This window comes from Osmerus mordax, chromosome 19, assembly GCF_038355195.1.
Source record: "Osmerus mordax isolate fOsmMor3 chromosome 19, fOsmMor3.pri, whole genome shotgun sequence".
NCBI lineage: Eukaryota > Metazoa > Chordata > Actinopteri > Osmeriformes > Osmeridae > Osmerus > Osmerus mordax.
The window spans coordinates 5,000,426-5,140,175 of record NC_090068.1 but is presented as its reverse complement, the minus strand read 5'-3'; the positions used below and the strand labels follow the sequence as shown (position 1 = coordinate 5,140,175).

The 139,750-nt window shown below is 44.2% G+C and overlaps 10 protein-coding genes and 7 non-coding genes across 22 annotated transcripts; 12 read left to right on the top strand and 5 right to left on the bottom strand.

The window, feature by feature from the left end:
* Positions 1–16,577: 16,577 nt before the first annotated feature.
* LOC136963163 (glutamine--fructose-6-phosphate aminotransferase [isomerizing] 2-like) lies at positions 16,578–27,137 on the top strand. The gene is made up of 19 exons (XM_067257204.1): positions 16,578–16,657; positions 17,171–17,278; positions 17,511–17,606; positions 17,772–17,897; positions 18,448–18,506; positions 18,938–19,072; positions 19,789–19,850; positions 20,982–21,061; positions 21,537–21,648; positions 21,936–22,099; positions 22,275–22,370; positions 22,521–22,618; positions 23,010–23,130; positions 23,247–23,404; positions 23,490–23,604; positions 24,147–24,274; positions 24,868–25,035; positions 25,332–25,493; positions 25,681–27,137. Exons 1-19 carry the CDS (start codon positions 16,651–16,653, stop codon positions 25,723–25,725), a joined length of 2,040 nt encoding a protein of 679 aa, XP_067113305.1. The 5' UTR covers positions 16,578–16,650; the 3' UTR covers positions 25,726–27,137.
* A 1,557-nt stretch (positions 27,138–28,694) lies between these two features.
* On the bottom strand, positions 28,695–32,441 carry LOC136963221 (rho GTPase-activating protein 24-like). Its single transcript, XM_067257281.1, has 7 exons — positions 32,240–32,441; positions 31,753–31,960; positions 31,395–31,527; positions 31,179–31,252; positions 30,871–30,992; positions 29,322–30,375; positions 28,695–28,973 (listed from the first exon to the last, which is right to left on the bottom strand). Exons 1-7 carry the CDS (start codon positions 32,331–32,333, stop codon positions 28,736–28,738), a joined length of 1,923 nt encoding a protein of 640 aa, XP_067113382.1. The 5' UTR covers positions 32,334–32,441; the 3' UTR covers positions 28,695–28,735.
* Positions 32,442–43,945: 11,504 nt separating this feature from the next.
* Positions 43,946–51,096, top strand: LOC136963152 (dual specificity protein kinase CLK4-like). 3 transcript variants are annotated; one of them, XM_067257183.1, is made up of 13 exons: positions 43,946–44,084; positions 44,903–45,063; positions 46,155–46,416; positions 47,111–47,201; positions 47,595–47,661; positions 47,810–47,926; positions 48,716–48,882; positions 49,321–49,415; positions 49,514–49,643; positions 49,834–49,916; positions 50,029–50,108; positions 50,371–50,461; positions 50,692–51,096. In XM_067257183.1, exons 2-13 carry the CDS (start codon positions 44,903–44,905, stop codon positions 50,839–50,841), a joined length of 1,494 nt encoding a protein of 497 aa, XP_067113284.1. In that variant the 5' UTR covers positions 43,946–44,084; the 3' UTR covers positions 50,842–51,096. The 3 variants fall into 3 exon arrangements, with proteins under 3 accessions (XP_067113284.1, XP_067113287.1, XP_067113285.1); XM_067257184.1 differs by lacking the exon at positions 43,946–44,084 and adding an exon at positions 45,578–45,633 and having other exon boundaries at positions 45,056–45,063; XM_067257186.1 differs by lacking the exon at positions 47,111–47,201 and having other exon boundaries at positions 43,966–44,084.
* A 727-nt stretch (positions 51,097–51,823) lies between these two features.
* On the top strand, positions 51,824–90,255 carry LOC136963176 (collagen alpha-1(XXIII) chain-like). The gene is made up of 29 exons (XM_067257216.1): positions 51,824–52,108; positions 52,364–52,433; positions 72,269–72,313; positions 75,278–75,285; positions 75,566–75,592; positions 76,359–76,385; positions 76,556–76,582; positions 76,714–76,740; positions 76,833–76,859; positions 77,379–77,438; positions 77,963–78,079; positions 78,913–78,948; positions 79,067–79,084; positions 79,187–79,240; positions 79,340–79,384; positions 79,579–79,644; positions 79,745–79,789; positions 80,003–80,038; positions 80,136–80,225; positions 81,157–81,210; positions 81,309–81,365; positions 81,483–81,509; positions 81,645–81,713; positions 81,903–81,956; positions 82,224–82,250; positions 82,348–82,401; positions 82,598–82,684; positions 86,120–86,158; positions 90,200–90,255. Exons 1-29 carry the CDS (start codon positions 51,824–51,826, stop codon positions 90,200–90,202), a joined length of 1,581 nt encoding a protein of 526 aa, XP_067113317.1. The 3' UTR covers positions 90,203–90,255.
* On the top strand, positions 85,354–85,426 carry trnav-cac (transfer RNA valine (anticodon CAC)). The gene has a single exon. It is a non-coding gene; the product is annotated as a tRNA-Val (tRNA).
* Positions 86,265–86,337, top strand: trnav-aac (transfer RNA valine (anticodon AAC)). Its single transcript has one exon. It is a non-coding gene; the product is annotated as a tRNA-Val (tRNA).
* On the top strand, positions 87,139–87,211 carry trnav-cac (transfer RNA valine (anticodon CAC)). Its single transcript has one exon. It is a non-coding gene; the product is annotated as a tRNA-Val (tRNA).
* trnav-aac (transfer RNA valine (anticodon AAC)) lies at positions 88,897–88,969 on the top strand. Its single transcript has one exon. It is a non-coding gene; the product is annotated as a tRNA-Val (tRNA).
* Positions 89,659–89,731, top strand: trnav-aac (transfer RNA valine (anticodon AAC)). Its single transcript has one exon. It is a non-coding gene; the product is annotated as a tRNA-Val (tRNA).
* On the top strand, positions 89,877–89,949 carry trnav-cac (transfer RNA valine (anticodon CAC)). The gene has a single exon. It is a non-coding gene; the product is annotated as a tRNA-Val (tRNA).
* Positions 90,256–91,323: 1,068 nt separating the features above from the next.
* trnav-aac (transfer RNA valine (anticodon AAC)) lies at positions 91,324–91,396 on the top strand. The gene has a single exon. It is a non-coding gene; the product is annotated as a tRNA-Val (tRNA).
* A 359-nt stretch (positions 91,397–91,755) lies between these two features.
* On the bottom strand, positions 91,756–93,761 carry mis12 (MIS12 kinetochore complex component). The gene is made up of 3 exons (XM_067257217.1): positions 93,564–93,761; positions 93,303–93,435; positions 91,756–92,764 (listed from the first exon to the last, which is right to left on the bottom strand). Exons 1-3 carry the CDS (start codon positions 93,594–93,596, stop codon positions 92,136–92,138), a joined length of 795 nt encoding a protein of 264 aa, XP_067113318.1. The 5' UTR covers positions 93,597–93,761; the 3' UTR covers positions 91,756–92,135.
* Positions 93,762–93,991: 230 nt separating this feature from the next.
* derl2 (derlin 2) lies at positions 93,992–97,578 on the top strand. Its single transcript, XM_067257033.1, has 7 exons — positions 93,992–94,117; positions 94,755–94,820; positions 95,660–95,733; positions 95,964–96,057; positions 96,378–96,573; positions 96,706–96,796; positions 97,025–97,578. Exons 1-7 carry the CDS (start codon positions 94,025–94,027, stop codon positions 97,128–97,130), a joined length of 720 nt encoding a protein of 239 aa, XP_067113134.1. The 5' UTR covers positions 93,992–94,024; the 3' UTR covers positions 97,131–97,578.
* Positions 97,579–98,222: 644 nt separating this feature from the next.
* Positions 98,223–101,698, bottom strand: LOC136963398 (SLP adapter and CSK-interacting membrane protein-like). The gene is made up of 5 exons (XM_067257520.1): positions 101,621–101,698; positions 100,673–100,796; positions 100,082–100,145; positions 99,627–99,706; positions 98,223–99,432 (listed from the first exon to the last, which is right to left on the bottom strand). Exons 2-5 carry the CDS (start codon positions 100,782–100,784, stop codon positions 99,218–99,220), a joined length of 471 nt encoding a protein of 156 aa, XP_067113621.1. The 5' UTR covers positions 100,785–100,796; positions 101,621–101,698; the 3' UTR covers positions 98,223–99,217.
* A 2,388-nt stretch (positions 101,699–104,086) lies between these two features.
* On the top strand, positions 104,087–117,679 carry rabep1 (rabaptin, RAB GTPase binding effector protein 1). The gene is made up of 18 exons (XM_067257296.1): positions 104,087–104,222; positions 105,888–106,016; positions 106,430–106,633; positions 107,025–107,185; positions 107,416–107,535; positions 107,713–107,848; positions 108,246–108,424; positions 108,757–108,864; positions 109,364–109,834; positions 111,284–111,388; positions 111,761–111,877; positions 112,066–112,164; positions 113,192–113,332; positions 113,771–113,960; positions 115,265–115,320; positions 115,640–115,738; positions 115,928–116,044; positions 116,696–117,679. Exons 1-18 carry the CDS (start codon positions 104,177–104,179, stop codon positions 116,795–116,797), a joined length of 2,580 nt encoding a protein of 859 aa, XP_067113397.1. The 5' UTR covers positions 104,087–104,176; the 3' UTR covers positions 116,798–117,679.
* Positions 117,680–124,168: 6,489 nt separating this feature from the next.
* On the bottom strand, positions 124,169–129,382 carry LOC136963382 (histone-lysine N-methyltransferase set1). Of its 3 annotated transcripts, none has more exons than XM_067257498.1 (6): positions 129,252–129,382; positions 128,117–128,230; positions 127,782–127,827; positions 127,628–127,710; positions 127,013–127,083; positions 124,169–126,420 (listed from the first exon to the last, which is right to left on the bottom strand). In XM_067257498.1, the coding sequence occupies exons 1-6, from the start codon at positions 129,256–129,258 to the stop codon at positions 125,884–125,886; spliced, it is 858 nt and encodes a 285-aa protein (XP_067113599.1). In that variant the 5' UTR covers positions 129,259–129,382; the 3' UTR covers positions 124,169–125,883. The 3 variants fall into 3 exon arrangements, with proteins under 3 accessions (XP_067113599.1, XP_067113600.1, XP_067113601.1); XM_067257499.1 differs by having other exon boundaries at positions 127,022–127,083; XM_067257500.1 differs by lacking the exons at positions 127,782–127,827; positions 129,252–129,382 and having other exon boundaries at positions 128,117–128,208.
* Positions 129,383–131,149: 1,767 nt separating this feature from the next.
* Positions 131,150–133,989, bottom strand: LOC136963400 (T-cell surface protein tactile-like). Of its 2 annotated transcripts, none has more exons than XM_067257523.1 (5): positions 133,909–133,989; positions 133,293–133,631; positions 132,207–132,854; positions 131,833–131,935; positions 131,150–131,647 (listed from the first exon to the last, which is right to left on the bottom strand). In XM_067257523.1, exons 1-5 carry the CDS (start codon positions 133,964–133,966, stop codon positions 131,554–131,556), a joined length of 1,242 nt encoding a protein of 413 aa, XP_067113624.1. In that variant the 5' UTR covers positions 133,967–133,989; the 3' UTR covers positions 131,150–131,553. The 2 variants fall into 2 exon arrangements, with proteins under 2 accessions (XP_067113624.1, XP_067113625.1); XM_067257524.1 differs by having other exon boundaries at positions 131,546–131,647; positions 131,810–131,935.
* Between the last annotated feature and the right edge of the window lie 5,761 nt (positions 133,990–139,750).

Here is a 139,750-nt window from a genome sequence, read left to right as displayed (position 1 = left end):
CTTTGACTCCGTCCCTGTTGTTATGGTTACTTATTTCAGACACTTTGTACAGGCTCATATACTATGTAGCCAGCGGAATAATTTAGAACGGTGAAAATACAGTTTTGCGGCAAAATTACGTAGTAGGTGTCCGTTATCACCTGATAATGGACACCCCTGCAGCCAATCAGAATTGAGTATTCACCCAGACCATGGTATAATGCAGAGTAAATGGCAACCTGCTGTTCCAGATAGGGCTCGACCATTTTGTAGCTGGAGTTCCAGCGTGTCGACACATCATGTATGAGGCAGTGTTTCGGCAAGTCGAGGATCACCTGTTTACACTCCAAAACATGCACAGCCGTCGTGCTACAATGGAAAAAAGTAACACTCTTTCTGATTTTTCCTAATAATCGAGATACCTGGTTGACTGCCAGTGCTTTTTGTGCGGCTAAATTTCGGGTATGGGCAAAGCATGCTACATGCGGACCCAGCCCTGCTTCTCTGACGGCATTAACAATGTTTTTTGCATTGTCTGTTGTCACTGAAATTGTTGTTCCAGGCCTCTGTTGTTTCCACTCTGCCACAACCTCCTGTAGCTTCTCAGCTAGATGAGTGCTCGTGTGCTGCGAATACAGAGGCAGTGTCTGTAGAACTGACGCTTTCATTTCCCACTCAAAGTCAATACAATGAGCAGTCACCGTGAGATAACTTTCCGTAGCACGAGAAGTCCAACCATCAGTCGTTAGTGAAACGGAGGGTGCAGCGTACAACTCGTGCTCCATCAACGTCCGTGTTTGGTTGTATATGGAAGGGACTACAGTTTGCCTCATATGTGGACGGGATGGCATGTTGTAACGAGGTTCGAGTACGTGCAGCAAATACTTGAAACCAGGTTCCTCTACTAGCGAATACGGGCGCATTGAAGATGTCATGTACATTCCAATTGCTTCGGTGATTTTTTTGGCCCTATTGGTGTGTGAATCTAAAGGCTGCCTAAGCACTGTAGGGAAGAGAAGTTGGACAGTCTTTTTTGGCCTCGTTCCTGTAATTGGCACACCTGGGTGATTGCGTCGGATATGCGTTACCATGTTTGAGGTATGTCCATACCCCACAACTGCTGAACAACGCCGACACAAAGTCCTTGTCCTATCCACCACTCTCTCGCCTGTACTAGTGTAAGTGACTGGGAAACCGAAGTTTTCCCAAACCTGAGATTTGAGTTCTTTCAAAACGTTAATTATTGTATAATCACATATGAGTATTATTAATTATATAAGCTTATACCTTGTTACATGAATTTACTTAAATAGTCCCACTGAATTGACCCTCGAAGGACACAATGTATTTACATGCCATATTCTTCAAGGGATCACGTGCTTAGTCATAAATGACTTTCCAATAAAACTTGTGTTTGAAATTATTTTTATATTTTTAGTGGTTCCAGATCTGTGCCAACATCTCCAAGGTTCTTTTCTCTACAGTTTCGACTGCTTCTGGTTAAAGGTTGGTAATATTACAAGTACAGGCTACAGTAGTCAGCATTTGAGGTATGTAAACTCCATTACTCTGTATAAAGATCTTGAGATTTTTTTCATCCCAGACAAAGTCACAGTTCTGCTTACAGGTTTGTAATTACACATTACACATTAATAAAAATTTCATTTTGGTTGTCAAACTGTAGTCCCCTGGCAAAGCTTTGATTGCTGACCGCCGGATTACAGTATTGGCCACTTCCTTTCAAACCTGCAAAGACTCTTGGAATCTTTAGACGTCATGCATTGCCAGCCTATCGTACTTTGTGGAGATTTCAACAAAGATTTACTATGCAGTGGAAAAAAGCCAATATCCAACTTACTTCAATCAAGAGGATATACACGAGGAAGAACACACTGTCATTGGCCGGGTTTCCCAGATTCGTTAAGAAGCTCTTAACGCTAAGAGCTTCTTAACGAATCTGGGAAACCCGGCCAATGACTTTTGGTGAGATGAGACAGGGGGCCCTAATACAGGGTGATTCCTTGTCAAGCGAAGATGTCACGCCACAAAACCCACCAGCATCTTCAGCCTTAAAACCAACTCAGGATCCCATTGGCACAGAAGCAAAACTTCACCCCAAAACAACCGACCAGCCACTCTGGTGTATTTTTTAATGACATCTTGGTGATATGAGACAGGGGGCCCTAGTACAGGGTGATTCTTTGTTAAGCCAAGGTGTCACACCCTGAAAACCCACCAGCATCTTCAGCAGCTGTATGTCACGCCAAACCAACACAGGATAACATTTACATTTAGTGATTTGGCAGACGCTCTTATCCAGAGCGACTTACAGTAAGTACAGGGACATTCCCCCGAGGCAAGTAGGGTGAAGTGCCTTGCCCAAGGACACAACGTAATTTGACACGGCCAGGAATCGAACTGGCAACCTTTAGATTACTAGCCCGATTCCCTAACCGCTCAGCCACCTGACTCCCAATATACCAACGGTTCAAGCAGCGTATTCCCAGGATCCCCCGTTCCACCTTGGCCGTTGAGCGGGATTTAAAAGCCAAACGTTCAAGCAGCGGATTCCCAGGATCGCCTGTTCCACCTTGGCCGTTGAGCGGGATTTAAAAGCCAACGGTTCAAGCAGCGGATTCCCAGGATCGCCCGTACCACCTTGGCCTTTGAACGGGATTTAAAAGCCAACGGTTCAAGCAGCGGATTCCCAGGATCGCCTGTTCCACCTTGGCCGTTGAGCGGGATTTAAAAGCCAACGGTTCAAGCAGCGGATTCCCAGGATCGTTCGTTCCACCTTGGCCTTTGAGCGGGATTTAAAAGCCAACGGTTCAGGCAGCGGATTCCCAGGATCGCCCGTTCCACCTTGGCCTTTGAGCGGGATTTAAAAGCCAACGGTTCAAGCAGTGGATTCCCAGGATCGCCCGTTCCACCTTGGCCTTTGAGCGGGATTTAAAAGCCAGCGGTTCAGGCAGCGGATTCCCAGGATCGCCCGTTCCACCTTGGCCTTTGAGCGGGATTTAAAAGCCAACGGTTCAAGCAGCGGATTCCCAGGATCGCCCGTTCCACCTTGGCCGTTGAGCAGGATTTAAAAGCCAACGGTTCAAGCAGCGGATTCCCAGGATCGCCTGTTCCACCTTGGCCGTTGAGCGGGATTTAAAAGCCAACGGTTCAAGCAGCGGATTCCCAGGATCGCCGTTCCACCTTGGCCGTTGAGCGGGATTTAAAAGCCAACCGTTAAAGCAGCGGATTCCCAGGATCGTTCGTTCCACCTTGGCCTTTGAGCGGGATTTAAAAGCCAATGGTTCAGGCAGCGGATTCCCAGGATCGCCCGTTCCACCTTGGCCGTTGAGCGGGATTTAAAAGCCAACGGTTCAAGCAGCGGATTCTCAGGATCGCCCGTTCCACCTTGGCCGTTGAGCGGGATTTAAAAGCCAACGGTTCAAGCAGCGGATTCCCAGGATCGCCCGTTCCACCTTTGCCATTGAGCGGGATTTAAAAGCCAACGGTTCAAGCAGGATCCCATCAGCACAGCAGCAAAAAGTCACCCCACAACAACCGACCAGCCACTCAACTCTGGTGTATTTTCTAATGACATCTTGGTGATATGAGACAGGGGGCTCTAATACAGGGTGACTCCTTGTTAAGCCAAGATGTCACGCTATAACCACAAACCAGCAAGTCCACACAGCCATGACAAATGTTTTTTTCCAATCTTAAGATTTTCTTTTCTGTAGCATTGGAGTCTGCAATTGGGTAGGATTTATAAAGAATGTTAGTCATGTCCTATAAATATGGCTATTTCGGACTGAACAGCATTTGACTTGACGTTTCTGTTGGTTGTGTTACGGTTTTTATCCCTCTAACACCCCCCCCCCCCCTTAAAAAATAAAACATCTTTACAATCTGTTAATGCTCACTTTGTTATAGTTCATGTTTTTCTACCCCCCCCCCCCCTAAATAAATAAACCTTAAGCTATGCATTGATGTTTATTGTGTTACATTTCATGTTTTAACATCTGTTGTTTTGTCACCCATTCTATTCAGTAGGTGTGGTGGGCAGCTGTGAAGCAGTGATCAGGCACCGCCTCCAGATCCCGTTTTTAGCTTATGTTCATTTAGTTACAGTGTTTGTAATTGTTATGAACGTGTATATATAATTTTTATCCATCTTGTACACTAGGAGCACTGAGCAGTTGCAGAGCATTGACCAACTCCACATCCATTTCTAATTCTCACCACTGGTCATTCTGGAAAAGTGTGTACAAGTCTCAATTATCCAGATAAATTAAAGTGCACCAATTCTCAATTTTCTTGTGATTCCATTCACATTGAATATGAGATACAGGTGCTACAAGGGCATCAGTAATAAACATTTAGGACAGTATTTATAATAAAATAATTTAAATGTACCTGTAGTTTTTACTAAATAAACCTAAACTTGTCCAGAAAGGATTTAAAGTGTGCTTTTTTAGATACTTACATATTTGTTCGTGTAAATCTGATACATTTTATGGGAGAACCCCAAATCTATATGATGCCTAAAATCATTTCGCATAATTAGCTGAATCGTCCATATTAACAACAGATTTTGCACTGTGTGACCCATTTCTACAATATTTGAGTCTTTTTAGATGTTTTAGAGGGTGCTGAATTCAATTCTGGCACGTTCAGACATCAAAATGGTAATTGTGTAACAATTTTGGAAACATTTAGACACGTTTTTGATTAATTTCGGATGAAATTGAAGGTTATTTTCATGATGAACACAAACTCACATTGTGAATGTTGATAACCTAAATTTGTTTACATATTTGAGGTTCGGTCATGTTTTTATGAAAATAAGCTGTTGCAGCTAGCTGTTGTAATAAGCATGTTGTAAAGCAAGGGAGCATAGTCTAGTTTTATGTCAATCATTGATGACAATGGATGAAAAATTCCAGTTTGCAATCCCCAGCCACCAGATATTGTCATTGTGGATGCATCTCAGCTCATTTATCACGTGGTTTGGCCATCGTCTGGGACAGTGGCAGATCTTGCAGCCAGCATGGGACATCGGCTTAGTTGTTACAACACCCAAACATTTGCCATCTTTGTCAAATATTTGCAGGTGTCTGCCAAGGACCATGAGAGACAAAGAAAAGCAGGGGAGAGCTTCACAGAGTACAAGCTCTCATTGACTACACCTCTACCTAGTCAAGACAAAGTTTTGGAAAAACAAGGACAACAAGCAAAGGCTGAGCGAACTCCTGTGTACTTTCAATGTAGGAAGTAAGATTGTGATGGTCAGTAAAGCTGACAGCATTGACACTCATGATGAGGCTGATATATCAGTTGTATCTTACATGTTAAATGCTGTCAGACATGGGGCTTCAACTGTTCGCATTCTTAGTGATGACACAGATGTCTTTGTGTTTATGGTTTATTGGTGTTGGAAGGTTGGTATCACAACTAACCTACAGATGGAAAAATGGAATGGCACTGTTCTCAGCATACATGCAACTGCAAAGAACCTGGTTGACCGTTGTTGTTCCATTTTGGCCATGCATGCTCTCTCAGGATGTGATACTACCTCATATCCTGTTGGGAAGTAAGTAAGACTTTATTTATATAGCACATTTCATACAAGAATTGTAGCTCAAGCTGCTTTACATAAAACAAAAATAAAAATCCCAATAAGATCTCTGTTCAAGAGAGAAAATAACTTTAAACATGCATCTTAAAAGTAACACATACATTTGGTTCACCCCTGGTCTGTATATATAAAACCATACACTCTGTTAACCCTTGTGTTATCTTCGGGTCGTTCTGACTCATCAGTCATTGTGACCCACTGTCGTATTGCGACAACTTTACCGCATACAAAAACAAAGTGAAGCATTTTCTTTTAACCGTTGGGCTGTCTCAGACCCTCCACATTGCGAAGGTTAAAAGAAAATTATTTTTATTTGTTTTTGTATTGGGTAAAATTGGGTAAACACAACGATGGTTCGTTATGAACCTTTGGGTCATGTGACCCGAAGGCAGCACGAGGGTTAACAGATCCTTTCCCCAGGTCAAGAGTATGGGCCGTATTCTCTGTTAACAGATCCTTTGCCTCAGATCAAGAATACACATTGTTTTTCATATTTGTTTAAATACTTCACGCGACCAGAGTTCTTGTACGCTATCAGAGTTCGCCAACTCTGACCTAGACAAAGTAAAATTAGCAAGTCAAATAATGACCCAAATTTACTAAACCAAGATTCTACAATAAAATAACTAATAAAAGTAGGATTACAAGTAACACACATTTGGTTCACCCCTGGTCTGTATATATAAAACCATACACTCTGTTAACAGATCCTTTCCCCAGGTCAAGAGTATGGGCCGTATTCTCTGTTAACAGATCCTTTGCCTCAGATCAAGAATACAGATTGTTTTTCATATTTGTTTAAATACTTCACGTGACCAGAGTTCTTGTACGCTATCAGAGTTCGCCAACTCTGACCTAGACAAAGTAAAATTAGCAAGTCAAATAATGACCCAAATTTACTAAACCAAGATTCTACAATAAAATAACTAATAAAAGTAGGATTACAAGTAACACACATTTGGTTCACCCCTGGTCTGTATATATAAAACCATACACTCTGTTAACAGATCCTTTCCCCAGGTCAAGAGTATGGGCCGTATTCTCTGTTAACGGATCCTTTGACTCAGATCAAGAATACAGATTGTTTTACATATTTGTTTAAATACTTCACGCGACTAGAGTTCTTGTACTCTATCAGAGTTCGCCAACTCTGACCTAGACAAAGTAAAAATAGCAAGTCAAATAATGACCCAAATTGACTAAACCAAGATTCTACAATAATGTAACTAATAAAAGTAGGAAAACCCTAAATGAGATAAAATTACTTAAATGCTTCGGTAAAAAGGTAGGTTTTAAGCTGTCTTTTAAAAATGTCTAGAGTGTTTGCTTCCCTAATATTTATGGGTAATTTGTTCCATAGTTTTGGGGCGTAATTGACAAAGGCCGAATCACCAATCTTCTTATGACTTCTGGTGACCTCTAATAGGCCTGCATTTGATGATCGCAGTGTTCTAGCTGGTGTGTAGTTTATAAGGGAGTTAGCAATGTAGCTAGGTCCTTGTCCGTGTAGAGCTTTGTATGTGAGGAAAAGGACCTTAAAGTCAATTCTGAAGGTAACAGGGAGCCAGTGTAAAGTAGCTAGGACAGGACTAATGTGTTCTCTCCTTTTAGTTTTGGTTAATAATCTAGCTGCAGAATTTTGAATAAGCTGTAGTCTTTCAGTGGTTTTCATGGGAAGACCAGTGAAAAGTGCGTTACAGTAGTCCAGCCGGCTGGATATAAAAGCATGAATTAACTTCTCTGCATCATTTTGGTTTATGAATGGTCGTACCTGTGCTATATTCCTCAGGTGAAAGAAAGCTGTTTTGGTCACTTTATTAATGTGTGATGTGTAATGTGAGTCCAGGATTACACCGAGACTCGTCACCTCTGGTTTAAGACAGGGGGTTAAGCCTCCAAGATTCTTAATAAGCATCTCTCGTTTGGATTTGGGGCCACTTAGTAGGACTTCGGTTTTGTCTTCATTTAATTTAAGAAAGTTATTCATTCATCCATTTGTTTATTGCCAACAGGCAGTTGGTAATGGAATTGATGGCCGTTGCATCGTTGGGTTCAGTGGATATATATAGCTGTGTGTCATCCGCATAGCTATGGAAATCTATGTTATGTTCTCTGATTATGTCGCCGAGTGGTAACATATAAAGAGAAAAAAGTAATGGACCTAAGCAGCTTCCTTGAGCAACCCCGTAGCAGTTCTCATGTTTCTTGGACCTATGGTCACCTAAACTAACATAAAACTTCCTTCCTGTGATATATGATTTCATCCAGTTCAATACACTATCCGTGAACCCAATAAACTTTTCCAGTCTATTGATTAGGATGTCGTGATCAATGGTATCAAATGCTGCACTGAGATCTAACAGGATAAGGATAGAGACTTTATTTGCATCAGAGTTTAATCTGAGGTCGCTAATTATTTTGGTGAGAGCAGTTTCAGTACTGTGATATTTCCTGAAACCTGACTGCGAGACTTCCAGGATATTATTTTCTTCAAGAAAAGAATTTAATTGGACTAAAACGATATTTTCCAGTACTTTAATAATAAATGGAAGGTTTGATATTGGTCTGTAATTTGCAAGTAGACTGTTATCCAATTTGGGTTTCTTTAATAGGGGCTTTACAACAGCTGTTTTGAAGGCATCTGGGAAGACACCAGTTCTAAGGGATGTGTTTATAATCTCTAGCACCGGACCTGAGACACTATCAGACACTCGCTTAAAGAATGTTGTGGGTATAGGATCAATATCTGAGGTTGTGGAGTTAGATTCGTTGACAATTTTGGAAAGTTCACTAAGTGTGATACAGGTAAATGTGCTCATGGTTATGTTGCAGAATCTACTGATGTCAGTTTCGACCCCACTATTAATAATACTAGCTCTGATCAAAGTTATTTTGTTCTTGAAGAACAAAGCAAGCTCTTCACATTTAACTGCTGAGGATGGAGGTGGGGCAGGGACAGTGTTTAGCAGCTAGTCAATGGTGGAGAAAAGAACTGGAATTTCTGGCATTTTCTGTAATAATGTTGGAGAAATATTCTCTCCTTGCTAGACGGATGGTTTTGTTATAGGTGGTTAGTGTATCTTTGTAGATATTGTAGTGGATAGTGATCTTTGTTTTCCTCCATTTTCTCTCTGTTGCACGGCATTTTCTTTTCATTTCACTAACATTTTTATTTCTCAGCCATGGAGAGGTTCTGCTTGTGTACTTCTTTTTGGTTTTCAGTGGCGCAACAGAGTCTAACACAGATAATAGTGCATCATTGAGGTTCTCCACCATTTCATTCAGAGAGCAATCATGATTAGACGGCAAATTGTTCAGAAAATGTCATCACAGCTGTATCGTCTAAATATATTCTATGGACTAAGAATTCTTTTTTGGTTTTTGTTAGGATAATTTCCACATTAAAAAGTATATAATGATTGTCTGAGAGGGGTAGATCAGTTATTGAAATATTATTGATATTTAGTCCAGTTGTTATCACTAGATCTAGTGTGTTTCCGTGCCGGTGTGTTGGGTCTGTTATGTGTTGAGTTAGGTTGAAACTGTCGAGGAGATTTAAGAGCTCAATAGTTCTTGGAAGGGGAAGGTTGTACGTGGCAAGTCTCTCCACTGTATTGGAGAGGCAGAAGCCACAGATTTACAGATCACCAAAGCAACAAGGACTTTCTTTCTGGCTCTGTACAATCAGAGGAACTCTGTGACCTTGGATGCAGCTCGGTATGACATTTACCGAAAGCGCAAAAGGCCCCCAGCACTGAAAACACTACCTCCTACAGAGCGTAATATGCACCTTCATGGAAGACGTGCCCACCTACAGGTGCTCTTATGGAAAGCAGCAGACCAGGCTGATCCACTGGCTGTGGATATCACTTTGTTTAGATGGGACAAGAAGATGGGCCTAAAGGAAGGAGAAGAACTGATTATGCCCACCCAGGATTCAAGTCCAGTTGCTCCTCCGGCTTTGTTAGATGTTGTCAGCTGTGGTTGCAAAGCCAGGTTGAAACCTTGCACATCAGCAAAGTGTAACTGTGCAGCTGCAGGTCTGGCCTGTACAAGTTATTGTTCCCTCGACACGCCATGGGGAATCAACCCCATAGTCGAAAAGCTGCCACAGAACCTACAAGATAAATGACTGTCAGCACAGTCTGCTATCCCCCATTCTCCTTCTTCGTTGACTTCGTCCGCTGCGAGGCAATGGCCAGGAATGACCCCAGCTTTATCCTAATCAACAACAGCTACAATCATCACCGCAACCAAAGGGCTGCAGGGAGACAGGAGAGTGTGAGGACCATCATATCTGTCCACAAAACCGACGTGGCAGCAACAGCTAATGCACACCTGACTTACAGAGCAGAGAGAGAAGTAAGGGATCCAACTAAGAACTGTCCACTTCATGACAAGCCGCATCCTCTGGAAAGATGCAGACGTTTTAGAATGAAGCCGCTCACAGAACGTAAAAGGTTACTAAAAGAATATAGAAGATGTTTTAGGTGCTGTTCTGCTGTTCACATGGCCAAGGAATGTCCAGTTAAGCTAAAATGCAACGAGTGTGAAAGTGAGGAACACTGCACAACCATGCATCCAGACACCACCCTATCACCAGCAGCGTTTCCTGTGGTAGAACAGCAACACAGCTTTCCATCAGAGGTGACTTCCAGGTGTACAGAGGTCTGCGGTGATGGTCTCCCGGCTCGATCCTTTGCAAAGATATGCCTGGTGCAGGTCTTCCCACGAGGCGAAAGAGAACGTGCTGTGAAGATGTACGCCATCATTGATGACCAGAGCAACCGCTCGCTGGCCAGGTCTGAGTTCTTCAAGCTCTTCGGCATCCGCAGTAACCCTGCACCTTACCTGCTGAGGACCTGCGCTGGCACCACTGAAATGGCTGGGAGGAAAGCCGTCGGTTGCCAAATAGAAGCAGCCGACGACTGGATTTGCCCCCACTCATTGAGTGCAATGAGATCATGAGCAACAGGTCAGAAATCCCCACAGCAGAGGTTGCTCTTTCCCACACTCACCTGAGGTCTGTGACTCCTCATATCCCAAAGCTTGACCCTAAAGCACATATTCTCATTTTATTAGGGAGAGACCTTATCCGGGTTCATAAAGTGAGACAACAGATTAATGGCCCTAACAATGCGCCTTTTGCCCAACGCTTGGACTTGGGGTGGGTCATAGTTGGGGAGGTTTGCATTGACAGTGCCCGCAAGCCCACTGTTGCTGTCTTCAAGACAAATGTCCTGCAGAATGGACGTCCATTGTACCTGACAGCGTGTCAAAATCACATACACGTCAAAGACAAGGCAAGCTACGGTGGGGAGCAAAGACATGACCTTTCTAGCCACTCTCTCGTCAACGTGCGCCCTGAGGACAAGCTTGGACTTTACGTGTTCGTGAGAACAGCAAATGACAACAAACACGCTCTGTCTTTTGAAGATGAGACATTCTTGAATGTCATGCACACAGAATTCAAAAGAGATGAACAAAACAGCTGGATTGCTCCCCTGCCATTCAGGTCACCCAGGCCACGCCTCCCAAACAACCGTGCTCAGGCCCTCTCTCGTCTACACTCCTTGCAGCGCACACTGAACAAAAAACCTGAAATGAAAGAACAGTTTGTTAGTTTTATGGAAAAACTCTTTGCAAACAAACACGCAGAACAAGCAGCCCCCCTCCAGGTGAATGCAGAGTGTTGGTACTTACCCATTTTCGGGGTGTACCACCCCCAAAAGACGGGTCAGATTAGAGTTGTGTTTGACTCGAGTGCACAAGAAGACGGCCTCTCTCTCAATAGTGTCCTGCTCTCTGGCCCTGATTTGAACAACTCCCTCCTCGGAGTACTGATCAGATTCAGAAAAGAACTCATTGCACTGACAGCTGACATCCAACAAATGTTCTATGGCTTCTTTGTGAGAGAAGATCACAGAGACTACTTAAGATTTCTCTGGCATAAGGATAACGACTTGACGAAGGAGGTGGTGGAGTACCGCATGGGAGTGCATGTGTTCGGCAACAGCCCGTCGCCCGCGGTGGCTATATATGGACTTCGAAAAGTGGCCCAGGAAGGCGAACAGAGGTATGGATCCGACTCACGCCACTTCGTGGAGAGACACTTTTATGTAGATGACGGGCTCGTCTCACTGCCGTCTGAGTCTGAGGCCATTGATCTACTCAGGCGCACTCAAGCATCGCTGGCAGATTCAAACCTCAAACTGCATAAGATAGCCTCAAACAGTGTCACAGTAATGCAAGCCTTCCCACCTGAAGACCTGGCTGCAGGCCTGAAAGACTTGGGCCTTGAAGACGGATCTTTGCCAATGCAAAGAAGCCTGGGGTTGTGCTGGGACATTGACTCTGATACCTTTACATTCAAGGTCGCCGTCAGCGGCAAACCGTTTACCCGCCGTGGAGTCCTATCCACAGTCAACAGTCTTTTTGACCCGCTGGGTTTCGCTGCACCAGTGACCATCAAGGGACATGCACTGCTGCGAGAACTCTCCACAGAGGTCCACGACTGGGACGCTAAACTTCCTGCAGACAAGCTGAACAAGTGGGAAACATGGAGAAAATCACTGCAAGATCTGAGCAGCCTCCATATCCCCCGCTCATACACACAGTCCTTCTCTAACACCATACACACTGAACTGTGTATTTTCTCAGATGCTTCTTGCTGGGCCATCGGCGCGGTGGCTTACCTGAGAGTCATCACAACAGAAGGGCAGTGTAGCGTGGGCTTTGTGCTTGGAAAAGCAAAACTGGCTCCTCAACCAGAACCAACCATCCCTCACCTTGAGCTGTGTGGCGCTGTGCTGGCAGTAGAAATGGCTGAACTGATCCTGGAGAAGCTCGACCACAAGCCAGATGCAGTGAAGTTTTTCTGTGACAGCAAGGTTGTTTTAGGATATATACACAACGAGTCTAAGCGGTTCTTTGTGTATGTACACAACCGCGTTCACCGCATCCGACAAACCACATCCCCTCAGCAGTGACACTATGTACCTACGGATCAAAATCCAGCTGATCTGGCAACTAGGTCAGTGCCTGCGTCACAACTCACCAACACCATGTGGTTTACAGGACCAGAGTTCCTATACAAGCCACACCAGCCTGAAACTCATGACCCCTTTCAGTTAGTAGATCCTGAAACAGACGCAGACTTGAGGCCTCAGCTGACAGCACTCGCCACTCACATAAGTGAAGGTAAACTCTCCTCAGAGCGGTTCCAGCGCTTCTCCACTTGGGAGTCATTGCTGAGAGCTGTCTCTTGCTTAATCCATCAAGCCACATCATTCAGGTCAGACTGTCTGAATGTTTGTAAAAGATGGCACCTGTGCAAAAAACCACGCACTCCAGAGGAGCTAGATGCGGAAAAACGAGTCATACTCATGTCTGTCCAGAGGGATGCTTATCCAGAAGAGTATGCAGCACTACAAGAAAAAAGAACAATTTCCAAGTCAAGCACAATCCTGAACCTCGATCCTGTCATGTGCGATGGCCTGTTGAGAATTGGCGGCCGTCTGAAACATGCGTCTGTTGAGTCTGAGGTGAGAAACCCCATCATTCTCCCAAAATGTCATGTGACAAAGTTAATAGTGATCCACCACCACACAAAAGTGCAGCACCAAGGGCGACACTTCACAGAAGGTGCTGTGAGGGCTGCCGGCCTGTGGGTCGTTGCAGGCAAGAGACTGATAGGCTCAGTCATCCACCACTGCGTCACCTGCCGCAAGTTAAGAGGGTCCAGAAGTTCGAGGTCCAGAAGATGGCTGACCTCCCCCCGGAACGTCTGAGCTCATCTCCGCCATTCACATACGTAGGGCTGGATGTGTTTGGCCCCTGGAACGTGGTCACCCGACGCACCAGAGGTGGTGCAGCTCACAGTAAGCGGTGGGCTATACTCTTCACATGTATGTGCACCAGGGCTGTGCATATAGAGCTCATTGAAAACATGGACTCACCCAGCTGCATCAATGCCTTGAGAAGGTTTTTTGCCCTGAGAGGGCCAGCAAAGCAGCTGAGATCAGATCGAGGAACGAACTTTATCGGGGCCAGTGCTGAACTGGGCATGAGACCGGACAACCCAAACCAGGCCAGCACTCTGAAACACCTTCACGAGAACGGCTGTGCGTGGGAGTTTAACCCGCCACATGCATCTCACATGGGGGGCGTGTGGGAGCGCATGATTGGCGTAGCCCGCAGGATACTTGACTCCATGCTCCTGGAAAGAAACCAAAATGACCTGACTCACGAAGTGCTGTGCACCTTGATGGCAGAGGTGTGTGCCATAATGAACGCAAGGCCATTAGTTCCAGTCTCCTCTGATATGGCGTGAAATTAGTGCCAGGAGAGCGAGCTCTGTAAAAACGATTTGTAACTTGCAAAAAAGATTTGTGTCTCTGTAGAAAATGATTCGTGTACTTGCAAAAAAAAAGTTTTGTGTCTCCGTAGAAGAAGGCAAGATTTGTGTACTTGCATAAAAGATTTATAACTTGCAAAAAAGATTCGTGTACTTGCAAAAAAAAGTTTTGTGTCTCCGTAGAAGAAAATGATTCGTGTACTTGTAAAAAAAAGTTTTGTGTCTCCGTAGAAGAAAAAGATTTGTGTACTTGTAAAAAAAAGTTTTGTGTCTCCGTAGAAGAAAATGATTCGTGTACTTGTAAAAAAAAGTTTTGTGTCTCCGTAGAAGAAAAAGATTCGTGTACTTGTAAAAAAAGGTTTTGTGTCTCCGTAGAAGAAAAAGATTCGTGTACTTGTAAAAAAAGTTTTGTGTCTCCGTAGAAGAAGGCGGGAACAATGCTCCCAAAACCATCTAAGCCAATCAAATATAGCCATTTCTGTGTCTAGTATCATTGGACATTTTCGTCTGTCTATCACACAAAGAACGTCAGCGAATAAGAACAACACTAGAGTGCTGATGATTTCAATGACGAGTCATTTGGTAAGTAGTTCAAAATATCCATGGGCATGTACCTTTAATGCAACATTTAAAGATTATTCGGTTAGCACACTCTTAACAGTATAAATTAATGGATAAGAGTCGTAGTAAGTTGAATAGTTTTTTAATGTAAATATGTATACGGATATTTAATTAGACGACCAGTCATTAAACCTAGCATTAGTTGGACAATGTGCAGCTAAATTGCAGCCGGTAAGCATCATACCAAGCGTTCACAACTTTACATGTTTTTTAATGTTGGTGTATTCGCCATGCTAAACTAAACATGAGCTGGACACACTGGATAGATCTCAAATGTTGGCTGGGAAAGTTAAGCGCATAAATTAAAAAGATATGGATCTTTCACTCTAGAGTGTATTATTTACTGCCAGCTTTCATTTCGAATGAAAACCACTAACTATATTGAGTGATTTAGCGGCAGTTCCCTGCCATTTAGCTGCACATTGTCCAACTAAGGCTAGGTTTAATGACTGGTCGTCTAATTAAATATCCGAATACATATATACATTAAAAAACTATTCAACTTACTACGACTCTTATCCATTAATTTATACTGTTAAGAGAGTGCTAACCGAATAATCTTAAAATGTTGCATTGAAGATACATGCCCATGGATGCATGCCCGGGAGTCAGGTGGCTGAGCGGTGAGGGAATCGGGCTGGTAATCCGAAGGTTGCCAGTTCGATTCCCGGTCATGCCAACTGACGTTGTGTCCTTGAGCAAGACACTTAACCCTACTTGCTTGGGGGAATGTCCCTGTACTTACTGTAAGAATCAGAATCAGAATGGAATTTATTCGCCATGAAAGTTTGCACAGACAAGGAATTAGCTTTGGCAGGAAGGTGCATACAATAAACATATACCAAAATTTTAAATATGTGGACTATCTATACTAAGGGTACATAAACTAGCAGTACTAAGTGGGATTAGAATAGAATTAAATATTTTCTATTCTAATCCCACTTAGTACTGCGTTCTGGATAAGAGCGTCTGCTAAATGACTAAATGTAAATGGATATTTTGAACTACTTACCAAATGACTCGCCATTGAAATCATCAGCATTCTAGTTTTGTTCTTATTCGCTGACGTTCTTTGTGTGATAGACAGACGAAAATCTCCAATGATACTAGACACAGAAATGGCTATATTTGATTGGCTTAGATGGTTTTGGGAGCATTGTTCCCGCCTTCTTCTACGGAGACACAAAACTTTTTTTTACAAGTACACGAATCTTTTTCTTCTACGGAGACACAAAACTTTTTTTACAAGTACACAAATCTTTTTCTTCTACGGAGACACAAAACTTTTTTTTACAAGTACACGAATCATTTTCTTCTACGGAGACACAAAACTTTTTTTTACAAGTACACAAATCTTTTTCTTCTACGGAGACACAAAACTTTTTTTTACAAGTACACGAATCTTTTTTGCAAGTTACAAATCTTTTTTGCAAGTACACAAATCTTGCCTTCTTCTACGGAGACAAAACATTTTTTGCAAGTACACGAATCATTTTCTACAGAGAAGTTACAAATCGTTTTTACAGAGCTCGCTCTCCTGGCACTAATTTCACGCCATACTCCTGGCACTAATTTCACGCCATAGCGCTGCGCGTCCATGCGCTTCGCAGCCAGTGTGTCCCAGGCGTTAGAGAACTACAACGCTGTATTAACTTTTCTAACACGCCCCGGAGCGTGGTGTACTGTCGGAAGGCAAGCAGTGCAGAGCGTTAAAAAACGCTGCAGTGTGAACGCACCGTTAGTCTACCTCGTTTTTATTAAGTGATAAGCTCTACAAAACCTTTAAACTAACAAAAGGTCCCAGAGATAAAGCTGTGGAAAATGTGCCGGTGGAATACTCAACTCCCCGGCCCAAGTCAAGCCCTGTTGTGTTTGAGCAGAGCGAGGTGATGCGAGTGGGAGGTCCTACGGAAGAGCTAGTTGGCATGGGGACACGCAGTGGGAGGAGGAAATGATAGCGCCTCGTTTCTTTTCTCCAGACCGGAGGCTGATGACGGCTCATTTTCCATTTGGCTCTTAGCTGCGAGGAACTTTCTCCATTTTGAATACAAGAAAACTAGATATGTGTGGTAAGTTACACTGCGTCTGTATCTCCTTGTTATTGCTGAATGACTTGACTCGCTAACGAAGGCATTATTAGCATCTGTAGGTTAGCCAGACGAGCAGGCATGCCTTGCTGGCTTGAGAGACGTACTTGACACTGTAGCCTACTGTCGACCATAACTGGTGCACTGCAGGCACAAGGATGTATTTTCTGTAAAACTGTTCTTTAGATTGCGTTTACGGTCACTGCAAAAGCTTGTGAAATGCAGCTGGGCCAGCTATATCACCACAAGCATTCCGCTATACACCACCTCCCTACATCTGGTTGTGACTGCGCTCTCACACTCCTGAGCTGTCAAACTATCAAACCAGCTGCAATGTCACACAAACGTTGGGAAATTGTAGTATTCATCTTCTATTCTGGGACACTCAGTAGGCTAGGCTGCAATGAAAGTGTAACGTACGATTATGTCTCACTTTCTGCGTAGTCATCTCTGATATCCTTTCGATTCAATAAAACGTGTTTTTGTGTGTTGTAGGAATTTTTGCCTATTTGAACTACAGAGTCCCACGGACCAGAAAGGAGATTTTTGAGACTTTGGTCAAAGGACTTCAGAGACTGGAGTACAGGGGATATGACTCCGCAGGTAAATACTGTATAAATAACCTTGTGTTAAACTGCTTTGTGTTGTGTCTGGCTTTTAAGTTAAATCAAAGGAAGTTTCTTAGAATATTAAACCAATCTTCGCCAGAACTCTAAAGATATGTTAATTGAACAATGTTAGTGTATTTGACACAGTAATGACAGTCTAGTAAATAGGAAACCAGACTTGTATGTTTTGTCAAGTCTCATGTCTGACTTGACATTGTCTCTGCCAGGCATTGGAGTTGATGGCCCCAGAAAAAACGACAATGGCAGCATCTGCCTGTTCAAGAAGAAAGGGAAGGTGAAAGCTCTGGATGAAGAACTACATAGTAAGTGTGACTACCTAAAGAGTATTTCTTGAGAGTAACAACTTGCATGTTATTCTAGTCTCTGGCTTAGCCCACAACAGCTCATCTCAATGAAATTCACACTTTTGACGCTCATTTCTATTGGTGTGTGTGTGTGTGTGTATGTATGTATGTGTGTGTGAACAGAGAGCGATTCTATTGACCTGGACACAGAACTGGATACCCATTTTGGGATTGCCCACACTCGCTGGGCTACCCATGGGGAACCTAGCGCTCTCAACAGCCACCCACAACGCTCCGACAAGAACAATGGTAAGGACACACACAGACATGTTGCACTTGTGGTTACTAATGTACCGTGCATGTTCTTCCCTGCATTCATGGGTGTTTTATTACTTATAGTATCGTATCAGCCCATTTGTAATCACAGTAAAACAGTCTTATACCTTCACTAATAAAGACCGCAAGCTCAAACCTTTGTGTGTCCAGGTTTGGCAATGAAGTGTTTTTTCTAAGAGACACTTTAAACATCTGTTTTCGACCCCCCTCCCCCATCCAATCTCCCCCATAATGGGCCCCACTCTCCTGGAAGGGAACTGGAGGGGGTGTGGGTGGGGGCACAGTGAAGGCTAAAATGGCAACATGAAAGAGATAGGGTCGTAGGTCAACGGTGACAGGTAATGACAGGGTGTAAGTCTACATCTGTGCTGATGGAGAAGAACCACCTGGAGACCCACCAGAGACGCTGAGCTCCCCATCTGGACCTCAGGGGCTTACTCATCCCAAGAGTTCTCCTTCTGTTGTTCTTCTGACCTCAAACGTCAAAGATACCCTCTTCACCCTTCTGTCTGCTCTTCCCCAGAGTTCATCGTGATCCACAACGGCATCATCACAAACTATAAGGAGTTGAGGAAGTACCTGGTGAGTGAGAAGGTCTGAGAAGGTCTGCTCTGAGTTGCAGCGGAGGACCCGTCGAACGCGGTCACCCCCCAGGTGTAGCTGCGGGGTTGACACAGTGGGTCGAGCGCTCTCTTGTTTTGTGATTTACGACAAGGTCGCGACAAGGTCGTTACGCTGCGTTTCTGACCGCTAACTTCGGAAGGCAGGCCCTTGTACGAGAGAAAGGCATTCCAAGGCCCTCTAACAAACGCACCCATCTCCTGTCGCCGCTGCACCTCCGAGCGTTGTGGACGTTTAATTCAAGTGACTCAAGTCATTGGGCGGTGACTGACCAGTATAGTTAAACGTTTGGTTTTGTCTTAAGGGTGACTGTTGTACATTTTTCAGAAGAAAATCACTTTATTTGGCTTTTGCCCAGTCTGTGACTAAGCAGTGATGTTTCCTCCGGTCAGAACTCCAAGGGCTACGAGTTTGAATCGGAGACGGACACCGAGGTGATCCCCAAGCTCATCAAGTACGTCTACGACAACCGGGAGAACGACTATGTCTCCTTCTCCACCCTGGTGGAGCGAGTCATCCAGCAACTGGTGAGCCTGTGTGTGTGTGTGTCTGGGTGGGCAGGGGGTGATTCGGGGTTTGGAAGTCTGGTGTGGTTGTTTGTGCAAGGGTGAGGATCGGAGAGGGAGGATGTTGGTGTGTGTGTGTCATGGGTCTGAAATCGATTCCCTCCCTTCTCCTTTGACCACAGTTGACAGCCCCCACCCAGGCTTTGACGCATGAGATGACGTGGGGGCTTGTTTATGGTCCGGTTCGTTTTCCACCGCGGAGAGCGCCACTCCCCTCGTCTCTGACATCATCAAGTTTTTGACCGAGATATTGTTTTTGCCCTGTTACCCCGGTTACACAATAAAAAGCGGCGCTCTTAGTGTTGCAGCTAGCTAACCTTCTGGCCCCGTAACTTAGACATCAGGGAGTGTTGAGCAATAAAGGTTGTGTTTTTTTTTTTGTTGTGTGGGGAGGGTCTGGCGCAGGTCCTAGGTGATGACATCATTTCCCATAACCCACCCCTCCCCTTTTCTCCACCCAAGAAAACCTCAGAGGAGGAAAGCCTAGACACTTGATTCAAACCAGACCTTATTTTCTTTTTTTTGGTTTAAATGGATTGTTCTTTTTTGTATTTTTTTATTGCGGCCGATGTGTGTGGTTTTTGACGGTGACCATACTAGAACGTATGGATCAGTTCTCTGCTTCAATTGGTGACGGTTACTTTTTTCACGCCTCCCCTGTCTGCTTTCTCTCCTAGGAAGGGTCTTTTGCTCTCGTTTTCAAAAGCAGCCATTTCCCAGGCGAAGCCATAGCCACCAGGTTTGTACAACATCTCTTTCTGTTTGCACGCGTGCGCAAACACACGTACACACGGTTCTGAAGCTCAAACCTCATTTATGGCCTCCACCTCACCCCTCACGATGACCTATAAAACTGTCAGAGGTCAGGCTTGTCGTAGTGTGGAAGGAAACATGATCTAAGTTCTAAAGAAGCAGGTCATCATCTTAACAGAATAACAGCCAGCAACTGTGGCACACACACATTCACCACCATAGCCCAGGTCTGAGAAGGTCTTCTAGAATCTGTATAGCGCTTAGATGGGTCCGTGTCTTGGACACAGGACAATGGGGGTTAGTCTTCATTTTATGAATATTCAATCTGGAGTCCAAGTCCATGTTTTTATGCTTTTGAAACTCCCCCACAGTAGAATGGAAGTCCAGACATATACTTTTCATCCTAGTCAGGCTAGCTAGTAACATCTCAACCAGTGAGGGTAAGCGAGGCATAGTAAAGATTGTTCTAGATCATCTGAGGACAGCAGGGGTAGGTTGGGGTGTACGTGTGTGTGTGTGTGTGTGGGGGGGTATAATCATTGACACATGCTATCCACAAACACACAGAGACACTTAAGCATTATCCATGATGTAAGTTGCTTTCCAGGAAAGTGAGTGCTGGACAATGAAGTGGCTGGCTGCGGGGCCTGCTTGTGCATGTGTGCGTTTGTCTTCCTCGGTCATCCTGTTCTCACCCCCCCCCCCCACCCCCCCCCCGTACAGAACAATGGTGTCCTTCATCGCTTCGGTGGTTGTGTGTGGGGGTCCTTCGCAGAGGCTAAGCAGGGCCAGAGAAAACTGTTCTCACCGCAAGCACGCACACGTACACATACACACGGTTTTTGCGCTGTCATGAAGAAAACGGGTTCTTGAGAAGGTGGCCTCACTCCAGACTGGTTATTTAGGTGAAAAGGCACCATTGTGATTCTGAGAAATGCCACATCCCAGGAAGTGTTGTGCTGTGTGTGTGTGTGTGTGCATGTGTGGACTCTTTCTCAACAGTTCTCAGTTTCAATTCTTGTCTCACAGTCTCTCTATTTTATCTCCCCATCTCTCCATCCCCTGATCCCTCTTTTCCCCCCTCATCCCTCCTGTCCTCATCCTCTCCCCCTCGTAGGAGAGGCAGTCCTCTACTGATTGGTGTGAGGAGCATGTATGAGCTGTCAATGGAAGAAATCCCTATACAGTATAACACTGGTGAGTAGCCGGGAGACTCATGAACTCATTTACTTACTAAATTACTAGACAGGATACAAACTATCGCTTGAAATCCCTTCCTAGCACATTTTTACATTTATGCATTTAGCAGATGCTTTTATCCAAAGCGACTTCCAAGAGAGAGCAGTTGTTGGTCAAAACAAACTGCTTTGTGGAGTTTGCTCACTTGATACTTGTGCAATGTGGGGTCAGGGTCACTCAGTAATAAACACACACACACACCTCAATGTAATAACAAAGATATTCCGTTTCCCATAGACAAACAGCTCGGCCTCTCTGGAATGTCAACACTGTGTTGATAACGGGTTCTATGTCACTGTCACCTAACCCTGCTGTTTACACTGTCGCCACCACAAACCAGTTTATGATCATAGCATTGTCTCTGTAAGGGCTACGTGTGTGTAATGCTTACTCGCTGATAAGCATTCACGTGATGTTTATGTATTGTGTCCAGGTCATCTGGGCGTTCAGCAGAGAAACTTCCGGAACAGGGTGGACAGTTGTACCGCCCTGCATTCTGTCAACGACAGGAAGGCAGTGGAGTTCTACTTTGCCTCGGACGCCAGGTAAGGGCGCCAGGATAGCCTTAATCCCCCGACTCTGTGGAAGTTAGAAACCGTCAGTTCCACTTCTTGGGGGTTTCAGACACATTACATGGCGAGTGGACATAGAGTCGACCTGGCAACCAAGTATTCTAAATCCTAAATCCTCTACCCCTCCACTCCCCCCCCCCTCCTTGTTTTTATCTCCCTCCCACCCTATCCCTCCTCTCTTCTCCCACTTCCTCCCCCGCCCTCCCTTCTTCTCACCCCTCACCTCACCTCCCCGCCCCCCCCCCCCCCCCCCCCTCCAGTGCCATCATTGAGCATACCAAGAAGGTGGTGTACCTGGAGGACGATGACATTGCGGCGGTGGCCGAGGGGAAGCTGTCGCTGCACCGCGGGAGGGGCGTGGCCGGGGACTACCCCCCCAGGGCCATCCAGACGCTGCAGATGGAGCTGCAGGAGATCATGAAAGGTCAAGGGGAAGACCCTCTAGCCTCTCAGCTGAGCGTCATGCTTTAAACGGCAGATGCGATTGGGTGTCTCGTTTTCTAGGCAGGAAATAAGTGACCAATACCAATAATTATCTCTTGAGGATTGCTCTGTGTTTATGTGTGTGTGTGTGTGTTGTATGTGTGTGTGTTGCTCAGGGAACTTCAAGGCCTTCATGCAGAAGGAGATCTTTGAGCAGCCAGAGTCTGTTTTCAACACCATGAGAGGACGAATCTGTTTTGACACCAACACAGGTAATAGTCACAACCACCCATTGATAGGGGTCTGAAGTAGGTGGGTGGGTAGGTGTGTGTCTTTGCGTGTTTAGATCTCAGTTTTTGTTCGTGTGCATGGTGTTTAGGTGCAATAATAAATGTGTGTGTGTCTGTGCGCTTTCAACCCAGTGGTCCTAGGGGGGCTGAAGGACCACCTTAAGGAGATCCGCCGCTGCAGGCGCCTCATTGTGATTGGTTGCGGCACCAGTTTCCACGCCGGACTGGCGGTATGTTGCCTGGAGATGAAATGACCACTTCCCTTCTAGCTAAACCCCTCCCATCTCCTGGCTAACCCCTCCTGTGTCCTTATAAGGACGAATATGGGCGGAATGTATGTTGTGTTGGCTTGGTTGATTGGATGACCATCCTAAAAAGATGTATAAAATTCAATGTATCTATTTATTTTGTATTATATACGCTTTAAGAGTTTCTACCTCATCTTCTGCTATACCTTCACACTCCTTATCTTATAACTGTTACAAATAATATTGACTTTGATTTTATAGCCCTAAACTGATACTTGACATTGGAAATAAAATGTGAATGTGGAATTGAACATGTCCTTTGTGGGAGGAGCTAAAACAGCATAACTGAAATGTTGTCGCTTCGTGTTCCCAGACCAGGCAGATCCTGGAGGAGCTGACGGAACTTCCTGTCATGGTGGAGCTGGCCAGCGACTTCCTGGACCGCAACACGCCTGTCTTCAGAGACGACGTCTGCTTCTTCATCAGCCAATCAGGTAAGAGGGAGGGTTGACAGGCCCCGCCCAGGCACCCCTACCCCCACACCCCCACCAGAGTAGTTCCTGGTCATGTGTGCGTGTGTTTTGAGTGAAATGTCCCTTTACGGCTGCAGGCGAGACGGCCGACACTCTGATGGCGTTGCGGTACTGCCGGGAGCGTGGCGCCCTGACTGTGGGCGTGACCAATACAGTGGGCAGCTCCATCTCCAGGGAGACGGACTGTGGCGTCCACATCAACGCCGGGCCGGAGATCGGCGTGGCCAGCACCAAGGTAGGCTGCACGAGTGTAAAGAAGTGTTTTGTGTGTGGTTGTGGCTGTGTCCGTTGTCATACTGTGTTTGTGTGTGTGTGTCCAGGCATACACCAGTCAGTTTGTGTCTCTCATCATGTTTGGTCTGATGATGAGTGAGGACAGACTGTCCCTGCAGAAAAGGAGGCTGGAGATCATCAACGGTCTCAGGACACTGCCAGGTCAGTCATACCTCCACCTCTCCTGTCCTGTCCCTTCCTCTCTTCTCCATTCCTCTCCCCTTCCCTCTTCACCTCTCCCCTCCTTTCCTCGCTTCTCGTCCTTCCATTCCCTCCCCTCTTCTTCTTGCCTCTTTTCTCCTCTCGCTCCTCACATCCCCCTCCCATCCCCTCTTTCCCCCCCTCTCCTCCTCTCCTCTGTAACCTCCCACCCCTCTCCTCCTCTCCTCTCTAACCTCCCACCCTCTCCTCCTCTCCTCTCTAACCTCCCACCCTTTCCTCCTCTCCTCTCTAACCTCCCACCCCTCTCCTCCTCTCTAACCTCCCACCCTCTCCTCCTCTCCTCTCAAACCTCCCACCCTCTCCTCCTCTCCTCTCTAACCTCCCACCCTCTCCTCTCCTCTCTAACCTCCCACCCCTCTCCTCCTCTCCTCTCTAACTTCCCACCCTCTCCTCCTCTCCTCTCTAACCTCCCACCCCTCTCCTCCTCTCCTGGGTATGAGGTGCTCCAGTCCTCACACCCAGTTTTCTGCTTTCCTCTGCAGACCTGATCCAGGAGGTTCTGAGTGTGGATGAGCAGATCAGGTCCATAGCAGACGAGCTGTACCAGCAGAGGTCTCTGCTTGTCATGGGCCGAGGCTACAACTATGCCACCTGTCTGGAGGGGGCACTGGTGAGCTATAAGCAATATATGCACATGCATACACACACATTCAGCCACGGCCAAAAGTATTGGGAGCGACATACATTTTGTGTTTGCAAAGCTTGCTGGGCCTTGGCATAAAATAACATAATTTCAGTAAGTCATATCATCAGCACAGGGGAAAGTGTGAACAAGTTCTAGCCAGGTGAAATCACTCACATTCTGATTGGATTTTAAGAGCAGATTGACTGCTGTATAAGAGGGGACTGTTTGCATATATTGAAAATGTTCGCTGCAAAAAAGCTTAAAAAATATGAAATGTGCCTTATTGTGATTCCAGTATTCTATATAAACGTGAAAACATTTTCCTCAAATATTGAACCAGCAAACTTTGCAAAACACAACATTTGTCATTGCCAGAACACACCCACACACATGGGATCTGATACGTGATTGGTGCTGTGTGTCTGATACATGATTGGTACTGTGTGTCTGATACATGATTGGTGCTGTGTGTCTGATACATGATTGGTGCTGTGTGTCTGATACATGATTGGTGTGTGTCTGATACATGATTGGTGCTGTGTGTCTGATACATGATTGGTACTGTCTTCCTTCTGCAGAAGATCAAGGAGATCACCTACATGCACTCGGAGGGGATCCTGGCGGGGGAGCTGAAACACGGCCCTCTGGCCCTCATAGACAAACACATGCCCGTCATCATGATCATCATGAGGGACGCCTGCTACACCAAGTGTCACAACGCCCTGCAGCAGGTCACCGCCAGACAGGTGACACCTCACCGTCCCCCTCCCTCCCTCTGTCTCTCCCTCTGTCTGTCTCTCTCCCTCTCTCTGTCTCCCTCTCTCACTCTGTCTCTCCCTCTCTCTGTCTCCCTCTCTCACTCTGTCTCCCTATGTCTCCCTCACTCTGTCTCTCTGTCTCCCTCTCTCTCTCTCTCTCTCTCTCTCTCTCTCAGTCTTCATCTCTCCCTCTGTGCTGTCCTCTCTCTTTGACTCGTCTATGTCTCTCATCCCTCGTTTTCACACCCATGTCCACCCCCCCACCCCAATTCCTCTCCTCCCAGGGGCGTCCCATCATCCTGTGTAGCCGTGGCGACCCGGAGGTGAGCAGGAAGGCGTACCAGACCATCCAGCTGCCCCAGACGGTGGACTGTCTCCAGGGCGTCCTCAGCGTCATACCCCTGCAGCTGCTCTCCTTCCACCTGGCCGTGCTTCGCGGCTACGACGTAAGGAGACCGGGGGGGGGGGGGCTTCTTTGATGCATGTAAACACCTACACACAATGTATGTGTTTGCATGGCAATGTGTGTTTGTGTTTCCTCATCTGTGTGGCAGACAAACAGACAGACAGACAGAGAGAGAGAGAGAGAGTTGGGAAAGTTGTTGATTGTTTTACTCTCGCTCCATACCCCAGGTGGACTGTCCTAGGAACCTGGCCAAATCTGTAACTGTGGAGTAACCACTGGATCGTCCGACGACAACAACAACTGTGCAATCAGTGTCATTTTGTGTGTGACTGTGCTTGTTTGTGTGTGTGTGTGTGTGTGTGTGTGTGCGCGCGCGTGTGTACAATGTCAGGACCCCTTCTGTTTACCAGCAGGTGCTGAGCCAAAGAGACTCGTAACCGTCTTCTTATTTCACTTCTAACGTAGAACAGTGAACAGGTGTGCAATACATAGAGGAACCGAACCACGAGGGCTCCTTTGTGTCTGTGAACGATAGATCGTATCGCCTCGGTGATACCGGAACACACGAGAGCGCACGCCGAACGAGTCTCGATGAAGGTGTGGCCTAGTCCCACAGGTACTAGAACAGCCCACAGCGTCCCCTTAGACAACGGTCTAAGGGGACGCTAAGGGAACACAGATCCCGGGATCTGTGTTCACTCCTCGTGTTTGAGCCAAATACTTAGAGGGGAGGAACAGTCTGTGACAGGCAGTGCAGTTGAGCTCTGATTTGTGGAGCTTTTAAAGAAAGACATCGGTTCCCTGCGGTACACTAGCTGTGCTCTACTTCTCTCAGTGCTGGGAAGGTCTGAACCGTGTTTTCTATGAAATAATTTTACGTTTGATAGACAAACTTTTTTCTAGAGATCTATTTTAGTTCAACCTATTTTCTATACCAAACATATGCATTCCAAATATATATATATTCTAAATGTAGAGAAATTCTTTGTCTTTTATATCAAATTATTTAAGATTTTCGTGTAATTTTCAAGGCCAGAGAGAATCTGTTCCTTAATGTTTGTAATGTGTCATGAAAATGTGATGAGTTGTTGAGTTGCCTGTTAAGTACAATGCTGTCTGCATGCAGGTAATGAAAATCAGTTCTTTGTATTAGATTTTGATGTTGATGTGTCTGTCAATATACGTATAAGTACGATAAAATAACTGTCTTTCAGTGTTCAAAGAAAGAAAAAGTCCCAACAATAGTTATTGTTCTGTAGATCTGTTCAGGTCTTATCTTTTTACCTCAGCTCTTGAGGTCGAAAAATTGTCGTCTGAACAAGGTGTGTATGGGTTCCCTGTAGTGGAGATTTCATTAAAAAATCCCACAGCATCTGACTAAAGCCCCTAGGCTAACTCTGAAGGTGATGGGTGTTCATGAACAATTCATTCTTATGAACCAGTCTTTTGACTGGATTACGAATCACGATTCACCTCAATGTGAGTGATTTGTTTGTTTTCCACCCCAGTGCTTGGCTTGCACTGCACTCACTATGCGGGTAAACAAATCACTCAAAGGATCCGTGAAGGATATGGAGATCTCAATCTTTCCCATTCAAAACAAGAAAACAGCTCCATGTTCTGACAAGCGAGTAAAATAAGTCAGTTGGCTGAGCGGTGAGGGAGTCGGGCTAGTAATCTGAAGGTTGCCAGTTCGATTCCCGGTCATGCCAACTGACATTGTGTCCTTGGGCAAGGCACTTCACCCTACTTGCCTCGGGGGAATGTCCCTGTACTTACTGTAAGTCGCTCTGGATAAGAGCGTCTGCTAAATGTAAATGTAAAAGAAAAATCATTCTAAGGACTCTAAGAAGTCTTTTGAACAATACTGTCGATAGAATGAATTGTTGCACTGCAAACCTGTGCAACAGGGAGTGGGTCATTTGGTTTTATTTTGGAGGTACTGATATCAAGGCAAATTTGTGTTATCTGATGATGTTCATCATTGAACATTTGTCGTTTAGAGCAGGGCAAGAGTGCCATAGTCACTCGAATGAACAAAAAGATCCGGAAAAATATTTGTTCATTTTATTGAACAAGATTCAAAGATCCTAGTCCTTAAAAATGTGTGGACTTCCCTCTCAAGGACAACATAAAAGGGATTGTTTAAAAGTGGCATTACTGTTTCTTTACTGGTGCACAAACCCAAATACTGTCATCAGGACAGCAAAAATTTCATTGAAAAATGCAGGCAGAATAAGAATATAAATTGCTTAAATACTAGGGTGGTTAAGTCTTTGGTAGTTTTATTTTATACAAATGACTGTGTGTGTGTGTGAGAGAGAGAGAGAGAGAGAGAGAGAGAGAGGGGACAAAAGAGAGACTCACATCTCATGGAAAACTGGAATAATGTTGCTTGTGTGTAGTTAGCACACTGAACAATACTAATGCAGCATACAAATGTTGGACTACACTCACTGGTACATCAGACTCAGTCTTTCTCTACAACGCACAGCCAGTCACCTTGCTCTTCAATGAGAAGGTGACCGGGTCTTTCAACCGTTCCAGAATTATCCATATCTATATTTCCATCGTCAGGAAAAGACTTGATGATTAAAGACCCCCTGTCTGTTACTAAACACTCCTAATAGAAAATGACCTCAACACTCAGGGGTAGTGAATCCTATTTCTGACATGACAAGAGTATTAACCATGTCAACCTTTGGACGTCAACCTTTGCTTGTCACCAACATGCGGCTGGGTCATTGAGTCCACAATGCCAGGCCCACACTGTCCTTCCTGTGGTGCTCTCTCTATCTGGCATCTGATATTTGATTGCTCTGGTCTGGATCCCCTTCCTGGTCCACTCTGTTTTCGTGTAGTCTGGTCTGAAGTGAGCTGAGAGCTATGGGTGAGACAAAACAAATCCTGGCTTCTCTGTTTCAACCAGAGGTTGCATCTATCTCAAAGTTGCCAGGAAGATTCCAGTTCTGTCAAGCAAGGCCGTCAAGATTTACCACCATCAGCCAACTCTTGGTAAAAGTATTTTTTCGTTTAGGTCCTCTCCTCGAATAATTGTCTTGTTTCTCTTCCTTGCAAGCTGGTGCATTAGTGAGAATGTTCTCACTAACCGTTAAGGTGTTGAGAAAGGGTCTGAATGATGACCCCTGAATCAGCGTTTTAAACCCTCCGTGTCTGTTTTGTAACCACGTCTTGGGGATACAAAAGGCTCCTTCACGATGCCGCACGGATAAAAGCCGTACATATCTCCGTCCATCTCTCTGTCCTCCCTAGCGCCGGTCTTCAGAAGCTCTGGACGATGCGTTCCGCCTTCCTGGCCTCGGCGCTCAGGTCCCCGAAGGTCTCGAAGAACTGCTCCATCTCGCGCTGCAGCGTGGCGTTGCGCCGGTCGGCGTCGGAGCGGGCGCGCTCCACGTTGCGAATCTTGATCTCGGCCACGCTGTGCCAGCGTCGCTGCTGCGTCAGATTGGCCCGCAGTACCGCCATCTCCCCCTGGAGGGCTTCGTTGCGCTGCTCCAACCTGAGGCGAGGAGAGGGGGAGAGAAGAAGGGGGAGGGGGAGAACGCGAGGAGGGGGGTCAAGAGAGAGAGAGAGAGATGTTGAAAGAGAACGTGTTGTCCCTTCACGGTGGACTGCTTTGGTGTCATTGTTTATCCTGAACACTCCAACATGCCAATAAAACATATTGAATTGAATTGAAAGAGAACTTTCGGAGCTGCACGCACTGGTACACTGAAAGTGCATGGCGGGAAGTCGAATTTTGCTCAAGGTTTGTAATCGCATGCCTAAACCTCTTTGCTGAAAAACAGCAATGGAGAAATCAGCTGAGGATGGCATTGCAAAGTTAAGTTAGCAGACCTCCACCCACCTCTGGATCTTAGTCTCGTACTCGGCCCTTTGCCGGGCCATCTGCTGTCTCAGGCCAGCCAGCAGGCAGTGGATAGCCTGGACGTGAGGGGCCGGTTCCAGGGGCCCGGAGGGCAGGAACACCTCTGAGCTCCCCGTGCTCAGCGGGGGGTCGGTGGGGACGGAGGAGGAGGCGGGGGAATTGGGGTTGGGGTCCTCGTCATCTTCCTCCGTGTTGGATCTGAAGGAGGTGAACCTGGCTAGGTGCTGTTCCGGAATGACTCCGCCTTCAGCGCCCACAGCGCCGCCGCCGTCCAATGGCAGGCCTTCACAGGACGACCAGGAACTGGTGGAGTCTGCTTCCGGTTCGGGCTCCGCCTCTTGCTTGGTGACAGCGAGGCCACCGGCGTGGTCTTCCCCCCTCTCCCGCACCTCGCCCTTAAGCTCAACCGACCCAATATCCAGGTTGTCGTAGACCGAGAGAGTGCTGTCCTCCTGAGTCTCGCTGCTGCCGCTCGTGTTGCCAGCCAGGCCCCCCTCGCTGGCTCTCTCTGCCCCCCAGTGAGGGCCCTCCAGGCCTGGCCAGCCCCCGAGCCCGGTGCTCCTACTGGGGCCTGGTGCCGGCTCCAGGTCGGCCTGGAGAGTGACGGTAGAGGCTGAGGTGTGGATGGTGGAGGCTGGGTGGCCGGGCTGGGGGTGGTAGTCTGGGTGGGAAGGGGGGTATCTGTGGCACAGAGCTCCAGCAGGGCTGACAGGGGAGAGAGCCTCACAATGTGGCGGGTCTGCGTTGGAGGGGAGGGGGAAGGGGAACATGGGGCTCAGACCGGAGCCCCTTCTCTCGGCAATGAGAGGGAGGGAGAGCTGGCGTGAGCAGGGGGAGGACTGTGGGGCTCGCTGCTGGTGGGTGGCAGGACAGGGCTGGGGGGGCCAGGATTCCCCTGTAGCCCTCCTCCGGCAGGGGTAGGAGTCTGGGCGCGAGGGGCCAGGCGGGGTCCCGGACGCACCCCCTTCCCTGGAGAAAAGACACTGGTGTTCCCTGATCAGCTCCAACATCAACTGCTGCACTACTGCCGCGCCTGATCGAAGACACACACCCGTGGTAAAACACACACACTGTTAGAGCAACAGTATCACATTCCATAGAACACACACTGTTTAAAGACACACACACACCTGTGCGACAACAGCAGAAGGCACACACCTAGTTACAAAAGTCTGTTGACAGAAAACAAAATAATACAGTGGCAGACTATATCAGTCTATATCTGTGTCCGTCCTTGCATTATCCTCTGATATATCTGGCCTGTTCTGTCTGGAAACTTCTCTAAATCGGTCTCTCTGACCAGGTGTTTGGCTCTGTCTTCTTTTCACCATCTGACTGACTGAATAACACACACACACACAGCAAGGTTTCAAACTCCTCTTTACTCACCCTCCTATTTTAATGTTCAATACCTAAAGAAGACATCAACAAAGTCCTGAGCAACACAAAATTCAAACCTGAAGCTGACCTCTCAGAAACAGCCACTTGGTTTTCACAGAACTCGTGCTACGCACACACACACACACACCTCCTATGATACTCTCTGGGTCCTCAGCTTTAGGCCGGAGGATGTTCGGTCCAAATACGGTGGCCAGGTTCTGGGTGCTCATCTTGTTGCTGCAGGAGAAGGTCTGGACCTCGTTCAAGAACCTGTGGAGAACCAGAAGAACCTTCTAGATCACCCTGGGACAGTGGGGAACCAGCTTCCGTGGCTGTATTGCATAAAACACGATAAGGGCTGTTCCCACTGAATTACTATGTATTCCACACCAACGATGACAGAGGGATGTTTTTCGGTATGAGATGGAAGTTCCAGGTGACAAGTTGGAGACTTACTGGCAGATGTAGTGGAGCAGGTTGAAGTTGGCCACTGGAAGTTCATGAAGAAGACACCTGAGCTCGACCAACCCCTGGATGGCAGCGAGAAGAAGGGAGGGAACGTGGAGGATGAGGGTCAGGGAGGGAGGAAGGGATCAGCGGTTAATCACCTCATAAAATCAATTTTATCGCCATCCCTCCCATCATTCCGGATGGGATATGTATATTCCGTACCTGTGTCCTCTCGGAGGATAGCTTCTTGCCACACAGGAGGAAGTCCTGGTAGCGGGAGAAAGGCACCAGTGGCTCAGGTAGCTCTCTAAGGTAGAGCTTTAGGAGGGATGCTACGGTATGGACGTCTGTACTGCTAGGATGGAAAAAACACAATTACACACACAGCAGGAATACACACACAGCCCCTGGAGTCTGACACTTGATATGACAATAGAGATTCTCCACTTAAAACGCTTTGTCGTCCAAACGCTCTTCTTCAGGGAAGCCAGTCATCAACAAACACCCATTATACCTCGGTCTTCAGTGCATCTTAGTCTGGTAAACCACGGACTTGGAGCCAGTAGTGCAGGTGACCTACCTGTCGAATGAGGGCTTCTCGCCCGCGTCAAAGGCTTCCTGCAGCTCCCTGACCAGCGTGGCCTGGCCCGGCTGCCGAAACAAGCCCACCTCCAGCAGCCCCCGCTGCCGGATGAAGTCGACACACTGCTCCACCACCAGGGGCGCCATGTGAACGCCGTAGCGCCGCTCGTACAGCACTGTCTCCTCCAGACGCTGGCCGAACACCCCTGGAGAGGAGAGGGGGAGTGGGGAGGGGTAGGGGAGTCAGTGAGGGGGAGGTGAAAAAGGCCAGGATGGAGAAGGGATAGAAGTATGAGCCCTGTCTTGGAGTCGTACACTCAAACATCTCCCACAATCCAGCTAGGTGTCCTTTTGCCCTTCCGGACACTTGAGACGTTTGGAGAGAGATGGATGAATGGACGGGGGCCTCTCAAAATGGCCGACATCTAAATCCGACATGGGTTGCAGGTGTGCGGCGTGTGTAGTCTTCTCTGGGGGATACTCACTGCGTCTGAAGCTCAGCACCCTCTTGATCTTCCTGTAGGCAGAGTGGGACAGGTAGCTGCCCGTCCGACCGACGCTCGACTTAATCTCAGGCATCCTCTCCTGTCTTCCCCTCTCCTGTCCTCCCCCTTTCCTCTTCTCCCCTCTCCTGTCCTCCCCTTTCCTCCTGTCCTCCCCTCTCTTCTCCTGCTCGTACACCTCTCAGGAAAGGCTCAAGGTCCCCGTTTCTGGTCTTCTACTTGTTCCGTGCTTGTTTTGTTGACTCTTTTTGTTTTCTCTCTCTTTTCTTCTTGCGTGGTCTCTCACCCCACGGACCAGACTGGTGGTGCTGAGGTCGTCGCCGAGTTCAAATGGTGTGTGTGACAGCTCAACGCTCCGGGCTGTCTTTTTTTTTTTTGGAGCCCAGTCACAGGATTATGTGTGTGTGCGTGCATGCGTGTGTGTGTGTGCTCACTGTAGGTCGCTCCCCCCCCACCCCCCCACCCCTGTCTACCTCTGTTTAGGGAACTCTCTAGCGGTCTGAGACTCTGTGTTCTCCCTCATCTTCTCTCGTCCTCTCGCCAGGTGAACAGATGAGTTGTCTTCTTGCTCCGATGACTGGAAATGAGGTGAGGCTGTCTCCCTCTCAATCACCCTCTCACTCTCTCTCCCCTCCTCCCTTCCCTCTTTCTCTGGGCTGTCAATGTGACCTAATCTGATGAAGGAACATTCCTATGGGAGGGTTCATCCTACAAGAGGCAGCATAGTGGAATGCTCGAGCTATCACACATCCTCTCTCACAGTCAGGCATACCACGAAGCAATCATATCGGCGCAGACCATCATGGAAATGTGAGCTCTGCCGATAAAGTTACTCCAAAGGTTGAAATATCCACGTTGAAATTCTTTTGATGGTTCGGTCAAGGGAAGAAATGAACTGGTTCTTATTATAGCGATGCAAAAGATGTAGTCAGTCTATCTTATCCAAGATGAGCAGGGCAATGCCTGAGAAGGCTTGTCCTGTGTGATGCAGCTGATTTCTGATATGGGGTTTAGAGTGGGTGCTGTCTGCTCGGCTCCTTCGACTGTTTAAAAAAAGGCTTGCCGGGGACGCTTGTGTGTGCCTGCGCCTGCCAGCTGAACTCACGCCCAGGGGGGGAACGAACAAGTAAAACGTCCAGGGGGGGGGGGGCTCTGGGCTCCCTACTGCTCCTGTGGTTCTCCGTAAGGGTGGGACTCGTGTTTGAGGTGGTTATGGTGTTGATGAGGGCAGCTGAGATCCACAGGGAAAGTATTTATCACTCTGTCTCTCCTTCTCTCTGTCTCCCTCTCTGTCTCACTCGCTCTCTCTTTCTCGCTCTCTCTCTGAGGAGGAGGAGGAGGAGGAGGTTGTTTACGTTCCCTTGTTGCCCTGTGATAATGGTCCGCTGTTGTCGTCAGTTGGGTGTCCCGAGGGGCGAGGGCTGTCCGTCTCTCTGCTACGTGTTGTCTCCAGCTCCCTCTCTCAGGGCCTCTTCACATCGCCTCGTCTCAGGAATGTGCCCATTGTTTTCCTCTGCCAGTGTCACATATCTCCCACACACTCTCTCTCGCTCTCTCTCACACACACACACGGCCTCCAGTCAAGTGTTCGCTTCTCGGCGCTCGCGGTTTGCCGCCTCCCTCCGGAGCCTCCCGCAGCACGCGCGCAGAAGCGCTCCGCGTCGTGTCTCTCGCTCCCTCCGTCCTCCCTCTCTTCCGCGCTTCCGTTCTTTTTTCCCAAACTTCGGTTTGTTATTCCTGACCGCCGGCTAACCAGCCGTGAAAGCAGCGGAGCGTGGTGTTCTGCACTCTTTCTCCCTCTCGCCCTTCGAGTCACACCCCCCTCCCACTCTTTTTTCCCTTCTTTCCCTTCGGCCACTTCTCCCTTTCACCTCTTCTCAACAAACCTACCCCCCCACCTCGGATACCGCTCACTGGAGCATGTCCAAGTTGTTGCCACACTTTGCCACACTGCATGTGTGTCTGTGTGTGGGGGGCATGTGTGCTTGTGTGCATTTGTGTGTGTGTGTGTGTGTTACACCCCCCCCCTAACTCATGATACTCCTGATAATCATTACCACGCCAGAACAGTGTAACAGATTGACCAAAAATAAAATGTGTTGAGACTCCCGCTTGTGTCCTCACACACATTCCGACCCTGGCACCTGTCTGGACCCCATGACTGTAGCAGAGGTGGTTTGGAACCACACCTGCTCATGATTAGGACTTCCCCTTGTCTGATATCCATTCAGCCTTAATATCTCCCAATGACCACACGGATATCCTCTTGGTCTAGTGGCAGAAATGTTGTGTGTTGTGAGCAGGGCGACCCAGGTTCAACGCCAGTTCGTAACCCCACACTCCAGTTCCACAGCTCTACCCTCTAATCCGGCAATAAAATAACTCCATGACATGTTTCTGCCATGTTCTAGAAGAGTGCTAAGTGTGTGAGCGAGTGGAGAAAGGCGGGGAGAAACCCCTAAGGTGGGAACAGGAGTTACTGACTTGTTAACCGAACGAGGCGTTTTGGAGAATTCACTTGGAATGTTAATCTCACCGTGAAACGTTCGGCCCGGTATTCACCATGCTCACAAGTCAGATGCTTATCTTAGGGACCAGTGACTTAACGCAACAGTTGTGAGTCTTGTGTGTGTGTACCAGTGTGTGTTTGTGTCTGCCGATGTGAGTCTACATTCATACACCTTAAGACCAATAGAATGTGGACCCGTCTCAGTGTACAGACACCTACTTGTTGAACCTCTCAATCCAAACTTGTGGCCATTAATATGGAGTTAGTTCCCACGTTGTTTCTATAACTGCTTTCGTTTTTCTAGGACGGCTTTTACAGACTTGGAACACTGATGGGGATTTGCTTCCATGACTGGGCAGAAAGTACCACAGACACAGTACACCCATAACCCTATGGGCAGCCTTCCCAGAAGAGTGGCAGCTGTTATAGTCACAAAAAGGGGACCAACTCCATTTGAATGCTATTGGTTTTGGAATGGGATGTCCAATAAGCTCATATAGTTATGATGGTCAAGCATTGACATACTTCTAGCCATGTAATGTCTGTGGGACTGTTTGTATTGAAAACATAGGATGAGGCAACGTGCGTGTGTGCACATCAGTGAAAACGTGTTTGTGTAGGTTTTGATGTGAGCGAACATTTGTGTGTCAGAGTGTACGTCTATGGGAGAGTGTCGTGGCTGGTGTTACCTGTGAAAGGTATCCAGACCCCCTTGTTGAGGGTCTTCAGCCACTCCTCCCCCTGGCCACAGCTGTTGGACAAGAAGAAGTAGGATCCAGGACTGACCAGAACATCCCTGTTCCCACCTAGGGAAGGGAGGGAGGGAGAGAAAGGGGAGAGTGGTCAGGGAGAGTTGGGGAAGGGGAGACAGAGCGGGAGAAAGGTGGAGGGAGGGAGGGAGGGAGGGAGGGAGGGAGGGAGAGAGAGAGAGAGAGAGAGAGAGAGAGAGAGAGAGAGAGAGAGAGAGAGAGAGAGAAAGAGAGAGAGAGAGAGAGAGAGAGAGAGAGGGGAGTGAAAGAGAAAGGGAGGGAGAGAGAAAGGGAGGGAGAGAGGGAAAGGGGGGTTATGGAGGGTACGGGAAGAAGATGGAGAGAGGGGGAGGGAGAGCAGGAGAGTGAGAGAGAGTGAGAGAAGTATCCTCAGCAATAAGAGTAAATAGACATATGGCTCTAGACTCTATGATAGAGAACCAAACAAGGTCTGCATGCATTGGTATGGTTCAAAGACTTGATTAGCCTGGAGATATATCTGTGCCTGTCATAGCAGCCAGGAGGTATTTGTGGTTCTGTGTGTGTGTGCGCACGCACGTGTGAGTTCTCAGAAATTCAGAGGGAGTCCAGACTCCCTCTGCTGGGCAAAACAGCCCGATATGACTGACACACTAACGTACACACACACTTACATGGAATACACACACATGCATGCACATACACACAACCACACCCACAAACAATCACACGTGGACAAACACATCTTCTCTCTGAACGTGCTCGCTCTCTCTCTCTCTTTCTTTCCTCCTCACAAACACACCCAGACACAAACACCTGTCAATCTTAAAGCCCAGGCCCGTTTACAGGGCCTCATGTAAGTCCGTGGAAACATCAAGGAACAGTGAGGAAGACAGGGAACGTAACTCCACAACTGATGTTAATCTAGTATAACTTCTCTGTCATGTGAGGGAGGCTGGTCACGGTCATGTCCTCCTACGTGTGTGTGTGTGTGCATGTGTGTGTGTGTGTCTGTAAAGCATCGGCTGGACACCAGCCCAGTGGGAATCTGAGCCCCATCTCATCTCCAAGCACTTTCAGGGTCCACCAAGGGGGAGACAACCTCATCGATTTTCATCATTTAATTAAAAAAGACACTTGCGTCTGAGCCTTTTTTCCCTCCATTTTTTTCTCCCCTCCGGGGTTATTAATCATGTTATGGCTCACTTCCTGCAGCAATTAAACTATGCTCTCCACTCTCTTCCTCACAGTCCCCACAAGAGGAAGAGAGAGAGAGAAAGGTCATTAATAATTTGAGTAGAGGCATTTTTGTCAGCACCTGCCAGAGTTGTAAAAACAGTCTAGATAATTAGCTTATCTGTAGCTACACTCTGTCAGTGTCCAGTCTGTACATTAGGGACAGTGCTGTAGGCCGCTTCTGTTGCTGTTCTCCACTGTGGTCTCGGGCCCGTACAGGAGAACAGCCTTCTTAACCGACAGAATCTGCTGCAGCCTGTCAACCCAACTGGATGAAACAGTGTCTGTCCGACTGGTTCTCCGACCACCTCATTCTCCTTTTTTCCCTCTCCTGTCCTGTCCTCTGCTCTCTTTTTTTCTGTGTTCATTATTTTGAGTGCCCCACCCCCACCCCCTGTCCGACATCCGTCAAGTTGCCGGTGTAAATCACATGATTCGTTAGCACAGCCTTTGATCTCCTCACCCTCTCTCCCTTTATCCCTCCCCTGCCCCCTTCCCTATCGCTCATTCCAATCCCCCCCTCACCCTACCTACAAACCCTGGTTGACCCGTCAAATCGTAACAAGATGCTCGTCTCCATCCTGACCCATTTCCCCCCCAAACGCATCCCCTACACCCCTCACACCCTCCTGTCACCCCTCTTATATAGTCATCATGCACTGATGTCATTCAAGGGCACCATGACACATCCTAATCCATTACACTACGTCCTAATCCCCCGGGGACCCCTCAAAGCATGTTCTGTACGTGTTGGGGAGGGAACGGGCGGTGCATGAATACATGTGTGTGTCTGTCTGCATGCACATGACAGGTCTGCTGATATATGTGTGTGTGTGTGTGTGTGTGTGTGAGAGAGAGAGAGAGAGAGAGAGAGAGAGAGAGAGAGAGAGAGAGAGAGAGAGAGAGAGAGAGAGAGAGAGAGAGAGAGAGAGACATTTTCGCATGGCCCACTAATCCCGAGGGGATGTGATCTAACTCTTTTGTGTTGCCTTCTTTGTGTCCCCCACCAGCCCATACAGTCACAGGATCAGTCCAGCACAGTCCTCAATGTTCTGCATGCACAGTAAACTTCCCTTACACTCGTGTAGGGAACTCTGAACAGTATCTTCTATCCGGAGGTCCACGGGAAACACTAGTACACAATGCATCTGGTTCATCTCTCGTGATTGAAATGAGGTTGGAGATGTTGGAGATGGTTCTAAAGTTTCAGTAGCCACTGCTACTAAGTTGTTCTGCAAGCGATTAATAAACGCTTATAGTCCCTTGGTGGACAATTAAATTGACGTTGACTGATTCTGGGGTTGCTGGAACATGTCAATGGTTGAGTCTGTCTAAAGATGCCGGTGGTATTGGAGAAGAGGAGGAGGATGATGATGATGATGATGATGAGAATCATCACTACGATCAAGAAGATCATGATAACGAGGGAATTGCTGACGAGTCATTGCTGATGATGCTGAGGATGAAGGTTCCGCCGCAGATGAGGAAGATGGCTGGTTGGTCAAGCTCTGGCCCCAGCACTCACCTTTCTGTGCTGCTCCGTCGTACTTCCAGGACTTGAAGCAGGTGAGTCCCATACTGCAGGTGTGTGGGTCCAGCTCCAGAGATCTCCCCTACCAGCCCAGCCTAGCCTAGCCAACGCTCTCCTCCAGTAGCCACACTCAGATCGTCCATGGTAGCCATCCAAGTGGGAATTGGCGTGGATTCACACTCCTCTACTTCCTGTTGACGGACCTCCTCCCCCCTGCTCCTACCATCCCGTTGCCGTCGACTCCCTGGGTGAAGACGTCCTTGTGGAGCCAACGCCGGCTGTCCCGCTCATTCTCCTTCTCCGCTCTTTCGCTCTCTCACTTTAACCGTTCCCCCCCCTCTCTTTCTCTCTCTTTCTCTCTCTCTCTCTTTCTCTGTCTCTCGCTCTCTGCCTCTCGCTCAGTTTTTGAATCTTGTCCCCCCCCTTTCCCGTTCTCCTCACCTTCCTCATTCTGCCATCTCCCACTCCTTCTGTCTCCTTCCCTCATTCATGTCCGTCGCTCCCAACCCCCCTCCTCCCACCGCCGCCTCATTAAAACCCCCCGTCCCGTTAGAGTTGTGTGTATGTGTGTGTATGTATGGGGGGGGGGGGAGTTGGACGCACAGTTGAGGGGGGGGGGGGGGGGGGGGGGGGGGGGATGTAGGGAAGGGGGGCTCTGCAGCAGACGAGATCCTGCTCGGCCGCACACATACGGAGCCAAAACGTGGCCTCAGCATCCCTTCCTCCTCCTCCTCTCCCCCTCGCCTCTCCTCATCCGTCTCTCTCCCTTCTCCTCCGCCAGCTGTGATTACTTCTGCACCGAGTCGCTGGGCAGAGGCAATTTCCCTAATGTACCTTCCCACCCCCCCCCACCCCACTCCCCTCGACCTCCCCCAGACCCCCCCCCACCCCCCCCCCCCTCTCCACTCCTTGCATTTAGTATAATAGCCATCGACGTGAGTCTCCCTCACATACATACACACACATGCACGTGCATGACTGAGGAGGCAGTAAAAAGGAGAACGGACGGCCAGCGCGTTCAACTTTTGAACCATCGTCCATTATGTTATAAGGAGTCTCTCTCCCTTTCTCTCTCTCTCTTCCCCCCCCCCCCCCCTTACCCCCTTTCCACCCTCCATCCCCACCCCCGTCCCCACCACACACACACTCCACCATCGCGGTAGATTTACAGTCCTTGCCTGGCAGATTCTCAGGGAATTATCGATCCTGAGAAGGGGAGAAGAGAGCTTGACTTGGATTTTGGTGGCGTGGCGAGTGCTTCTGCCGAGTGGAGGCAGGCAGGCTCCTCCTGGTGCTCCTCTGCCTGTGGCTAGTCCTGGGCCAGAGGGAGGGACGTGGGCCCACACCAGACTGGGCATGTCATTAGATGAGGGTGGCACCAGGACTCCACCATTTTAGACGGTGATGACACCTGTGTTTGACTGGGTAGTAGGATTATTATTTTTCTGGGTTCATGCAATATGACTGGACCGCACATGATCCCAGTTATCAGGCAGGATGTGTTCCTTCTCTGTAGGTCTAGGCCTGGTACAAACCTCTACTGAGGGAGAGCCTTTTGTCTCTCCCATGCTTCTGGGTGATATAAGAGGGATTCCGGTTTCTGCTTTGGTTTCAACATGGGACAATTCCAATTACCACTGAGAGCTTTCACCCCCTGCTGTGTCAATAAACCCAAGAGAACCCGATACACTCTTCATTAAGGGGCTTTGTGTGTGCGTGTGTGTGTGTGTGAGGATGCTCTTCAGAAAATGAAACCAGTCAATCTACCCTGACCCCCTCACTCCCGCCCCACTCCAAAACCACCTACTCTTTTAGTGTCACACATACTCGCACAAGCACACACACACATTCTTCATTCTCTCTGTGTTTTGCCGCTCGACCTTTCACTATAATAAACTAGCAGCACCTACTGGTTTCATTTTCATTTTTCATCAGCCTGCATTAAGGTCTTAATCCCTAATCTCCCTGCGGTCCAGCTTAGTCCAGTCCATCTCACCACGCTTGGAGAGTTAGTGGTCAACTGGTGGATTTACTTTATGACAGATGCATTGATTGGATTTAGCTCACTGTCTGATGTACTTACCGTCAAATGTTAAAAACTCAATATATCCTCTGGATGAGTGTATCAGTTTTTCACCATCTCATATTTCTTGATCTTTGAGATTTGTCTGATTTGCGACGTGGTCCATTTGTTTTCCCGCAATTTTCCTGTAGAGGGCAGCATCACACTTTTCTGGCTGAACCTTGGTGTACTGTGTACTAGGCTGAAGTGGCTCATGCTGGTTGTGGTCGTTTTGATCCAGTTGGTTTTTCTTTCTTTGGTCAGGATTAGGCTGATACTGGATGTGTGCTTTGTGGAATCAAATGACTGTCCATGTTGTGTTTTTGAAGCTATTGTCTAGACAAGACAAGTCAGTTGATGGAAGTTTATGGTCCAATTCATCATTACTGACTCTGAATAGTGAATACGTATGCTGAGTTTTGGAATCAGACAGGTCTCCCTCAATAAAGAAACAACAATTTGTCAATTAAAAACCTAATTTAATTTGTGATAGACTGGAAACATTAAGAGCAGTTTAAAGAGCACTGTAAAGTACAATTTGAACACCCCAACACCACCTAGCCCCTACCTTACCACCACCCACTGTGGTTAGGTGGGGGTGGTTAGGTGGGGGCTAGGTGGGTGGTGGTTGTATGTTAACCCACGCAACAACACAATAAAAGCACTGCTTAACCCTTGTGTTATCTTCGGGTCGTTCTGACCCATCAGTCATTGTGACCCACGTCGTATTGCGACAACTTTACCGCATATAAAAACCAAGTGAAGCATTTTCTTTTAACCGTTGGGCTGTCTCAGACCCCCCACATTGCGAAGGTTAAAAGAAAATAATTTTTATTTGTTTTTGTATTGGGTAAAATTGGGTAAACACAACGATGGTTCGTTATGAACCTTTGGGTCATGTGACCCGAAGGCAGCACGAGGGTTAAAGAGGCAGTCCTTACCACAAGGCTGTCGGAGAGAAATCTAACAAATCATTTAAACGTTCCTTGCCTTCGAATAATGACACCTTGTTTACGTTAAACCAGCTTTGTTGACAGACTTTGTATCTTTCTTCTCAAAGGCCACATTTAATGGCAAACTTATTTATAAAATAGAGGGCTAATGTTAGCTAACAGTGGTCATAAACATTGGAGTCTTGCATGTCAGAGAATTGACTATGCCTTCAGCAGGGTCGGGTCAGGGCAGGGCATTAGTTTGTGTCAACACCATCTGGAGAGTCTTAAACTCTTCACAACAACAACTAAAAAGTTAGATGTTTTTTTTTTTTTGCAATTCTAATACCCATATGTCACCATGGGTCATGTGTATGACCCAGGGAGTCAGGTGGCTGAGCGGTTAGGGAGTCCGGCTAGTAATCTGAAGGTTACCGGTTCGATTCCCGGCTCTGCAAAATGACGTTGTGTCCTTGGGCAAGGCACTTCACCCTACTTGCCTCGGGGGGAATGTCCCTGTACTTACTGTAAGTCGCTCTGGATAAGAGCGTCTGCTAAATGACTAAATGTAAATGTAAATGTGTATGGGTGAACAATATTCAGTATTCTCCAGTTTCATACATGTACGTATGTTAATACGATACGCAAACGGAATTGTTCACATACTGCACTGCTCACTTAACATCTAAATAGACATTCAGAAAGCAATGTCCACTAGGAGTCAGGTCAGTGAGCAGGTGTTTACGGGTGGTTTAAAGGACGGGGGAAGGATGGGTGCAGGCGTGTGGATACCAGAATTTGGGGCATGCATTCTGGTGAGGCTGATTGATTGTGTAACAGCTTACACAGCAGAGATGGTGGACATTATCGTGAGGTTGAGGTGGGTGGAGGAGGAGGTGAGGCCCCTCTGGGGGGTGATGTGTCCAGAATCGGCTGCTGCCCTTAGTAGTACAAAGATGGGTAAGTCAGACAGAAGTGACCTGTTGGTGGAGTTGATGGTGGTGTTGTTGATTTTGGAGAGGGTAGAGGTGGTAGTGCAGTTTTGCTGGGTGCCTGTTCCCACAGGTGTGGTGGGGAAAGAAAGATGAGATGAGGCAGATGAGGTTTGCGAAGGAGGCCAGGACAAAAGAGAATGAGGATATGAAGGTACCATTGGTAGGGCATCGATAAATGTGGTGGGGACGGGAGTCTGGAAGAGGCGGTGGGATGGTAGCTGGAAAGAAAGGTTATTCCATCATCGAACAGGTGTGTTAGGAGTGTGTAATGGGGAGCAGGAGTGAGGATGTGGTGTGGAATAGGCGTGTTTTGGGAACACAGCGTTGAATGCAAATGTCATGGGAGAGGTCATGATAGCTTGTGATTGGTGGAGGACATTAGAACATGTATTGTTGCATTGCGAGCTGTTTGATTTACATTTACATTTACATTTAGTCATTTAGCAGACGCTCTTATCCAGAGCGACTTACAGTAAGTACAGGGACATTCCCCCGAGGCAAGTAGGGTGAAGTGCCTTGCCCAAGGACACAACGTCAGTTGGCATGACCGGGAATCGAACTGGCAACCTTCGGATTACTAGTCCGACTCCCTCACCGCTCAGCCACCTGACTCCCCTGATTTAGACAAGGAGAGGTTGGTTGAGAGGGTCAGGGTGGTGGAAGAGGGACGGGGTGTGATTTGGGTGGTGGTTGGGGGTGGAGGGAGGAGCGAGGTGGGTAGATTTCTTAAAAACACTGAGTATACGAATATGGTGTACTGTACGGTGTTTGCCCTGACTGACCACACACTCCTGCATAGTATGTTGGTGATGTATGTGTAACGGGGGTGTAACAGACGTGGTCTTGCTCCGTCAGAAGGCTTCCTGGACCGATGTTCGGGCTCGAACACGCCACCTCTGACTGCCAAGCGCAACCACTACCAGCTACGCCAAAGAAAAGCTAGCTCTTCGTTGACGCGGGTGGCCTGTTACATACCTGAGGAGTAAGTTTCAACGATTCACACCGGTTACATTATGCACCTTTAAGTTGGCTGTGATGCATCAATCAAAGAAGAAGAAAATGAATGCAAGATATGTGTGATGCTGATGTTCTTGTGGCTCAAATATATGAGGTCATACACACACACACACACACACACACACTGTATGTACTATACTAAATAATCTGCATATGGTGTACTGTTATAGTCAAAGATTGACACTGAAATCCCACTGGCAGTAACTGGTATATGAGTGGAACGGTGAAAATGGGCTTCAAGAACCTCCAACTTCACGAAGGTGCTTCAAGGTGATTAATTTCAATGGACTTTTGTTTAGATGTTACTGCTGATAAGACCCCCTATTTTCTGTCAAACACAGTAATTAACACACAAAAATTGAGACATAAGATCAGCAACGAGTCAAAGCAAGTATTACCCCCCCCCCCCCCCCCCCCCCCCCCCACACACACACACACACAAACATACACTCAATTTTGACCTTTGGCCAGTGAGTGACTGCCCTTTGACTGGGAGGGGCAGAATGGTCTCCGATTCAGTGTTGGAATTATAAATATTTTTCTGTATCAATAAAACTAAATTGTGTTATATTCGTATTATTGTAATCTTTCACATTGGCTAAAAGACAACTTACTTATAACCTCAACTTTCCGTGCATCTGCCAACAGTGTCGTGAAGACACATTTTGCCTTTGTTCCTGAACGACAGTCGCCATTTTGCTCGTTGGCGTCGTAAACATAACGAGCTAGCAATCTAGCAGAGCAAGCTGACTTCAAATATCATCTATCTGGAGAGTACAGTGTGTCATTACAGAACCTGAAATAACCGGTTGTTAAGGTGGGGATATTTTTATATTTAAGAGAGAAATGTACCGCTCTACGTTACGTCAAACTCGCTCGCTGCCTTAACAACACACCGTACAGTAACATAGCCCAGCTAGCCTAGATTTGACGTCGCCATTGACATTGTATTGGCTACAGCTTCGCTACTGTATGTAGCTAGCCAGCCCTATGATGCTAGCTCAGAAGGCAAGACAGTACTTACTAGCAAGTCAGCTAACATTAACCAGCGACTCAAGTGTTTTGTCTATTTGCATTTTGCCACACTATAGCATTATCTACTTCAACCTCCCAATACCACGGAAGCGACAGCTTGGCTACTAGCTACACACTAGTAGCCAATGTGACTTCTTATCTTAACTAAATGTTTGCAACATCACGTAGTTTAGCTAACTAGACTTGGGGTTAGATTGTTTTGTCAGTAGTTCAGGCAGGGACACACCTTAAGACAAGCTATTGATTTACTGGAGCTACCCGGCGGTGACTATAGCTTTTCCAGGGGTCAACATTTATTGAGTATACGTTGCTAAAATGTACTCTATTAAATTCAATCACACGTAATCAAATAACCTTTTGGCTGTGTCCACAGCGGTGTTTACGCTCACATCTAAGAGGGTGTCAATCTCTATGATAGAAGAGCCATCTTCTCACTAAGGAAATAGGAACTCCTCTATCTGAGGCTTGGGGCACGGCCACCTTTCATTGCAGCTGGCTTCGTATCAACAGCGTAGCTATATCAATAGGAATGCTTGGGGATAAGCTTTCTGCATCGTAACATTTTATTGCATTCAATGTGTGGGACTCCTTGTTTGGCAGATGCGGCGGTCGAAGCGGCTACGCTCGCCCGATGGCTGGGTCCAGGAATACAGCTGGGAGGAGAAGGTGGAGGTTCGCAAACGTCTGCGGCGAAGCTCCCAAAGCGGTGACAGGGACAAGAAACCCCTCAGGCAGTATCACCACTTCAAAACTTACGAAAGGTAAAGTGTGTTTTGCTCAACAAGCTTTTATCATGTTTTTGTGATGTTATTCTGTGTGGTGTACAGGCTGGTGAAGTGGACAGGAAAAAAATGTGTTCCTACATTACATCAATGTTCAACTCAACATAGAATGTCTGGTGGACATTGTCAAAGTCTGTGAATGAATCGTGTCGTGAAGGAACATTGCGTTTATCATTTAGCAGATACTTTTGTCCCCAGTGAAGTATAAGTAGTTCCAGTAGAAAGTACTGCAATGTAACTGCATCTCAGCGACTAAATTATATAAGAAGTGATTGGTGCCTCTATGTTTATGTTTCAATCTTTCAAATGTTTGGCAAACATTTATTTTAAGCTTCTTTCCAGCTGTGTGCACGAACGGGCCTTTGTAAGGTCCCAATATTGTGTGATCCCCAGGATTGTGTCATTTTCCAAGTCATCCACAAATGCAACAAGATACATTTAAAACGCACAGCAACCACATCATAATTCCTGCTATAATTGTTTGCTGCCTCAGGACATATGGAGCACGATGTCATCTCCACTGCTTTCCTGTGAAGGATTGAATCTTAAGTGAGTGGCAAGAGTGCACTGTGAGGTTGTGGGATATTCTGTGGATGGATTTACAACTAAAACATTGACAGGTGCAGGCATCCCAGTCAGGCATGTTGTGAGAGGAGAGGGTCGACCAGGCATAGCCTAGGCCCCAGCACGAAGGGAGACCCCTTCTGGAAGACACCCGATGCCCATGGTGCCTCAGAGGTGAACACACAAAGTGCCACCCGGCGTTCGTGCTGAAAGGGGCCGATGAGGAACTGAGTAACTTCTGCCACCAGCGTGTCACCACCCCCCGACCCCGTCTTGATCCTGCTTCCTCTGGGTTCACCCTAGCGGCGCTCCCCTAGTCAGTAGTGGCGCCTGCAGTGGGTGGCTGGGTCACAGCATGTCTGTTTGCAGGGTGATATGTTAGAGCTATGTAGAGCAGACTCTGATCCTTGTCTCGATTACCCGTGGTTATTTAAAAGCTGTGATATCGAGCCACGGTTCTGCGCGCGCGCGCACGCTCACCAGCCCCTCCTCCCCCGTGTCCGCAGGTGTCGTGTGGACCCCGGGAGGCTGGAGGGCAGGGACCAGCGGGCCAGGGAGCCCAACGGGGCCCCCACAAGCCAGGGGGCCCACAGCGACCCCCAGGGGGAGCCGGCCAGGGCCGAACCGGCCAGGGACGAGAAGAACAGGGACGAGAAGAACAGGGAGTGGCATCATTACAGCAAGTCGTCAGCGCGCAGCGGCCGGAGCCACAGGAGCAGCCACACTCGCCACCGGTCCAGACGCCATAGCCGGACTCAGTCGGACTCGGTATGCCCCCACCCCCCCCACCCCCCTCCCTCCTCCTCCTGCTACCTCTCCAGCTGCACTGCCTGCTCCGTCCCTAGGTGCTAGGATGTAGGCCTGCTCTAGGCAGTAGGACAACTATCATCTTCGGTTGTTGGCGTATTCTGAACGGTTTCATTATTTAATTTGTAACCTTACAAAAGAACATATCATCTCATCTCAAATAGCTTTATAGTTTGACCCAAAGTAAGAATTGGGCTTTTCTTGATCAAATGGACAGGTTTTGGACCTGTGTCATTTAGCTGAGCCATCAGGACCCAGGATGATGTAATTGTCACTCTAATATAATGTCACTACTTCTTCTCTCGTAAAAAAAAAAAAAAAAAAACTTCCTGTATTGTTTCATGTCTGAAAATGTTGTCGCCATGTTTTTCTTCTGTAACACACACCATGTGGTGCCACCTGTGCGTTTCTCGGGATGCGTTTGAATTGTCTGCTGCTGCCGCCGCCGCTGTGGCCCTGCCCTTCCCTGGGGGGCGTCCCAACTGCACGCCGACGAAAACCCTCCTCCCCCTCTCCGCCGACGAACGCCTCCTCTTCCTGTCCCTGGTCCCGGCGGCTTGTTGATGACGATGACGGTGCCCGTTGCCACCCCCCCTCCTCTACGCCTGCCCCGTTCGGCGCCCCCCCCTTCTCGCTGCCACCCCCCCTACTTCAGAGGAACCAGAGAAGGAAAAAGTCCAGGAGTTTTGAGGATGACGAGGAGGGTCACCTGATCTATCACAATGGACTCGTACTGAAAGCAAGATGTATAGCACACCCACCTCTTTTCCTCTCTGTCTCTGTATATAACCCTTCTCGTTTCATGTTTCACCAGAGTATAGGCTAGCTTTGGGGCGTTTCGGGGGGAGAGGCAAAATTGGCCCTCCCCCCCTCTTTAGTGAACTGTATGTTGTCAAACGGTTGAGTTTTCAACACTCTTTGTTTGACTCCATCTGTTTCGTTTCTTAAACGAGGCCAGGTTAGAAAGATCAGCTAGTTTAGCTCGCGAGATCAGCTAGTTGTCTAGTTTCAGAATTGACTAAAACCAACGTTAACCTGTGTGTGTATCTTGCTACATCGAGGCAACAGCTAGTCTAGTCAGGTTGTATGTTCAGCAGCTCCATTCTGCCGTGCTGACTGTGTGCTCTCGCCCTCCGCAGACGAGATTGTGTCCACGCTAGGAGAAGGAGCCTTTGGGAAGGTGGTGGAGTGCAAAGACATGATGAAGTAAGCGGCAACACCTGTGCCCGCACCTTTTATAATTCATATTATTTTTCACTGACCCTGAAAATGGGATTATTGTGATCATAAAATGCCTCCCTGTCCCTGTGTTGTCCTTGTCTCCTTGTTCGTTGGCAACCACCCCCTCTTCCAGAGACGAGTACCGCGTGGCGCTGAAAATCATAAAGAACATTGACCGCTACCGTGAGGCGGCCATGTCGGAAGTGGAAGTCCTGGAGGAGATGAACTCCCTGGACAACGAAGGCAGATTGTGAGTCGACCGAGGCTTCACCAAACCGACGCTTAATAATAACAAGTGACATTTTTATAGCGCCTTTCCCGAGCTCAAGGACACTTTTTCAATGCTAATACAGTACAAAAACATGGACAAACACGAAATGTAAAAAGCATCAAGCAATCAAACACAGAAAATGAAATATGACACAGAGAAAATACATAGCAACAGAATAGGACAAATAACATTGAGAAAACAGATACGTTTTGAATTCGGAGATGGATGTGATGGTGCGAAGAGACAGGGGGAGTGAGTTCCAGATTTTGGGAGCAGTTACACTAAAACACCTGCCAACCCATAGTCGAGAGACGAGATCTAGGGACAGAGAGGAGTCCGAGCCCAGAGGACCTGAGAGAGCGAGTCTGGTTGTAGGGGAGAAGCAGTTCACTGAGGTAGAAAGGTGACAAACCGTGTAGTGATTTAAATGTTGGGTCAGATGGCTGAGCGGTTAGGGAATCGGACTGTTAATCAGAAGGTTGCCGGTTCGCTTCCCGGCCGTGCAAATGACGTTGTTGGGCGAGGCACTTCACCCTACTTGCCTCGGGGGGAATGTCCCTGTACTTACTGTAAATCGCTCTGGATTAGAGCGTCTGCTAAATGACTAAATGTAATGTCTGCTAAATGTCAATGTTAGCCAGTGTAATTCAGACATGATGGGAGTAATGTGAGCTGACATCCAGCGCTCACCTGAGAGCAACAAGCTCTGGTTCAATCCAGGAGAGGCTGGATTGAACCATCCTCTCTCTTCCTCTCCTCTTCCCCCAGTGCGTGCGTGCGTATGCTGGACTGGTTCGACTACCACGGTCACATCTGCATCGTGTTCGAGCTGCTCGGCTTGAGCACCTTCGACTTCATCAAGGAGAACGGATTCCTGCCCTTCTCCGTCCACCAGATCCGTCACATGGCCTACCAGATCATCCGAGCCGTCTGCTGTGAGCTCTGCCCCCTTTTCTTATCGCACATGCTGCCTTGTGGACAGATGATTAGATTTTATCTGTGTTATTTTTATATTTATCTTGCTCAGTCTACTTTCCGTTGTTCTTTTCTAACTTGTGTCTGTTTCTGTGCGAGTACCAAAGCCAAATTCCTTGAATGTGTGTATACTTTGCCAATAAAGCTGGTTCTGGTTCTGATGCTAACGTCACCACACAGAACTACAAAGCCCCAGATAAATACCTGATGTCTATCCAGGAAACAAGTGGCTGATTTTCTCGTAGAAACGTTCTCTCAAAATACTTCATTTGGTTACATATCTATGTATGTTCTGTTTAGCTATTTGGGGGAGTTGGAAGTCTAGGTTAGTTCTGGCAGCAAATGTAGTGTACTTGACAAGCTGAAAGTCACACTGCGTTTCATTGGGTGTGTTCCAGTCCTTCATAGGAACAAGCTGACCCACACTGACCTGAAGCCCGAGAATATCCTGTTTGTCAGGTCGGACTACGACATTAAATACAACTCCAAAATGGTAAGTTGTATTGCGACATGTACACCAAAGATTGTGCGCTATGTGGTGGTGTGTGTTCCTAACCTGTTACCCATGGCACGTGTGTGTGTGCGTTCCAGAAGCGCGACGAGAGGACGCTGAAGTGTTTGGACGTGAAGGTGGTGGACTTCGGCAACGCCACGTTCGACCACGAGCACCACACCTCGGTGGTCTCCACGAGGCACTACCGCGCGCCAGAGGTCATCCTGGGTGTGTAGACACACACACACACACTCTCAATCTCTCTCACACACAAACTATTCTAAGGTGGGTCTAAAGGTATACAGTACCAGTCAAAAGTTCATGGGAAAATGTGGCCAAACCTTTGACTGGCACTGTATATATATTTTATTTTACACCTGTGTATATCTGTTGAAGTGTTTTGTGTTCCCCTGCTCAGAGCTGGGCTGGAACCAGGCGTGCGACGTGTGGAGTCTGGGATGCATCCTGACAGAGTACTACCTGGGCCTCACCCTCTTCCAGGTAGCCAGGGGACGATAGAGAGACCACAGCCGACCTCTCACCTCACAATTGTATGCGTAGCAACACCCTTTCGGTCCAATGTGGACTGACCCTTCTCTCTGCTGTGTTTTAGACCCATGACAGCAAGGAGCACCTGGCCATGATGGAAAGGGTTCTGGGCCCCATACCAGCCCACCTGCTACAGAAAACCAAGTAGGTCCTCACTTCCTGGACCCGTGTGTAAACGGTGGTCAATGATCATGCAGGGGGAGCGTTCGGGTTTATCTGTCTGAAATAGCCTCGTCGTGCTTCCCACGTAATCTGTTCTGTTCCAAGACTGCCAAATGGAAACTTGGAGGTGTTGAATTCCCCCAATGAGAGTCATAGACTCGCCGGTAGTTGCTGTTTGGTTGGCGCTCTGCTTTCGAAGCCTTTGGGAGAGCCGGTTTGAATGACGTTTTAATTTGACCTCTAGAAAGCGCCGCTACGTGCATCACGAGCGTCTGGACTGGGACGAACACAGCTCCTCAGGACGATACGTCCGGAAGCACTGCAAACCCCTCAAGGTACAAACCATGTCTTTTTCTCTTTAGAGCGCTCCTCAGAAATGGGAATCCTGCCGTTGAAATCAAGTCAATTTGAAATGAGTCAAGTGGGAAATGGCCCTCTTCGCCGCATGCGAAAGCCAAACCAAGTTTAGCGAGCCAACCGGCTCAGCCTTTGTCTGCTGTGTAGACCCACAAAAACTGGTGTTAACCCCCGCTCCCGATTTCCCCCCCCCCCCCCCCCCCCCCAGCAATACATGTTGTCTAAGAGCTGGGACGACGAGCAGCTGTTCGACCTCATCCACGGGATGATGGAGTACGACGTGTCCAGGCGTCTCACCCTGGAGGAGGCCATCTGGCACCCCTTCTTCGATCCTCTTAGGAAAGACCGTCGGAAATGACCCTGGCCTGCGCGCCCACGCTGTACAGAGGGGAACCAAGGGGTACATGCGTATGCAGACACTGCAATTTCTGCTCTCCAAAGGAGATTCGTACAGACTGCATCAGTCCTCCTATGAGATTACCTGTCTGTTGACTTGCGGCTGTATGTGTGACTGTTTTCTAAGCTTCTATTTATGTACTTATTTTCTTTTTGATGATTGCTGTTTTGATGATTTGTGATTGTTTAATAAACCTGTTCATGTTCTCAAACTTGATCCAAGAAGTGGCATGCTTTCTATTCATGACAAAACCCTATAACAACCATGAAGTCGGCATAAAAATAAATATCTGGTTGATACAAGCCAATTTGCTTGGGTAGCCTCATTTTATTTAAGTTTGGTAAACAATTCATAATGTTTGAGGATGTAGATAAGTGATTGTAATGGTATTTTTCAGCCAGGTGATGGCAATATTGACCCAAACTGACTAGATTCAGACAAAGATTTCAGGGCATAGAGATTGACCTATCCATGTCTTAGTGATCGATTGGCGAATCATTGGCTTGACAGTGATAATGTGTTAATGTACTTCGTATGGAAGTATGCGAAGGCCAACATTCTTTTCTCTCCGTAAGTCGAACGCTTAGAATATCAGTCACGTTTACAAGAAGGGAAAGCGGTGCTTGATTTAACGTTAAGTATATTACTCTTGCACCGTAAATTAACTGGGGAGTATACTTTCTCTTTGGAAGTGTACATTATCTCCATCCTATGTGGGACTGGCTGGACGGTCCTGACTGCGCGTAACCAATCACCACAGTCGAGCAGCTTTTGCAAGTCAGCTTGTGGATGTCTTTCGAAGATGCTCGGCTATGAAACGGTCATTCTACTAATGACTCGACTACTTTAACAAAGTCGGTATCTGACATCAGCACCTCTAACCGCGGGAAAGCAGCAACATAAATAATATTAAAAGTGTTTAAACCATTTTTCCGTCTTCAAAATGGGAAGTCCATCAAACTCAGAGGAAAAAACGACGAAGTCTAACACAGATAAATTTAAAACTAAACACTGTAAGGGCAGTTTGCCCACGGTGTTTTTTATTGTGTTGTGGGTATGTTCCGTGGTATTTTGTTTACTGGTTAACTTCAAAACGTCTCACCTGGAATACAGAGTGCGCAAGCTGGAAACTGAGAAAACGTATCCGCAGCATCCCGACGCAACTGTGCTGGATGAGAACTGGACTGTACCTCATCTTCAAGTTATGATTGAAAAGCTTGTGCAAGAGGTAATGTTTTTTTCATGTCTAAATGCTCTGGGCCACATGCATGTCTTCTTAATACAATTGAGGAGCACGATTTTCACACCAATGTGGAACAGAAAGTGCTTCACGCAGATAAATCATTCGTTTGGAGATGGTTTGTGTTGCTCTTCTCTTGTCAGCTGATTCGTAATAAATCTTTAATGATACAATTGATAACAACATACCATTTAATCATCTACATCGCACATTGAAGCCTTTTCCACCTTTATCCTCTGCCAGAGGCTGAATCTACTGCTTCCCAAACTTCGCCTGGCCAGGGAAGTTGTTCCAGAGTGCACCTGTCCCCCAGGTAAATCTCTCCTCTACTCCGGCTGATGGCTCCCACCACCGTCATGGATGCTGATAGAATGTTAAAGTGTTTATATAATATACAGAATAGAATGCACCAGATGAATAATGTGCGTCACTGGTGGAACCAAGGTGTGGAAGCTGCAAAAAAGCAATATTATAGTACATGTTATTCAATAATGTTAGTTGTATTATTATTACTACAATATGATTATAATTTATGGTGGCGCCAGGTCAGACTGTTCCTCCATGCCTTCATGCCACCCTACAACTGCCTCCTGCCACTCCAGGTGAAAATGTCTTGATCCGTCCCTGCTGTGCATGATAAGTGTTCGAGTAGCCCATTTATCAGAGCTTGTGTGTTTGTGTGTGGAGACTAGCAGAACAATAGCAACCTGGACTGAGTGACACAGAGGTCCAGTCTGGCCCAGAGGCACAACGCTGTTTATACAGTTGATGCAGCAAAAAAAGAAAGGAAGAAAGAAAAAATGCCTCTCTCATATCCCACATGTGGAAGTTATAAAGACTCCAAAATGTGGTCTCTAAAATCCACGGAGATTGCTGCTTGACAGAATGGATTTATTGTGCAACCTCGAACGTAGAACATTCAGATTTACAACCTCCTTCTGAACGAAAACGGAGCACACAGAGGTGTGCTTAACCATGTCTGAATTGGTACACTTTCCGATACGCTCTCATGTTTTCACTCTTGTTTTAACGCCATTTGGTATTTTATGTCAGAGATAAGCTGTGGGAGGCAGAGTTACTGCCTGGACGTGCCCTTGGCTGCTATCAGGCATTTAGCCATGCACTACGCATGAGCCCACAGTGACACAGCTCACCTCTGTGTTTTGGTCCCGTGCTACCTCACTTCTTCTTGAGCTCATCTGGTCTTCCACCTTTCACGCTGCTGGTGGTTGGGGGGTGGTGAATAAATTCATGGTCACGGTTGCTGATCGTCGGAGATGATGGTTTTATTTCCTGGGGTTCCTGAGCTCGAAGATGGAGCTGAACCAGAGAAGTTCTTGAACCTTTTCAGGGTTCTTGTGAGCAATCTAAAAGTTCTGGAACATGGATTGGTGAATTGCCTTGGGAAATTCAGGAGTGTCCAGATTGTTGACTCAAACAACCAAAATCACATTGGTTTCCTCTACCCAAATAACTTCTATGGCTGGTGATATCCCTTTAACCCTTGTGTTATCTTCGGGTCATTCTGACCCATCAGTCATTGTGACCCACCGTCGTATTGCGACAACTTTACCGCATACAAAAACAAATTTTCTTTTAACCGTTGGGCTGTCTCAGACCCCCCACATTGCGAAGGTTAAAAGAAAATTATTTTTATTTGTTTTTGTATTGTGTAAAATTGGGTAAACACAACGATGGTTCGTTATGAACCTTTGGGTCATGTGACCCGAAGGCAGCACAAGGGTTAAGCTGTTTGTGGGACGGAAGCTTTGTAACGCAGCCTCTGCTCCTCACGCGCCAGTGTCTCCCAGCGATGCAGGTGGTCCCCGGGCCAATCTCTCTGGTCTCCACCCTGGGATTTATGAAGCCATTCACCCCCAAGGAGCCCTGGGACTTAGCTTGTCTCAGCTCAAGCATCTCCATTGTGCTTAGTCAAAGAGACATAAGGAGGGTTTCAATGGAGCAGAGTGCTCCAGGGGGGTGTGACCGGACAGGCCTCCTCCGATGCTTGCTTTTTTGGTGCACCAACAGCCTTCTGTGGCGAAGTAAATAGATGAACCACTCTGGGTTTTGGGTCTGTGTCGTGTAGTGTTGAGTAATGGAGTTTAATGCTCCATCGGTACTCACTGGCAGCAGGCTGACCCCTTAAGTATATTGAAGGGTAGTTTCCGGTTTCTAGCCTAAAGAAAACATCATGTTTTAGTGTACTTAATGCTTAAGCCAATGTGTCACAATATATCACTTCTGTAACTGTTGAACTTTCCAGAATCCGGTCTTTTTTCTGGCTCCGCCATGTTTACGTTGAAAATACATGAATCTATCATGATACGGCTGCTGGAGAATCGCTATCTAAATCACTGAACATTAGCTCACGTGTGAACAGTGAAAACTGTATGAGCAATGCACACAAAGTGGACCACAGTCGGTATTATAAACACCTCTGGCATGCTCCAATCGTACATCTCATGTCTAGACCAGAGGTCAGGTATCCTTCATCTGGCTGTGTTTGGCTCTTCAAAGCCCGCAGCCGCACAGGCCCTGAAATGACTAGAAACCATTCCATATCGCGCAACATGCTCTCTCGGGCCTCTTGTATTTCATAGCTGGAGCTTGATATTACCTTCTGGAGGTAGAGGGAAGGGAAGGGGAGGGAGAGAGAGAATCTGAAAGAGAGAGAAGGTGCAGGTGGAGAGAGACAGAGAGACGTTTGGCAGCATGGAAGCTGTGGGACCTGCCTCAAGGCTTCATGGGACGGATGTTAAAGTGTTTAGTGGTGCACATCCTGTGAGCTGTAGAGATGGCCGAAGCAGACAAGCTGGAGAGTTGTGTGTGTGTGTTAACACTGCATGCATTTGACCCAAAAGAGTGCAGCTCAAATCCTATGAAAAAAGTATTGTAGAAGGAATGACAACATAGATAGCAGGGAGGGGGAGAAAGTGATGCAAAATGATAGAGGAACTGTACAATCTTCTTTTAGAGACAGAAAGATCAACTTTGGTATTTTGAGTCTCATTGAATACAACGACAGGTTTAGGCAAATCTACAGTATGTCTGCATTTTGTGCTGAACTTTGTGGTTGAGATTAGAGACAGGGGTCCAAATGTTTATTTAAATAACCAGTCTGTACGTACTTGGTCCAACATATGAGCTAAAAAGCAACAATGAAAGTTTGGTCCTGAAATGCCATTTATTGGAAGCATCTGTCCTTGGGTCTGTGGGAGGGCATGTTGGCTGGTGTTCAGCTTTGCTGTGAAAAAGTCTCTCCCCTCCTCTCGCTCCTCTCTCTCTCTTCTTCTCTCTCTCTCTCTCTCTCTCTCTCTCTCTCTCTCTCTCTCTCTCTCTCTCTCTCTCTCTCTCTCTCTCTCTCTCTCTCTCTCTCTCTCTCTCTCTCTCTCTCTCTCTCCTCTCCTCTCCTCTCCCCTCCTCTTGCTCCTCTCTCTCTCTTCTCCTCTTCTCTCTCTCTCTCCTCTCATCTCCCCTCCTCTCGCTCCTCTCTCTCTCTTCTCCTCTTCTCTCTCCTCTCATCTCCCCTCCTCTCGCTCCTCTCATCTCCCTTCCTCTTTCTCCTCTCATCTCCCTTCCTCTTTCTCCTCTCATCTCCCCTCCTTTCTCTCCTCCCTCTCCTTTGTCTCTTCTCTGTCCTCTCCCTCTCCTCATCGCTTCTCCTTCCACTATACTCTACCCTCCGTTACTTGCCTCTCCTCTGCACACCTTGGCTTTCTTTGCCACACCTCGCATCTCCTCTTCTCATATCCCCGCTTCTCACTCTTCCCCTCCCACACCTCTCTCCTGTCGGCATTTCACAATTCCAGTGAATAAACGTGAGGCCTCTTAACTCCCGAGATGGAAGCGGGGGTATGGAAACCATTATGGCATGTTGAGTTTAATTACCCAGAATCTGAGGTGATTGGAGTGGAGGATGGTGAAAGTGAGAGATAGAGAGGGAGAGAATGAGAGAGAGAGAGAGAGAGAGAGTGAGAGGGAGGGCTTCTCATAATGCACCACCCTCGATTGCCGCTGATGCGTGGATGTTTCTACCGTTTGACTGAAACAACTCTGACTTTCTTGAACGGGACCTCATGTAGAAGAGGGTGTTTTTGGCCTTAAGCGGTGTGTGTATTTGTGTTCGCGCTTGCGTGCTGCATCTCTCTATTATGTCTACGACGGCTCTCCCCTTTTGAAAATCATCTGTTCTTGTTCTCGGCCGTCAACACAGACACTCCTCATGTCCCGCCCAACAAAAATATCACCCAGACCGAGTCTTAGGGTCATTTAGGGATGGTATCTCTGTGTTCTCTGATCTATGGGCATGTGTGTGTGTGAGGGCGTGCATTTGAATACGTCGAACGCATCAAACAAGAGCCCTTAACGAACGCTCACACCCTCAGCTCCCTCACCTTTCTTTTAAGTGTTGCATGACCCCTTGACAGCTATTCACCGACTGACGACAGACTGGGACTGAGTTGGATCTTCCACGCCCCGTTTGTCTTAAAGGGAGTCTCGTTTTCAGGCTAGGGTATCTTGTTCTCTCCCTAATCCCAACGCCCAGCTCCAAATCAGCCTCCTTACACCCCCCACACACACACCCTGTAGAGATCTGATGTTGTAAAACTAGGTGTTTGGAGTGTGGTAACAATTGCTAGATGTCTTCGTAGGTCAGGCTTGATTTGGTACCGGTTCTGGCTACATTCTGGTTCTCCAGACAGGGAAGTATTTAAAGTATTTGAGGAGGAAAATAGGTTAACTGGCATTTGACCCACATCGACCCAGTTTAGGTTGGGTTTGGTATTGTAGATGTGTGTGTGTGCATGCGTGCCGGCATGTGATTGTGTGTGTGTGTGTGTGTATGTGTGTGTGTGAGAGAGACAGAAAGAAGGTAGCTGACCTGACCCTGTTTTCACAGCCAGAGCCAATCTTAATAGCTGATCTCTCCAGTAACTCCAGTGAGCCAGAGAAGCCAGGACTGCTTTCACCCTGTGTGTGTGTGTGTGTGTGTGTGTGTGTGCGTGCCTGTGTGTGTGTGTGTGTGCTTTCTCACATACTTCCATATCAAGGTTGTGTGTGTCCCCTGAGGACTAGGGGGAAGTGGATCTTTGACTGTGGTATTAGGTCCATGTATTGGTTGAACTGTAAATGTTCTGCAGGGAATGTTCTGGAAAAGGGCAAGCTGATCTGAACTTCCTTGTCACAACAGAAGTAGCCTACATGGCTGCACACCATCAAATCATGACATGTATAATACTATCATGTCACATGTTACAAACGCTCATAATGTTGGGAAACTTCACACCCAGTTTCTGGACCTAGCCTATTAAATGAACGGAACATTTGTTCAGCTGGAAAGAAGAAGCAGTCCCACTGATATCCAGCTTGTTTGTTGTTTCTGTCGATTCTGGCGCAGCCTAGAAGTGAATCAGACTGTTGAGTATGGACTGTTGAGCCTGCTTTGCGTGCAGCGCTTTTTCCCTGATGACAATCTGCTAATGAGCCCTACTGTTGTCGGCTGTGATTGGGAGATACAGTGGTTGGGCAGTAATCCCCCTTCTTCCCGCTCCCTAACTCCATTGAAGGGCCTCTTCGCTCGCTTGCGCACATATTTACTTGCTTTTCTATCACACACGCGCAAACACACAGACACACGGAGATATGCACCAGCATGTTGTGCACACCCTCCTCAAACACCCACTGTTGCTCATCAAGGGTTTGCTGGTGGTGTTGACTCTAAACGCTTGACTGAGACGTCGTGTCTCCAGTGTTTACTCTCTAGTCATCTTCTCTACGCGGAGCTAGGCTAGGTGTGCGTGTGTTACATAATGACCTCGCTGATGGAGCTGCCAACCTGAGCGAGGCACGGTACACACACTCACACTCTCTGTCTGCACATACACACACTCAATCCACACAGGAAGCACACATGTCCATCCCTCCCTCGCCTGGTATGGATGAGCTGATGTGATTTGTCTGTTGATTCTTTGCCCCTGTTGATCCTTCAACTTCAAATTGAGTTTTTCACCCTCTCTCCTCCCCCTCCCTTCCCAACCCCCTCGACTTGTTGAAGCAGGTTTTCCGTCAAACCTTTTTACATGCAGCTCCTTGGGACAATGTTGAGGGCGAGTTGGAGTTGACAGAATCAAGTGAATCAACAGCAGCGCAGCTGTGTAGAGTGCTCAAGAATGGGACCCAACTCTCAACATATTTCGCCTCTGTCATGCGCAAGTGGGTCCGACACATCCACATGTCCTCGTCGCTGTGAATAAATAGCGTCTGAACTGGAAGCACAGCTGTGATGGCATTCTACATGCTCTTCTACGTCCCCGTCATTGTTTTTTTTTCTCCATCAGCCACCAAACCACGTCAGCATTACATTTGCCGTGCAGGGCGCGGTAAATGGATTTTGACCAAATCCTCAAATAGTTGTGATAAAAATTCGACATTTGCACGATACCTTCACACAGATTACACTTGTAGTTTCAGCCCTTTAAAAATGTTTCCGGGCGCTCCCTGACGCCTGGTGGGATCTTAGGCTGTGTTTCTCATCATCCCAGCATGGCGCCTGGTCATTGGCTTTATGGGCTGAATAAGTCAGGACCGTATCGAAACGCCCCAGCGAAGGATCCAGTCTACGCACTGACCTTTTAGCTGGACAGGAACTACTTCTGCCACCACGCTCTTCACCTCAGACGATTTTGTCGCTGTCTGACGTGTGTGTCCAACCTTAAGCACTCGAACCGGACTGTCAGTCTTCACAGTAGCCATTGTCTACGACATTCTTGATCACTACGGCATTGCCACTCGAAACTATCGTTGATGTCTTTGGAACAATAGATGGTTTTACAGATTGTCCATTTTAAGTACAAGGAAAAGGAAGCAGTACTAATGTGCAGCTCCATCTGGTTCTACCAAACAGGTGGCTGGGACACCCTAAAACGGATCTTCCATTAGAAACTCTGGATGCCGTAAACCCATCCAGTGAACTAAGTGTAAAACCGGATCCTTCCTGTGTGTGCGTGACCTGCGACCTTTGTTAACTTCCCCCCTTGGTCATGGGAATAACACCTCCCTGTCTTTGTCACCCAGGCGACCTCATAAAGCAGCCCATAATAATCTAGCCCTCAGAGGGAGAAGAGGTCGAGTCTTAGTACTGAGTACAGAGATTGTGTGTGTGGTCTGATGTCTTTTAACAGGCTAATAAAATAACTTAATAGATTCGGATTTTCATATACAATATCACCCTACCCCTGTCAGTTTGGAGACCCCATATTTATTCATGGTTGGGTTTTGTGATATCCCCACTGTCATATTACTTAAGGGTCTGGGGTCGGCAGTATGACTTATGAGGAAATTCCTGACCTGGCGTCACCGTGGTAAAATGGTCACCCTGCTAGACTCATTACTAGACTCATTGACGATGTGCCTATGTGTGACAATGTGTGAGTGCATGAATGTGTGTGCATGGCAAAGTGGGATTTACACTGAATTTTCACCTCCATGGAGTAGAGTCATGGCATAGACGGTGTGTGTGTGTGTGTGTGTGCACATGCGTGTGAAATAGTTAGGATTATCACCCCTCTGGAGTTGAGTCACGGATGTACTGTATGTGTGTGTGTGTGTGTGTGAGCCAGCTGTGTGTAGTAGGTTATAGTACACGTTCTTGCGTGCTGTGTTAAGCCCTAGATAGCCTCTGACACTCAAAGGAACAGGTGGTGACAGGAGAGGGGCGACAGTTAGACCAGGAACTCTGTGATAGACCGTATGGTGTCGTTGGAATTCTCACCCCTTTAGAGCGGAGTCACAGATGTGTGTTTGTGTGTGTGTGTGTGTGTGAGGGCCAGTATACTAAAGAGCCTGCATACAGGCTCATGACTGTATGCAGACTATGTGTGACTATGACAGTCATGACTGTGTACAGTCTTCACACAGCCTATCCATTCTCCATCTACCAACCTCGCTATCTCAAATAGGGATCTGATTCCAATTAATTATGTGAGCTGGAGATGGTTATGTTAACTAGAAATGGTTGTGCTAGCTGGAGATGGTTGTGTTTACTACAGATGGTTATGGCCGATAATCCCTTTATGATGGTGGTCCCCGCTGCATCTCTCAGGTGTCTCCAGCATTCAGCAGACTGGAGGACCAGGAACACCCTCCTGGGTTGTGGGGTGAGGATGGAGAGCAGGACAGGGCTTGTTATCCCAGATCCCTCCTTCATTATTCCCAGGGACAGCTTCAGGTCGGGACGCAGGGGGGTGGGGGGGAGAGGTGGAGCTGATCGGAGGGACTGCGTCGTCAGCCTCGGCAGAATGTCTGGAATGTTCCCCGCGCCCCGGACAGACGTCTCGTCTGCTCGCGTTCACCGCCGTCACCGGAGGCGGTTACCATGGCGCAGTCAAATGTGCCGTGTCATTACAGGGCATGGGTGTGACGGGGGGGCCCTCGTTTGGATCTGCACATACTGTCCAAACTGTACGTCCTGCGCATGCATGGCCTCGATTGGGTCTACGCGTGTGAACGTCTGTGTGTCTGTTCCTCTCTCTGTCAGCACACTGTCAACAAGCCCTTTCCAGTTACCCACATATTTGGGCACTTTCATCTCAGAGGAAACGTTAACTAGCCCCGATTAAACAAAGCCAATTTACCATTTAGTAGCAGTTATGGCTTTAAATAAGGCCACAGAAAAGACCATGCCATTAGGAGTTATTTTAAAAGCCTATTTGTTTTCCGTTTCCTGACTATGAGTGTTTGGGGGTGTGGGGCTTTCAGAGCTGCACATGTTTAAGACACAAGCACCTGCTGTCCATTATAGCCAGCCATGACAGTTTCTACAGTGTTTCTGCATGTTTTAAATACTTCTCTGCTTTTTTTTTCTCTACAATAACTTCTTGGAATCCACCAAAAGTGTATTTATTGTAGCAATGCTGCAATAAAAAAATGAATAGGCTTTTTTTCTTTAAGCATAATAATTCTTGACCTCCGAACTCAAATGTAAAACTTTCCACTCTGGGTACTGTATGGTGGTTTTCACTTTTAATATGAAGGTTTTCAGGTTTTGAGACACACATGTGCGTGCACACACACACACAGCCTCTGGCATCATAATGTTAAGAATAACTGGAGATGGAGCGGTCAGCAAAGCAACACCTGCTTTTGATTGGCCTAATGTTTGTGGTTAAAATATCATGAAGCGCTTTATTGGATTGTGGAGTGCCTCAGGGGTGTGTGTTTGGACCCTTGCACGGGCCAATGAAATTAGCCACAGTTAAGGAGTCATGGCTGGCCATTTCTATAGCTCTGCTGGAGAAAGGCTAAAGAGCATGTGATTAAAGCAATACACCATAAACGTACCTAGGGGCATTTCATTTTAAATATGAAAAAGTTGAGAGCGCAAGATAAGAGGCCAAAAGACGTTGGGCGAAAAGAAAAACGTCTGTCAAAATAATTAGGAGTACGATAGCAGCGACTAACAGAAATCCTATCCAGCCGCTCGCACGTGCAGCGTAAATGTAGAGTTGGGTGATGAAATGCAGAGCTCCCCTTTCATGCCCGCACTCCCCTCACACACCCCGAACGCATGATTAACGAGTGTTTATATTCACAGCTCCTAAACACAAAGCGAACAGAGGGAGATTAGACGATGCGGCGTCATTACCTCCCTCCACCGTGCATACAGCTGCAGAGCATTGTCACGCATTAAAGCGCTGCAGATGCGGCCCAGCCGATTAGAGGAGTGGTGCCTTAGCGCTAAAATAGGCTAACAGGTGGAGGGGGGAGGTTAGACCAAGCATTTCCTCCTTGTCTGATAGGATTGTAATGGCCTAGAGGGAGGGGGGAGCTGAGGAGGATGGTGTGTTGCCATTGTTAGGGTCTGTTGGTGTAAAAGTTGCTGTTTGCGGGGGTTAGGGTGTCTCTGTCTGAGTATTTTCTGTGTTTGTGTGAGTGTTTGTGTGTGTCCTGACTGTTGTTATTGCTCTGCATGCTGGTGTTTATTTGTCTCGCTGCTGGAGGTTTGTGGTGGTAGCGCTCCACCGCAACACTTAGTCATTTACATTTACATTTACATTTAGTCATTTAGCAGACGCTCTTATCCAGAGCGACTTACAGTAAGTACAGGGACATTCCCCCGAGGCAAGTAGGGTGAAGTGCCTTGCCCAAGGACACAACGTCAGTTGGCATGACCGGGAATCGAACTGGCAACCTTCGGATTACTAGCCCGATTCCCTCACCGCTCAGCCACCTGACTCCTGAGTCATCTTGATGGTGGTCTCAAAGTAGGTCGCCAAAACACTGGCAAAGTACATACAGCATCACAAAATGCTGACCCGCTAATAATTGTGATTCCACTGGAAGCCAAAGACATAATTTGCCCTCTGTCAAAACCGACGATCCATTTGAATGTGGATTTGAACTCAAGTTTTCATATCCTGTTCTGCAACTTTTTATTAGTGGATTCATGTCTTCGCTGGATTCAATTAGGTTGTGCGTTACATTGTGCCTGTTTGGCTGCCTGCCTGCTCGCCTGTCTGTGACTGTCCCTGCCTATCTGTCTGTATGTCTGTCTGTTTGCCAATATGCCGGTCCGCCGCCTGTCTCACTCTCCTCACCATACCTTCACCCGCCACCTCACTCTCAAAGCCTCTCAAAGTTCTTTTGCGGCACACTTTTCAATTTCTCTCACCCTGCAGACGTGACAGGAGGAGACGAGAAGAAAGAGTTTGAAAGCGAAAGAGAGGAGGTAGAGAGAGCGAGTGGTCGAGAACCTACTCTAATCTGTCTGTATGGCATGTACGGGCCTCACAGCCGCAGCGACCTCAGAAGAAGCTTCTAGCGTGTTCTCAGGAGAACTGAAGCAGAGTAAACACTAACACCAACCATGCTGTTCCTACCAGGCAAGAGCAAGAGAGTTGGAGAGGTAGTGAGCTAACCCAACAGCTAACCAAGCCCATATGTGGCCTGTACTTCCCTTAGCTCTAACCCTCTCTCCCTCATTCAGTTTGAACATTGTCAGCCTTGTGGGACAAAACAGAGGTCTCTGGCACAAACAGATTGTTCTAATCTAGGCTTCATTGTTTGTGTTTTGCACTGGTTGCTGGTGGGTCGCACTCGCACATATCGGAAGATAGTATCCGTAAGTGTCAGGAGTTTGAGGAAGAGGAGACACAGGATCCGAGGTCGAACACTCACTGAGGAATTACCCTCACCGAGGGAGTAAGTGTACATGGTGTGTGTGTGGGTGGGTGTCGTGTCAAGGGTGACAGCCGACGTTGTCAAATTGCCGTGAACTTGACCCTGGACCCTTAGCGAGTGGACGCGTGGTTTGGGATTGAGTTTTATCTGGGTCACGCATGTTTCTCCTCACCTCCGTGTGTGTTTGTGAGTGTGTGCGTGCGTGCATGCGTGCACAGGGACCCCCAAGCGTCAGACTGCCAGGTGAATCTGTCGGATCAAAGCCAATTGTCGTGGAGTCACCGAACATGACCATTTTGGTCACAACCTTTCATTGACCCCGTCAACACGACACGCCTCTGCGACCCGATCCTCGCTGTCTCCAGCCTTCACCTCTCCAGGACACCCCACACACACTCCTCCTGGGAATTCGTGTGCTTGTGTAGGAGTAAGAGGGTGTGTGTGTGTGAGTGTGGGATAACCTATCTGCCGTATATCAGCAGACACTGAGATGCAACACATGTAGACTGTTTGTCTGCATTAGTGCGGGCTGATTTACGACCCGTCTTTCTGACCTGTTCCACCGCAAGAATCAAACCACATCAATCACAAATGTGTAAAACTCTTTGAGGATCACCCAAGCTAAGCAGCTGCGAGTCAATCTCTGTAAACAGCAATGGAGCTAAACAAACTGTAACTTTGTGGCGTTAGCATGCCAGTAGGCTCATGTAAACCCATAAACATGTCAGCGTGCAGCACACAACGAGATCAGCGCTCTCAATCCCCCCGCCCGACTGATGTGTTTTGACACGGCCGTCAACCGAGCGCCGTTAATCACGCCTCGAGTGAGCCTTGCCGCTGTGCCACGATGGCGGCGTTCGCAAAGGGCTTTTGGTGTCCCCCTGATACGTGTCGAAACACGACCGTGCCAAAATAGAAACAGGATGCCACTGGCTAACAGCCTCTTCTGACAAAACACCATTGCTTTTTGGTACCAAGCAAACATTGTCAAAAAGGACACTCATTGTTGTGAAATGCTCAGTGGAGACAGAGTAATTGGCTGTATGAGTCGTATAAAAAGACGGGGAGAGGCGAGAACAGAAAGAGAGGTGGGAGGTCAGACAAGGTAGAGCTGACATAGAGCAGTCAAGTGGAAACATAGTTTGACAGACAATATAGAGAAGAATATATGAGGTCTAGCAGGAACATTCACCAGGAGAGCTGGAGTTGATGAGAGACATACAACATAATTGGGAAAGTCTGGTAGGGGCAATAAAGTGTTAAACGTGTGTATGTGTGTGCGTGTATGTGTGTGCATAGGGGGGCAAGAGGGCAGTAGGGCCCTACAGAGATAAACCAGAGAGCACCAAGATGGCATCGAGATCAGTAATCTACTAAGTTGTTGATCATAGCTTGTTTTCACGTCTCATGTGTTTCTCCACTATTTTACAATAGTTTTGAATGAAACACCCAAACTTTCACACACACGTGCTTCAGATCAGCAAGGACCCAGCCCTAGGATTGGCCCGATGCCACCCAGTAACACCCTAACAAGACCCAGGACCCAGGAAGTGGTTGGGCCCATGTTTCTCTCCCTGCCTCTCTATATTTCTCTCTTTCGGTCTCTTTCTTTTTCCCTCTTTCCTTTCTGCTTCCTTTAATTCTGCCTGGACCAACCACACAGAGTACTCTCCCCAACAGGTTTCATTCATTAAACGACTTCAAAAACCTTTGCGCAAATAAGAACAAGGCCAAATCACTTTGTGTCCCGCATTTGAATTAAATTGAGACCAGACCAAATGTCGTTTAGCGGTTTGTTTGAGCTGATAATCTGCCAAGTGTCTCTCACTTGTATCCAGCGTATCACCGTATTGGTTTCCCACAGAAAATTCAGGAAACTGTCCCGTCTACACTGGCAAAACCCACACGGAACCAATGACATTGTTTTGATGGACGCTAGAGACTTCAGCGGACCATTGTCCTTGACGGAGGGCAGGGTGCGATCTTCTGTCGAGTGGGTCAGATGGGAGGTTTCACTCTTGCTGGCGTGAGGGGTGAAAGGTCAAATGAGACCGATAAACACACCCAGTGGTCATAAGGGGATTACTCTTTCTGGCACTCAGGTTTGGGCAAGCGGAGAGGATTGGGAACTCCGAACCCCTTGCACTTTGTGTCTGCCCAGGTGTCTTCTCAGTCTTTGCTTTTCAACAGAATCTCTCACAGATGAGTGACTGCCGCTGCCTGCCTACCTCCTACCTAAAGCGCTATGCCCATCCTTCAACACGACACGCGTTATTAGGACCTGTCTTCGCTGACCCTGTCTCCGTGTTCTGTACGTACGTCCGTATGCACACACGTGGGCATTCATCAATCGTAGAGGTCTGGTTCGCGTTTGCCGATCTTCTCCAAAGATGATAGATATGGTGTGGAAAGACTCACCATTAACATCTGCGCGTCAGTGTCGACTTAGTCATCGGGTCAAGAAGACAGAGGTCCCCAACCACCTTGACTCAGGGTATCGTTCATCTACATTAATGGAGTTTTGAACGTCAACAGATCTATGTCGAACTATCATGGTGGTGTTTGTTCAATGTGTGTGGGGTAACATGCTATCTCTCTGCATGACCCAGAACCCCAACTGCGTTGTTTTGACAATCCAGCAAACCAAACGTTCCGTAGAACTCTCTGTTGTCCATGCCAGAGGCTATCCAGACGGTCTAGAGTTCTAGAAAACGACTGAATAGTACCGGACCGTTCTGATCCTGTGTGACTGGAGAAAATGGGTCCCATCTGTTCTCATTGTATCAGTGTCTCTCTGAGTAAACCTCACAGAGAGCCCTCTTCTCATCTCGCAGCCTTCCATCGTTCTTCTGATGTCGATGTCACCCGTAGGCCTGGCGCGTGGTGGTGGAGCTGACAGTGCCCATCAATAAGGAAACAAAGCACACTCTCTTTACATGATGCTGTAAAGAACAAGAAATATTCTGGCCTGTCAGCCATGAGAGTAGTCTTACTTCTTCTCCCACAGCTCACTAGTGCATGCTTGTTTGAGCTAACCTTGCAAGACAGCTGGATTTACGAGATCACGACCACATGAGAATCAAGTTTACTAAGTTATTAGTTTGTGTCCGAACCACAGTGGTTCGGACCAATCAGCATCCTATGAGGAACTACTGGCAGCTGCAGGTGTGGTTGAAGTTAGCCTGTGACGGACGATGACAGACAGATGGTTTATCCAATCACCTGCCAAGTATTTTTGAAAGTGCCTGCCCTTTTTCAAACAGGTTCCAAGCACGACTTCCCAGATGGATGTGTTTAACAAACCCTCTGGTGAGTCAGGTTATGTTTGAGCACCATTATTTGGTGAAAATACACATAATTTTTCTTTCTCAGATGTCTGATCCTTTAGGTTATAAACTTGAGGGCATACTAGACTGTTTCGGTGTGCTGCTTTGTCCAGCCACTGCCAGGCAAATTTGGATTCTGAAGGGAGTTCCACCAAATGTTCTGTTGTCTTGGACCAGGCTTGATACAAAAAAATATCCAATCTATAGACACACACTACACAGACATACACTAAATTGAAATGAATAATACAAAGTTAGAAAATATGAATCCATATGTTACACCAGTCAGTGTAAACTACTCTTTCAGTATACTGACTGCAGATTATCCATGCCCTGGGATTATGCTGTAGAAGTGGTTTGGTGAGAATGACCCTCCCTTGGTCAGTGATTCGTTCTTCCCTGGCCCCCTGTGGGCACACTTTGGCTTTTACAGGGAAGACAACCGTGGTTTGAATCCCTTCTCAAGTCATGCTTGATTCTACCCGATCTTCCACAGACCATGTCAAGACACTGGGGTGCATCAGACCAAACCTGAAGCAGGAACCCACCTCCACTCTCACAGGACCCATTTTATTGTCCAGGAAAACTACCAATGAGGAAAACATATATCCGCTCTTAGTTACAGAGGAAATCCCTCATATGCTTAGCATTTGACCCCACACACATACACTCACACACACACATACCCGCCCCTTTGTCCTCGTTTATAACAAGGGTGGTTCACCATGTCTCAAACCAACTTTTTCCCCCTCAGGCACAAAGTGTGATATTGATACTTCCTCCTACCAAAGTGTGTGTGTGTGTGTGGGGGGGGGGGGGGCAGTGTCAGTCCCAGTGGACCCCAGAGGGGACCCAGAGCAGATAGGTCAGGTAGGTCTGTCATTCAGGACTGTCCTGCTTGATAGTAGGAGGTTATAGTAGATTATGTCCCACTCAGGTCTACTAATGCCCTGGCTGTGCATTTCACATGACTTTGACTTTTGGTATTCTTTTATTGAGTCCGCCAATCCCTTTCCCAATCATGTTTATTACTAGTAAGTAATTATTTAATGTTAGGATTGTAAAAGATGTGTTATAGAGTTTTCCAAATCAACTGAATCTCTGTATTGAGAAGAAAATGTGCTGTGCTCTCTGACACACATATCCCTTGACATTCTTGTTTGACGGCCATCTTTGATGATAGTCTTCAATCCTCCCTCTTATAATGTTTATCAAACTGGTTCAATCTAAGGATTTCAGAAAATGTTCTAAGTGTAGTTTTGCTGATCAGGCTAATCTCTGTTGAAGGAGAAGGATCAGCAATGAGGGGTTCAGACAACAGCTTCAGCACCCAGAGATCCCCTGAGAATCCACTTTGTTGAAACAGGAATGTAAGATCAACTCAGTAGAAACACAGAATTCCACCTTGCAGACATTTCATCTCTGATCACTATCTAGACTGCTTCTCTGACCTGCTGTATGAATGAAAACAGACCGGCACAAATACATCTTCTAGCTTCTAGTCAAGGAAAAGTCATATTATGTACACACCCACACACACACAGGTGGTGCACAGCAGCTTTCACATTTATCTATTTGTTAATAACCACACAGTGTACAATGTATTTTGTCAATCTGTAAGGCTTTGAAAGCCACAGTGCCTTCGGTTAATGCGATCATTCACATCACTCAACAAAACATACAGTACGTCCTGACAGACTTCCTGGATGTACCGGGGCCAGCATGTGATTGGAGGACTCCCTTTCTTAGGTCACTCCATTGGAAATTGGAAAGGAGAACAAAAACAAACGGGTGAAATGGATTTGTCTAACCCCGGTAACCAAAGCCGTTGTTTAGGGTAGCGTTCGCCGCAGTGGGGGACATGAAAGAGTGCAAGACGCTGTTCAGGTTTCTCCTGCGAGACCATCTGGTCCACAGCGAGGGAGGGAGACGGCCAGGCGAGGCTACCGCTCTACACAGACTACTTGTAGGAGGAAGGGTGACAGGAACACTGACAGCAACACTGTACCTCGCTCCGTAAGAAGTGCTTATAATACCTATCGATCAGGTCATGAAGGAGATATTTAAAAAATCCCCTTACAGCCTTCGAGTTACTTCACCGTCTTTATAGAACTCAGACACACACTGAAAAAGGCTGTTCTGGTGAAGCCAGCAGGAAAAATGTTCCTGATTAAGAAGCCACAGATCATTTATGAAAGGAAGTATTTGGGTAGTACACCTTTCTTCAAACATTTAATTAATCCAGTCCACATTGCCTGGGGGGGGCAGTGAGGATTGAGCTAAGCAAAAACCTTGACACCTTGGAACACGATTATACAATATTTTCATATATGAGATCAAATGATAACGACATCTTTATAATCCTCTGATTGAAATGGTCACAACGTAGTTCAAACATCTATCACCCACACCGCACACGCTCTGAAGCACGCACATACTCCAAATCCCAGGTCCATGTCATAATGTTCTCCAGTTCATGCAATGACAACTTCATCTGCAGTTTAACCTTTTGACATGCTTAACCCCCTTCCCTCCCTCCTCTCCCTATGTCCTCTAGGAAGGAGGTGTAATAAGTCACATCCTCCTCCTCTCCACCACTTCTCTCTAGTCATAACACAATATCACATTTCCCCCACACCGTGGCCCTGTGTCAACACTCCCAGCGACTGTCACCTGGAGCTGTCAGTTACAGTAGAAGGATGAAAAGCAGTTTCACCTCACCGCCTGATTCATTGTAGTCCACGTGCAGTTTAATATTCCCACACCACAGCAAATCAGGAGAGCGTTTGTCACGCTGGATCGGTGGAGGAATGGGAAAGATGGAGGCCTGTTTATGTTGCCGCTTAATTGCGCTGACGTTCCTTCCCCAGTTTTCACGTTGTATTTGGTGTCGGGTCTGTGTTTCATCAGAAACACTTAGAGATGCAGCGGTTGACTGAAAACAGGAATTGGAGGAAAAGAAAGACAGGTTTGACTGTGGTGGACACATTGATGATGTGCTCCACAGAGCAGCATTCAATCAGTCACCACGCGAGGTATTAAAAAGAGTGATTGCTACGAGATGTAAAAAGATAATGAGAGATATTTATAGGGGAACATGGGTGGAAGAAAATAGTTCACATCAAGGCAATACACAATGGAGGTACTCAAAAATGTCATTAAAATGTTCAAGTACTCTACTGTGCCCACACAGAATGCATGATCATTCCATCCCTCAACTGTGTGGATGCTCATCCTGGTCATGGGAGGGAGTCAGATGGCTGAGCGGTGAGGGAGTCGGGCTAGTAATCTGAAGGTTGCCAGTTCGATTCCCCACCGTGCAAAAATGACATTGTGTCCTTGGGCAAGGCACTTCACCCTACTTGCTTCGGGGGGGAATGTCCCTGTACTTACTGTAAGTCGCTCTGGATAAGAGCATCTGCTAAATGACTAAATGTAAATACAACATAGCTTTCACAGTGTAGTGATGTAAGGGATGTCTCCTGTTTCATCTCTGTGGACTATCCTACCAGATTTAGGTCTAGCAGAGTACGATTCTCCATTCAACTTTACTATGTGGTTGAGTGGATTTGACTCAATTCACGTATTAAGGTGTTAAATTAAGGTACTAAACTAGGCCTAAAATAGGCCTAGGGCAAACTGAGGTCTACGCTAGGCCTTCATTGTGTCTATTAACAACAGCTCTGCTATGTGAAAATCAGCATAACTGATCTGGCATGAATTTGACACGGAGGCAGTCATTCCTTACTGTTTTCACACTCTCAGCACAAAGGCGCAGTGCAACAAATTAAAACGAGCTAACCAGAACCACCTGTAGGATTATTGAGAAGTCAATGGCTTTCATTATAGGATTGATACCCTTTCCAGGAGAAAAATCCTTCTCTGTTGATCCTCTTAATCCTATTCAGACTTTGGTTGTATTTTAAGGGTTGGCTGTTGGGCTGGGTCTTAGGCACACCTGATGATACCTGGTGCAAGAGCCAAATTCATTGTATATCATTATTTTAATGATAATAGTTGGTGTAGCCTATAGTTAAAATTATTGGTAATTTTGTGTTGATTATTTGTGCTTACTAAGCAAATAATAATTCCATTAGGCTTAATTCTAGAATAGAGTAAAGTGTTAATTCCATGCTTTTAGTTGACTGGTTAAACTATAATTGGTGTTGGTTATTGGTTACGGCACATAAGCATTGTTTATGATGAGAACATTTTTAGTAACGTTTTTTTGGGAACGAAGGAAGCAAAATGTTTTTTGACCGTCATTCGGTTGATAAATAAAAGCATTGAAGCAAGGATTTTATGTTTAGGATTGTTTTGGACATAATTTTCCCTTTGGATTAAGACTTGTACTGGAAAAGAAATGTGGAAATCAATCAACTGCCACGTACCATTCACCTGTGTTGGAGTCGTGAGTAGCCTGCTGCTCACTACTCATAACAATATAGAAAATACATGAGAGTATTATTCGGACAGGCGCGTCAAAACGAACAAACTATTCAGCTACCTAAGTGGTTTAAAAAGATATACGTGCCACTATACCTGGCTTGTGAGTGTCTCAGTATAAATAACCAGCATTTAGAACCATTCTATTCTTGCTTCTCCTTCAGAGCACCATCCTCTTCTTTCTCTCTCTCTCTCGCTCTCTCTTTATCTAGCGTTATCTATCTTTCTCTCTCTTTCTCACTCAATACCGTTCACGCTCTACCAGTCTTTCAGTCTTCAACGTTTGTGCACACACTCATTCACTCTCTTATCTATCTCTCTGAATGTTCTTCATAACCTGAAGAAGCTTCAGAATCAGCGTGTGTCCACCTCAAAGGAAATGGAATGCATCTTGGATGCTGTCAGGGATAGCCTTTTTCCCAGAATCCTTATCTTCAGTCTGGACGCCCCCAGGGGGATGTCTCCGGATTGGACGGCGAAGGCAGGCTGACCGCAGTGGGAAACGGACAGGCCATATTTCTCACGCCGCGCGTCTGATAGCGATAGAGCCCCTGGTCTAGATCCTTCCTTTCCGACCCCCAGCTTCTCTGGCCCAGCCCAGCCGGCCGCAGTGACATGGCTGGTGCCCCTCCCCTTCGCCCCCTCCCTCGCCTGCTTGCCCTCCTCTATCTACTCCTCGCCATAGCGAGGGTTTTCGCTCAGCGGCGGAGGAATCTTATCGTCTGTCCAAACACACGACTTCCCATGCAGGGTTCCTATCGGAGCCGTAAGCAGGTCCTCCCCTGGCTGTCAGCTGTCTGCTAAGCAGTGTGAAGTTGGGGCTGATTGAAGTTGGTCCCCCAAACTCATAATAGAAAGGAACTATACTGGCTGCTTTTCAGTCAGATAAAAAGCCAGACAGTCCTGTTTAGGATTAAATCATATTATAAACTTTAAAGAGAGCATATTTCTAGGACTAGTCTGGGATTGCTTAATCTTGTAAAGGTCAGGGAAACCGCTCATTCCTGTTCGTAGAATGTCATTCCATTAGCTGAAGAACAAGGTTGTGACCAATCAAGCACCCTTTTGAGAAACTGCATGATTGTGATTTTAAGATATCAGAAGATAAAGGATGGGAGCCTCATTGATAAATAGATTATAATCTACCTATGTTATATATAATAATATTTCTCTCTTTTTCTGTCTTTCCATCCAGGCGCCCCAGGAAAACGAGGAAGGATGGGCAGAAAAGGCGACCCTGGTAACTGCTCCAATCGCTCTCTTTCTCAAGTGTTTGTCAATGGCTCTGTGGAAGTGGGTTTGTGTGTATTAGCGAGCTGACCTCCCCTCATTATTCTTTTCTCTTCCCATCCAAGGTGTGTGTGTGTGTGTGTGTGTGTGTGTGTGTGTGTGTGTGTGTGTGTGTGTGTGTGTGTGTGTGTGTGTGTGTGTGTGTGTGTGTGTGTGTGTGTGTGTGTGTGAAGTGTTAAAAGGAGTTAGCAGTCTCTAGAGTTTGGAAAAGGAGTTGGAAATATTTAGGAAAGAATAGAAAAATGTTAGAAAACGTTTTTCTTCAAGCCATCCTGTATTTGTTGACTAATACAGACTCTGAGAGGGAGTCAAGTCGGCACGTGGCCAGAGTTCAAGTCAATGGTTGAGTCCTTTATCAGAAAACTCTCTCATTCTCTGACCCCCAGGGGCCATTTTGTCCTCTGTTTAAATGTTAAGAACATACTCTGATAAATATAGTCAATTTCCTTGATAATAGCTTTGCTATTGTGAACAGATGTGGAAACCTGTCTTGAATGTAATGTACAGTATACGTTAGGTTCTTTGGGTCAACGTGATCACCATGTCAATCACAAAAGCAAGACTCTCATGTTCCAAGGTCCCCTGTATCGTCTCCTCCTATCCCGTCGTGTCTTTGCCGTCTAGAGATACTAAATATCCAGAGTATAGAAGCCTGGCCTTATGAGAGCCCTGGTCTTTCATCTGTACAGTAGCCTTTAAGCTGTGTCTGGGGGCCAAATGTTACAGGGCCGAACACTGATTTATGTATAGGGGGCTGATGCTGGTGCTAAATCACTGTGTGTGTGTGTGTGTGCACAACTGTGTGTGCAGTTAGTGAACTCCCAGGTGGTCCGGTCAGGGTAAAAACATTAGTTTCGTCCACTGTGTCCGTAGCCAAAAGTCCTCCCTGACACACTATTGCCCTTTTCATCACTCCCTCTTTCCTTCTATTCTCTTTTTTGCCTCTCTTCTTTCTCTTCACTCTCCTCGACTTTATTCTGCTGTGTAATGTATGATATGTTAATAGATGAGTGTGTCTGTGGGAAGGATTTCGGCTTCCCTGTTGGGGGTGGTGGGGGAGGGGAACTGGTTTGGTTCAGTGTACCCCTCCTTGACTCCAAAAAGATGTGGACATTAAAAGCAGCCCCCTCTGGTTTGTGTCAGTCATCCTGACCCGACTTGACCCAGGTCCCCCTTCCCCTCAGTATGGGCACATCCCCCCCCTCTATCTCTGTCTCTCGGTCATTCTTTCTTTTTCTTGTTTTCCCTCTCTCTGACTCACTCTCTATCTCTATATCTTCTCTTTGTGGTTTTCTCCCTTCACTTGCCCTGTGACAAAAAAAAAGGGAGGAGGAATTCTACCTTTGACAGTTTCTGTGACAGAAGACCTGGGAAGGTCATCCTAATCCATCTCTCTCTTCAATTCGTTCCCCCTCCTCTTGTCCCCCCTACAAATCTCTCCTCGGAAACGCATCATCTGTTTACATGCAGGTCGATTTGACACTGTACAGGGGCCAGGCTGGGCTAGAATGGGCCAGGGTTTGTCTCTCTAAGCTGCTGTAGCTCTTCCTTCTGGATCCTTCCACATGCTGTGTCACATTCCATTAGCGCTAGAAAATCTAGCATCACCACTGGCTGGAGTGTCCCTGATAGCAGGCTTCCTAGTGAGCCGTGTCACCGAGGTCAGGGCTGTGGACAGCGTCAAGCACAGCAGAGTGCTGTGCGAGTAGGAGGAAAGTCGAACAGCTGGCTGACAGGGCTCAGGCGGATATCCTTTCCTCGTAATCACTGAGCGTAGAAACAAATCTAGCGTATGTTCGCAATATACTGTACTCGTTTCTGCACCGAGAGATTTCCTTCCCTGCTAGTGCAAAAGAAAGAGCATCAAAGAGAGAAACAGACAGAGACTGACAGATTTGAACTTTTCCCCTCTTAATGCTGGCCTCATCTATTGCAACAAAAGGATAACTAAAACATGTGTAAGCTACAAGTTCCATGATACCACCAAAAGGTTAGATGAGGGATTTTAGTATGTTTGTTTAACAGTTTTGCATCACTTTGCACCCCCTCCAATCCTCTTGGATTGCTACATCCAACCCCTCAATGCTACATCCAATCCGACCTCTCCAGGAGGGGTCGTTCAGGTTCTATACTCTCCTGGAGAGGTCAGGTTATAAACTTTCTCTCTCCTGGAGAGGTCAGGTTCTAAACGCTCTCTCTCCTGGAGGGGTCAGGTTCTAAACGCTCTCTCTCCTGGAGGGGTCAGGTTCTAAACTCTCTCTCTCCTGGAGGGGTCAGGTTCTAAACTCTTTCTCTCCTGGAGGGGTCAGGTTCTAAACTCTTTCTCTCCTGGAGGGGTCAGGTTCTAAACTCTCTCTCTCCTGGAGGGGTCATGTTCTAAACACTCTCTCCTGCTGGTCATTTGTTTCTGAAGGCTCTTCTAGCTATAGTAGTACTAGGATTAATGAACAGAACATGCAACAACGCCTTGATTGAGTGCCTAGAACTTTCTGTAATCAAACCATTAATGCCTCTTGATTGAATGATCAATGCCACAAACAAAGCATCATAGTGGAATAGTAGTTGTGTTACGACAACAGCTGCTGAAGCGTAAGCCGCAGATGATAGAAGGAGCCCATAAGAAGCCTTTGTTGGACTTGGAACATATTACCAGGTTATTGGTTTTTGGTTATTGGCTATTTTGTTTACATCTGTCGGTCATCCCTCTGTAGATCAGCTCTGAGATTACTCAGAAGAGCAACCAGACCAGACTAAACCAAACCCGACCAGATCAAACCAGAACAAACCAGACAAGATCAAACCAGATCTGATCAAACCAGAGCATGCCAGACCAGATACGATCAAACCCGATCCGACCAGACCAGATCTTAACACATGTGACTTTCTCCCTATCTGTTGTCTGTCTCTCTTGTAGGTTCTCCTGTAAGTATCTCCATGAGGGTGCTGTGGTAGGTGGTGCTGAATAGTTACAGGTGCTGAGTCTATGGTATTGTGGACTGGGAGGAGGTAGGTTAACATTCAGTGGATGTTTATGGCAATGGACACTTGAGAAGAATCAAGTACATTTCTAGTTGGCCCAACAATGTATTGTTTTCTGTTTTCACTGTGGCTCAAGATAGTGAGCTTTTGGTGGTTTAAAGGATCTCTGAAATGTATCCTAATTTTAATCCTAATCCTCATTTTTGTTGGTCAATCCCTACAGGGCACGCCTGGACGGGATGGTTACCCGGTACGTGTCACTGTAACTCTGCTCTGTCACTGACTACAATACTACCCAACTGAATATGTTGTCCATAAAATAAGTGCTCTCTATATTTCCAATCGATCTACGTGTACTGACATACAGAATATATAAACTATAGGTATGTTACACCTACAGTAACTAGCCTACACAGCTATCTTGGTATACACAGCTATTTGGTTGAACCTGTGTCCCATTCTTGTTCTTCACAAATATAATGTCACCTAGTGGACTCAACTCTCATGAAAAGATTACACATTTAGACACTGACAAAGGATGTTTCTGTATTTTTGGCACCAAGATGCCATGTACTGTTGTTGTTGAGGTCTTCGTGTGTTACTTTTATGAACTTACCTCATACAAAAAACTGTGCTTGAGTGAGTCTGTCTGTTCTGCTTGATGCTTTGGGATGTATTGAGGCTGGTTGTGTGTGTGTGTGTGTGTGTGTGTGTGTGTGTGTGTGTGTGTGTGTGTGTGTGTGTGTGTGTGTGTGTGTGTGTGTGTGTGTGTGTGTGTGTGTGTGTGTGTGTGTGTGTGTTGGCAGCTAGCATTTGGGGTTCAGGGCCAACTGGCCAACAGGGAAACATACACAGGTCTGTGAAGCTGTTCCAGTAAAAACAAAACAGAGATGTTAGTCTATACTGTCAGTGGACAGAGCAGCCACATGTGTGCTCTAACACATGCACACAAACACAAGATTTTCCCCACAAAAGCCCCAATGTTAACTTTGAGCGTATTCTGTCTTGTGTTTCAGGGTCCTCTCGGTTTGGATGGACTGCCTGTAAGTATGGCAGCCATCTTGAAAGTTTCTCTGTAACATACAGTTTGAAACAACAGTCAGACCATCTATAAGATTCCCAGTACTCTTGTCTAGTAGAATATGTTGGGTTTATTTATGTGTATACATTTGTTCATGGTTTAAAATCAACAAATCGGTGTCACCATTTACAGGGTCTTCCTGGTCAGAAGGGAAGTGAGGTAGGTCTCCATCCTCATCATATGACCCCATGATGTGGGGTGTGTCATGTCTTCTGATGGCACCACACTTGAGAAGGAAAGAGAGTAAATTGATGGCACGATGACCTTCAATCTTTTTTTCCTTTTCACAGGGATTGGCTGGCCCCAAAGGAGACAAGGTAGAAAAGCATCTTATACCCACACAAACATACCATCAGTTGACCATGAATAAAGTTATTCTGATGTCTTTTGTTGTTTGCAATATCTTCAGGGGGATCAAGGAGACATGGGACCCAGGGTGAGACATACACACAAACACACACACACATACACACACTCCAGTGACTTAGTTAAAAGAATGAATGAACAGGCTATGATCAATTAGATTCACCTGGCAGTCCGACCTTTGCCGGATACAATGCACACGTGCACACACAGACACACTCGCACACTTTACATAAAATCTTCTGTCCAAGTCCATTGTTTGTCTCTGCAACTCTCTACAACAGTAGGAAGACTTACGGCCTGTAAATAATCCGGAATGTGGAAGAGAAGGATGTTTGATTCTCTCCAACACTTGTCTCCTCCTCACAAGTCCATCCATCACCTTAGACTACTCCCTTAGCACCTAGACTAGCCTGGCCTGGCTTGATCTGGCTTGGCCCGGCTGCATCAGAAACAGATGGCCTGGGTCAGACTTCGGCAGAAGCCTTTGTGAATGATTACCAGCGTGTTATTGTGCATCGCTGAAGAGGTCTACTAGCCCCCCTCATCCTCTCCTCCTCCTGTCTCCCTGTGTCTCTCCCTTCTCCCCCAGGGTCCCCCTGCATTACATGGGTCAGCAGGTTTACTAAGTAATCAGATTCTCACTGTCAAGGTTTGTCCTCCTTTCTACCATCTCTCGTGCTCTCTTTTTAACGGTCCATCTCCCTTTCAGCTCCGCCATGTCGCTCCATCCCTCCCCCTGTCCTAGACCTTTTTCCTTCAAGGGGCAAGAGAGACAACTTGTCCCTGAAGCTTTTTTTTAAATCTATCTCTCTGTTCGTGTTTCTCTATGCCTGTGTCTGCCCGGTCCTTTCTTCTGGACTGGAGATGGTCTTCCCTCGTTTTGATCACAGCTTTCTGTCCGGCGACCAGCACACCTTCCACAGACGGCTCGTCAAGGTACAGACGGGCTGAACTGTGCTTTCCCTCCCTTCCTCAACTAAGCACTGACCTGATCTTTCATACCTGCATGTGTCCTGTCTAAAAGCCTGAGAAGAATCGTCTTCTCAACCTCTCTCTCATCTTCTGTCCTTTAGAGCGTTTGTTCTTGATCTGCTCTTCTCCTGTGTCACTTCGGTTTTACAAAATGGTGCTCGTCATTCACATGTTGCCTCTCCTGTGTCTCTGTTTTTGCAGGGTGACCAGGGCCAGGCTGGGCCCCCTGGCCCGCCCGGTCCTCCGGGACCTCATGGCCCCAGGGGCCCTCCAGGGAACACGGGGAGGGATGGGCCCCGCGGAGAAGCGGGTGTGCTGGTAAGATGCTCCTCCGGCCTTTCTTTGACCAAACGTCCGTCCAATCTTTACAGTCTCCTCTTCCCTTTCCTCTCTCCTCCTTCAAAACCATCCATTGTTTCTGTCCCTGACACTAAGCCCAAACTACTCCTCCTCCACTGTCCTCTCCTCCCCCCCTCTGCTCTCTCCATCTCCCTCCCTATGTTCTGTTCTTCCCTGTGCAGGTGAAATGTGCCCCAATACAATGATTAGTCCATAGCGAGTGTGGGGTCGTCCTTGGTAGAGTAGGCTCACAGCCTCCATCTTGCCAACAGATGTATCTCTGAGGCGCCTCTCCGCTCCTCGTCGCTGTCTCTCTCTCAACAATGTTTACCTTTGCTTCCTGTAACTGCAGCGGTTTGGCGGGGGGGCAGGAGGGTTGGCGGATTCTGGTTCCCCTTCTCACTTGTCCTCCTCGCCACATGGGGTGGCTGTCATCATGATAGCCTTAACGCCAACACCAAATCAGTTCGCTAATGAGACTGCCAAGGTTGTTCACTAACCATGACTCATCAGTATATACACCCTACCTTCCACAAGTCTGAAAGTTTGGTAGCCAATCTCTTGTCAGCGCCAGAAGTGTTTTGAGAGCCCTGATGACTTCATAATTTCCTGTGGTAGAAGATGTCATCAAGACTGTGAATCTGGAACACCAGATGTTTAATCTCTCACTAATCAGACAGCAGAGACTGGATTGTAATGAAATGCTGCTCCCCTAGTGGAAAACCAGTAGAATTTAATCTGAGTGAATTATTTTTTCTTTTATCAGATTCTAATTTAACCTGTGTTGTGTTTACCTCCACTATCATTTACAGGGCCCACCTGGTCTAAATGGATTGGATGGAAAGGAGGTAGTCTATGCTTTATGCTCTGTTTTTTAAAGTATAAATTATTGTTATTTTTATAATAGATACTTTTTATTTATCTTACTCCTGGTTTTTAATGTGTTTATTATCTGTCTACTCACAGGGGCCTAAAGGACCACAGGTAAAGGTTCTTATGCACACAAAGACAAACACACACACACAAACACACAGGTACACACACAAGCAGTCTCCAGCTGACTATATCCTCTGTTGTTTTGTGCAGGGGGAGAATGGACAGCAAGGCATATCAGGGCCAGAGGGGCCTTCGGGATCGAAGGTGAGGGTTTTTAGTTTGTTTGAACGACAAACTCACTGGTTTTCTGTTATGAAATGTGGGACTCAGTCAAGGCTGACGTTCTGTCCTGTCCTTGGTCAGGGGGAGAAGGGGGAGGTGGGAAAGACTGGACCTCGTGGGGTCATGGTGAGTGAATAACCTTTCCTTGCTGGCATCTCACAAAAGTTACGGATGCATTGTGTATTTTGAACACGACTTTGAATATGTGACTCGACATTGAATACCCTTTGAAGCTGAAGAGATACATCCACTGATGGAAGTTGTGCCATTACCTAGTTCATTACTCTTCTCTGTCTCTCCCTATCTCTCTATTTATACAGGGTTTCCCAGGAGAGAAGGGCATCCCAGGGTCCTTTGACACTGCTCTCAGCCAGACATATATTCAGGTAAGCCCTGAGCAAACATTTGCAGTCTCACACACTGACTGAAAAATGTAATGTAGAAAGCGCTTGCCTGATTGAGTTTGATCCTTTTCTGTTTCCTCAGGGCCCCGCCGGACCACCGGGGCCCCCTGGGGAGCCCGGGCTGAAGGTCAGAGCAGTCCCAAATACAATACTGGCATACATCAACTAAATTAAGTTGTCCTTAACTAGAGAATCATTAATTATTTCCTGAACTCCCAGGCCCCTCTCTTGTCCACTGTCTTTTAGCTGTGCTGACAGCAACACTGGACTGTTAGAGTGAATGTCCCTGCCAGAAAGACACTTAAGACTTGATCTTGTATTTTGGTTTGTGTCTCAACAGGGAGACGCTGGCTTACCTGGTACTGATGGGGAAAAGGTAGCTACAGAAAAGAATGATCAAGAATTCCGAGTGGGACAGTCACCTGAGTATATTGGGTTCTGTAGTGTTCAAGTGTTCTCTCCTGTGTTTGTAGGGTCATAAAGGGGAAAGGGGTGAACCAGGGACCCCAGGAGCGGCAGGCGAGAAGGGGGATAAAGGACAGTATGGCCATCCTGGTCTTCAGGTAGATTCTGGCAACTAGTTCTGTCAAACTGAGTCAAACCGTTACATTAAAGCAGGGGTACTCAATTAGAAACCCAAAAGGTCCACTCACCAAATTTCCATTCAGTCCGGAACAGTGATGGTTTATGTTTCTGGCCTCAGAGTTCTGGGGATAATTTTGTTCAAAGTGTCCATGCTTTGTGTCATAGTGACGTTTCACATTACCACTTTTGACAAGGGCAACCGTCTCATTGCAGATTAAACACATCAGTTTTGTGCTCCCCACCGGCAGCACAAATGCATACTTGTGAGCCAACTCTATCTGAAATTTGCGATTTTCGGGAATCAACTTTTCGCTTTTTGTTGGGTTTAGAGCATGCCATCTTCGCTAAGGAAGAAACAGGTACCGTTAGCAAATCGATTAGCCTGCGTTGCTGTGAATGACACACATAACCTGCGTGACCCACAGAGGTTGCGTCCAACGTTGAGTGAGTGAGTTGTCATGGTGATTACAGTTATTACAGCTCCTGATTGGACCTTTGGATTGGACACAGAAGATAGAAACCACATCTAGTAGGAACAAAATATAGCCTATATATAGCTTGAAATCACGCACCAATGAAAACTCGCTTAGATCATGACTAAATTAGAATGTTAATTTTGGCTTCGGTCCAAATTGTATTGCGTCCGGGTACGGATCCGGACCGGAGTCCGCCTACTGAGTACCCCCGCACTAAAAGAACGAATAGCAGCAACTGTAATCAAGCTGGTATTGCTGAGACAGTGCTGATAAAGATTATTAATGTAAAGCAGAGAAATTTGAAAAGGATCATGTATCAATCATAAGACAGGATACATGATATCTCTTATCTCATAACACTGCTGTTCTAAGGGTGATACAGTATAACCTCTCATACAGTGTCTGTTCTCTTTGTTGTGCATTACGTTATCAGGGGGCAGCGGGACAAAAAGGAGAGGGAAGAGACTTTCGCTTTGAGGAGAATCTGGTCAGTGATGGTTAACCTGAATGGTCCCATCATGATGTTGCATGTTAAGTGATTGTGTCCCCAGGATCCTCTGACCAGCGACTCTCTCCCTCTCCCAGGCTCAGCTGATCTCCATACCCGGCCCTCCAGGGCCCCCCGGACCCCCAGGGTTCACGGTGGGTGACCTGACGGCCGCACCCCTTTCAGAACAGCACAACCACAGCCTCACAGTTTTCCCATTTTCAGTGCTTTAATGAGGAAACCAATCTCATATTTTATCTGCCGTTTCGCAGGGACCTCACGGAGTACCTGGGTCCAAGGTGAGATGAATCCAGATCTCCTGCTCTTGAATAGGATCACGAACACTAATTACGTCATTCTCCGATTCGGAGCAAACATTTTAGAATAGAAAAGCTTTGTGGAGGATTCTAGGTTGTGTGTTTTGTATCAAATAGGGTGAACCTGGGGAGATGGTAAAAGGAGAGAAGGGGGATGCTGGACACATAGGACCCCCTGGTTTGAGGGTGAGTCTTTCCCTTATAGTTACTATCTGTTTCCAGAAAAAGACCGACAATGGCTTTGTGTGGTGTTAGATGAACAGCAGTTACGGGCACACAAAGTCTTGCTCGGCTGACTGTCGTGAATGTGGGCGGTGGTACATGTGTGCTAGCACATACCTCAAGTGCCTTATTACACACCGCTCCCTCGCACAGGGAGTTCCTGGTTCAACTGGATTGGTTGGTCTCCCTGGTACCAAAGGTGGAAAGGTCAGACACATTTTACATACAGTACATGAACCTATCAAAGCTATAGGTGCAGGTTTTAAAAGACCTCAGACCACCTTTTACCAAATGAATGCACAACAACACACTGTGATTAGACATTGGAAATTGCTTCTTTTTGACTTTATTTGCATACCAAAAAAAATCCTGTTGTATCATACAGCATGCCGCACAACATTACACAGTACCAAGAAGTATTAAATACAACAGACTTTAGTGTAAATTTGAGATTCTGTGTAATTTCCTTGTCAGGGAGAACAAGGACAGCCAGGGTTAGATGTAAGTACTTTCATTCACAGGCGGATTTTAATTGCAAGCCTTAAATTAATCTTAACTGTAAATTCTGCAGGTCTTAACCTCCCTCTATCCTTGACAGGGCTTCCCTGGACTGATGGGCGAGAAGGGGGTCAGAGGAGATAGAGGAGAGAAGGTAAGTGACAACACCTTCCGCTTGCCAAATCATAGCCTCGGCACATTCCATGTTCTCCACCAAGATCATTAGAATTCACATACCCTTTACAGCAATTTATCTTTAATTATACATTTCTGATGTCCTCATTGGCTTCAGAAATACCATCCAGTTACATATAATGAGTTGTTTGTGACCCTTTTCGGGTCTATCCCAGGGTGACCGGGGCCTGGGGGGTAAGAGGGCTATGAAGGGCCAGAAGGGCGAGCAGGGACCCCCAGGATTGGACCAACCCTGTCCTGTGGTATGTGATGTCGCCTTTACAACTTCACTTCCCTTCTTTTACCACACCAAAGTCCCCTTTGTCCTGAGATAGGCTAATTCCATGAACCGTCCTTTAACTGAATGGAGCTTGTTTGATGGGGGATGAATAAGCCAAGGAAGATGTTTTATACACCAAAGTGTGTGTGTGTATTCTTGAATGTGTGTCTATGTGAAACTGATGCTGTGTGTTAGGACTGTGCAATTAATCACCTTCTATGATCTATCACAGGTAGGGGGTTGCGTATGTTCTTGTATAATTTCCAGCGTTTGATAAAGCCTCACAATTTTTTCTTTTTTGGGGTGTGTAGTTAGTCCCACAGCCAATGAAAAGTAAATTAAGTTTAAACGTAATTTCTCTTTTTCAATAGCTCTGGTTAGTGGTTATGATCTTGAGAGCGTGCGTCAGATGTCAACCAATCAGATGGCTGCATGGGTACAGGTACTAACTGAGTGTAGAGCGGGCATCGACTAAAGAGAAAAGATCGGGAGAGAATGGTAGGCTAAGTATTATGTCTGATCAGTAGTATGAGAGACGATTAAGATTAACTCACACCAGTGAATTATTGACCAGATCGTCTAGTGACCTAGACAGACGAGTACTGCAGAATTACATAGGCTGCCCCGGATTTGAACAAGTTCGTTATTTATCCTGTGATAAACTCCTTGCACTTAGTTAGCCGACCGTAGCTAGCTACAGTACGAGCTCTAGCTAGCCATTATTGTCCAGCTAGCCATGCTTGCGAAATTAGCTAGTTAGCAGCAACCATTTTGTTGCGGTAGTGAAATAAGAAATATGTCCAAAACCATAAGAACGCCAGTATATTGTCGTCTGTTTAATTTGATGGGCATGCAAAATAACAAAAACGAGTAACACAATATCACAGGAGGTAGCTAGTTTGCTGCGAAAGATATTACAGCACGGCTGTTATTTGGTCAGGTACAAGGCCGCATGCCCAATGTCGAAGGTAAGCACACAGTGCTAATGTTCAGCAATAACGCTCTTCTTGTGGTGTTTTTATACAACAGTTCTACAAGCGCCATTTTGTTTTAATCAAACAAGCGTGAGCGTAGTAAGGAAAATAGGAATATTCATCTGCTTTCAAGGGCTGATAGCTATCAGAACGACAATATACAAGTGGAAATACTTTCAGTATAGATCAGTGAATTTTGTTACAGAAATGAATGTGTTTACTGCCTAAGTGTACTACCGCGATTGAACTAATGCCATTAACAAAGGCATGGCAAGAACTAAGCGAAGGGGTCTAGCTAATTATCGTCCATCTCGAGGCTCCTCAGGAATATAAAAATGTAAAACGTTATGTCACAACATTGTACTTTTATATATAGATATACACCTATATTATAACATTGCGGTTTTAAAATTCAATAGGGATATGCCTATAAAACGCATTTCTTTTCTCATTTTGACAGTTAGCCAGGGCGTGTCGTCCGTTAGAACTTTCTAAACCCGATTATCGGCCAAGACTGATATTTCAGCTAGTTTGTTAAAGAGTTGCCACACCAACGAAAGGAACGTAAGTATAAAATGTGTATACTACGGTGACCAGACGTCCTCTTTTACCCGGACATGTCCTCTTATTGAGACCTAAAAATGCGTCCTGCAGGGATTCCAAAATTCCTAACCCTAAACAAGAGCTGTTCGGACCAATCAAATTGTCAGGGTGGGTTTTATACGATGATGGACAGATGATCAACAGTAACGTAATCAACCACATCACCAAAGAGCGGTTGAATTCGTTTTCAACAAACAACATACTACGTTGCTCTGATTGGTTGTAGGTCTATCCAATTAAGCGAAGAGGCATTTTTTTCCAGGGTTCGGTAGAAAACACGCCCCATACTCACAGCCCAACGGAGCGGTATCAGACTCATATTCTGACTAGAATTATGAGTATGACAACGTCAGGCTACTTGTTCTATATTCATTGTATTGTCTTCATTACACAGGATTGCTACAGTGGGTTCACATGCTTACCAGTTGGTGGTGTCATGGGCCTGTTGAGCGCTGGTTACTGGGAAGATGGTGATGGTTTCTTGGCTCTGTCACACACAAAAAAGCACAGGCAAATTTCTTAAATAGTCTGTTTTTCTTTGGAGCACTCAGGGAAATTAAGATTTAGAGTTCTTACCAGTCGAGTGATCATCAAAGTGGCTTAGGAAAGCTGTGGAGGGAGGACATTTTATTTAATATGAATGAATTATTATAGAGGCAGAGATTTCTGGAGGCCTTAGAAAACTCTGCCTGGGGGGGGGGGGGGGGTATCCCACGCATGACACCTTTCTTTCTGGCGGTGTTGATCAACTCCAGGTCCAGGTGGCTCTTATGTCCATAGAAGATCAGGAGCAGGGGGTCTCCATCACGGCATGCTTTAAGAAGTGGTCCTGGAATCAACGGCTGAATAATTTTAACAATTTTAATCATTATTGCCAAATAAGGTCCGGGGTACTCCTGTGGTGTAGGACAGCCGTGTTCAGGCACACCAGTACCGTGATGTGGTCCCTGGTGCAGGTGCCTGTTTGTAGAGTAGTTTCCACCCCTTCTTCACCAGCACCTTGTCCCTGCTCTTGTCCATTTGAAACCCCAACTCATCACAGTTGTAAAGCTGTCGGAGATCTTCAGGGTCATCAGTTTCCGTAGTGTAGTGGTTATCACGTTCGCCTCACACGCGAAAGGTCCCCGGTTCGAAACCGGGCGGAAACATGTTTTTTGTATTTCATCACTTTCCTTTTCCTCGAAAGGATTCTCGACATGGAACATGGAATGGGGCAGGGTTGGATATATAGGAGGGGTCGGATGTCTAACCCCGCGCTGTAACACTTCTGATTGGACTGACACTTCCTTTCACTATAACCATTGTTGCTGTCTTTTTTGTACCTGTTTGTGTCGACAAAGAATATTTTGTAAGTAGCTCTAGCAAGCCATTTTAGCCATTCCCATCCCAGTCCTAGTTTGTGTGCTTGATTATAAGTGTACGTTGATTGATTTTAAAAAGAAGTGACTCAAAACCACTTGGAATGGTTTTCAGGAAACCAGTGGAGGTAAAGAGCTCCTTGGGGAGGCGGGGCCACCCTCTGGCACCCCTTGCCCATTGGTATAGTATTACTGCTTCCTGACTTTCTGCCCCTCCCTCACTCCTGTGTTAACCCTGCCTGGATAAATTGTGCAATAATGATTAGACAACAACCTTGTTTGTGATTTTGTCAGTGACAGTGGTATTTAAACTGTTGTGTGTGTTTTGTATGTTTTGGTTTTTGGTAAACTTGTATGACTTTTTGTGTTAGTGCTCCGGTTGTACTACCCTCCTTACTTTTCTCGTAACTTGATGGTTATGAATATTAATATGTTATTAGTTAGGTAAGTTAATTTGATAACACTTATTTTCTGTCTCCACAGGGTCGGGATGGGTTACCAATACCAGGATGCTGGCACAAGGTATGTACAGCTAAATAATTAAAATCTAGTTGTGTTAAAATAAATCTAATCTGTAATATAGTCAATTACCTATTAAAAGACTAATATCGACCTGTTTGGATCATCAGTTTCCGTAGTGTAGTGGTTATCACGTTCGCCTAACACGCGAAAGGTCCCCGGTTCGAGACCGGGCGGAAACATGTTTTTTCCGTTTCACCCACGCCTCCCTCCTGAGTCTTAGACAAGATAAGACAATGTTGAAAAGTCCACTATTGACATGCACTAAATGTTGTTGTTCATAGATACATATTTGAAGAGAGAAATATTGACCAATTCATATCATCAGTTTCCGTAGTGTAGTGGTTATCACGCTCATGTAGATAATTAATTAAAATCTAGTTGCGTCAAAATTCATCTAATCTTACTATGTGATATTTGGGAATCGTACACCTCGTTGGAAAAGTCATACCCAACTGTAATGGGTTATTTAGTTATATTGTTTTTTTTTGTAGTACATGTAGTACAGATGCTGACCCTTATTGAGTGGGTATCAAAAGGCCCTGTCCAGATTAAAATTCTTGAAGATTTTTTATTATTATATTGAAATTAATTATGTTATTTAAAAACAAAAGAATAAACATTTAAATATGTTAATAAATGTACAAGTTAATTAATCCTTTTATTAACAAGTTAATTAACACATTTACAACATAAATTGATAGTACCACATATATGAAATCAAGTCCTTTTATTGACACTCAACCATATAAATAAGTGCAACAGAGGGTGAAGGTCATATAAATGAATCAATATGTAGTTAAAAGAGTGAGAGATATATCTGTTAACTGTTTCCCCATAGATATTTGTATCCAGCATAGTCGAAATATGTCACTTATAATGTCATAAACTGTGTAACTTGATATACTGATGTTGATATCTGAAAGTATTGTTAATAAATTAAAATACCTATTCAGACACTAATATCAACTTGTTAGTCATCAGTTTCCGTAGTGTAGTGGTTATCACGTTCGCCTCACACGCGAAAGGTCCCCGGTTCGAAACCGGGCGGAAACATGTTTTCGTATTTCATCCTTTTCCTCGAGAGGCACCTCGACACGGACCACGGAATGGGTCGGGGATTGTATATATAGGAGGAGTCGGATCTGAGGAATCGGGGATATTCGCTCTTCTAGGGGTCGCTTTCGCTCGAGTGAGATAAACTGACTGACGACACAGTGCCTGTTTCTTTTTCAATGGGTGTCTATGGGAAAGTCGGAACAGCGCCACCAGAGGCCGTTTGAATATTACATCCATAGAGTTAAGGACTACCATAGAGCAGTGGTTCTCAACCTTTTTTCTGTGATGTACCCCCTGGGAAATATTTTTTCAACCAAGTACCCCCTAACCAGCGCAGAGCATTTGTGGTTGAAAATAATATGTCATACACCGTTCTATGCCATTGTAACAGATGTATTCAGGGCATGAACAGGCACAATGGGTGGGTTTTCAGATTTATTTGTTTCCTACGGAAGCTTAGCAGGCACAGAAGAGACCGAGTGCAGTTAGGCTCACTTACACGTGAAAGAAATGATAAAAATTACGGTGAATACAATACATTCACAAATACAAATTGGAATTACAAATTAACAAAGTGCATTTTTAACTCTGTTACACTATCATTGTCTGATTTATTAAACTGTCAACACTGAACATTGTTGCATTGAACTGAGTTTTAGTGAGAAACTTGTGCTTGTGCTTCACTGAGAAGCTTTGTCAGTCTTGGTGGCAGGGAGGCAACTGCTGTGATCAAGCTTTTCTCCAGGCACAGTCTGTTTCTCAGCTTTGTTTTTATCACAGTCATTGCAGAGAAGGAGGCCTCACATAAATATGTGGAGGCAAAGGGTAGTAGCTGCATGTTTGACCTGCATGTTTTGTGTTGAGATGCCGCTGAAGATGTGCTGGCTTCATGCTGCTGTTGGCTAATCTCTCCCCACAGAAGAAACACAAAGTTTTGGATGGATGGCCACTCGTGGACGTAAATCCCATTAAAACATATTCTTCTGAATACTGACAGAATTTTTCTGGCTCTAATTTGGCTTTCTTTGGTGCGACTCCCTTCGTGTTTTCAGCAGCATTGCTGCTACGCTTCAACCACGACTTCATTTCTGCCGGACCATTCAAATATGGGAATTAAAATTCCCATGGTTCCCGCCTTAATATTTTTGCTGTCCAATCACCGATTTATTTCTGAAAACTGCTAGATACGTATGACAACTTAAGCTCAAAGCACACTGGTTAAGGGGTCACTGGCAGAAATTACAGACCTGCGAACGTAGACATTTAACCCACATATGGCCCATACAAATCAACAGAACTTTTTGGAACATTCTGAAGAGCCGTATAATAACTATTTTTAAAGGATTTTTGAATGGATGCAAACTTTTTATATATCTTTAAAAAATCTGACGTACCTCCTGGACTGCCTTCACGTACCCCCAGGGGTACGCATACCGCCGGTTGAGAACCACTGCCATAGAGAATGTATTGGAAAAGGTAAGGAAAGTTGAGACAAACCAAATTTGGCTCCCGCGCGGAAGGTCCCTGGCTCGAAACCAGGCAGAAACATGTTTTTCTTATTTCATCCCTCCGTCTTCAGTTGTTACTTCTCCCACTTTCCTCTTCAGTGCTATGTAAGATATTAGAGAGTATAACAAATTAAACTCTACTTACCTAAAATTATTGAACTCCTGTTTCCATCAGTTTCCGTAGTGTAGTGGTTATCACGTTCGCCTAACACGCGAAAGGTCCCCGGTTCGAGACCGGGCGGAAACATGCTTTTCATTTTTGCTTTCCCCTTCAGAAAAAAAACTCAAACCGTTTTTATTTCAACTTTTAGAGCCTCTGTTATGATAACTGTTACGATTCTGTAGTGTTGTGGAAATGAATACACGTGGGTGAATATATCTCAACTGTATCTTTGTCTGTATCAGATGTGATTTAACATGTTTTTTCAGGTCACCACTGCCCCTTTCCACTTCAGTCCTGGGCATGGTACTAATTAAAACTAGGGTTTTCTAATTATTGCCAAATTGTTTTAAAGTACAAAGATTATGATCTCAAATTTCACAGTATTGTTAGATCTCTAATACAGCTATCATCTAAGAATGTCAAATTGTGTTTTGATGACAGAACAGGTCATAAGGAACATTACACACGTACTGTGTATTTAGCAGTATAATGTGAACTGCATTCAAAAATGTAAACTATACATGCTTATCATGGCTTTATATAATTGTAATTAACCATACAGGGAAGCTACTGTATTGATACAGCATATGGTCTATAATATTAGTAGTAATATTCTAACATATGTCTTATTCAAAGCACTAATTTCTTAAATATTGATAACAAATGGGTACTATCCAAAACATTTCATTTTCTGATTTTAAAATGTGTTGTTTAGCTGTGTTTGTTTAGCCTATACCTTTTTGAACAGAAATATTGACCATTGGGTTTCAGCAGTTTCCGTAGTGTAGTGGTTATCACGTTCGCCTAACACGCGAAAGGTCCCCGGTTCGAGACCGGGCGGAAACATGTTTTTTCCATTTTACCCACCCCTCACTCTTTCCTGAGTCTTATGCAAGTTAAGAGAGTGTTGAAAAGTCTACTATCAAAATCAAGTAAATGGTTTTGTTCATATATATCTAAGATCAGAAATATCGACCAATGGAAATCATCAGTTTCCGTAGTGTAGTGGTTATCACGTTCGCCTCACACGCGAAAGGTCCCCGGTTCGAAACCGGGCGGAAACATATTTTCTTCTGGAAGAAAGCATTCATTCACTTATTGGCATTTTTGTCTATGTTAAGATAGACAAAAAAAAGATAAATAACAGAAGGCCGTTTAGTCTGTTTAATAAAAAAGCAAGCTATAGACCTGTTTTGTAGGAAGAAAAAAAAAGGAGCGTGGGGCGCCCCCCTAATATGATGGTAGAGGAAACACTGCACTAGTTCTTCTTAACATTTGGTCAATGTGCATCTAACCTTTCTCATCTTCTTTCAGTGATGATGAACAACCCAGAAGAGAAGAGGAATTTGTATATATTGATATATATTTTTTCAACTACAAAATTGTAGTTTTTTTTGTTAATTCCTATTTAATATATTGAGTTTTTTTGTTGTTGACATTTTTATGCTTAAAACATTTGCATATGGGAAGGAGTACCAACAATAAGAACGATAGTAAACGGAAACTTATTTGACAGCGGTGAACTCATGAACTCATGAACATAACAAATGGGATGGGAAATATAGAAAGTCTGGGAGTATTAATGAGGTTGATAATCATGATTGTCATGGTTAGGGGGGTCTCAAGCGCATTCATTTACCAGAATCATTCAAGTTCATTAAATGTTGAGTAAATTAAATGTCTTAACAAGGAGCTGCTTTAGTTATAATTGATCTGTCATTAAATGGATCCCATGACTTAATAGCAACAGAGATTAACTAGTTCCATTAACAGTTTCACCAATATAGGCTATTTTGGTAATACTTTGGAAATGGCACTTTTCTCAACAAACATCTTGGGAAACTAGCATTGTACCATTATGAAAGGCTTTTTACTTTCAACAAATTGTTTGCATTGAATCAAATGTGATTAGATGTGAAGGTACTTAAAATGTGGAAGGATATTTACATTTGTTTTGGTTGACAGATTAATGTATGCTCCATATTTACATTAACAAGCTGTAGGTTATTGTAATACAGTTAGTTCATCAAGTACTGTTGTTAATGTTTGGTAGTAAATATGAAGCACTAAAACAGAAACATAGACAGTAGCATAATCTATCTGGCTTTCCTTCATGCTACTTTTAATATGAGAAATAACTGTACTGTATACTTGGGCAGGAATATTTGTAATAATGTTTAGTTGTATAATACCAATATATAGTTTTTTGTCTTTATATCCTGATATATATATATATATGATTTATTGTTCAGTTGGATGTTATTTCAAGTGTAAGCATTTCAATACAATAACAGCATTTACAGACATATTCATGAAATGTATTAGTATGTTTTTTAATGTTACCATTTTATGTATCCACTACACTATAGAAATTGTAAAAGTTTTAAATCTATATAGTTGTACAAATATACTTTGTAGTATATTTTCTTTCTCTCACAGTTTCCGTAGTGTAGTGGTTATCACGTTCGCCTAACACGCGAAAGGTCCCCGGTTCGAGACCGGGCGGAAACATGTTTTTCACTTTCGCTCTTTCCCCTTAAAAGAAAATACAGAAAGTTTTTCTTTCAACTTTTAGAGCCTCGGTTATAATAGGTTATGATTCTGTAGTGTTATGGAAATGAATACACCGGTGAATACATCTCAACTGTATCTTTGTCTGTATCAGATATTATTTAGGAAGAGGCTTGTTTTGTGTGAAATGTATAAAAGCTGTAAACATACTACAGAAGCACTGTACATGTTTGAAACATGCTTTTAAATATATAACATAATATACTTTAAACTATATAAATGTATGACATTTTTTAATAAAATATTTTACATGATAACACTTACTTACTTAAAGAAAGGTTTAATGAATATTACTGCAAATGTATACGTTCAATGTAGTATAGAAAATATTATGGAAGAATAAAATATATATATCAAAGGACATGTTTAATTACAAATGCATAGTGGTCCAACAGCACAGACAGGCTGCCTTTATTTTCAATTATAATACAATGCTTCCCCCTTGTGGTGATTAGATCCAGTCCGTAAATTTATACAAAGCATCTTTAAAAATGTACACATCCAAGGCCTACTCATGCCTTACCAACAAAAATCAGGTCAGTGTGTTTTTCCATTTTTTTTCCAATTATGTTCCAAGCCCCAATTCAATTTGACCAGAACAATTGTTACTACTATACAGATTTGAGAAGGACCTGACAATAGTTGTTTTCTTTATGCCAAAGAGGTCCCATCCCATGTATTAGTCTTCATCCAATTCTCTACTTTTCTTACTTATCTCTCCAATGACATCCTGCAGTTTCTTGACCGACTGCACCATCACCCGGAAACTGTCATGGAAGCTGCCCATTCCCTCCTTCAGCCAAGTAGCCTGCAGCTCCCCAATCCACCTCAGTATTCCATCCAGCTGCTCCTGAACCTCCCTCTGCTCCTCCAGCTCAGTTAACAAGGCCTGCTGGGCACAAACCTCTGCTTGATATGAATGGTGCAGTTCAGCCAGGCATGACTCTAGCTTCAGAACCTCTGGCAAACCTTCAGTGAATCTTTGATGTGGCTTGTCATCTGGTAACAACACATTAGGTGGAACTGAAAAGACGTTATTGAGCAATTGAGTTTCCATGCAGCCTGATAAGCTTTCGAAACGCTTTTGGAGGAACAGTTGCAGCTTTTGGGTGCATTTCCTCGCCCTTAAACGAAGATCTTCATTGGGTTCAGTTCCACTTACATTTCTTACACACACTTCCTCAACGACAAGCAGCACTTCGTATAGGCAGTCTCGAAATGCACTGTAGATTCTGAACATGCAGGTTTGAGGGGTGAATCCAAAGAACTGTGCTTCATACAGACGAAGAGATGGAGACACAACCCCCTCTGAAAAAGAACGATGCAAAATGTTACATTTTCTTCTTAAATGCACCAATATGAATATATTACAATCTACATAAGTATAAATATTTGTCAACTATTGAAAAGTCAACAAGATTACTAAATTGATGGACAGCTGGCCATGCAAACTTCACGTCAGCAAACTTACAGCTACTGTTCCGATAGCTTTCTACTGTAGTCCCTGCTGTTAATAGTTATTATTTTACAAAGAGCTGTAGTATTGTGTACTAGCTAGTTAACTAGAGACTGTGTTAGCCGGCCAGCCAGCCAACTTTAATTTTTTGCTATACCAACTTGTTTTGAGTGCAATGATGCTGATGCGGTATCCACAGTAGTTGACTAGCTAGTATTGCAATCTTGGCATGACTAGTAGTAGGAGCCCCGGCTCCAGGCAGGAACGATTCATGAATGGGTTAGGGAGTGTTAAATACTGCTACATACGAGGTAATATGGAAACATTTAACATATATACACATTTTCTTTTTTGAATGGTTCTTGAAAATCTATGAACACGCGCCGTTACCTTCACCAACTCGGTTCTCGTCCATCATCAACTCAAAATTCCGAGGGTCGCAGCTACTGAAATTCCCGCGCCATGTTTTATTGTATTTCTGTAAAAGTAATTTAATTGCGACTCTACGCGCTTGCGCCACCAACTGTTCAGGAAGACGTAGGCAAAGGAAAAAAGTAACAAAGAAAATCATAAAACTGCAAGCATATTAATTAAGACAACAATTCTCAATGAACAGGTATACTAAAAATAACCCATGCAAAAGACATGCACCTGGTGGAGTTTCTTGCCTGAGCAGGAACACATCTGAAACTGAGAAGGCTATAAAGGATTGGTTGGAATCCTTATAAACGACTGGGATTTAAAATACATTGCAATTTTTTACCAAACCTGTTTATTTCTGTTAGTTATCTATAAATTATAGTTACACGTTTAAAACAAACAAAAAAGAAGATACTAAAACCAAGGTCCACTACAGTAAACAAAAATGAATAGTCATAGTAGAAGAAACTGATGGCCCGCCCCTTATTATTATTCGCTGAAAATATTGACGCGTACCAATCGAATTCTGACATCCTTTCACAGTCAGTTTGGGCCTTTGAGTTACGTATATCTGGTTTGCTCACTAAACATAAACAAAAGTGATCTAGCCAATAACAGATCACTCTATGCTACTCCATTGCTCTTGTGGTGACGTGTCAAGCAAGTGCCGGAAGCGTCTGAGTTGTTCCAAGATGGCTTACCAGACATTTCAGCAGGAATATTTACAGATTCCTGTTGTTACTAGGGCATACACTACCGCATGTGTTCTCACAACCGCTGCAGTGGTAAGAAACAATTTGTAGAATATATTTATCTCACTAGTCATGTTTATGTCACTGATGACAAGCCGCTAGTGTCAGTCTCCTTCATGTTAGTTTGCTAGTAGCTGTCAGCTCAGCAAAACAGCACAGCAGCTAAGGTATTGCTAGTTAGGCTAATGGTTTGCTAGTCTATCTTAACAGCTAGCTCTACTTATATCGGCGAACCGATTTCGAATCATTCATGGAGACAACTAGCTAGTCAGGTTAATTAATGCTGAGCTGTCACAACCTCATAGTGCATCACATTTGCGTCTTGATTGATAGACTTGCTAGTTAGCCAAGTCTCTTGGTTGTTGGTGCTTGTTATCTAGACTCTAGACTAGAGTCTCACCCAGCAGCAGTTCAGCAAGTTATTAAGCTAGAACTAGCTACGTACTGTACAAATGTTGTGCAGATGATAGTTTCTGTTTTATTCGAAAAGGAAAAGACTGTGTAACAATTTTTCGAATACGGACAAAAATATATCTTGCGGTGTTTTGTTTATTATTTTAAGACACCGTCTTACTGCGGTCTAGCCTAACTGCGAATAAGAACTAATATTTACAGAGGGAATAATCATGGAATTTGTGCTTATTTTGATGAGCTGCTCTTTCTCCCGTAGCAACTAGAACTCATCACACCTTTTCAACTATACTTCAATCCAGATTTGATACTAAGGAATTATCAGGTGAGTAAGCAATACTCAAATTAGTGACACAAACGAGTTGAATCGTTTTAAGGAAATGAAAAGCTTTTTCGAAAACTTAAAATTCCATGAAAGTCCCAAGATATTATACATTTCATAGGCAGTTTCTTCAGAGATAATGTTGTCATTAGTCTGAATTATAGTATTCCCCTGTTGCTGGGATATTTGAAACAGGGATGCAATTAATCTCTATCATGACATAATGAGTCTAAAAGTACTATTTTATGTAATAAAAAATCTCATGCACTGCAAATTCTGCTTTAGTTATCTTAGTTTTAGGAAATAATGAATATAGCCCACGTAGTAATGTGTTTTTTATTTTATTGGTACACATTATAATTATAGTATCATCAGCAAATGGCAATATTTATTAAAGTTTATTTTGTTAAAGTATGAATACACTTCTCGTTAATATTTATTGGGCCACTTTATAATGATTAATTGAAAAAATATGTTGTTGGAGTAAGTTGTCTGTTTTGATGGAGGTAGTTGATTTTCTGTTTAGAATTTTTGTATAGAATATCTTGTGGTTTCAGTTTGTACAAATGTGCTCAAGCTGAATTTAATGTCATTTTGACATATTAGTAGCTCCTTATTTTTTTATTATTTTTTCAACAAGGTCCATAGACATGACTAATCATTAACATGACTAATTTTGTGCCCCAAAACAGAACCAACTTAATGAAGTATAGCCTACATTTTGTATATAATACTTGATCTCTACTCCCTCCTTCACTATACGTCTTCAGATGTTAGGCTAGGTTTACAGATTTTCTACATGCAGTTCCAAGACTTGACTTCATGTTGCTTCTCTCTCCAAGGTATGGAGAATCATAACCAACTTTCTATTTTTCGGCCCAGTTGGCTTCAACTTCCTTTTCAATATGATATTTTTGTATCCTTTCAGTCACATGCCTCTTTGAAATTTTCATTTGCATATGTTGTGTTTGTTTTGTGGTATTAGTAGACATGTATACAAAGTTATCCACACAGACTTGCTGTCACAGGTCCTCCAATTTCACAAGGAAATGGTATACTGTATTTGCTTTGAATTGGGCCCCTGTTTTGGTAGATGAACTACCAGTTGCTTTATGGTGGAGAGATGTCCTTAAGCATGACTTTCAGATATCGATACTGTCGTATGCTGGAGGAGGGTTCTTTCAGGGGTCGCACTGCTGACTTCGTCTTCATGTTCCTCTTTGGTGGCCTTCTGATGACTGTATCCTTTTACCCTAATCTTGTTTCAATATAATTAATTGTCACTGTAAGTGAATTCAATTAAATTCAATTAGATAGGCTTTCTATAGATTGACAGATAGGTTTATGTTTATATACTGGGTTTAGGCTATTTAATTAATTTATTGATTTTAAAAGGAGAAATTTAAACTTTTATTTCCTGTTTTAATACAAATATGACTAAAACTTGATTATGACCATGACCATTTGTTGTATAATTTACTCATTACATTAAGACAGCTAATATAGCCTTTTTCTACACATCATAATCAATTCACTTTAATCTTCTTAATATCATCACAGATATTTGGCACTTTTGTGAGTCTAGTGTTCTTGGGCCAAGCCTTTACCATCATGCTAGTGTACGTGTGGAGCAGACGTAACCCCAATGTCCGCATGAACTTCTTTGGCCTGCTGAACTTCCAGGCACCTTTCCTCCCCTGGGTTCTAATGGGATTCTCTCTGTTACTGGGCAACTCCATCATTGTGGATCTACTAGGTACCGGTTGCAATTAACGTCACTCCAATTGGCCTCGCATCATTGCAAACCAATTTTACTGTCTATTCAATGAGATAAAATGCCTCTGTCTTTGTTGAGGATGGTTGACTGTTGTTTACCCTCCTCCTCAAGGTATTGCTGTAGGTCATGTATACTTCTTCCTGGAAGATGTGTTCCCTAACCAACCAGGCGGTGGCAGATGGCTCAAGACTCCTTCATTTCTGTGAGTTTGTGTTCTTCTCTGTTGCAGTCTATCCATTTGTGCTGATGGAAAAATCGAAGTGATTTTAATTGTCATATTTGTAGTTCAATCTTTTTCACCAAGAAACATTTGATTTTTTTTGTAATGTGTTGCTTATAGCCTAGGAATCATATAACCTAGCATACACCCTTTCACATTTTATTGGGATATGAATGTATGTCTTCCTTCTGTATTTTGTCCTCCACACAGTAAGATGCTGTTTGACACGCCAGAAGACGACGCCAACTACAACCCTCTCCCAGAGGAACGCCCTGGAGGGTTTGGATGGGGCGAGGGCCAGCGCCTCGGGGGTTAACATGGCACCTCTTATCATTACAGGATCACTTTCATGGACATTCCCTCAAAGGAAGGCTAGGGGGACAAATTATGTGGTCTTTATTCAACTTGTTTCACTATAGTTCTGGATGAAGAAGGCCAATCTCCTACCTGAGCTTTCCGGAGATTCGTCGGTTGTCTGTGTACTGTATGTGGCTTACACCCCCCTCAAAGACTGTTCTAAAAGCCGGACTGTTGCCATAAGACCATCTGTGACGAGGCAACAACAGGGAGAGGGGACTTTGAAGGGCAAACCTTTGGCTGTATTGTTGGCGTATGTCTTTATCTCAGAAAATATAATCAGATGAGCAGAAACAAGAGGACAAGGATATCTGATTGAATTGATGAATTCCAGTCAGATCTTGTGTTTTTCCATTTTACTTTTTTTTTCTTCTTTTTTTTTTTTTAAGAATAAATGTGTGGCAAGCAAGAATAATTGTTGAGTATATTTTTTGTATTATTTTAATTGGTCTAATTTAGCATATCAATTGTGGAAATTACATCAAAGATGCACAGTAATTAATTGAATTCTCAATCACTTAATACTTGTGAACCTATATTCCTTCTGGCACTGTCAAACACGCATGTGTTTTAAGTGTTAAACATTTTGCTTGTGTATGTTTGTAGCAAAAATAACACTGGGTGAAGTACAGTGTCTATATTTTTGTCACAGGGCACATTACAAGCTTTTATTCTAAAATAGATTATTTCTTTTATTTATCCTTTCAACCTACACACTCACAACCATAATGACAAAGCAAAAGCAAAACAGGGTTTTAGACATTTTTGAACATCCACTCCATCATACACCAACATGCTCCTAGTACTAATGACATCAGGTTGATGGACTCATTCTGCTTACGCTGATGTCAGTGATCGGTTGCCCACTGGTGCCACTCCCTCTTGTTTGTATCTCAATTTGTATTGAGTCATTAAAACAAAATAACATTTTCAATGTTTAATATTGGCTAAAGACTCTAAGCAGTAACAGTTATATATATATATATATATATATATATATATATATATATATATATATATATATATATATATATGTATATTTGACAGTATATTTTTGAGAAAAAGAAAGGGTATGGAAGAATGTCACTATTACAGTATTTTGAGTTTTTATAACATTTATTACTTAAAAAAATGAAAGATACAATATGTCCAGGTAATTAATAGTACAGTTACACTGGTCATTTATGTTACCATCCACTCAATTAACAAATTAATGTTTAATATTTGTTCCACTCACGCACACAGAAAAATTGTAAGACAACAACCTTAGTGTCACTTAAATCTTATAAGTATGGTTTCCATAATGGTATGTATGGCTAAGCCAAGAAAAAAAACAATATTCAAGGAAAATATATTCCTGCTGTTGTCATTTCTTGGAAACTGGTTTTAAGCAGAAGCACAACATGCTTAAAAGGGTACAGCACTATGAGTAGACAATAATTTCCTCCTGCCGTTCTGTGCTGCTTCCAAGTTTTGTTGAAATAACTACAGTGCAACTACATCATTAGACCAAATTAATGTCATTTTCCACTATCTACAGGAAACATTTTGTGCTGATGTGTATTACTACGTATACAGTTTGCTTACAGTTTTACTGAGTTATGGTGACAGTAGGCTAATCTGCCAACTGTAGCTGATGTGCAGTGCCTCAACAAAGAACCAATATAACTAACTGCATCTTTAACTGATAGGACTTCACATATCCCAAACATTGAGGAAATACTGAAAACAATGCAATCAATACTATATGATGAACAGATCATACTAAATATTATTCTTACACTATAGGCTCACAACATATTATAATAATAAGTATAGCTAATATTAACTATTAAGTTAAGCAGATGATGGATATAATAATGTTAGCATCCCTTTTTTCCCTCAATTCCTAGAAATAAATATGTATTTAAATGACATAATTTGGACTGTTGCCTACAGTAAACCCTTTCCATTTTAATTGGGAAAAGAAAACTGTAGACATCTATACCTGTATCAGGACACTTCTCTGGTTTCTGGGTTTAGCCTGGCTATTAGGTCCACCAAGGTTTATCCTACATCATCATAGTCTTCCTCACTCTGTCTACCCTCGGTACAATCGTTCTTCCCAATGTCATCGTAGTCCTCTGAGGACACGCTGTGTTTGTCATAGCAACTCTCCTGACTCACGGCGGTAAATTGTTCTATGTACGGAGGAGGCACAATCTGGTCATCCAAGGACACATAATCAGGTGGCTCAGCGAGGTTCTCGTAGCTGTCTGCTTCTGTGGAGCACAGAGACACATCAACAACAAAAATACTTGGGTTGGTGTTTGCAATTGTGGTACTGGAAATATGTTGGCAGTTAATAGTTGTATTTGATTCAGGCCTTGGTCATGTAGTGGACATTGCACAATATAACCCTTTTGTCTTTTTTCTTGCAAACTAAATACAGGTTTCCTGTATTTAGAATGCTTACCAGGACATGTTTCAAACTGTGTTCTTGGTGGTAAAGGAGGCAGATCCTCTTCAATGTCTTTTGGGTGATACGAGTTGTTTCTGACCAGGGAAGGAGAGAGAAGAAAGGAGAGAAATATTTCTCTAACTGTGCTGCAGCTCATTCTACATTCATGCTATGTAGGCGACATGTAAGATTAGCCTTTTTTGGAAAAAGGAAATGGATACTGAAGAGCTGTGTCACTTTCTCTAGGCCTACAGTCTTTGTACTAAGGCACCATAAGCATTTTGTTACATGGAAAGCCCCTAAACCAACATCATAAAAGTGGCTGGACTAGTGTTTTTGTGTAAGCTAAGAATTAAAAATCTGTACCATTTGAATACACTGTGTTTTATTCTACATTTTATTTTATTACTTTTATGTGTTAACTGATGAAGAAAAAAAGTTTTATTTTAAAAGTATTTTTGATTACTTACTGGACATAGAATTTGGGTGAATTTGAAGTATGATCTGGAGGTGAATTTGTTTGGAACACATCAGCTGTAAAGAGGAGCAACACTGTGTGTTAAAACAACTAATACAACAGTCAAGTATATAACTCTATGTAGGCCAAGAGTGTTATAGTAATGGAATGTAGTGCTAAGGTGTTGATTGAAAGTAACATTGACTTTAAAGGCAGAGTAGGTAATGATGTTGAGAAACACTTTTTGTCATATTTGCTGAAATAAACTTTGCATCTAAAGGTTTGACAGTAAATTAATCCTACATCTGTGGGCATCGCAGGACTGTAATAAACACAACCAATCATTAAGGTTGTACCAGCGCTAATGATTGGAAGGCATTTGGACCGAATGCAATGAATGGACAGGCTCCTTGTCTGTCTACTTACCTACTGTACCTCAGCAGTTTCATGTGTTTTTGAGAAATGGGTTTTAAGGGAGGGGTGGGATATTTTGGTTTGAATCCTTTCAAACTCAAGCTAAAATAGCTAGGTTTGCAAAACTTACCTATCCTGCCTTTAAAGTATCTGCATTATTTTTTTAAATATGGATATAATGTTTAAATACCTTTTTTGGAGATCCACATATTGATAAAGTAAAACGTGAGCCCAATCGCCACAGAGACAAAAACCATTCCAATGATTATCCATAGCCAGAAGTATTCTCGTAATTGATCCATCAATGGTTTAGTCTACACAAAACAAACAAGAACCACAAGTCATGAAAGATTTTATATGCAGTGTACTTGGATATTTAATACTGTACATGCATGTGTGAACCAAGCTTCACAGTCACACTGGCTTAAATATTTGTAACACACTTAGACATTGGTACATACACTTTCTGATTTTCAACAGAAGGAATGGAAAACTAGAAAAAAGAGGAAAAGTAGTTTGTGGTGGACCTGTTACTGTAAACTGACAAGTTTCTCACGAGCGACGGTCTCACATTCTTGTGCTTTTTTATTCATAACTGCTGATAGTCCTCAGCACTCAAGTAGCTTTTACGAGTATCTTACCCCTCATGAACTTTAATCAGAATTTTTCTCATGAACTCACTGTTACCATTGTGACAGAACAACTCTTATTTCTTTAAGCAGAGTTTTGTGCAAATGCTAATTGTTTGTTTATCGAGGACACTGCATCCTCTCACAGCTGCAGCTCTTATTTTAGAAGTGTCAAGTTAATTACTTCCTGACATGTACATGTTCTTACAGTCATCCAGCACAAAGCAAGAAAGGCACCAGTCAATGCCCCAAATCTAGATTGCATAGGTGCTTATCTGTTCTACCCCAAGCCTTTTTCGCAAAAACAAAAAAAAGAAAGAAATGGCAGAAATTGTGTTGGCATTACTGAACCTGGATGACAAAAAAAATAATATTATGACATCAAACACAAAATGTATTCCGTTGTCACAACAATGTATTTCCATTACAACATTACAATGCTTGCTTGTCCTCTACAGTGTTCTCTTCACTAAACACAAGGGACCTCACACTGACAGAAGCTTTCTTACCGTACTGAATCCAACGAAAAACTGAGGATGTGTTGATATTGCTGTTAAAAGCTAAATGTAGATGACAGGAAGCTTCTTCTTGAGGTCATGATGAATCTCGAGGTCTGGTCTGCTTGAGCTAACTCATTTCCCTTTAGTCTTTTTTAAGGAAGTCCAAATGACTACCATAACCCCTGCCCCCACCCGGCTATTTGCTTCACTGATTCAGACTGACAGTTTTCAGTGTTCACACCCTATTTGGGCCTAGGCATAGGCAGGATGGACAAATTGTACAATTTGCTGTGTTAGCAATTAGGAGTACAACAACAATGATACAATTATATTTTCACTTACATAAAACATTAGTAATCATAACACCTTTTTTACAAGCAATGCCACAGAGCGCTTCACAAATGTCCACAGATCAGCAGCCACACCCAACCCAGGAGTGATTCAAATTAAAAGGTTTTTAATTTGGCCTCACACAGACACAATGTCAGCCTCTCTGATTGCAACAGGAAAAGTCTGTTCCAGAGGAGAAAAACTCTATATGAAAAAGTCCTTCCCCCCGCCATTGTCTCCCTTGATTTTTGCACTGGTGTATGTTATCTGCAACAAAGGGGTATGAAGCTAGTTGATCTTGTGTAAGGCCTTGATTGCAGATATAACATTAATCAATGTTCTCTTGTTCCTCTGACATTGCCTCACTGAATGACGAGCTAATAGGTCCTTGTTTGCATTGTCTGTTTTAAAATATACAAATAAAAGGGTGGTGATGGCTTGGATGGTTTAGGCTTAGTTTTTGTTTAGGCTTAAGTCAAAGTAATCATACAACAAAATACAGCACTGGGAGAATTAGAGACAAGAATGTGGACACCACGTGTTAAATGTGGGGATGCACCATGAGAATGTTGTCCATGACTATGGCTGAAGTTGTAGTGTTTAGTTACATATTAAAACATGTGGGGTGAAAACAGTTATATAAATGTGTTCCAATCTATTGCAATGGTGCTGGTTTTTCGAATTTATATGTTTCACTGCCACCCCAAAATAGTTCACTGACCAGTGGCCACCAATGTCATGGTAGCAGTGTTTGTAGAATCAGAATCAGAATTCGGTTTATTCGCCATGTATGTTATACAAACACGGAATTTACTGTGGCAGGGAGATGCAAAACACTAAACATATACAGATCTTAAATTAAGTAAAAGTACAAAAGTTTAACTATTTCTAAGAACTAAACAATCTAAGAATACAACAATTTAAATATAAAATAAAATATATATAAAAATAAGAATAATGAGCAGCGTGAATGGTCAACATAGTGCAATTGGATACTGAGATAAAGTGGCTTATGCATACTGAATTGCCATTAGATGGATTTATAATAGTTAAATAAGTGAATGAATGTCAATGGGAATCCTTGGCCTTGTTGAAGAGGCCAGTAGCAGATGGAAAGAAACTGTTCTTATGGCGTGAGGTTTTGGTCCTGATGGACCGCAGCCTTCTGCCAGAGGGGAGTAGCTGGAACAGGGAGTGACCAGGGTGGGAGGGGTCGGCCACAATCTTCCTCGCACGCCTCAGGGTCCTCGAGGTGTGCAGGTCCTCGAGGGTAGGCAGATTGCAGCCGATCACCTTCTCAGCAGTGCGGATGATACGCTGCAGTCTGCTCTTGTCCTTGGCAGTGGCAGCAGCGTACCAGATGGTGATGGAAGAGGTGAGGATGGACTCAATGATGGCTGTGTAGAAGTGCACCATCAATGTCTTTGGCAGGTTGAATTTCTTCAGCTGCCATAGGAAGTACATCCTCTGTTGTGCTTTTTTGGTAAGGGAGCTAATGTTCAGTTCCCACTTGAGGTCCTGGGAGAGGATGGTGCCCAGGAAGCGGAAGGAAGCGGACAGTTGTGTACAGTTGTGGCCATAAGGCAATGATACATGTTGTGTTTTGCAAAATTTGCTGGTTCAGTATTTGAGGAAAACATTTTCACGTTTCTATAGAATACTGGAATCACAGTAAGGCACATTTCATATTTTTTAAAGCTTTTTTGGGGCGAACATTTTCAATGTAAATTTCCCCCTCTTTTACAGCAGTCAATCTGTCCTAAAATCCAATCGGAATGATAGAGTGATTTCACCTGGCTAGAACTAGTTCACACTTCCCCCTGTGCTGATGATATGACTTAGGCTACTGAAATTATGTTAGCAGTCATTTTATGCCAATTGGCCCAGCAAGTTTAGCAAACACAAAATGTATGTCGCTCCCAATACATTTGGCCACGGCTGTACGTGTGTTTGGGTGTGATTATCTGAGAGAAAGAAGAAAGTATCTAAGCTTAATTGGGTACCTGCCTACACTATTGTAATATCTTTATAATACATACAATCATCATCATTATCATCATCATCCCTCATCAGCACAATCCATGTTGCCCAACTCCTCCCTTATATTCCCGTTGGCACATGCGTGGTTGGCTCTGTGTCTCCAATGACGTTGCCTTCCATGTAGTTGCCTGTTTTCTTAGACACTCCTAGCTTTCTCCCACCCCGCCGGTTATTGCAATCCACCCCAAGGAAACCATGGCCGAGGAGGCCTCGGGATCCACCCGGCCGTCCCAGCATGACGGTAAACATAGTTCTCTTTTTGGAAGTATTAGTAATGTAGCTCGCGTGGTCTCGAGCTAATCCAGGTCTGCGGCCTGTGCATCCTCGAGCTAAAATAGCCCATTCGCTATGATACCTGAAAGGTGGTAGTGGTTATTCTTTTTATGTTCTCAGTGGACGAAATCATGCATTTTGAGGCCGCATACAATATTCGCATAGTGTACATATTAGCTACATATTATGGCGTGATTGCAGATCTGTCGTAACCTTTGGGTTGCTTGTTATCCGTTGGATAGCTAACCGCTAGCCAGAGAGCTACCTGTCATTGTCAAGTTCAAAACACAACAATGACAGTCGGGGAGTTTCTGTATGCAGTTGATGTGAAGAGAAACTCCAAAACGGGTATTCTCCAGCTTCTGATCGACCCTTTTTGACCACACGCACTACTGGGAAGTCTGATCAAATTGATCATCCTTGCTGTTTAGCTTCCTAGCAGGCAATGTCAGTCCAGATGCATTTAATTGTGTCTATCCATACGGTTAGTTTGATATACAGTGTGCTTGCATTGTGTGGGTAAATTGGTAATGTTGAACAGTTCATATAATTTCAGTATAACCGTATAATTGTTTCTGCATGTCATCACTCCAGTGAGCATATCATTCTTTCAATCCACTTTGCTCTATTCATTTTCTATGGGGATATTTTAGAAATGGCTCATTTGGATGCCCTATCCTCTTAAGATAGCTTGTCAAGGTAGTAATATTTTTTTTTTCTTGACCTCATAATGTTCAACAATGTAAAGCATTTCTTTTTTATTATTAGTCCAGGTCGAGATCTCTATACGGGTGTAACATTATAACATTTATTGATTCAGTTGTGACAAGCTTTAGTCTAGGTTTTCACAATTTCTATATGGTCTGATTTGCTAGACTTCTTTAGAATAGATTCTGAATGGCATTGCATTTTACACAGGCAAAAAGACTGAGTAACGCATCAGAGGGATCTTTTAAAAATCTGCTAGAAAAGGGCTTATAATAAAGAAGTGATTTTCAGACAGCAAAACTGTCTGACACAAGCTAATCTGGTCAAAGTTAAAGGTACAAGTTCCTAGACCAGTGTAGAAACCTGCTAGAATGTACTGATGGTCAACAACTAATTTATATATTTTGAGGTGATTTTTGTTGAGTTAGTTAATATGAAGATTAATGCTATAAGTGGTCAGGAGAGTTAAGTTTTTTTGTTGTTGTTGCAAAACGAGGTTGTCTTGTTTGATTGGCTGAATTGTTATATTGACAGCCTCAAACCAATTGTGTCTATTTCTCATACATGCTTAACTAAACTCAAGTATGCTGAACTGAAAAAACAATTAAACTGACAGCGAAATAAAATGCACTTCCCCTTTCCAAGGGGGGGACTAGTTAAAATAGTATCTGAGTAGTGACTGAAATAGACAGATGGCTACTGTTTTTACATGAAGTACACTATTTCTAATCACCTGAAACTTGGTCACATGAGTGAAGCATTGCCCTCACTCCTCAGCAATAAACCCTTCATTGCTTTTATTTAATCCTGGGTCAAAGTCAGCTACTGAAGTTAGCGACCATTTTCTAAGCTAGTCTTGTTACGGAACATTGCTGAAAGGGGACCAAAACGGGTATCCTTAGTTGGGCTTTTTACCGTTTTTCAGGGGGGCTCCAGAAGCGAGTGGCAGCACTGGAGCAGGAGCGGGCCGAGTTCATCAAACTCAAACAGCAGCTGGAGTCGGAGTTCAACCAGAAACGGGCCAAGTTTAAGGAGCTCTACCTGTCAAAAGAAGGTAAGTCTTTAATACGGTTTTATTAGCTCATTTACTGGAATGGAACTGCCTTATAGATTCATACAGTTTTTCTCATACAGTGTTTAGAATGTATCTAGTTAAGAAGGCTTTTTATATTTCAGACAGCTGAAATGTGAAGCATTTTTTCTAAATGAATGAAAAATAGCAAAACCTTTGTTGCGTTTCAGAGTAGAGAAGTTCAAATTTGTTTACTTGTATTTGTTTGGACAATGTATCATGTCTGAATTCCTTTTCTGACAGGCCACTGAGTCAGTTCTCGGTTTTACTCAACACACTTCTCTTGTTCCATCCCATGCCTGCTTCCTCTTTCTCCCTCCCGACCTCCCTCTTTTCCACTTCTGTCTCCCCAACCTCCTCCCCTTTTTATTTTCTTCTTCCACACTCTCTCCCAGAGGAGCTGAAGAGGCAGGCGGCATCTCTGGAGGGTGCGCAGGCGGAGCTGGGTCGTGTTCAGACACAGCTCACTCAGGCCCAGGCTGAGATGGAGAACATCAAGGAGGTGGCGACCGTGTCAGAGAGCACTAAGCAGGAGGCTATCGACCAGGTCAAAGGCCAGTGGCAAGAGGAGGTGGCATCGCTGCAGGCCATCATGAAAGGTAGCTCAGCTAAGAAGCTAAGGCTGGTTATCCGTATTGCTGCATCCCACGTTGGGAATTGATTATGTTATGGACTGTTATGACTGAAGTTCGGTTGCTGTTATATTTTCCCATTTGGCCATAGGTAACTAAGCTCTCAAAGCCATAGTATCACCCATAAGGTTTGTAGAAGGAAGTTATTTGAACCAGGAATATCATCTCACGCAGTACACCGAGTTAGACGATTGGCGGTTAACACAGCATCAGAGCTTGAGTTCTGGCATTCTAGCGAGCCAGCAATAAACCTGAAAAAACACTTGACCCCTCTCAAGCTGGACAGGCAGGGTGACATGACCAAACAGTGCTACCAACAACAAACAGTCCAGTCAAGGCTCTCTCCCTGTCCTGTCAGACACCGTGACCGAGTACGAGGTGCAGTTCCACCAGCGCTTGGAGCAGGAGAGGGCGCAGTGGGCCCAGTACAGGGAGGCCGTGGAGAGGGAGATGGCCGAGCTGAGACGCCGCCTCTCGGAGGGCCAGGAGGAGGAGAACCTGGAGAACGAGATGAAAAAAGTGCGTTGGCGGAGTTGCGGATGTTTCCGCTTTCTAAAATGGAGGTCTCTTTCGCCTTGAGACAGAAAGTACCACGTATCCCCTTTCCATGTTGTTTTTCTGCTGAAATGTCAATGTAGCTTTAGCATGCTAACTCAGGTCATAAGTCATGGCATAATGTTATAAACTCGGGTTGTTTCATAACTTTATTTTGTTAAAAGTTGTTAAAAGTCTTTAATTTCTCCTGTCAGGCCCAGGAGGATGCTGAGAAGCTGAGGTCAGTAGTGATGCCTATGGAGCAGGAGATAGCAGCTCTGAAAGCCAAGCTCACCACAACAGAGGACAGGGTGAAGGAACTGGAGGCTTCCAAGGTGCAAACACGTACATACATTTGTATACACATTGGTTATACTTTTCAGTGTGACTAATGTCATAAAAGCAGTAATAATTTCTTGTATATCTACCAAATCGCTGGAAGAGGACACATAACAAGGCCATTGTTTTTGGACTGAAGACCTACCAGTTATTTGGGTGTGGTTTCTCTATAGGTGAAGGAGCTGAACCACGTTCTGGAGGCTGAGAAGTCGTGTCGCACAGATCTGGAGATGTACGTGGCCGTGCTCAACACGCAGAAGTCTGTCCTGCAGGAGGACGCCGAGAAACTACGTAAAGAACTTCATGAAGGTGACTCATAATGCACAGTTTTGTCCAATGACATTGAGGGAAGTTTAGCGCCTTTGACATTCTTACATATCAGAGTTAATCCTTTTTTCCTTTTTTTGACACTTTGTCCAAAGTGATGAACAAATAGTGCTAAGCAGTGCAGCAGATAATTCGAGAACTAAAAGTTCACAGTTTTGTTCACCAAGACACAATAATTGAACAAAAATGCTTAACTAGCCTGCAATATTCATCCCCTTTCTAAAATGGTGTTTTTCTCCTCTCCCTCCCTCTCACTCCTTCCTTTCTGTCTTTTCTCTCTCCTCTCCCTCCTTTACTACTCTTTCTCCCCTCTTTCTCTCACCCCTCTCACACTCCCCCCTCTCTCTCTCTCCTCCCTCTCTCTCCATCCGGGGGTCAGTGTGTCACCTGTTGGAGCTGGAGCGCCAGCAGCACAACCAGCTGAAGCACACCTGGCAGCGGGCCAACGACCAGTTCCTGGAGTCGCAGAGGCTGCTCATGAGGGACATGCAGCGCATCGAGAGTGTGCTCTCCTCGGAGCAGCTGCGCCAGGTGGAGGAGATGAAGAAGAGGGACCAGGTACCAATGCTGGCACGCTGCCGGCCGCAACTCTGGCCCTGGGCTCTGATTGTAGCATGCCGTTTGGTTTTGGGGAAGCCAATGCTGCCGTTGTGGTTGAGTGTAATGGGGTTAATTACATTTGTAGGGCTATAGGGGCACATTGAAATAGGGTGGCAGTTGTCTGAGGTCATTTGAGGTTCAGTGCATGTTTCACAGATCCAGACATGTTTTGTGGGTATGTTGGTGTGTGGTTGTGAGTGTTTGTGTGTGTGTGCGCAGCTACGAAATACCAAGTCTGCTCCAGTTGTGTGTTTAACACATCGTGTGTCGTCATCCCCCCTCCCCCCCAGGAGGAGTACGAGAAGGAAATGATCAGCCAGACGAAGGAGAGGCAAGAGGAGGATGGCGACTTCACCGAGCCTTTAGACGACTCATTCCTCGGCCTCAGCATTGAAGAGGTGAGGCAGATAGGGTTCCCCGAATACCCCGACCTTGCATACTCACCCTCCCGATATGGGATCTTCCAGGACAGTAGATCTTCATTTTCTGACCTCTCTGATTTTTGAATGTCAAATAGGAGAGGGTCTTAAAATCACCTCAAGTGACACCACAAGGTTGCAATGACTAAACACACATGCTTAAAGGTTAACCCTGGCTAACCGTTCTACTGAAAACTTAGTAGTTAAATGCTGCAATGCCATAATCTCGAGTGCCTTTCTGCTGTAATTATTTTTTAACCTCAACCACATCCATTGTTACAAGTGCCTCAAAAACTTTAAATTGATTCAGTTCAAAGAGCTACTTTGAAGTTAGACTGCCGCTCTTGTATTGCACTCCCCAACAGCATTGTTTTATCTCTCCCACTTCTTGAACAGACTGTTAAATTACACATAATCTCATGCAAATCACCACAGTTCTGAATATGTGACCCATTGTTCCGTATCTCCTCTCCTCTAGCCCCACACCAACCACAGCGGACATGGCTCCATGTACTCCTTAGACACCGAGGTGGTGGCCGGGGGGCCCCTGGACCCCTATAAGGAAGGCCTCCGTCGGGCTCAGTCCACTGACAGCCTGGGTTCCTCCTCCGGGGCCCTCCAGGGCATGCAGCAGGGCCTTGGGGGCCACAACCACAAAGCCAAGTCGGCCAGCCACCTGGACGAGTCGGACTTTGGACCCCTGGTGGGCGCGGACAGCGGGGCTATTGAGGGCTTCGGGGACACGGTTTCCGTCAGCTCCATTCAGCTGACGGCGGGTCACTTCCTGTTGACGAAGGACCAGGAGAAGGCCATCAAGGCCATGACGCCGGAGCAGGAAGAGACTGCTTCCCTGCTATCCAGTATTTCCCATGCCCCCGACACGGCTTACCTGGCCCCCTCGGGATACCGGCTGGTCAGCGACAGCGAGTGGAACCTGCTCCAGCAAGAGGTCTGTCAGAAGGGTTTGGGGTTCTCTTGTGTGTTTTCATTGTTATGTGCAGGGCTCAACATTAAAAAAAATTGGCACTGGCCCCACTGGGCCAGTGGGTTTGAAACTTACTGGCCCCAAGACAATTTTTACTGGCCCCCACTCCAAAAGTTGTAATTTATCATTGTTACAACAAAACAAAAGACTTCTAAGTTGTGTTATTCTGTTAACATGTTTAACCATTTATTAAACACATCCTGGATATAAAAAGAACAAAAATGAAATCACATTTCTAGTGATAAAAAATAAAAAGGTAATAGTCAGCAAAACAATTGACTTTTAACCTCAAACATGACGTGTTCTCTTCCCCGCTGACAGCCATCTCTGCACAACTCTGTCAGGCTGAAACTGAAACCTCTGGTCTCTCAATGCTAATATATAAAAGCTTCCATAGCATTTCATCAGTATGATACTAAATACCCAAGTCGACACCATTCTTCTGCTGCAGTTCAATAGCCTGGGGGAACGAGGTGAACGGCTGGCCCGTCTTAATTACGTGATATGCCGTTGTTATAAGTCGTGCAATAACACGATGGGCATCTACATTTTAAATTCCTGACCAGCATGGTCAACGGCCTGGAAGATGTATTGTCAACCATCCGCTTAGCTGTCACGCAAACCAGGTGCTGTCTGCTAGCATGGCTGGTCAGGGATTGTTTTCGAAAATTGTCGGTGCCTGTGTAAAAAAGATCCACTTTTGTCTGCTTTAGACGGGAACATACGACAGACGACACAGTGCATCTTCGTTCCATAAATAAAAATGCTTCCGTTTGAGCTCGTAGCTCTACTTTGCTGTCATCGTCACTTTATTGTCTCGCGCCAGTTGTTAAAAATGTATCGAGATTAGAGAATTACAATTTGACAACCACTCGTCACTCACTACTCAACTCTTGATTTGCCAACTGTGCGCCCCACAAGCTGAAGTTATTTATGCATTTAGCAAAACATATGAAGGATGTTAACTTTTACAATGCGAATTTTTTTTTTCAATCAATAATTTGTAGTGGCCCGATCGGGCCAGTGAGTTGCTAGTTTAACTGTCCCGACGTTACTTTTTACTGGCCCCGGGCCATCGTTATTGTCGAGCCCTGGTTATATGTTTTTTTGCACATCTGGTAGGGTGCCATTACCCAAGGATCCCATTGTCATATTCTTCTGGAAAAGTGCAGGATATGATGTGTAGGGTTCACAAATGTTTACCGTATGAGTACTGTACATCTCCCCTCTCTACTACTGCTGTTTTTCCTATTTCATATATACTTAATAATTCTGTGTTTAGTATTGACATTTTCAAGCTAGCTAGCGGAACAACTTCTTTACTACCGTGAGTTGTTTATGGGTGTCGGTGCTCTTGTCGGCTTGATTTACTTTGTGGTATTCCTAAGTGCGTTCTTGGCCGTCTGTTGCTAGGTGAAGAACGCAGGCAGGAAACTGGGAAGACGCTGCGACATGTGCTCCAACTATGAGAAACAGCTGCAGGTCATTCAGGGCCAAGAGGCGGAGACAAGAGATCAGGTGACCTCTCCTGCCCCCTCTCTCTCCTACTCTCTCTTTCTGTCTCTCTCTTTCCCTCCCTCAGCTACAGTAGCATTTTGATTGCTGCTTTCAGCCTTCCGACTGTCTGAGGATGAAATTGGCCGTTTGGGTCGGGGGAATAGTAGGAATCACTGTTGTTCCGAAATCATTTTGGGCTGATGAAACATCATGCCATCTGTTCACAGTCAAAACCATTTGTTGTCTGGGAAATTCCAGCAGCCTCAAATTTGCCAGAGTGGAATAGACTTGGCGCTGTTTACGGTTACTAACTTGGTGCCAATTGGTCCCTGTGCCAGCCAGTCCTTGTGCCCGTCTGTTCCATTCACATAGCTTTGGTCTGGCGTCTGTCAGGTAAAGAAGCTACAGGTGATGCTGCGGCAGGCCAACGACCAGCTGGAGAGAACCATGGCTGAGAAACAGGAGCTGGAAGACTCCGTCAAACAGGGCAACGAGGAAACCACTGTCAAGGTCTGTTCCCCCTCGTGCAACAGACACACGTGGTCGCTTGTGTCGTTTTTTAATGCTTACGCCTGTTATTTAGAATGAGTTGCTGGAAATCAAGCCAACAGGCTTTCTATGTTCAATTTTGGAGAAGAGACAAAGACATTGCATATAACTGTGATGATCCTCATTGCTGACTGGTTGTTGTGTTCCAGGTATTGGCTCTCGTACAGAGAGTGCAGGAATCTGAGACGCTGCTAACCACACTACAACAGGCCTTTAGTCAAGCCAAGAGGCACACCCAGGAACAGATGGTGAGCACCTATCCCATAGCACAACCAGCCCCAATATAGGCTTTTACAATGTCTCTGAACAGTCCTATCCAGCCAGGGCGCATTTATCAGCCAAAAGCATTTGTACATTACATTTAGTCATTTATCCAAGACATCCCATCTTATGCATATGCATGGTATTTACTGATGCAAGAAACTTGAGTGAAAATTATGTCTCTCCTGCCAGAGAGAGAGAGAGACACAGTCAAACACATATCGGGCCAGTCGATTGGCTCAAGCAGATGGTCATCCAAAAATATTTTTTTATAGAATTATGGGAAGAATAGGGATACGGTTAGGGTTAGAATACGGTTACAAAGAGGTTGAAAATGTCAGAAAAGTTTCCAGGAATTTCCTGGAAAGTTTCTATGGGAATTTTCATTCGCAAAATGTTCCTTGAGAAAAAAAATGGCATATTTCCCGTTGTACATTAACTCAATAGGCTAAATATACTATTTGACTAAATAATAATGAACACAAAAATGGTGTTAACCTCCTTATTAAACTAAGTTGCACTATATACAGTATATACTGTGTGTGTGTGTGTGCGTATAAATACAGTATATACACACACACACACACACACACACACACACACACACACACACCCACACACACACACACATATATATACATACACATACTATATATATATTTTAATACCAGTACATGTGAAAAGTTACTCTTTGACACGTGTAAACACCCCCATCTAGTACAAATTCAGCGGTATTGCAATTCACTGCTTGCCCTGTCCATGCTTCCATTACATGAGCAGTTAATTCTTACAACACATGTAGACACAGGTCTTAGTATCTCAAAAAAATCCCCATTTTATGTTTATTTCTCAATATTCTCCAGTAAATCCCCATGATTCTTATTAGTTTCTGAATAGTCCCTAATCATTTTGAATATTCCCACAGAAAGTTTACACCTCCTGAAAATTCCAAAGACTTGACAACTGTAGAGAGAGTGACACGTGATTTGATGTTGTTTGTCTGCTGTGTCCCAGGCAGTGCTGATGCAGTCCAGAGAGCAGGTGGCAGAGGAGCTGAGCAGGCTGCAGAAAGACAACGAGAGCCTGCAGGGCAAACACAGTCTCCATTCATCCCTCCAGCAGCAAGAAGACTTTAAGCTACCCAACACCGTGCAAGTACGAGCTCTGTGTTGTCGGAGTGTGTGTGTGTTGCAGGGAGAGGGAGGGGTTTGAGAATGTAATGTAGAATGAATCATAGCCACGGCACTGTAAATAAAGGCTGAGGCTTAAGTCATGCAAAGATGTTTGAGGCAAAGGGCCAGCCACTCATCCAATCTTCTCTTTACTATCTCCCAGGAGTACTCTCTCTCTCTCTCTCTCTCTCTCTCTCTCTCTCTCTCTCTCTCTCTCTCTCTCTCTCTCTCTCTCTCTCTCTCTCTCTCTCTCTCTCTCTCTCTCTCTCTGTCTCTCTCTGTCTCTCTCTGTCTCTCTCTGTCTCTCTCTGTCTCTCTCCGTCTCTCTCTTGATAAAGATAACTGTCTATAGATAAATATGATAATATTATGATATATCTATGTGTCATGTATGACATAAAATACCATCTTTTTTTACCAGGAGCTCCAGCCCCTGGTACTACAGCTGCGGGAGGACATTGTGGCGGTGCGCACGGCAGCAGACCACCTGGAGGAGAAACTGAAGGCGGAGATCCTGTTCCTGAAGGAGCAAATCCAGGCAGAGCAGGGTCTGAAGGACAACCTGGAGGACACGCTGCAGCTGGAGATAGAGGGCTGCAAGGAGGAGATAGGTGAGACGTCACGCCTTCATTCACTGGACTTGGCATGCCAGTGTTATATTGGGAGTAATGCGCTGTTGGCCTATATGCAACTTGGGTTCTGCTGGTGCAGATGGGGGAGTATTGGGACTCGTAGCAAGGAATTGACAGATTTACCTCCTTTTACATGTAACCTGTAAAATACAGGATAGGAATAGTGATCCTCAAGGCTATTCCCCCCATGTCCCCCATGGCAACATGACGTGTTAGTGTGAGTGTCTTGGTTAAAATGGCGGACCTAATATGTGCCTGGGCACGTACGGCTGTTCAGATTCACAGTGACACACTTAATAATGTACAGTAAAAGTCCCTCTCTTGACCTTTTGAACTTGTTTCTGGGAGATGGGGTTCTTACACACTCTGAAGATTCTTTGTCCCCTCTCTTTCCTCCGCTCCTTTCTTCCCCATTGGTGACTGTTGTTCAGACATCCTGGAAGGTATGAAAACGCGCTGTGAAAAAAAGCCCGCTGTGTGTGTGCGTGTGTGCGCGCGTGTGTGTGTGCGTGTGTGTGTGCGTGTGCGCACATTAGTACCTTCACATGATAGACTAATGATGGAATGGAAATGAAACTCATTCACTGCTTTTCATGTTTGCTTTTGTACTTTGATGTTTGGACATGGCATGGGTATGAAGGGTGCATTGACCTAAAAACTGTCATGGTACATAGCGGCATATGTGGTTTGTAAAATTGTGCCATTGATGTGCACGGCTAATAATACCACTAATAATACCACCTATAGGATGTAACATAGTGGCTTGATTAGTTATCCTTTCACAGGAAAATTAATTGACACTGCTTGTTAATAGTTTGTTGTTTCCGCTAAATAATTACACATGTAAACAAAACAAAAAACAACAACATTGGTGAGTTGGATATTTTTGCACATAGTGATTGCACTCGTGTTTGATGCCTTTACATTTGCCTCTAAGTTTACTTGTAGCTTCAAATATATACATACTTCATATTCACATCTACATATTTAATATCGTTTTGGAGGATGTTATTTGCACTAGAGTAATGGTGTATTTTTATACTTGTTGTCAAAAAACACTTTTAGGGCAGTTTTGTGTTATATTGCTTTGTAGATTACTAAGATACACACACCACTCCCCCTCCACCCTCAACACGTCTCTCCAATCAATTATTCATGAATTGCAGACTCAGTTTTCCAGGCACCCCATTAAAAAGCCTGAACGCATGTCTGGGGTCGACATTCACATTATCTTTGTCATGGCTCTGTAGTAAGTCTGTATCACCGTCTCCTCTTTTACCCAGCGTCCTTTTCCAGCCTGAAGACTGAGCTGGAGCGAGTGAAGGCAGAGAAAGAGCAGGTACACTTTCCCAACATAGGGCGGAAGCTTACAGTTAGACTTACTCCCCTCAACTGTGGAACTGGGAGTGTACCACTGTGGATAAGATCCACTGTGATGTTGATGACTTCGGACAAAGGGGAATAAATGACAGTGTGTTGAATCAAGGCTAAATAGACAGACACATTTTGTAGAAGACATTTGAATGCATACCATAAAAAATATCGGGAATGCTGTTAAATTGGCTCTAGCAGACTGTTTTAGTGATGATGCTTATTCATAAATACTGTGGACACTGATAAATGGATAGTTGCTGACAGTACGTTGACACTCCCCTCAGTTGGAGAGAAACCTAGCAGAGAGGAGCCGGACGTTGGAGAGCGTACACAGCCTAAAGACCAGCCTGGAGGAGCAGATCAAGGAGGTCACAACAGCCAAGGTCAGAGGTTAACACACACACACACACACAGGTATTGCCATCTTTCCCCCGCTGTCTCAAACGTTTGTTAACTCCTGACACGTGAGAGGGCGCCTGACTCCCCTGTGACAACGGTTGCCTGACCTCATCTCATATTGGTTTACGTGTGTGTGGGTGTCTGGTACGTGTGGGTGTGTTGCTGGTGGACAGACCGCCCTGGAGAGCCAGGCACTGGATGAGAAGGACAAGGCTCAGCGGTTACAGACGGAACTGGACGTCAGTGAGCAGGTGCAGAGGGACTTTGTCAAGCTCTCCCAGACCCTGCAGGTAACAGCAATGTTAAAGTTAGCAAGGTTGCACGTTTGAAACCGAATGTCGTTTGTACCGGTGGGGTTTATAGCTGGAGGTATTCTTCCGAAATGTGTTTTAATGTTGGGATTTGTTACGTCCTTTTATGAAGCTATTAGTGGACTGCTACTACCTTTGTGTCCAAGAAAAGACAATTGTTTGTATTGTTAACTGTAGTTGAAATGGATTTATCTGTCAAGCCACAACTGTAATACACTGGTAAAAATAGTGTATCAAAAGGGATTGGAACACTGTGTGTGGCACTGTCTACTCCATTTCTAAACAAGAAACCACAGGTAAAAAAAGGATTTGGCATACATTTTTTAAATTCCAACATTATCAGTAATGTGGGCTAAAATGCAGAAATTGGAGATTAGATGAACATCCTAGTATTCAGTCACTTAAAAACAAACATATATTGTGTTCTTAGTGACTTTCTTCAAAAGTTCCCAAAATAATGTTGGTAAGTGTGAACGCTTTAAATGGTAGTCACTCATTGACAATATGAATATAGTGATTTACCACAGTAGTTGTAGTGGTAATTGGTGTAGTAGTTCTCAGTAGAGTTGTGTGTGTGTTTATATATTGACCAACAAAATAAGCCAATCGGTGTTCTCTTCATACTCTCAGGTCCAATTGGAGCGAATCAGGCAGGCCGACTCTCTGGATCGCATCAAAGCAATTCTTAATGACACCAACTTGACTGACATCAGCCATCTTCCAGAGACATGATACTATTGGTTGACACTGCATACCCCGACCGCCTTCCAGTCTCCACCTGTCTCATTGGCCCAATGACATTCTCCCAAGCCCAACCCCTGACCATCACTACCACAGAATAGTATGATGAAATGGTTTGGGGATGGGAAAAATGTCCAAGATGGAGGATGGGGAAAATCAGTCTGTAAGGAGATGAAAGGCCTTTTTCTGTACAAGAGGATTTGGAGCTTGTCTCTTCAGAAGTGACAAGGAACATTACTACTAAAAGATTGTAAATAACAAAATAACTGTTTATGGTGGATTGAAGCTTCCCTCCTCTGTGTGTGTGTATGTATGTGTGTGTGTGTGTGTGTGTCTATCCCTGGTTTCTACTGTAGATATGGGACTGTCCATGTTAGCTAAACCAAAGAGGAGTTTGTAGTCTTCTGAGGCACTTTTTCATCTACAACTTCTCTGTCAGGTAAAATGGGATCAAACGGATCTGCACTCTTCTCTGCTGTTTTGGCAACAAGCAGATGAATTTCCCTTTTTATTTCTATCTCACCATCTATGTATCTTTCTCTCCTTATTTCTCTTTCATTCTCTAACTCTGTTCTTTTTTTCCTTCTTCGTAATTTCAACTTGCCTACGGCAAAGACTTAATGAAGGAGATTTACTGAACATATTTGTACATAACGATGTATACAGGATATATATTATTGCATTGATGAAGTCATTTGTTATCCCCCCGTCATAATAATCAGACCTGTGTTCCTTCTGTAGTCCACATTAACCATTTCACTAAGAATCTACCGCTACTGCTACATGATTAATGGTTTGCTCCCACCACACCCCCAGCTCTGATGGTTGGTTGGTATGATCTGCCTCAATAAAGCCTGTGGTTTCAGAACTGTACTGTGTCTCAAGCGGAAGACTTTATTACAGCTGCCGAGAGGGGCTTCCCTCATTTCATTTCCCCAACATCGCAACCTCGGGCAGGTCCACCAGCAGTATAAAGCAAAAACTTTGCTTGACGACCCTTGTACGTTTTCTGAGATAAGGAAACTATTTAAGACTACTTTCACACAGAGGATCATGGACAATGACCTTTTAAATAGTGAGCATTTTTTTATTGTAAAAAATCTTTACAACTAAAGCTACTGATACTGTTGATTTCTTATTGACAGATAACGATACACGTGAGAAAAAAATTTAACAACTATTCTTTATAATAAAATCTACATGTTTATAATTTGTGTGTGACAGGACTGCTGAATATTGAGAGATGCTCTTGTTTTTATATTCATTCATTTAGTTAGATAAAATACTAATGACTTGACCTGGGTTTGATGTTTTGTTTTCTGTGTTGGAATTTTTTTTTTTCAGGCCATACCACTTACTGTGAAGATTTTGCGTGTTATTGAAGAGTTGAGCACATGATCACAAACCTAACTAAACTCCAGTAGAGAACAATTGAAATCACCTAATTGCTTCAGAGATGTACTCATTGAAATTTGTATGCCATGAAAATCTCTTATTTTGACGTCAGTGTTGATCAGAATCTCCATCAGTCAAGTGCATCGCTTGTTTAAAAAAAAGAAAAAATAAGTGAATAGGACCACCCCTTTTTTTAGAAAAACCCATTTGTTCCCCACAATTATTAAGATGGTGGAAGTTGGACAGTAGTTTTGAGAAAGTGGATATGTACTGCTGAGCTGTGATTTCTTAAAATGATTTCTTATCTTGCAAGTGGTGGTCAGACCTGGGAACTTGGGTGGATTTAATTCAGTGTGGGCTTGTGGGTTGATGCATTGGTTCTCCAATGAGGTAAGTGGAAAACTCAGTGCTTGAGGTGGCTCTCTGAAAAACCATAAAGCATGACTCAGCAATCCATAAAGAAATGTGTTTTAACACTGCTGCTTATCTCTCCTGAATATAAATACATAACACATGACAATGTGATTTTAAGGATATATTTAAATCACAGATTCTTTGTCTTGCTTGTATAACATCTCTAACAAACATATACATTTGAACTGTAAATCTCTTGTGTTATATGACCATAAAACATGTTATGTCTTTATTTGTCTGCTTCACAAAGGTTTGTGAATCACTCAGACTGACACTGAGATACTACATAGGATTGGTCATGGCTTTAAGTGTGGATGTTAAAATGTCTAATTTGACTCTTCAGGCTGCGAGCTTTGGACAGTTGTCCCCCTTCCTTAGTCACTTGTATCGTATTACAACTGAATTACAAAACATTGACCTTTTCAATAAATGCACACTAAGTCTATGCATCCACCTTCACTTGATCATATCTGCAAAGGTGCCTTTTGATAGTGGTGTGTGATTTGGATGTAAAACTGTCAAAGTGGATTATTGAGGGCTCAAACTGTAATTGGAATACCAGTGAACATTAAATTGGCTTGTGTTAGATCATTTATATATGTAATGTGTCCCGCAAGACACAGTCGTTCTGTTGTATTGTTAGGAATCTCAGCTTAAACAGGACACAACTGTTAGCATGGTTTAATGTTTTTGCTTTGCAACACTTCTGTACAGTACTGTGTACATATTTCTGCATATAACTAATAAACCAAAATGTAAATATAATTGCACAGCAACAAGGACTTGTGTCCTCAGTATGGCAGGCATGGTAATATTGTGATGGGAAAGATAACACTTAAGGGAAATACACTTGGTAAAGGCAATGTTCAGGTATGATAAGCAAATTTTGTGAATGAAAGGCACTACGGTGTTCATTTTAGGACATCCTCAGATCTCAGACTCAAGTGTCAGACTCATACGAAAAGGCGTGAAGTCTCACGCCAAAAGTCGTCAGACTCAGGCAAAACGACTTAAGTCTCAGAAAAACCTCTGTCATTCTCAGACAAAACGCTGTCAAAGTAAACGCCGTCATTCTCAAGCAAAACGCTCTCAAACCAAACGACATCATTCTCAGACAAAACGCTCTCAAACTAAACGGCGTCATTCTCAGACAACGCTCTCAAACTAAACGGCGTCATTCTCAGACAAAACACTCTCAAACCAAATGACACAATTCTCAGACAAAACACTCTCAAACCAAACAACATCATTCTCAGACAAAACGCTCTCAAACTAAACGGCGTCATTCTCAGACAAAACGCCCTCAAACTAAACTTTGTCAGAATCTTTTTTTGTCAAAGTTAGCTAGATGAGGGAGCTGTTGACGAGCTTTCTGAATTAGCTAAAGTAGCAGCTTTCAAAGTAAATAGTATCCGCGAGCACATTTGCAGGCAACTTTTATTGACGTAAGCAAATACATGGGGTGCTAATTTACCCATTTCGGATTGGTTTCAAACTTAGCAAAAATCAGGAAAAAAAATTATATGAAAAAGCTAGTAGTATGAGCCAGGTTCGAGAATCGAACAAAAATTATTGGGGGAGATAGTTTTGTAAATGTTGACTGGAGTTAATAGAATAAAAACGACCGGAAGAGCCGGAAGTCTAACAAGAAATGCCACCTACATCCATAGATATATATAGAGATGTCTTACGGCGGAGTCTAGAACGTCCGCAAATGGCGGCCATCTTGCTACAGTCAACTCGCTCATCCATAACATTGTGTTGATGCTACATGTACTTTTTAAATGACCATAACTTGCTCAATTTCCAACAGATTTTTAAACGGTTTGGTTTGTTATCAACGTCAGAGATGTTGTTATGCCACTGCATACTTATGAATATATATATATATTTTTTATATAGAATAGAAGCATGCAGTGACATAACAACATATCTGACCTTGATAACAAACCAAACCGTTTAAAAATCGGTTGTAAATTGAGCCGAATCAGTAAAATGATCCGAACTTCCCATCACTAGTACGAATACAGCTATGTATCGTACAGGACTGGGTAAGCAACCACACAAACGATTAGTTTCTCCTCCACCTTGAAACTTAGAAAGCTAGAAATGTTTACCATGGTTGCTACGTTACGAGAAACAAGAAAACACTCCGATTGGCCCAGCGAAAAACTCAAAAACTCAAACTCAAGCAAATCTCAACTCGGTCGCGTCGCTACCCACAATGCACCATGCAAGCGATTCGCCTGGCTCCATAGAAAATGAATGGAAAACATGTTGTTATTCTACGACGTTACCGGCAGAAGATAGAATCGCGATTCAAACAGTACCATCTGCTAACTGAAAATATGCCCCCCAAAACGTAAATAAGCTTGACATTTATTTAGTGGAAAATCGCTCATTCAGAAAAAGCTCGCTGGTAGCAATCATTGTCAGTAACAACGCAAAATGCGATATAGCCCTGTGTGGAGAAGCTGCCCCGGTAAATTCTACTACTACGGTACAGTACTAGACTACTGCTGTGTTCGTCTTGGTAGCGATTGCGTTGGTTGAATTAGATTTAACGTTCCGTTGTACGGTTTAGGCTGAAATTAATAATTTTCATGTACAGATTGACAAAGTTTAGGCTGTGGCAATGAAGTTCAGGTTAGTAGTTAGATAGACTTTTGATTTAAGTAAGGGGAGTGCCGAACATGTTCTGTCGCCGTTTGACTTCCTAAACAGCTGTGTAGCTTGTAGTGTCTCGTGTAGCTTGTAGTGTCTCGCGTAGGCTACTGCGTTGCAGTGATACACTGGATTGAAACCACAGGTAATGATAATTTCACCCACAAATCGTTTACTTGTAATCTAATGTCATAATAAATCCTACAACGAAAATGTATGTGAGGAATGTTTATTTTAACGATTGAAAACAGATACATCATAGACCACTGTAGTATGTGTTGCCCGGGCAACACAGGCTAATGTCATGATGCTAATACTTCAGTGAAATAGTAGACTACTGTTTCCGAAAGTAGATGTACTTCCTTAATAATATCAGCTTATATTGTACATTACACATCACAATTGTGTGTCATATCACAAAGTAAAATGAGTAAATAGTTATCACCCTGGCCTCTTTTCTTGTGGCGTTTCTGCAGCTGCCTTGCAGTAAAGCTATAGTTAGCCTAGCTATCCCCCAAGTTAACAGATGCGAAACGAATGTTCTGCCAAAGGTAGTCACGCGTGTTTTCGTGACGTTAGTGACGCAGTGACGTTAGTAACGTCAGTGACTGTGGCTACCAAATTAGCCACCGTTAGCTTCACTTTTCGCCACAAAAACTTAACTTAAGCCTAAACCATGCAACGGAACGTAAATTCCAATAGAAGCAACTCAATCGCTACCAAGACGAAACTTTTGACACCTACGTTGTCTATGTAGGCCAAATATTGACTGAGTTTTAGGGGGGCAAAAAGAAATAAAAATAATAATAATATATATGTGAGAGAACAAAGGTTGCGCCCTTGCCGAAGGCAAAGCACACCCAATTAAGCAGCACTGAACTATAAGTAAAGTACAAAAAAAGTGAAAATAACAAAACCTGCAATTATTACTTGTGAACGAATATCATTCAAGTCTTACTAAACCTAGTCACGCGCGAAAGTGAACGAGGTAAACAAATCCTTTCTGTTTCCTCTTCTGAGCCTGCAGGTCACGTGAAAAATTATCCAAAGATCCGTATCCGAAGACCCAGTCAAAATGAACGAATCGTTTGTTTTTGCTAGCTACCAGTACTGAGCCTATGCAGGTCACGTGAAAAACGTTCCAAAGACTCGTACCCGGCAGATGATCGAATCGTTCCTCCCAACCGTGTCTTCGGATCAATGTTTCGTTCTTCTGACAACCGGGTCTTCTTGATTCGTTCATCTGCCGGGTATGAGTCTTTGGATCATTTTTCACTTGACCTGCATACTGGTAACTAGAGGAAACAGAAATGATTCGTTCATTTTGACTGGGTCTTTGGATACGGATCTTTGGATCATTTTTCACGTGACCTGGATAGGCTCAGAGGAGAAACAGAAAGGATTTGTTTACCTCGTTCACTTTTGCGTGACTAGGTTTAGTAAGACGTGAAGGATATTCGTTTACAAGTGATAATTCTAGGTTTAGTTATTTAAACTTTTTTTTTTGTTCTCGGCCACGAGAAAATGAACGAATCGCTCTCTGAGGCTACTCGTTACTCCCGAGTCATACTAATGATTCGTTCAAAATGAACAAATCGTTCACGAAGACACATCACTAATTCGTACAGAGATGTTAATTAAAAAAAACAATGCATGGCGCAAGGTTGCCGAAGTTGTTGGTGCTTGTACTTTCAAATTCAGTCTAGTCACATTACGTAACTTCGTTCTGTGGTAACTACTGTAGCTAGCTAGGTAGCCCGGCTGGAACTCCCTATCGTATCGACAGATTAGCAGAGACTTTGAGTAATATAATAAAACGTTTTTTACACATGTCAACATGTATGTCTATTAAACAGTTTTGTATTTTGTATACAAGTTGTATTTTGATCGATGTTGCGAGTACGTAAACCCAAGTCTGCACACTTGGCCATGACAACTACAACAGTGACTTTAGAGAACTACATTCTACATCAATCTGTTTGAAACGCCCCCAAGCGTGGTGAACTGTGGGAAGGCGAGCGATGGCAAGCGATTTGCGTCGCTGCAGTGTGAACGCACTGTTAGGCACGCTTAACTAGCCTGTCTCTGCCCTCCTACGTACTTCCGCTCAATTTTGATTTTGCTTCTGTACTAGGTCTGGCCATGAGGTACGTAAGTCAGATGTCTCCGGTTGATTTTCTACCGGCGAATCAGCGAACAGAGGGAGTGGCTGAGAACGATGACGCTGATGTTGTGCGCTAGTTTGTGTTGTAGTTCCGTAATGGCGCGGAGAAAGATGCGAGCGAAGCCATTCGGTCCGTTGTGGCAACACTACCGAATATCTATAAACTAAAGCCGAAGCAAGAACAAGTTTTGCTAAGTTTTGTTGGTGGCCATGATGTTGTGGCCCTCCTCCCCACGGGGTTCAGGAAAGGTTTTTCCAGCTACGGCAGGTAGCTCTGTTACAGTAGTGGTGAAGGAATTGTCTAAGGCGAACGCTAGCGATTGTATGGCAGAGTGGTTCTGGGCAGATCCAATAGTTTTAAACTTCAGAAGAGTACCCGCCTACAAGGAAGTCAACGCTTGTCAATGGAGCGAGGCCAGACTCCCTGTACAAATGAAATGTACGAGAGTCTGGTTAGGACCAGGCTAACACTTAAACCATAATCCCCAAGAAAAGAAAAGACAAATGATCCAGAGTTATCTTAACATATACCTTCAAAAAATACTGTATGTCCCCAGACTTAAAATCTCCACTACTTACTAGAGTATATAACAGTAATTGTTTATATAGAGTCACTTTTTCAAAGTAATATATCTTTATTCATCAATTTATCTTAAGATATTTACAGTAATTATTATTATTTATTTTGTCATTTCAAATATTTTCTTTGAAATAAATATCTTGACTTGACACTGTCACAAATGATAACAGTAGGAGTCTAAGGTTAGATTAGTTGGTCACTGGTCATTTTCAACATACATTTTCAGTTTCAATCACATGCTATCTGGGGCATACTGTTTCAACGATGGCTATTTCATCCACTGCTGACTCAGTTAATATTGTCAGAATTCATGTCCAAATTCTACTGTAGTCTTCTTAGGATGATTAGACAAAACTAGCTATGAACTATGCCCACCTACGCCAAATATGATGGAATTCAGAAATAAGTAACATGATAAAAGGACATCATGAATTTAAGTTTATACAATGATGAAATATACCATAAATAAAATGTTGTGTTTTGAAATACAATATGGTAATATTATTGTGAAAAGTGACATTTCATATTAATATGGTACCTAATAAGCTACATAAACATGACATCTAACAACATGTTTTTAAATTACATATTTCATATATTTTATTATTTATTTAACTATTTATTAAGTTGTTACTGCTTTGTTCCTCCACTCTGGAATGCTTTGTATTTAACTACTACCCATGTGACTTGTGACATTGACTCAGAAGTCTTCAACTCATTGGTGGCTATACCCATTAATCAAGGTTACACTGGCAAGTAAATAATACATTCAGTTTGTAATTCACTTGCATGTGGATATATATTAATATAAAAATGCATACAATATACCATTGTGTTGGCTCAAGTACAACTGGACAATAATTTTGATTTCACTGAATATCCATACATTTGATTAAAGTCATAATCGACAAGGAACATGAAAAAATAAATTATGATTGAGTCAAGCTCTAACCCATCTATAAAATAGTTTGCATAGATGTAGATAATAGTCATTGACTATGACTGTGCATGTAAATATATATTTTTTTGTCCATTTGCTGTGAGTTTGCACAGACAATATCTCGCGTTTCTTTACATGCAACTGAAAAAGGAAATACATCCTATATAGCATAGTAAAATATTTGTGAAAGTCAGAGATAGGGAAAACCTCAAAACAGCAGCATCGACAGAAACAATCACTCAACAGCAGTATCTGATATAAGCTTTGATGTTGGCCTCAACATTTTCTTTCTCAACGAAATCACTCAAAACTTCCATTTGGTGACCTTTAACCTCCAAACGCTACAGTGTTGTAAGTGTTATATTCTCAACTGTGAGAACAAGTAAGAGTGACTGCAACACTTTCCAATGTTAAGGTACCGTATTTTTTGGAAATAAAGCCACGGTTTATACACCGATTTTAAATTTTTCTTGTGGTGGTCTTATATTTATAAAAAAAAACAACAACAGTAGAAACACTTTTTTCTTGAATGCTATTTAAATATTAGTTAATTCCCTGGCAATAGAAAACATACATTATGCACTTACTTACTTTCATTTTCAAATTGTGTTACACAACGGCATGCTGTAAGATCGCCTATTCGTCCATTGCTTGGTATCATTGTTCCCGTGTCCAGTGCGGACTATATTCCAGTGCGGTTTATACTCAGATTTACAAACACAAAGCTCCCATTCTGGTGGGGTGCGGTGTATAGAAAATGCCGATTATTTTCGGAATAATACGGTACTTACTGGGTGTAATGAGGCACATACATAAAAAATCTTTTAATTTAAACTATTCTGGATACATGTTTTGTTTTTTTATTATACTGTTGAGTCTACATGGGCTTGACAGCAAACAACTCCCTAATGTGCCAAACGTTAAACTATTTCATCAGGTTCACTGATCGGCTCATGGTTCAAATTGCTGCTAAAATGATCTGAACACTCATGAATAGTCTCCATATCAATCTCTCCCTCTCTTTCTGCCTCACCCACATTCACTCCATAGTCCCTGTTCCACTCCCTCTCTCTTGCTCTCTCCCACTGTGCATCCACCTCCCACTGCATCCCACCTTCATCTGACAAGTTCCTCACTCTCTCCCTCTCCATGTCCCTCAGTTTCTCCCTTTCCCTCTCCTCCGTCTCCAGTGCCATCTGTTGGCTGTTGAGGTAGATACTGTGACGTGAGGCCATGGGACTGCTGCTGCGAGAGGGGAGGGTGGCCTCCACAATGGCCTCCACCTCCAGAAAGCCTCCCATCTGGGCTGAAGCTTGAGACTGGGGCTGGGAAAGGCGAGCCTGGGCCTGGTGCTGGTTCTGGCCTTGCTGGTGGCGACGCTTCTTCTTGCGTTTCTGAGCAGCCATATTCAGGTCCAGAGAGGCATAGTTCAGATCGGGTTCCGCTGGCGTAATGGGCTATGAAAGAGGGCAGGATGAAGAGTGGCGATGGGAGTGAGAGTGATGAGTTAGCCAGTTAGCAGACATGTATCATGCCAAAACTGTCAAATAAAATTATTTTTTAACAATTGCCAGCAGATATAACAAAATACGCCATTTTGCAACAGTGTAATAGAATTGTGTTTACTGTTTACTGGACAATGAAAATATGTCCAGCAGATTCAATCAAACATTGCTGAAAAAACTAGAGTAATTTCTCTTTTAGCTTTGACATCCTGTCCCGTACATTCTCAAGCAAGTCAATAGAGCATGGCCTATATTTAGGGCAGAAGCTTTACAATGTGGTACAGACCACAGCTCTATACTTAGATACTTTGTTCAAGTCATTGTGGCCTTGACAAGTACCCTGGAAACATTTGGATTATGTATATTGAATCATTGCATTGCAAATAGATAACATGTATTGGCAATTCATTATATAAAGTATATCCTTTTCATAGATGATGTTGGCTGAACATCTAAAATAGTGTTGTCTCATGTTTTATATAATATTGTAATACCCCTTGTATAGCAAAAACTTTACTAACACAATGGATACAAAAAGAGCTACCTGTCCCACCTCTCGAACACGTTGCATGGTCATGGATTCGTAGCATACTTCTTCAAAGTTGCCCTCTGGGACTGTAACGAAAACAGAGACACTCTTCTTGATTTGACTTGTTTTACCTTTAGAGTAACCTAAGCATGAAACCATAAAATGAGCTGGGATCTAAGGCTCATTATTTCAGCCGCTTTGGCCATTTTAACAAAGCAGCAGAGACATATTATTTGGAAACAAACATAATTGACCTGGAATGATTGCTCACGGTAGCCATTGAACACGCTCATGGAAAGTAATCGATTTCTCATATTTTATCTTAACATTCTAATTACATCTTCATCTTGTGACATTTACAACATGGTTGGAACAGTAAGCTTCAGATGGTATGAAGCCACCAGGTGAAATTGGGGTCCGCTCTGAATACACTCACATTATACCAGAGACCCGGATGAAAAGGTTTTTAACATTTTTACATTTTACATACTGTAACATAGGTCTTTGGTTTGACCAGTAAACATATTTTAAGGATTAGAAATGTCACAAAATAATTGTGGACAACTGAAGTGGACGAGAATAAATTGCTGGGTCTCAGAAGGGTATAACACCATAGGGCTATTGTCTTACCTCCTCTGTCTGTGTTGATGTTACCATAAATTGGATTCTCCTGCTGTTGATGTTGGTCCTCCACAAACAAGGGACTGAACCCACTGAAAGATATAGATGCACATTACATTTGTACACCATTCACATGTTTATGAACACACACACACACATTTACCTTTCTCTTTGGGAGGACTCTGGGTACAAGAGATCATCGTCAGTGTCTAAGAGAAATGGAAAACATTTTGAACATTCTGCAACATGATTTAGTACACTTTGCAAGAACACACTATGCGCCCAAGAATAAACATTTATCCTGTAGCTTTAGTAGCTTCTTTGATTCAAATAATTTTACAATAAAAGAAAGTGAAGAAAAAACAAAAAAAACGTGGATTTCCTTGATTCAGACACTGAATGATTTGGTGCAAAATGTCAAGGTCTGATTGTTATTTTGTTTTGAATAACACATTCTGGGGCTGTGTCAAAAGCCAGCTGTGGATGATGGTACCATACCTTTTCTGTAAAACCTCTCTCTGCATCTCAGATAGCAGAAGACAACGTTCAGACACAAAGATATGAGCAGAGCTGTGGCGGTCAGAGCCAGACCCACCCAAAAATTGTTGCAGTCTGTTGAAACACACAAAATGTGTTAACGCTCACATGCTAATCCCTGTTTCAAACTAAAGCTGGTTCTTTTTCAAATAATCGTATTGTGTATAAGAATTATAGATCTGAAATTTTAAGCCTTCCTGAATAATTATCCCAGGAAAAGAACCTAAGAATTCAAAAGTTGGGTATTGAAAAATAAAGGTTTATATATACATTTCAATCTATAGTAGTTGAGTGCATTTGTTTGTTACTGATACATTGATAGACACATTGATTGAATGATTACAGGTCTACACTTCTCTAAAATAATTGTTCATGTGTCAGATGTTGGTTCTATTAAAGTCGTTTTACTCCTTAGTAATCCAAATTTATAAAAATATTTTCAAACGATAGGGTTGGATCTGTATTTTGTACTTTTCTAAGTTTGGGTAATCAAGCATTATTGAGAACTGTCATCCCATGTTCAAACATTTATGAATAGTATCAATAAAATATTTTGGAAGGATCTTTTATTTTGTTCACACAATATAATAGTAAATTTGTACAAACTACAATTTATTTTGTGCCTTACTCTATATATACTCGGTAGCCTATATACAAAAATGTCATGAAGTCATTCAAAATGTACAAACCTTCTGTATTTCCCATCCACACCAGAACATGACATACACATTTCAGATTACAGAACCATTTTACGGTGCAATGGTGTTTCTGATTGAATTGATATAGTTGATACAAGTTAGGTCGACGTATTCTGGAGCAAGACGGCAGGGTTTTAAAAACAGGATGCAGAAATGAAATGTTGGCAGAAAAAAACACTTCACTTGAAAACCTGACTCTGAGCTCATGTACGCTATACTGTAAGACTATTATTGTTATTGTTTCCTATCAAAATATCAACGCAAAATACACGTTTTCACTCACACAATGTTGAACAGCAGAAAATAAAAACAATAGACTATCTCGCATATTTACATGAATGTTAGGTGTTAATTATGTGAAAAAGCATGTTTGGTTCGTTTGAGTCTTATGATCTTACCTGTCATTCTTCAACCAATTAAAAATATGGGATGAGTATTGTCGTTCTCCCGGACTCTCTCTCACACACTCCTTTTTTCTTTATGTCTCTCACAGGCCAAAGAGCATCCTGAGGGGTTTTGTCGAATGCTGTCTGAAAGGTTTCACTCTTTCACAGTCTATATTTAGCTTTTCTTGTTCTCTATAGATACCTTGCGTAGTCTAACCTCCCAGATATTTTTCTGTTACAAACAGGAAACGTGTCAACCTCATTTCACATTACATGAGGCAGACCAGATATGAGAGACACTGTATGGAGAGTACACACATTTGCACAATTTTCATACAATGGATCGCAAGGCAATAAAATACAGAAATATCATACTCCCTGAGACTGAGACAGATTATGTACTGCTATTAGTTTGGAATTCAGGGATAGTTTGGGACATGCACACCTGGATCTGTGTAGATACCAAAATATAAATGCTTAACTATAGCAAAGGTTGTCAGTCATTATTTCACGTCTGCATTGTGTAATGTCATATAAGTAACCTTCAAATTCAGTCTGTCTGAATTGCAATGGTCATGTCATGTAATTGTGAAAATAAAATGTTTGCTTTATTTCACAAACACACATACACGGCAGTTGCACAGACAGGTATGCATGCATGCATGCAGGAATGCATGCATGTACACACACACACACATACACACACACACAGGTAAACCACACGCACAATCAATCACTTTTTTTCTATTTTCCATTTCCGACCAGTACAGAGCAGGATGTCCCAGTGAAACTGTGAAGCTGTTCAGTTAAACCATAAACTCTCTATAAAAACCGCAAGCAGGCACGACACCATGTCGTAATTTCTTTCATGTTGCTTTATTGGTACAAAAAATATATATATATTTTGATTGACTGCAAAAACAACAGAAAAAAGTAATCCATGCCCGTGCGTGTGTGCTTGTGTGTTTTTTTTTTGTATGTGTGTGTGTGTGTGTGTGCAGGTGAAGCGTGGATGGTCTCAACTGGTCAGCAAGATGCCTGTGGTTTGTGGCTGTGACCTCTTGCTAGGGCTTCTTCACACATTCAATGACAATTTGCGGTTGCTGTAAACATCTTTGATGCAGACCAACCCCAACCAATGTGCAACACCTTGGCAATAGCGTTTACTGTGGTATAGTGTGTACAGCAAGAACACAGATGTTGACTCTGGGTAAAAGATACCCAGTCAGGCACATGACTCCAGGGCTACCCCTCAGGTTGGAACAATGAGTACTGAATCAAAAAGGTGAGAAGTGGTACAAATCTGAGTCCTAAGAGATATTCCATTTTAAAATCTGTTACATTTTGTATTTTGTTGTCATACAAAACCACTTCTGGAAGCTACAGGACAATTTGATTTATACTTATCATAGTAAAAATAAAACAAGATATTTAGTGGTTCAAACCATTTGGTTTAAGCTTCCTAAACTACTATGGAAGAGACAGAGAAAGAGAGATGAAAGAAAGAAATAGAGAGAGAGACAGAGAGAGAGAGAGAGAGAGAGAGAGAGAGAGTGTGTTGATAAACTCTTATCTATCAACCACCTGCATCATGAGAGTGAACCTTTAGTCTGGGAAGGGATGGCTGTGTAAAGAACAGACATAAAGACAGACAGTGGAGACAGTTAGTATGACCTGGAATTGTTTTGTGTTAGATTCCGTCAGCAGAGCACTCATCACCGTTGTGCCACTGGCTGACCTTTGTCTGGTCAGGGTGGTGTGCCACTGTATGGTTCCAGAGTGGGAGAAACCTCTCTCCTATCTGTTCCACCACGCTGCTCTTTACTGATGGCTATCTAGTGAACGATAGCTTTTAGAGTTTCTCAATGACTGTGTGATACACAAGCACATTTTCTTAGTTGATGGTAAAAATGCATTTATTTATTATAAATGTTTACAACTTGTTAAAAGGTACAGATACTTTAGAGTTTGTTAAATATATATAAATATATATATTTATAAACAGGTTTGTTTAATTTAATATGTTATTTGTTCAGGTTTATGTTTGAATGCAAATTAATGAAGTAAAAGTTAAACCTGCGTATTCAACGTTGACATAAATTGGTGCAAAGCAATATACATTATAAAACATACGTCAATGGGTAACATGTAAAAAATAAGTATTTGAACATGAAATTAATGAAGGTTCAATATTCTTTAAAGATGGTACATAAGAACTGGAATACAGGTGAGAGAGAGAGAAAGAGAGAGAGAGAGAGCGTGAGTGAGAGTAAAAGTGAAGAAAATGATCCATATTGCCAGTCAAGCTCCCTCTTCAGGTGAGGATGTCAGTCATTGGGATCTCACTCCTCACAGATGAATACTTCAGGGGGGGAGGAGGGGGCTTGAAAGGAGGAGGTAGGTCCATCCTAGAGAGAAAGAGAGACAGAGAAAGAGAAAAAGAGAGAGAGAAATAATGAAACATTAAGTGACAGAGAGAAAGGAAGAGAGAGGCAGGGGGAAAGAGAATAATAGAAAGCCATGAGAGAAGTCAGGTATTGCTGTTTTATCTGTAGTCATTTTATGTTTACTAGAGCGGGGCTGAGAAAGTCACATTTTCTGGACTTGGTATCTTCTGTAGAGAATTCCAAGCAGGATGACGAGGGCGATGATAGGCAGGATGACCAACACTGCATACCTTTGAGGACCATCAGACGCTGGGTGAGAGAGAGAGAGAGAGAGGGAGATAGAGAGAAGTTTGAGGTAGGGTAGAGGGGGGTAGGGTGGGGTAGAGGAGTTAGACAGTTAATACAAAACAGGAACTGTATATTCACAGTTTCCCCAGGCGTATTGGTGTTGCTGGGGCAGAATTACTGCTGAAAAACAATAGTAAAGAATGTAATAGTAAAGAACTGGGGTTCTCTGATCTGAAAAACTGTACAACATCAGTTGTGCAATATGCGGCTGTAGTACGGTTAGCTCCAATACCATCGTCTTTGATGACACCTGTGGTGTTAGGGTCACTGCTCTGAGTGGAAGCTGCTGTTTGGGTGTTTTCCTCTGGGAAGACAGAGGGTGATAGAGGCCTTTCCTCGTCAGCCTGGCTGGAGGTCTGTGGGGTGGATCCATGCCCTGTATAACCTACTGTGCTCCACACACTCATATTCCACGGAGAGGTGTCTGATTGGTTTGTGGATGGATAGGTGGACTCTGATTGGACCGGAGGCGGCGCTGTGGTTGGACCGTGGGTGGGGTAACTGAACGTTGACCCCTGCGTTGCCTCGCCAGTCTTGATTGACAGGTCATCAGAGGAGTTGACTGACTGGTCCAGGACTGTTTGGGTGACCGGGAGCACGGTGGTGGGCATGTCTGGTTCTTCAGAAGAGGAAGTGATGTCATCCAGAGAGAGGCTGTGGTTCATTGCTGCAGTGGTGAAGTCAGACAGTTCGGTTGTGGGATTTGTGAGGTTGGTGTGGAGACCAGAGGTCCAGCTCACATTGGTATTGGTGTCAGTGTAACTTCTGGTCTTTGTGTGACTGGGAAGGCTGGTGGTGTGGCTTGATTCTGTCAGGCTCCCATTTCGGCTCCAGAGTTCGTCTGTTGTACTGTTTGAGAGAGGGGTCTCAAGGGTTGGTCCTAACGGAGAAAAAAGTGTTGCATCATAAACATCAAGATCCGTGATGGCTTTTTGTAACACAGAAATTCAAGCAATTTTATGAAGGGTTTTGCTAATTACAACGTCAACCCTCAAATTGTACCGTAGGGTACGATACTCTAAAACGGCCAGCAGATGTCACTCAATACAGATAACGAGACATGCTGGGGTTCTGTTGTGTGTGCGTTGCGTGCACTCATGCGTGTTGACAGCTGTAGCGTGTCGAGCGGTAGGAAAGAAAAAGAGGGCAGGAAACGAGTGTACACGTTCATGCAGCTTCACCCGTCTGACGACGAGCAGACAGGATGGAAAACAGACAGAGAGAACCCCCCCCCACACACACAAACACACACACAGACGCACACGTAACGCAAACACACATCATCACATTTACATAGAGACAAGGGTGTATACAGTACCTCTGATCTCCAGCTTGTTAGACATCCTTATGGAGCCTCTTGGGTATGTGCTGAGGTCACAGTTGTAGAGCCCACTGTTCTCTATCTGGACTCCTGAGAGGTGCAGATGTGCTCCCCTCAGCCTCCGACCCTGATCCACTACTGCCTCCACCGTCACATTGTCCCGATACGAATGGGTTCCGAAAATGGGGTTGTAAATGATTATCTTGTGCTCTGTAAATTCTGTTTTAGTCCACTCAATCTGGGAGATGTTAAGTCTATGGTTGTCTAGGATGCAGTGCAGAGTGACATTCTCGCCCACCAGTGCTGTTGTCAGCAGAACTGGATCAGTTGCAAACCCTGTCAAATACATCAAACATGAAGGAGGAGATCAACAAAATAAAAGGAGTTGGATAAGAACTCCAAATAAGAAACTTTTAAAATTGAAATACTATCCAGTGGATTAATACCAAATAACACCCAGAAGCAATATTATATATTTTTTACCAAACACAGGCCATAACAGACTATGTGCCTAAAGCTCAATTTATTCTACTTTTTAATCGCAGCAAATGTGTGTCCAGGGCAAGAGCCAGCCCTGGTATTTCCAGTTACACCAGCCCTAGCATGAGATTACCTTGGATTGAGGCGAAGAGGAACAGAGAGACGACGGTCACAGTCACAGTGGCAGACATGTCTGAGCTTCCTGCACTCAACTGCTGAGCTTAAACTGAAAGGTTGGTTTGAATCTCAATTGAGGTCAAAACAGAGCTTCGTAGCCTAACTGTACAAGAAGCCACAAACGCATACAGAAAGCCAGTCTCAGAACATTGGAGGAGTGTCTTTAAGTGTGTGGATTCTGGTAATCTTTATTCTCTAGAGTTTGTCATTGAAAACGTGGTTGAATTCATGTGAATTTGAGATATGCTCATATCATGTTGTCATTTGTCAGCAATTTATTTTGAATATTTTTCTAACAGCTTGGTTGAGCTCATAGATCATTTTGTGTCAAACATTTTGTTACGATGAACGTCATCATAATGATATGATGAGACACCAGCCAGTCTGTGGGACTTTCCATAAGAACACATTTGCAAGTAGAAACATAAAAAGAAGTATGCACACAGACATCCTCTCTCTCTCTCTCCCTCTCTCTCCCTCTCCCTCTCTCTCTCTCTCTCTCTGTCTCTGTCTTTCTGCACATGTTCTGCATCAATCTATGATGGCTCACACAGGTGCATCAATTTAATATTGACACCAATTATCCAATCAGCAAAGAGTGGTGTGACCTTCTATAAAAGAGGCACTTTTACTTCTTAGTGTTCTGTAGTTGGTTTTCTATCAAGGCTAAAAGGGATAAATTATGTTTTCAAAGCGGTCATTAACTTAGTTGGCTTTACAGAAAGAACAGTGCAGCATTTGTCTTGTAATTGTCTTTCAAGGTGAGTGTTCTTCACTTCAATTACATATTTTCATTAGTTTATTTTTTGAATCTCCTGCTAGCTGTCATCAAAGCACATGATCCAAGACTTGTATGTCCACTTCTCCACAATGTCTTTGCAAGACATTTGATGTGCATTTTTTTTGTACCTCATGATGTCCACTGTTAAACTGGGGGGAGTCCTGAACTGTTGTGGGCTGATGACACTTCTCGTCCTAGTCGGTGTGGGCGTCTTCAGTCAAGTGCAATGGGTGTTTAGACACTCACTTTTTGTATCCCAACTACCAAACGCCTCATCTGCATTCTATGATTGTTCACATGGGTGTATCACTTTAATATAAAAGGCAAATCAGTCAGAAGTGGTTTGACCTACAAAAGCAGCTTGGTGTTTTGCTTTTCTGCCATGGTTACTGTCACCTTCTTAGGTCCTAAAGAATAAGGCAGTGTTCACAACACTTTTATAAGGTAAAACGTAATTTGACATTTTCTAGTTAACCCACTTGATCCAAAACTGGCTCTTATCTTCACAATGATGACTTCCCAAGACCTCTGAAGTGCATTTTCACATGTACCTCATGATGATTTCTACACTTGAACTGGGTGAAGGTCAACAACAGGTTAAGGGCTTTGGCTAATCTTGTGCTGACTAACCTTTTCTCTCCATGTAGGCTCTGTTGGATGAAGGCTCTGCTGTCTGCCACACTGTAAAATCGAAAGGACATAAGTACTCGTTCATTCAAATTTTGACCTATAATCCATGTTGAACATGCAAAACTACAATCAAATCTGAGTTTTCTCAACGAAAATCAGGTGAAAGAGACGAATGTAGCCGTTTAGCTCCATACACTCCCATTCATTTTGCACTCGACCGCGATCACTCCTGGTGGAACTGCAACACAATTCGGTACAATGGGGCTTAACAGGGAGTGGGCAGGCTCTCCTTAAACAGGCTCTGGTTTAGTATAGTAAGACCAGTGCTTGAAGTGGAGAAAAAAAGGTACCGGTACTCTTGCATTGGCAAATCATTATGAAATTAGAGATTTCTACAGTGAAAAACAAAACTTGGAGATATTTCTGGTACAACCACAATTTATTGTTAGCCTATTTATTAACGACATAAAATGTTCCCGAGGCTATGCATTTTTTTTGGCCTTTATTTGAGCGCCAAAGTTTTTTTTTGAGCTTTGTGTAAAATAAAAATTTCAGTTTTTTTAATTGGTAAAACCTTGTCAAGTGAAAGATGTGTTTTTTCTCATTTTCAGCCCCACCCTTACGTGTCTTACACTGGTTTTCCATCGTTATTCTTCTCCCAGTGCTCCCGATGGCCAGTCCGCTACTGCGGGGCTATTCCGCGGTGGTGGATTTTAAAGTCATATCATTTTAAATTCTCGTGCTGTCAGGGGGTGCTGCAGCATCCTCAGCACTCCTAGTTCCCGCAGCCATGCATAAATGTATGTATTTATTTAAACAAGTTTGAAGCTCATGATTCGTAGCCTACCCGATGTTTCTGGTTGGACTTGGACCTCTGTTGACTTGTCTGGCTCTGGCACACGCGTTCTTTTAGTATGGAACGCCAACTGTGCCAAAACGTCTGAATTGTCGTTCGTGTACAGACGTTACATTTGAATGTGTGTACACGGCCGTTTTTAACGTCTGTACACGTTTTGACGTCTGTACACGGCCGGTTTTAACGTCTGTACACGTTTGGACCATCTATGCTTCCATGCTATTGGTTGGGACCAACATAGCCACCCCCCATCTTGACCTAGTGTCTGCGCTAGGCTGTACTAGTCCTACTGTGATCATGTGGGCTTAACTTGGGTAGCTATCATTTACTATTTGGGACAGTCCATTTGTGTGGGGAAGAACAACTGGTGCGGTTTATCCTGTATCACACCAGTCCAGTAGGTGGCGATGATGCACCTATACCTTGTTTGCTAACCGCCATTAAAATAACCAGAGGACGAACACGTTGTGTGCATAGAGTTAATATAACTAGAGGAAGCAACTTTTGTCTTCTAAGATGGCGTCCCCATTCATTTCTATGAAAAGTGCGCAGTGAGGCAAGCGAGAGTGCGAAACTGGACCACGCCATCTTTCCACTTCTCACTCTTCCGGTCTAGCTTTAAACAGTGGCTCTTTTTTTTTCCCAAGCTCCGAGACCTTGTGCACGCTTGCAACTAGCTGTACACGTCATACTTTGCGACAGCCAGTGGCGAGCATAGGGCATATGGTTGCGAGCGTGTGAGCTAAGGCATTGCAGTGGCAGAATGGGGTACAAGTCCGATAAGAATCAGAGACATGATGCAAACTTTATGTAAATGTACGCTGTCATTGTATAGTATTCCTTTCACTTGGTTGTTAGAAATAGGCTATAGGGCTAAATAGTGCTATTCTAGATGGAACTCAGCACATATGTAGCTTTTTTTTCTTGTGATTTGAGTATGATTTCCAACGCATTGTATCGGATTAAATAAACTGTTAACATGAACACCTAGCTCCGTCGTTGTTCTCGCCAGGCAAAGAAAGCTCAATAGTTATTTTGGTAACAAATCTTCCATAATGCAGACTTACCATAGCTTACTGTCAACTGTATTTTCAAACGAAATGCCACGACATTCACACTGCCTTCAGTTTACATATCAGTGTAGAAATGTGGCCTGTGTTTTATATGTTCTACAAAACCAAACGCCTATTAATGGATATAACGTGATCTAACAAGACTTGGAGATAATGTAATAAATAAAAGCTTGAAGTGTCTAAAATATACTTTAACATTTGCCTTTGAAAAGGGCATATTAACAGAACTAGGCCTATATACAAGACGTTTCCATCAGATATAAGTGGGGGTGAAAGTCACTGAGGACCTTCACTGTCCCACAAAAGCAGTCTGGCTTGATGACACGAAAAAAAAAAGAATAATGGTTGTGTTTAACAAAAGCTTCTGAAGGCAAGACTAATCATATTTATATCATTTCTTATTGTGGTTATCAGTTAAAGTATTAATCTTCGTCTTTGTTGATATGTCTATCTGGAGCAATCTATGCTCACGCTTAACATAATGTAATATTTGCCATCCTATCGTAAACATTCTTGCTACAACAGGGCAGGCAACTCAAGCCATTTCTCCCTGTGCTCATTCAATATGGCTCATTCAGCTCCAGGTAAATCGGCTATCAGCCAATGTGAACTTTTGTTCTCGTGCCCTGTTAGTATCCGCGAGCACATTTGCAGGCAACTTTTATTGACGTAAGCAAATAAATGGGGTGCTAGTTTACCCATTTCGGATTGGTTTCAAATTTAGCAAAAATCAGAATTATTTTGAGAAATCTAGTAGTATGAGCCAGGTTCGAGAATCGAACAAAAATTATTGGGGGAGATAGTTTTGTAAATGTTGACTGGAGTTAATAGAATAAAAACGACCGGAAGAGGTCGCTACACGGATCTAACAGATGATGCTCTTGATCTGAAGGTGCTGCTATTCGGAGTATGTCCCACAGGCTTCGGAGGAGAACATATCGAGTGGCAGTCAATTTCGCTGTGGCATCTTGATGGCAACCACAACCTCATAAAGTGGCTTTTTTTACTGTGATTCGTTCATTTGCCATAACTGTGTCCATAGCCAATGACGAGCTGATTACTTTATGAGTTTTGAATTGAAAATGAGATTTTCTGCTTCACATGAATGCAATAGAGGTTAGGACTTTTCTTTCTATTAAACACCCAACATGTTGCACAGATGTATACAAATCATTTTAGCTGCATTCAAGCCATTTATATATTTTTTACTATTTACAAAATAAGATGTGCAAGTGAAATCTTATTTTCCCTTCATCTCTTAGGTGGAGGATTGTAATCCATGGAGGAATCGATGGGTTCAGCCGACTGGTGGTTTTCCTGAAGGCTTCTAACAACAACAGTAGTGACATTGCTTCTGAAAACAGGTCCATTAGTCTCCCAGTTTGGTGTCCCATCCAGAGTCAGATGTGACTATGGAGGGGAAAACAACGCGATTTGCCTCTTCATGGATGTCTTCCGAGGATCAACCAGAGGGATGAGCACTCATAATCAATGCATTGAAAGACTATGGGGAGATGTCTGGAGCGGCGTGACAAAAAACCCCGCAAGGTCGTACGTAGTGTGGTCAGGTCTGCTGAGTTTATCATCGGCAGGCCACCACTAGCCACTTTACATTGATGCATTTCTCAGTAGTCACTTTACACACTGTCTCTTTCAGCTACTGGTTGCACTAACTGTACCCCACTTGTCTTAGGTTAGTATAGGTCTAAGGTTAGTATAGGTCATTATCTGTATTAGAGGTCTAATATATTGTATACTATTTTTTATATTTAGGAGGTTTATAATTTATCATTTCTTTTAGCTTATCATAGATGTAATCTAAGTACTTATGTTATTCCAGGTTGCTTTGCATTGTCTTGTCCCAAAAATGTCAGTGCCCAGTCTGACTTTGTGGTGTTCTGTGTACCTGACAATAAGACCTGAAACAGATGTCTACCACTCCTTGTTTACATATCTATAGAGAAAATGAAGGAATCATTATTGCCAACAACGAAAGGCATCTTTGGGCTCTTCACTTCATTTACCTGCCTCGTATAAAATGTGACCTTGGATTGTTTTGCAATCAATGGAATCACCACCTACTGAGGACTGCCAGATACATGTTCCCATATCATATTTTTGTGCAAGGATGTCTTGACACAACAGTTGCAACATCAGACTGGTATCCAAGGCATATTTGGAGCAGCCAGTTCCAGGGGGTGGCCGACCAGGGGGCAGCTGCACTTGCCTTTGACTGGCTACAAAGAGTTGTGGTTTCCCTAAACCAATTTCAACCAAGTGACGAACAGTTGGAACACCTCAGGCAACACACAATCCTTTGGGTGTAGATGGACAGTTTGGGAACTGAGCAGGTCCTCAATGTCCTGTCTTAACCCTTGTGTTATCTTCGGGTCATTGTGACCCACCGTCGTATTGCGACAAATCTACCTCATACAAAAACAAAGTGAAGCATTTTCTT

Excerpts from the sequence above, each read along its gene's own strand:
- LOC136963163 (XM_067257204.1), top strand. Across the intron at positions 19,851-20,981 it reads GGCGAAGCCATAGCCACCAG|GAGAGGCAGTCCTCTACTGA; the intron begins GTTTGTACAACA and ends TCCCCCTCGTAG. Across the intron at positions 21,649-21,935 it reads TACTTTGCCTCGGACGCCAG|TGCCATCATTGAGCATACCA; the intron begins GTAAGGGCGCCA and ends CCCCCCCTCCAG.
- LOC136963221 (XM_067257281.1), bottom strand. The coding sequence starts at position 32,333 with ATGCCTGAGATTAAGTCGAGCGTCGGTCGGACGGGCAGCTACCTGTCC. Across the intron at positions 31,528-31,752 it reads GAGAAGCCCTCATTCGACAG|CAGTACAGACGTCCATACCG; the intron begins GTAGGTCACCTG and ends TTTCCATCCTAG. Across the intron at positions 30,993-31,178 it reads CTGCTCCACTACATCTGCCA|GTTCTTGAACGAGGTCCAGA; the intron begins GTAAGTCTCCAA and ends GGTTCTCCACAG.
- LOC136963152 (XM_067257183.1), top strand. The coding sequence starts at position 44,903 with ATGCGGCGGTCGAAGCGGCTACGCTCGCCCGATGGCTGGGTCCAGGAA. Across the intron at positions 47,662-47,809 it reads GAGTGCAAAGACATGATGAA|AGACGAGTACCGCGTGGCGC; the intron begins GTAAGCGGCAAC and ends CCCCTCTTCCAG. Across the intron at positions 50,462-50,691 it reads AGCACTGCAAACCCCTCAAG|CAATACATGTTGTCTAAGAG; the intron begins GTACAAACCATG and ends CCCCCCCCCCAG.
- LOC136963176 (XM_067257216.1), top strand. The coding sequence starts at position 51,824 with ATGGGAAGTCCATCAAACTCAGAGGAAAAAACGACGAAGTCTAACACA. Across the intron at positions 76,860-77,378 it reads AAGGAGACATGGGACCCAGG|GGTCCCCCTGCATTACATGG; the intron begins GTGAGACATACA and ends CTTCTCCCCCAG. Across the intron at positions 82,251-82,347 it reads AAGGACAGCCAGGGTTAGAT|GGCTTCCCTGGACTGATGGG; the intron begins GTAAGTACTTTC and ends TATCCTTGACAG.
- mis12 (XM_067257217.1), bottom strand. The coding sequence starts at position 93,596 with ATGTGTTCCTGCTCAGGCAAGAAACTCCACCAG. Across the intron at positions 93,436-93,563 it reads CAGGCAAGAAACTCCACCAG|TTGGTGGCGCAAGCGCGTAG; the intron begins GTGCATGTCTTT and ends CTTCCTGAACAG. Across the intron at positions 92,765-93,302 it reads CGAGAACCGAGTTGGTGAAG|AGGGGGTTGTGTCTCCATCT; the intron begins GTAACGGCGCGT and ends GTTCTTTTTCAG.
- derl2 (XM_067257033.1), top strand. The coding sequence starts at position 94,025 with ATGGCTTACCAGACATTTCAGCAGGAATATTTACAGATTCCTGTTGTT. Across the intron at positions 96,574-96,705 it reads CATCATTGTGGATCTACTAG|GTATTGCTGTAGGTCATGTA; the intron begins GTACCGGTTGCA and ends CTCCTCCTCAAG. Across the intron at positions 96,797-97,024 it reads CTCAAGACTCCTTCATTTCT|TAAGATGCTGTTTGACACGC; the intron begins GTGAGTTTGTGT and ends TCCTCCACACAG.
- LOC136963398 (XM_067257520.1), bottom strand. The coding sequence starts at position 100,784 with ATGGATCAATTACGAGAATACTTCTGGCTATGGATAATCATTGGAATG. Across the intron at positions 100,146-100,672 it reads TATGTGGATCTCCAAAAAAG|CTGATGTGTTCCAAACAAAT; the intron begins GTATTTAAACAT and ends TCCTCTTTACAG. Across the intron at positions 99,707-100,081 it reads TCACCCAAATTCTATGTCCA|AAACAACTCGTATCACCCAA; the intron begins GTAAGTAATCAA and ends TTCCCTGGTCAG.
- rabep1 (XM_067257296.1), top strand. The coding sequence starts at position 104,177 with ATGGCCGAGGAGGCCTCGGGATCCACCCGGCCGTCCCAGCATGACG. Across the intron at positions 106,017-106,429 it reads GCTCTACCTGTCAAAAGAAG|AGGAGCTGAAGAGGCAGGCG; the intron begins GTAAGTCTTTAA and ends ACTCTCTCCCAG. Across the intron at positions 107,536-107,712 it reads AGGAACTGGAGGCTTCCAAG|GTGAAGGAGCTGAACCACGT; the intron begins GTGCAAACACGT and ends GTTTCTCTATAG.
- LOC136963382 (XM_067257498.1), bottom strand. Across the intron at positions 127,828-128,116 it reads AGAGAGGTTTTACAGAAAAG|ACACTGACGATGATCTCTTG; the intron begins GTATGGTACCAT and ends CATTTCTCTTAG. Across the intron at positions 126,421-127,012 it reads GTGTTCGAGAGGTGGGACAG|CCCATTACGCCAGCGGAACC; the intron begins GTAGCTCTTTTT and ends CCTCTTTCATAG.
- LOC136963400 (XM_067257523.1), bottom strand. The coding sequence starts at position 133,966 with ATGTCTGCCACTGTGACTGTGACCGTCGTCTCTCTGTTCCTCTTCGCC. Across the intron at positions 133,632-133,908 it reads CCTCTTCGCCTCAATCCAAG|GGTTTGCAACTGATCCAGTT; the intron begins GTAATCTCATGC and ends TGTATTTGACAG. Across the intron at positions 132,855-133,292 it reads TAACAAGCTGGAGATCAGAG|GACCAACCCTTGAGACCCCT; the intron begins GTACTGTATACA and ends TTTCTCCGTTAG.